At 44.6% G+C, this 144,179-nt stretch overlaps 1 protein-coding gene and 1 long non-coding RNA gene across 3 annotated transcripts; both read left to right on the forward strand.

The window, feature by feature from the left end:
* Nucleotides 1-16,559: 16,559 nt before the first annotated feature.
* Nucleotides 16,560-74,791, forward strand: SEC14L1 (SEC14 like lipid binding 1). The gene is made up of 18 exons (XM_069752114.1): nt 16,560-16,669; nt 23,180-23,264; nt 31,800-31,892; nt 58,283-58,432; nt 59,379-59,510; nt 60,206-60,334; nt 60,415-60,649; nt 61,419-61,528; nt 61,645-61,834; nt 64,373-64,461; nt 65,049-65,119; nt 66,315-66,486; nt 66,564-66,698; nt 67,065-67,199; nt 68,504-68,755; nt 68,832-69,010; nt 70,203-70,304; nt 71,006-74,791. The coding sequence occupies exons 3-18, from the start codon at nt 31,830-31,832 to the stop codon at nt 71,241-71,243; spliced, it is 2,382 nt and encodes a 793-aa protein (XP_069608215.1). The 5' UTR covers nt 16,560-16,669; nt 23,180-23,264; nt 31,800-31,829; the 3' UTR covers nt 71,244-74,791.
* Nucleotides 74,792-87,181: 12,390 nt separating this feature from the next.
* LOC138664998 (uncharacterized) lies at nt 87,182-119,119 on the forward strand. 2 transcript variants are annotated; one of them, XR_011318411.1, is made up of 4 exons: nt 87,182-87,526; nt 97,108-97,364; nt 116,515-116,663; nt 118,850-119,119. It is a non-coding gene; the product is annotated as an uncharacterized lncRNA (long non-coding RNA). The 2 variants fall into 2 exon arrangements; XR_011318410.1 differs by lacking the exons at nt 116,515-116,663; nt 118,850-119,119 and adding an exon at nt 98,784-100,901.
* Nucleotides 119,120-144,179: the final 25,060 nt, after the last annotated feature.

Raw genomic sequence — 144,179 nt, forward strand, 5'->3', positions numbered from 1 at the left:
GGTCTGTTTTCTGGCGACAGTGGCCGGTGTCTGGTACCTTCCACTGAGCCCCTAGTCCATGAGCAAACAAGGCTGAAGCACAATCAGGGTCTCCCGTGGGCGGGAAGGTATGTGCTGGTAAGGTGCGGTACACAAGTCTATCCGGTACTCGGTTCTCTCTTTGCGGCACATGCGCTGTACTCACGGTCATGAAGCACACGGCACCTCGCTCTCTGTCAGCTACGGGGCACGCTGCACTTTTCTCTCTCTGCTGGGTGCTGCCTGTTCCCACCAAGACTGAAGCGCCGACAATCACTGGCGCGCTGTTTCTCCGACGAGGTCCTGCAGACCACGGTCCAGCGACGAGGGCAGCAGCGAAAAGTCCTGAACTCTGCCCTGGCTCTTAGGCTGGCGTGCGGAGCTTAGCTAAACAGGGCTCCTGGCTCTTTCCTTATTACTGCGGTGGGCTCCGGCACTGTCTGAGCCCAACATGGCCCGGCAGATATACCCTGGTGAATCGGGGTGCAGATGGCAGTCATGCACCCGATCTCTCTAGGCCACAGGGTCTGTCAGCTGCAGTCCGTCGCAGTGCTGGCGGTTCGGAGCACGCTGCCTGCCCTGCTGCTCGCACACTGGCGGCGGGGGCCTCCCTGCTGCTTCGCTCGCTTTCTACCTCGGCTTCCGGTCTCTCTAAACACGCCCCTTCTTCCTGGGTCATGGGGTCTGTCCAGTCCCCTATTCCTTCCCCCGGAAACAGGGGATGCAGCCTCAGCAGTTCTGAACCCGGCTCAATACAGGTACTTGCAGCCTGGTCTTCCTCCTTACATATGTTCTCTATGGGGAGAGTGGAGTAAGCTGCTGGCAGTGAGTTCTGGCAATGGCTCATCTGCCTGCAGAATAAAATGATCAGGTGCCTGAACTGAAACTGCGGGAGAAAGTGGGGAAGCCTCGCCGGATTCCGAGGATGGGTTTTCTGTACTATGTAAGAACTTCAAGCTGCTGCACGGAGGAAACACTGCCAGCGGTACAGTGACGTCCACGCTGCGCTTAGCCTGTGGCATGTGTAAATGTTTGCATTAGCCGGAACTTTCCAGAAGAGTGCAGCCGTGTGGCTCTCCCTCTGCTCATACAACTGTGCGCAATGCTCATATTAAAGCTTGAAAATACCTTTCCAGCCATAAGTGATGCCTCTTATGGTGACCACTGATGGCCAAGGCATAATATGGCTGCTTAGTGAGGAGTGTGCTGCCATGCCAGCTGTGTTGGATGCGGTGCCCTCTGGGACATTCTGTATGCCAGTCACCACCATGTGTGACATCACAGATTTATGGAGGTACGATAAAGGACAATACACCTATTTGGATGACATATTAACCCCTTTACCCCCAAGGGTGGTTTGCACGTTAATGACCGGGCCAATTTTTACAATTCTGACCACTGTCCCTTTATGAGGTTATAACTCTGGAACGCTTCAATGGATCCTGGTGATTCTGAGATTGTTTTCTCGTGACATATTGTACTTCATGACAATGGTAAAAATTCTTTGATAGTACCTGCGTTTATTTGTGAAAAAAATGGAAATTTGGCGAAAATTATGAAAATTTCGCAATTTTCCAACTTTGAATTTTTATGCAATTAAATCACAGAGATATATCACACAAAATACTTAATAAGTAACATTTCCCACATGTCTACTTTACATCAGCACAATTTTGGAACCAAAATTTTTTTTTGTTAGGGAGTTATAAGGGTTAAAAGTTGACCAGCAATTTCTCATTTCTACAACACCATTTTATTTTAGGGACCACATCTCATTTGAAGTCATTTTGAGGGGTCTATATGATAGAAAATACCCAAGTGTGACACCATTCTAAAAACTACACCCCTCAAGGTGCTCAAAACCATATTCAAGAAGTTTATTAACCCTTCTGGTGCTTCACAGGAATTTTTTGAATGTTTAAATAAAAATGAACATTTAACTTTTTTTCACAAAAAATTTAATTCAGCTCCAATTTGTTTTATTTTACCAAGGGTAACAGGAGAAAATGGACCCCAAACATTGTTGTACAATTTGTCCTGAGTATGCCAATACCCCACATGTGGGGGTAAACCACTGTTTGGGCGCATGGCAGAGCTCGGAAGCGAAGGAGTGCCATTTGACTTTTCAATGCAAAATTGACTGGAATTGAGATGGGACACCATGTTTCGTTTGGAGAGCCCCTGATGTGGCTAAACATTGAAACCCCCCACAAGTGACACCATTTTGGAAAGTAGACCCCCTAAGGAACTTATCTAGAGGTGTGGTGAGCACTTTGACCCACCAAGTGCTTCACAGAAGTTTATAATGTAGAACCGTAAAAATAAAAAATCATATTTTTTCACAAAAATTATCTTTTCGCCCCCAATTTTTTATTTTCCCAAGGGTAAGAGAAGAAATTGGACCCCAAAAGTTGTTGTACAATTTGTCCTGAGTACGCTGATAGCCCATATGTGGGGGTAAACTACTGTTTGGGCGGATGGGAGAGCTCGGAAGGGAAGGAGCGCCGTTTGACTTTTCAATGCAAAATTGACAGGAATTGAGATGGGACGCCATGTTGCGTTTGAAGAGCCACTGATGTGCCTAAACATTGAAACCCCCCACAAGTGACACCATTTTGGAAAGTAGACCCCCTAAGGAACTTATCTAGAGGTGTGGTGAGCACTTTGACCCACCAAGTGCTTCACAGAAGTTTATAATGTAGAACCGTAAAAATAAAAAATCATATTTTTTCACAAAAATTATCTTTTCACCCCCAATTTTTTATTTTCCCAAGGGTAAGAGAAGAAATTGGACCCCAAAAGTTGTTGTACAATTTGTCCTGAGTACGCTGATACCCCATATGTGGGGGTAAACCACTGTTTGGGCGGATGGGAGAGCTCGGAAGGGAAGGAGCGCCGTTTGACTTTTCAAAGCAAAATTGACAGGAATTGAGATAGAACGCCATGTTGCGTTTGAAGAGCCACTGATGTGCCTAAACATTGAAACCCCCCACAAATGACACCATTTTGGAAAGTAGACCCCCTAAGGAACTTATCTAGAGGTGTGGTGAGCACTTTGACCCACCAAGTGCTTCACAGAAGTTTATAATGCAGAGCCGTAAAAATAAAACAAAATTTTTTTCCCACAAAAATTATTTTTTTAGCCCCCAGTTTTGTATTTTCCTGAGGGTAACAGGAGAAATTGGACCCCAAAATTTGTTGCCCAATTTGTCCTGAGTGCGATGATACACCATATGTGGGGGGAACCACTGTTTGGGCACATGGGAGGGCTCAGAAGGGAAGGAGTGCCATTTGAATGCAGACTTAGATGGAATGGTCTGCAGGTGTCACATTGCGTTTGCAGAGCCCCTAATGTACCTAAACAGTAGAAACCTCCCACAAATGACACCATTTTGGAAACTAGACCCCCTAAGGAACTCATCTAGATGTGTTGTGATAGCTTTGAACCCCCAAGTGTTTCACTACAGTTTGTAACGCAGAGCCGTGAAAATTGAAAAAAAAATATTTCCCCCCAAAATTATTTTTTAGCCCCCAGTTTTGTATTTTCCCGAGGGTAAGAGGAGAAATTCGACCCCAAAAGTTGTTGTCCAATTTGTCCTGAGTACGCTGATACCCCGTATGTTGGGGGAAACCACCGTTTGAGCGCATGGCAGAGCTCGGAAGGGAAGGAGCGCCATTTGGAATGCAGACTTAGATGGAATGGTCTGCAGACGTCACATTGCGTTTGCAGAACCCCTAATGTACCTAAACAGTAGAAACCCCCCACAAGTGACCCCATATTGGAAACTAGACTCCCCAGGGAACTAATCTAGATGTGTTGTGAGAACTTTGAACCCCCAAGTGTTTTACTACAGTTTATAACGCAGAGCCGTGAAAATAAAAAATCTTTTTTTTTTCCCACAAAAAATATGTTTTAGCCCCGAGTTTTGTATTTTCCCAAGGGTAACAGGAGAAATTGGACCCCAAAAGTTGTTGTCCTATTTGTCCTGAGTACGATGATACCCCATATGTTGGGGTAAACCCCTGTTTGAGCACACGGGAGAGCTCGGAAGGGAAGAAGCACTGTTTTACTTTTTCAACGCAGAATTGGCTGGAATTGAGATCGGATGCCATGTCGCGTTTGGAGAGCCCCTGATGTGCCTAAACAGTGGAAACCCCACAATTATAACTGAAACCCTAATCCAAACACATCCCTAACCCTAATCCCAACAGTAACCCTAACCACACCTCTAACCCAGACACACCCCTAACCCTAATCCCAACCCTATTCCCAACCGTAAATGTAATCTAAACCCTAACTGTAACTTTAGCCCCAACCCAAACTGTAGCCCTAGCCCTAACCCTAGCCCTAACCCTAACCCTAGCCCTAACCCTCACCCTAGCCCTAACCCTAGCCCTAACCCTAGCCCTAACCCTAGCCCTAACCCTAACCCTAGCCCTAACCCTAGCCCTAACCCTAACACTAGCCCTAACCTTAGCCCTAACCCTAGCCCTAACCCTAGCCCTAGCCCTAACCCTAGCCCTAACCCTAGCCCTAACCCTAGCCCTAACTCTAACCCTAGCCCTAATGGGAAAATGGAAATAAATAAATTTTTTTAATTTTTCCCTAACTAAGGGGGTGATGAAGGGGGGTTTGATTTACTTTTATAGCGGGTTTTTTAGCGGATTTTTATGATTGGCAGCCGTCACACACTGAAAGACGCTTTTTATTGCAAAAAATATTTTTTGCGTTACCACATTTTGAGAGCTATAATTTTTCTATATTTTGGTCCACAGAGTCATGTGAGGTCTTGTTTTTTGCGGGACGAGTTGACGTTTTTATTGGTAACATTTTCGGGCATGTGACATTTTTTGATCGCTTTTTATTCCGATTTTTGTGAGGCAGAATGACCAAAAACCAGCTATTCATGAATTTCTTTTGGGGGAGGCGTTTATACCGTTCCGCGTTTGGTAAAATTGATAAAGCAGTTTTATTCTTCGGGTCAGTACGATTATAGCGACACCTCATTTATATCATTTTTTTATGTTTTGGCGCTTCTATACGATAAAAACTATTTTATAGAAAAAATAATTATTTTGGCATTGCTTTATTCTCAGGACTATAACTTTTTTATTTTTTTGCTCATGATGCTGTATGGTGGCTCGTTTTTTGCGGGACAAGATGACGTTTTCAGCGGTACCATGGTTATTTATATCTGTCTTTTTAATCGCGTGTTATTCCACTTTTTGTTCGGCGGTATGATAATAAAGCGTTGTTTTTTGCCTCGTTTTTTTTTTTTTTTCTTACGGTGTTTACTGAAGTGGTTAACTAGTGGGCCAGTTTTATAGGTCGGGCCGTTACGGACGCGGCGATACTAAATATGTGTACTTTTATTGTTTGGTTTTTTTTCATTTAGATAAAGAAATGTATTTATGGGAATAATATTTTTTTTTTTTTTCATTATTTTGGAATATTTTTTTTTTTTTTTTTTACACATTTGAAAATTTTTTTTTTTACTTTTTTACCTTGTCCCAGGGGGGGACATCACAGATCGGTGATCTGACAGTTTGCACAGCATTCTGTCAGATCACCGATCTGATAGCAGTGCAGGCTGCTTCACAGTGCCTGCTCTGAGCAGGCTCTGTGAAGCCACCTCCCTCCTTGCAGGACCCGGATCCGCGGCCATCTTGGATCCGGGGCTCGAGCAGGGAGGGAGGGAGGTAAGACCCTCGCAGCAACGCGATCACATCCCTGCGCGGTGCTTCCCTGCACCGCCGGCACATCGCGATCATCTTTGATCGCGGTGTGCCAGGGGTTAATGTGCCGGGGGCGGTCCGTGACCGCTCCTGGCACATAGTGCCGGATGTCAGCTGCGATAGGCAGCTGACACCCGGCCGCGATCGGCGGCTCTCCCCCCGTGAGCGCCGCCGATCGCGCTGGACGTACTATCCCGTCCATGGTCATAGGGGCCCACCCCACATGGACGGGATAGTACGTCCGATGTCAGAAAGGGGTTAAAGGGGTATTCCCATCATTTAAAGTGATGGCTATTGAGTCGCCCACCAGGGCAGGGTACTCGGTGCTGTGTCCGGTCAGCTATTAAAGGGGGTGTCACGGTGGCTGCGACCCGATCCGTGGCCCTAGGACTCACTGTAAAAGGGGAACCATCTTTATAAGTCTGTCGTGATACCACCTGTGGTGTTTGGTCAATTGTTGTGAATTCTGTGGCTGAATTCACTTCTGTGGTCACAAGTGGTATTGCAGTCTCTGGGCTTCCTCCCTCAGGTGTTTTGGTGAGCTCGTTGGCTGCCTTGCTATTTAGCTCCACCTGAGTCTGTCTTCCTTGCTCCTTGTCAATGTTCCAGTGTTGGATCTGAGCTACTGCATCTTTCCTTGGGCCTGCTGCTCTGCTAGATAAGTGCTTCTAGTTTGTTTTCTGTTTTTTCTGTCCAGCTTGCTATTAACTTTTGCTGGAAGCTCTGAGAAGCAAAGGAGTGCACCGCCGTGCTGTTAGTTCGGCACGGTGGGTCTTTTTGCCCCTTTGCGTGGTTTTCGTTTTAGGGTTTTTTGTAGACTGCATAGTTCTCTTTGCTATCCTCGCTCTGTCTAGAATATCGGGCCTCACTTTGCTGAATCTATTTCATTCCTACGTTTGTCTTTTCATCTTGCTAACAGTCATTATATGTGGGGGGCTGCCTATTCCTTTGGGGTATTTCTCTGAGGTAAGTCAGGCTTGTATTTCTATCTTCAGGCTGGTCAGCTCCTCAGGCAGTGTCGAGTTGCATAGGTAGTGATAGGCGCAATCCACTGCTGCTTATAGTTGTGTGAGGATAGATCAGGTACTGCAGTCTACAGAGATTCCACGTCTCAGAGCTCGTCCTATTGTTTTTGGTTATTGCCAGATCTCTGTATGTGCGCTGATTACTGCACGCTGTGTTGCCTGATTGCCAGCCATAACAGTACAAGGAGCCAAACCAATGATTCCCAATAGAGGGAAAAAAGAAATCCTGACAGCATTTTTTTTTCTTAGCTCTGTCTTCAGTCTTTTTTTTCCCCTAGACATTAGAGTGCTTCAGGACACAGCTGTGGACATGGATATTCAGGCTCTGTGCTCCTCAATGGATAATCTCGTTGTAAATGTACAAAAGATTCAAGATACTATTGATCAGAAATCGATGCTAGAACCAAGAATTCCGATTCCTGATTTGTTTTTTGGTGACAGAACTAAGTTCCTGAGCTTCAGAAATAATTGTAAGCTATTTTTGGCCTTGAAACCTCATTCTTCTGGTAATCCTATTCAACAGGTTTTGATTATTATTTCTTTTTTGCGCGGCGACCCACAGGACTGGGCGTTTTCTCTTGCACCAGGAGATTCTGCATTGAGTAATGTTGATGCATTTTTCCAGGCGCTGGGATTGCTTTACGATGAGCCTAATTCAGTGGATCAGGCTGAGAAAAATCTGCTGGCTTTATGCCAGGGTCAGGATGATGTAGAAGTATATTGTCAGAAATTTAGGAAGTGGTCAGTACTCACTCTGTGGAATGAATCTGCACTAGCGGCTTTGTTCAGAAAGGGTCTCTCTGAAGCTCTTAAGGATGTAATGGTGGGATTTCCTATGCCTGCTGGTTTGAATGAGTCTATGTCCTTGGCCATTCAGATCGGTCGTCGCTTGCGCGAGCGTAAATCTGTGCACCATCTGGCGGTATTGTCTGAGAGTAAACCTGAGCCTATGCAGTGCGACAGGACTATGACTAAAGTAGAACGGCAAGAACACAGACGTCTGAACAGACTGTGTTTCTATTGTGGTGATTCTACTCATGCTATTTCTAATTGTCCTAAACGCACTAGGCGGTTCGATAGCTCTGCCGTTATTGGTACTGTACAGTCCAAATTCCTTTTGTCCATTACCTTAATGTGCTCTTTGTCATCGTATTCTGTCATGGCGTTTGTGGATTCAGGCGCTGCCCTGAATCTGATGGATTTGGATTATGCTAAACGTTGTGGATTTTTCTTGGAGCCTTTGCGGTGTCCTATTCCGTTGAGAGGAATTGATGCTACACCTTTGGCCAAGAATAAGCCTCAGTACTGGGCCCAGCTGACCATGTGCATTGCTCCTGCACATCAGGAAGTTATTCGCTTTCTGGTACTGCATAATTTGCATGATGTGGTCGTGTTGGGGTTGCCATGGCTACAAACCCATAATCCAGTATTGGATTGGAACTCTATGTCGGTAACCAGCTGGGGTTGTCAGGGAGTACATGGTGATGTTCCATTTTTGTCTATTTCGTCATCCATTCCTTCTGACATCCCAGAGTTCTTGTCGGACTTTCAGGATGTATTTGAAGAGTCCAAGTCTGATGCCCTACCTCCGCATAGGAATTGTGATTGTGCTATCGATTTGATTCCTGGTAGTAAATTCCCTAAGGGTCGTTTATTTAATTTGTCCGTACCTGAACACACCGCTATGCGCAGTTATGTGAAGGAGTCCCTGGAGAAGGGACATATTCGCCCATCGTCGTCACCATTGGGAGCAGGGTTCTTTTTTGTAGCCAAGAAGGATGGTTCGCTAAGACCGTGTATTGATTACCGCCTTCTTAATAAGATCACTGTTAAGTTTCAGTATCCCTTGCCATTGATTTCTGACTTGTTTGCTCGGATTAAGGGGGCTAGTTGGTTCACTAAGATTGATCTTCGTGGTGCGTATAATCTGGTGAGAATCAGGCAGGGAGATGAATGGAAAACGGCATTTAATACGCCCGAGGGTCATTTTGAGTATCTGGTGATGCCGTTCGGACTTGCCAATGCTCCATCTGTTTTTCAGTCTTTTATGCATGACATTTTCCGTGAGTATCTGGATAAATTCTTGATTGTTTACTTGGATGACATTTTGATCTTCTCAGATGATTGGGAGTCTCATGTGAAGCAAGTCAGAATGGTTTTCCAGGTACTGCGTGCTAATTCCTTGTTCGTGAAGGGATCAAAGTGTCTCTTCGGTGTGCAGAAAGTTTCATTTTTGGGGTTCATCTTTACCCCTTCTACTATCGAGATGGATCCGGTTAAGGTTCAGGCCATCCAGGATTGGACTCAGCCGACATCTCTAAAAAGTCTGCAGAAATTCCTGGGCTTTGCTAATTTTTATCGTCGCTTCATCTGTAATTTTTCTAGCATTGCCAGACCATTGACCGATTTGACCAAGAAGGGTGCTGATTTGGTTAATTGGTCTTCTGCTGCCGTGGAAGCTTTTCAGGAGTTGAAGCGTCGTTTTTGCTGTGCCCCTGTGTTGTGTCAACCTGATGTTTCTCTTCCGTTCCAGGTCGAGGTTGATGCTTCTGAGATTGGTGCAGGGGCGGTTTTGTCACAGAGAGGTTCTGGTTGCTCAGTGTTCAAACCATGTGCTTTCTTTTCCAGGAAATTTTCTGCTGCTGAGCGTAATTATGATGTGGGCAACCGAGAGTTGCTGGCCATGAAGTGGGCATTCGAGGAGTGGCGTCATTGGCTTGAGGGTGCTAAGCATCGCGTGGTGGTTTTGACTGATCATAAGAACCTTACTTATCTTGAGTCTGCCAAGCGCTTGAATCCTAGACAGGCCCGTTGGTCGTTATTTTTTGCTCGTTTTGATTTTGTGATTTCATACCTTCCGGGCTCTAAAAATGTGAAGGCGGATGCTCTGTCTAGGAGTTTTGTGCCCGACTCTCCGGGGTTATCTGAGCCGGCGAGTATCCTCAAGGAAGGAGTCATTGTGTCTGCCATCTCCCCTGATTTGCGGAGAGTGTTGCAGAAATTTCAGGCTAATAAACCTGATCGTTGTCCGGCCAAGAAACTGTTCGTCCCTGATAGGTGGACTAGTAAAGTTATCTCTGAACTTCATTGTTCGGTGCTGGCCGGTCATCCAGGAATCTTTGGTACCAGGGAGTTGGTTGCTAGATCCTTCTGGTGGCCATCTCTGTCGCGGGATGTGCGTGCTTTTGTGCAGTCCTGTGGAATTTGTGCTAGGGCTAAGCCCTGCTGTTCACGTGCCAGTGGGTTGCTTTTGCCCTTGCCGGTCCCGAAGAGGCCTTGGACACATATTTCGATGGATTTCATTTCTGACCTTCCCGTTTCTCAAAAAATGTCGGTCATTTGGGTGGTCTGTGATCGCTTTTCTAAAATGGTCCATCTGGTGCCCTTGGTTAAATTGCCTTCCTCCTCTGATTTGGTGCCTTTGTTCTTCCAGCATGTGGTTCGTTTACATGGCATTCCTGAGAATATTGTTTCTGACAGAGGTTCCCAGTTTGTCTCGAAGTTCTGGCGAGCCTTTTGTGGTAGGATGGGCATTGACCTATCTTTCTCCTCGGCCTTCCATCCTCAGACTAATGGCCAGACCGAACGAACCAATCAGACCTTGGAAACATATCTGAGATGTTTTGTTTCCGCTGACCAGGATGATTGGGTGTCATTTTTGCCGTTGGCTGAGTTCGCCCTTAATAATCGGGCCAGCTCGGCTACCTTGGTCTCTCCATTTTTCTGCAATTCTGGGTTCCATCCTCGTTTCTCTTCAGGACAGGTTGAGTCTTCGGACTGTCCTGGTGTGGATTCTGTGGTGGACAGGTTGCAGCAGATCTGGACTCAGGTAGTGGACAATTTGACCTTGTCCCAGGAGAAGGCTCAGCTTTTCGCTAATCGCAGACGCCGTGTGGGACCCCGACTTCGTGTTGGGGATCTGGTTTGGTTATCTTCTCGTCATATTCCTATGAAGGTTTCCTCTCCTAAATTTAAACCTCGTTTTATTGGTCCGTATAGGATTTCTGAGATTCTCAATCCGGTGTCTTTTCGTCTGATCCTCCCAGACTCCTTTTCCATACATAATGTATTCCATAGGTCGTTGTTGAGGAGATACGTGGCACCTATGGTTCCATCTGTGGAGCCTCCTGCCCCTGTTTTGGTGGAGGGGGAATTGGAGTATATTGTGGAGAAGATTTTGGATTCTCGTGTCTCTAGACGGAAACTCCAGTATCTGGTCAAATGGAAGGGTTATGCTCAGGAAGATAATTCCTGGGTTTTTGCCTCTGATGTCCATGCCCCAGATCTTGTTCGTGCCTTTCATGTGGCTCATCCTGGTCGGCCTGGGGGTTCTGGTGAGGGTTCGGTGACCCCTCCTCAAGGGGGGGGTACTGTTGTGAATTCTGTGGCTGAATTCACTTCTGTGGTCACAAGTGGTATTGCAGTCTCTGGGCTTCCTCCCTCAGGTGTTTTGGTGAGCTCGTTGGCTGCCTTGCTATTTAGCTCCACCTGAGTCTGTCTTCCTTGCTCCTTGTCAATGTTCCAGTGTTGGATCTGAGCTACTGCATCTTTCCTTGGGCCTGCTGCTCTGCTAGATAAGTGCTTCTAGTTTGTTTTCTGTTTTTTCTGTCCAGCTTGCTATTAACTTTTGCTGGAAGCTCTGAGAAGCAAAGGAGTGCACCGCCGTGCTGTTAGTTCGGCACGGTGGGTCTTTTTGCCCCTTTGCGTGGTTTTCGTTTTAGGGTTTTTTGTAGACTGCATAGTTCTCTTTGCTATCCTCGCTCTGTCTAGAATATCGGGCCTCACTTTGCTGAATCTATTTCATTCCTACGTTTGTCTTTTCATCTTGCTAACAGTCATTATATGTGGGGGGCTGCCTATTCCTTTGGGGTATTTCTCTGAGGTAAGTCAGGCTTGTATTTCTATCTTCAGGCTAGTCAGCTCCTCAGGCAGTGTCGAGTTGCATAGGTAGTGATAGGCGCAATCCACTGCTGCTTATAGTTGTGTGAGGATAGATCAGGTACTGCAGTCTACAGAGATTCCACATCTCAGAGCTCGTCCTATTGTTTTTGGTTATTGCCAGATCTCTGTATGTGCGCTGATTACTGCACGCTGTGTTGCCTGATTGCCAGCCATAACAGTCAATAGTGGGACCGACGATGCGTTAAAGGGGTCCTCTGAGGGATGTTATTGCAGCACTGATGGTACACTTCCCACAGGTGAAGCGGGGTCTCCAGGGGTCCTAAGGTGTATGGTGATTATGGCGGTTGCCGGTAAATGAGTAAAGGACAGAAGTTGTAAGTCTTTACCTGCTTTACTGTAGTTGGCAGACCACAGTCCAGGGCACTGGCAACAAGTACATAGGAGTCCAAGCAGCCTGGAAACAAGTGGAATCCCCCTTGGCAAGTCAGGTTAGGAGCCTTCCACTCTGCCCTTGCTAAAGTCCTTTGCTGCCTGAAGTGTTCCAAACAAGGTCCTAATTATTTCAGTTCTTTCTCCTGTCCTAGGACAGGTACCTGTATTGCAGGCAGCTTGAGCCATACTTTCTGGGGTCTGTACACGGTGACTCCAAGCTCCAGGATGCTGCTGTGCCACAGGCGTAATTTGGGCAATGTCTGTATGATCAAGTTATGGACTCTGGTTCTGCTGAGTGTCCTGTAGTTCCACTCTAGCCTCGGGCTCCCGGTACCCGGTCTCTGTGCACTGACTCCTCGGAGGCCTATTTGCGTCCTCCTTGAGCCCTGAAGCTCTCTTCTGCTCCTTTCCTGTCTGTCCTCGCTCACAGACTGTCTGTACAAACTAAACTGGCTCCTCCTCCAAACCAGGATTTTTATCCAGGGAAGCTGCCCTAAAACAGGGTTTTGAGCTTCCCCTCCTGGCCTGGATTTGGAAGGTGTTGTGTGTGTGATACCCTGCCAAAATGAATCTCACTTGTCTCCAGGCATAGCACTATTCTCCCCAAGAGGAAGGCAGCACTACTGTGGTACCCGAATTCCTGGGGTGCCACACTATCAGTATATGATTGGTGGAGACTGGCTCCCCTGCACATTTCCATAATTAAGTGATCATGGCCCTGATGTAGTGCAATGGCCTCTATCTAGCCTTTCCCTGCACAGTAGCGCCCTTTGCAGTGAGCATTTGTAAGCTCCTGCTCTTAAAGGGATATACCCATCTCCTAAATCCTATCCCAATATGTAGTAGGTGTAATAATAATAATAATATTAGCAAATAGCACCAATTAGAAATGTAGCATAGTTTTTTTTATTCCTTATGTCTTTTTCCTCATGTGCAGGCATTGCAGGACCTTAGGTATCCATGGTTACGACCACTAGCAACTAGCTGTCACTTCATAAGGTCCTGCAATGCAATGAGGAAAGAAACATAGCGAATCAGAATAACTACAGTTAGGGCCAGAAATATTTGGACAGTGAAACAATTTTCGCGAGTTGGGCTCTGCATGCCACCACATTGGATTTGACATGAAACCTCTACAACAGAATTCAAGTGCAGATTGTAACGTTTAATTTGAAGGGTTGAACAAAAATATCTGATAGAAAATGTAGGAATTGTACACATTTCTTTACAAACACTCCACATTTTAGGAGGTCAAAAGTAATTGGACAAATAAACATAACCCAAACAAAATATTTTTATTTTCAATATTTTGTTGCAAATCCTTTGGAGGCAATCACTGCCTTAAGTCTGGAACCCATGGACATCACCAAACGCTGGGTTTCCTCCTTCTTAATGCTTTGCCAGGCCTTTACAGCCGCAGCCTTCAGGTCTTGCTTGTTTGTGGGTCTTTCCGTCTTAAGTCTGGATTTGAGCAAGTGAAATGCATGCTCAATTGGGTTTAGATCTGGAGATTGACTTGGCCATTGCAGAATGTTCCACTTTTTGGCACTCATGAACTCCTGGGTAGCTTTGGCTGTATGCTTGGGGTCATTGTCCATCTGTACTATGAAGCGCCGTCCAATCAACTTTGCAGCATTTGGCTGAATCTGGGCTGAAAGTATATCCCGGTACACTTCAGAATTCATCCGGCTACTCTTGTCTGCTCTTATGTCATCAATAAACACAAGTGACCCAGTGCCATTGAAAGCCATGCATGCCCATGCCATCACGTTGCCTCCACCATGTTTTACAGAGGATGTGGTGCGCCTTGGATCATGTGCCGTTCCCTTTCTTCTCCAAACTTTTTTCTTCCCATCATTCTGGTACAGGTTGATCTTTGTCTCATCTGTCCATAGAATACTTTTCCAGAACTGAGCTGGCTTCTTGAGGTGTTTTTCTGCAAATTTAACTCTGGCCTGTCTATTTTTGGTATTGATGAATGGTTTGCATCTAGATGTGAACCCTTTGTATTTACTGTCATGGAGTCTTCTCTTTACTGTTGACTTAGAGACAGATACACCTACTTCACTGAGAGTGTTCTGGACTTCAGTTGATGTTGTGAACGGGTTCTTCTTCACCAAATTAAGTATGCGGCGATCATCCACCACTGTTGTCATCCGTGGACGCCCAGGCCTTTTTGAGTTCCCAAGCTCACCAGTCAATTCCTTTTTTCTCAGAATGTACCCAACTGTTGATTTTGCTACTCCAAGCATGTCTGCTATCTCTCTGATGGATTTTTTCTTTTTTTTCAGCCTCAGGATGTTCTGCTTCACCTCAATTGAGAGTTCCTTTGACCGCATGTTGTCTGCTCACAGCAACAGCTTCCAAATGCAAAACACACACCTGGAATCCACCCCTGACCTTTTAACTACTTCATTGATTACAGGTTAACGAGGGAGACTCCTTCAGAGTTAATTGCAGCCCTTAGAGTCCATTGTCCAATTACTTTTGGTCCCTTGAAAAAGAGGACGCTATGCATTACAGAGCTATGATTCCTAAACCCTTTCTCCGATTTGGATGTGGAAACTATCATATTGCAGCTGGGAGTGTGCACTTTCAGCACATATTATATATATAATTGTATTTCTGAACATGTTTTTGTAAACAGCTAAAATAACAAAACTTGTGTCACTGTCCAAATATTTCTGGCCCTAACTGTATACTACATTTCTAATTGGAGGTATTTACTGATTTTATTATTATTACACCAAATCCCCGATGCCCTTATCTCCTATGAAAAATGTAAAATAAAAAACAACATATACTCACCTTAACGCCCAATTCCCGTGTCTCCTACAAAAAAATAAAAAATAATAAACCACCATATACTGACCTGTCCGCCATAGTCCATGCAATTCAGAGTGGCGATCTCATGTGTAGAAGTCACATTGGGAGTTGTGACAGTTCTAACTGGCCGCCAGCGATACACTGACAGGAGGTAATCCCTCCCTATTGAACCTAGGTGAATCCACATGTGTTCATTGAACCGTGCAGAATCACTGCGTCCAATACATTGCACGGGTGAAATGTATCTTGTGGAGACTTACGTCTCCTCAAGATAGACATGCTGCGGTCTGGAAAGACGCACCACATGTCCATCTCCGCAGGGAAGTCGCTGGCATCTATGGATGCATAGTGGGAACAGGGTTTGTTAAAATCCCATCCTCTATGCTATAACATCTGGCCGCTGGGGGTTGGATGCTGCACAAGTACGAAGCGTCCAACCCGCAGTGTTTACTGACCTTGTGCACTTACCTTTACTTTCCTTCGTCGTGTCAGGTGTGGAGTCTCCACCGCTGCTCTGTCTTTTATTGTTTGTAGCACTGACCAGTGACCACACATATGTAAGGCTGGGGTCAGACGAGCGTATGGCATGTGATGCGATATGCTAATGACCCTCGGCTCCTGCTCTGCTGCGAGGGTCATGCGTCTGTGCTCCGAGCCTCGCGCACACAGCGGATCGGAGCACAGCTGCGGAGGAGGAGGAGGAGAAAAGAATTTCTCCATCTTCTCCATTGCTGGGGTCCGCTTATAGCGCACATCACTCGGATGATATGAGTGATGTGTGTTGTCTCACTCGCACCCATAGGCTTATATGGGTGCGAGTGAGCCGAGACTCGGTGCCAATCATAGCATGCTGCCCTTTCACCCGCACATTGTAAACGACCGAGATAAAAAACGGTGATGGGAGCTGCCCCATAGAGGAATACAGGTCTGAGTGCCATCAGAAGTTCGATCTGTATTCATTTCTAGTGTGACCCCGGCCTAACAAGGCTTATCAGCTCGCACCATGTACTCGGGCAACGCCACTGATTGTCTGCAGCGCTTTTCATCTGACATCACAATAACAGACACCAGGAGCAGCGGTGCAGACTCAGCAGTTTGTAGTTTCAAAATACACTGAGCCTGAGGACAAGGTTTTTCAGAAACCAGAAAATCCCTTTAAGACGGCAGTATCCCTTTAAGTTGGACCACGCAGATTTTCACAGTAGGAATGGGTTGGCATGCCAGCAGTGTCCTGGTGCGTAACCCGAAGCTCCTGCATGCCAATGCAAAATCTTTCACGGGGTCTTTATTAGTAATGGGCCAAAGGGGGCTTTGGGGCCTGTGTAGGCTGCACCCATAGTAGTCACACCCCTGCCAATAATCTATAGACCTTCTGCACAACAGGTGGACGGCAGTCTGGCCTAGAACACACAAGCGACATCTCATCCCTGTCCCTGCGACATTTTCCACCTCATTCATAACTACAGCAGCCCGCACGTCACACGCAGGGAGGGGCCCAAAATGGCAAAATCACATAGCTCCGCCCACCGCCTGATGCCTGACAACACGTGACCAGGACCTGGAATGTGAAGAGCATAGCAGTGAGTGGGCGGGACGGTGAGTTTCTAATTATTGACGTCACTAGCAGAGTGTCTGACGCAGGCGCAGTTTGGATCTACTGGTGGCCGGTAGCACACAGCGAGCGGGACCGGAGTCCGGTGGGGCGGACACGGACCCGCAGAAGCTTCAAGGTGAGATGGGATAACCGGGGCTCGGTGTGGTGATGTGTGACCTAAAGTTTTTGCCGGTAAATAGGAGGCCCGTGCGGGTTATATAATAGTGCCGGAGCGGTGTGTACGGGGGAAGCCGCTTATAGACGTCCAGTGTCCGCTGTAACCTATGAACGTGTGTGTGTGTGTATGTATATATGTATATATATATTGTGTGTAGGTAATATATGTGCTTGCGTGTACATCCGACAATACACAGCTGCACATTGTGTAATCTTCCTCTGCATCATTTCTGGGGAAGTATGTGTATATATATATATATATATATATATATATATATATATATATATATATATATATATATATATATATTTATTTATTTTTTTTTGTTTGTTTTGTGTTCCCATTTGTTGCTGATTGTTTTGCGTTCCCCATGTGTCGTTGCTGGTGGTTGCAGGTTATTTCATAGCTGTATGGTACAGTGGATATGCTCGCCCTTGCAGCCCCCGCCAGGCGGACGGTCCGGCACTACCCCATGGGAAGTTGCTGGCGGCTGTCGTTGTCCCCACGCCGTGCGGTTCTGTAGCCGCTGAGCAGGCGGTGCGCTGACACCATATGTAGGTCAGTGTGACTTCTGCGGATCGCTTGCTTGCAGTTATTACATAAAGATGACTGGGGAAATATGGAATCAGCATCTCGTTATCTCAGGGCACCGGCACGTTGATTGCAGTGACACGGACATTATTGCGATTATTTCTGAATGATCAGGGCGAGGGGATTTTCCATTTAGTATTTTTATAATTTCTATATCTGCAGCGTTATAAGTGATAAACTCCAAAACTGCTTAGCGACCTCTACTCCAGTGACACTCTTGACAGGCTGCAGCGGTGACGTCACGCCGCCGCACATCACACTGCAGCCAATTTATACACCAGTAGCCCTGTTGGTGTAGACGACGCGCGTTGCTGACCCCTATAACCGGCGTTTAAAGGGGTTGTCCATCACCTCCAGCATCTTTTTTTTAAATTACGGTAACTAGTCCCATTCTAAAAACAAAAGAAAAACGGAGCCCTTTGACAATAAATGAATAGCCTCAGCATAATTTCTCTGTGAGCTACACATCATGGTAAAAACCATGAAAATTAATGGGGATATGTCGTACTAAAATAGAAAGGTGGTGGGTGATTCTCCAGCGAGCGCAGGGGGGGAAATAAGGGCTACTCTGGTGGTCACTGCTGGAGCCAGAAGTGCTGAGAATGTCCAGTCTTTTCAGTTGCCTACTCTTGAGATCTGTGGGCTGGTGATTCCACATGGACTGGTAAGTAAGGATATCCCCCCCCCCAGGGTGGCTAGGTAAAGCATTTGTATTTTTGTTTATTAACAATCGTTTACCCATAAGAGAAGAAATCTCATCATGCTGGGATTTCATTCCGAAATCTGATGGATGCAAGAAAAAAAAAAAATCAGATGCCATACGGACCATACAGCTTGCGACTTTTCCAGATAATTACAATTCTGTAGCATAGGAAACTGTAAATGGTCCTGTAAAAGATTAATAGCTGCTGAGTAAGGGCACGGATTGTATGCGGATGACAAGTGAGAAAATCGTCCTACTGTCCTGGAAGAGAATGGCACAGATTTATGCCAAGTCGCCCAATAAGATGTCTGTGCCTGTTAGACCCTACTAGTGATGCGCGAACGTGCCCTGATGTTATCCGAGTATCTTGGGCGTGCTAGGATAATATTTTTGAGTCCATGCGGCTGCATGTTTAGAGGGGATTGCCTGTTTGTTAGGCAATCGCCACATGTGTTGCAGCTGTCTATCAGCCATGAGACATGCAGCCACGGGGACTTGAACATATTATTCAGGTATGCCCAAGATACGAGCACGTTCACTCCTCACTAGACCCCACTTATAAAGAGCGTCTCTGTGGATATAGTAGTGTATTGGGGTAATGTGATCTATGAAATCCGCCACTGTGAGGGTGAACCAAAGTTTCCGTAAGTGAGCCCACTCTTTAGGCCGGTGCCCCATTTGCAACTGCAGTGCCAGAAACTCTCGCCTCAATACCCAGTACTGCCACCGGTGGTTCGGACCGGAGCGTTCAGCTGCATAGAAATACATGCAGCCACACACTCCGGTGCCAGCGTATTGAGGCGCGAGTTTCTCGCGTTGCAGTTGCAAGTGGGACACCGGCCTTACAGTGGTGGTTCACCTTTAAACACCTGTTCATAGCCTTGGACCTTTTGTGAATAATGCACAGTGAGTTACTTATCCCAAACTTATCAGAACTGATCCCTTGTTTGAGCCTCTACAATACAGCAGCCATTTACTTGGCAGTTTACTGTAAGTTGGCACACAATGGAAGTCACAAGAACCAGTGTTGTGTAGACTTAAAGCAATAAAGCAAGCAACTCTGGCAGATTTCAGCTCTAAAGTTTGAATCATTAATGCAGCTCTTGGCTCCAACTTATGGTGTAACTCCTGATCAGATCAGAATGTACAAAGCTCTATATATAAATGATAAAATGGCTTTAAGGCTCGGTCCACACCCTGAAACGTGTCAAGAACTGAATGTTGGCATTCTGTGTTATGATTAGTGCTGGCGTCTCTAGAAATGGTAATAGAGCTGTAGCCACAAGAAAACAAGTACTCACGACAGAGACATGGCGGCTCGACCAAGCACTAGCCATAGATCATACTGCCCTTTTGAGGTCAATCATGGAGCAAATGTGAAACGTGACCATCTGTTATTTACGTTTGCTCCACAGGCTTTTCCTACACCTGTTTTTTGCATTTTTTTGCCACCCCCTCAGTGTTTAACAGAAGACCGAGAGGTTAATGATACCTCCAGTGGATGGACTGGAGGAAGCAGGTGGGAAAATCATTAAGTGAAATGTAGTCCTTGTTTTATCCCATGGGAAGATGTGGTGACAAGGCTCATAACTAACTGTGAATTGTCCTCAAGAAGGCCTTCTCAGACGAAGCTTGTTTCTTATCTGGACCATGCCCACTTTGGATATGCCAGTAAGCCAATCCTAAAGTTTTTATCTGTGGGTTACTAGGCCATAAGTGTTCAATTTCCCTGCAGCGCCCCCACAGGGATATGAAGCATTGCTCAGTGTCTTTTACAATTATTGGGTAATTTGTTTAGTGTAGGAAAGGATTGGTCGTCCTGAGCGATACACTCTCTGTTACCACTCGTCACTTTGGCCACAAGATGATCCTGAACACCCCACCTTCACCTATTGGCTCCGAAATACCTAGTTGACTATCTGAAAACAAGTTCTTTTTTTTTTTTTTTTTTTTTAGGGAGCATGATTGTATTACTATGTTGTTTGGGTATTTGTATGGATTCAGATGGAGAAGTCTTCCTCTGGCTCTGTGGAATAATGGCTTAGGGGATGATTTCTGTACGTATCAATAAGGCTATGTTCACATCATGTTTTATCCACACGTCAGTGGCTTCCTCGAGGCTTACGCCTAAAGCTCTGAAAAACGGGTTGCGGATATTTGTCCTGATGGAGCTATTGACTTTATTAATGCAGCCGGAGTCACTTTATGCTTTGTCGGACATCAGTGCAATGTCCGTCCAGTGGGCATAGTAATTAGACAGCGTTTTCTTCTTACGACACTCACAATAGGGCTTTGCCAACAGGAACATGAAATATCGCCTGGTTAGTCACAGCCTCTAAAGTTGAAAACCGGTTTTTGTAAATAGAAGCAACATTTTTTTTTTTCCCAACCTCTGCTTCTATACAAATTATGCTCCTACATGGAGTCAGACTATAGGAAATGTATCTCCTTTCCTTGTTCTGTGTCTAGGACATGTGATGAATAGATTAGTGACCCTCTTGGCTAAATAATATTTTAATACGAAAAGTCCACCCTGTACTGTAAGTATATTATTACAAAGTGCTGCGTCATGGTGTAACAAGCTGACATGTATCTCATATGACAGTACCTCTATTATGGTTCCTAATAATTGCTGGATGTTATACTGGTGCAAATATTATTATTATATAGCCCCACTAATTCCATGGTGCTGTACATGAGAAAGGGGCTACAAATAGTAAGGTGACTATCATTTCTTGGGTCTACTTTACTGGAAAGACAAGGAATGACAATACAGGTCATTGAGTTATCCTCCAGATGATGTACTCCATCATGACCAGCCCTTCTCAAAATGAAGCTAGGCTGGTGAACAGCTGGCTGTTACCTCCAGAGTAAGGTGCAGCCGGTCATGGGAGATGTAGTGGTATTACGTTACGGAGACTGAGATCTCCCACTCTGTCCCCTAATGAACCCTGATGCCGTAGGAGGAAACGTGTCGGGACTATGAATAAGGGACTGTTAAAATAAGTGTCTTTGTTTCTGATACCATGTTTATGATGGGTTTTTTTGATTTCTGATACCTTATGTGATTGTGGGAATTTTTGACACCACACCTAGGATTATAAACAAGTAATTATGCTTTATTGTGATGCCATATTGGATGTTGGAATTCTATGATACCATATGTGATGGTGGAAATATGATACCAGATTGTGTGGTGGAAATGTCTTGATGCCTGATTGGAGTGATCACTAGTGATTAATGCCTGTAGTTTCCTGACACCATGCTGATGGTTACCTTTCTGATACCATACTGATGGTTTCTCTGCATAGGGGTGATACCTGATGGCTTACTGATATCATGCCTATATCTTCACGCCCTTGCCACGTTTTGATATCCAGAATGCCACCAGATGGTGTTGTACAGTATAGGAACAAATATTTATGTATTCCATGTTTAGGATCCCTAATAGGAAGGACAGTATATGCTTATGACCCTCTGGAACCCAAGATATTGAAGGCTCAGATCTCCTACCAGGCACAAGGAGAACATTATAGATTTATATGTTATATCTGTCATTTGCATCTACATATGACATTTTTCTACATCCTGAAGATTCCTTTGGCGACAGGCAGTCTTTACAAGGCTACCCAAAAGACTTAGTTGGGGACGTTGATGCACATACATTTAATGTTTTTTCCCACTTTCTATCTGTTTTGTGTCTGCAATTTGGGCTAAGGTGCAATAGGGTGAGTAGGGGCACTGACGTTGAGTGGTGGCTCCACGGAGTATAAATTGGGGTGCCAACCTCTGCTGTTGTGAAGGGAGAGAACTAGGGGGAGGTTGGGACCCATTAGGTCTACATATCTACCTCCTGAAAATATTTGGGTGATCCCTGGCACCGCTGAAAACATTCTAGTTTGTTTGACTTTATATGTGCCGTTGGTTATTAGTCCGTAATGCTTTTTGAAAAATTAAATAAAAGTTGCGGTAATTTTCAGGGGTCAATCTTTTCTTGTGGTTGTAAATGTTTGACTTTGGCCTCTCCATGTTATTTATGATTTGGTGTTCCCTGTATTAGATCTTCTCAATTGGGTGATGGGGAGCAGACCACAAATTTGCCCATATTCTCTAGGGCAAAATGTATATCGATGATGTACTTTTAGCATGAGAATGATATACATCTGAATCATGGAGACCAACTGCTGGATCCAGCGAAGATGACTAATATCTGGTTCTGAATAGCTTGAGAAAAATACCCCCCAACAACTCCTCTTAAAGGGGGGAAAAAAAAGAAAACGGCTGTCTATGTATTGTATGAAGTACAATGTAACTGACTGCTCACTTTTGCAAGTTATGTGAACGACGGCTGCAACACCGTATCAGTTTGTATGAGGCATAGGAGTCTACGTTAAGCTGGTACTGCCAAATTGTGTCCTTCCAAATGGTACCTAGGATAAGTAGAGAGTCAACCATGAAAAGGGAAATCCCCTTCGGCACTGCTGATATACCCCATGTTGTCGCTACTGACAAAAGTCTAAAACAAGTTGGAATAATTAAAGGCTATGCATTTTGTCACTGAATCTAGGCCCCAACCTGCAATGATGATGTCCTCTGTCTACATGGTCAATTGTCTAGTATCTGATTTTCTTACTTTGCAGAAAACCCCTAGTAGGCCTTGTTTTTTACACTATCATAAAGTGCTGCTACTTATGGACCCTACTCCACTGGATCCAAGAAATCCTATATGCCTTACTGGTGCCTTAGGAAATGTCTGATGGACCTTCAAAAGAATCTCCACAAGCTCTTGAACATGTGAACATCTAGGGCTCTATTCATACTGGCTCCCTGGATGCTATTTACAGGCTCTCTGATCCGAAGCATCCGATTTTTGATCAGTTTACGATCCTTCCTTGACAAGTGTGCGCCTCCCCTTACATAATCAGTCCTGTGCGTAATAACACCCATTGCTGTTTTGGCCACGGTTGTGAATTCTCCATCGTTTGCATAGTACTCCTTGAAGATGTCTGTGTGTGATAGGGGTGGGAGGCCCATCTGTGTGTGCTCTGGGCAGGGTACATATGTGTACAGGCTTCCACGGGGCGTCTGCTCGCTGCTAGGTCTCCTGATGTGTAGGATAGAGATTCCGCTTATCATTTCTATGATGTCAATATTGTTATCTTTTCTCTCTGCAGATGTGTTGCATGAACCCTGCACTTTCCAGAACGCTGTGGGACGTCTCCATATAGTCTAGAACTCTGCGCTTTCCTTTTTCCCTAGGTAAGATATATATGGGAACAGCTAATTAACGCTTTTAATATTTTAGTGCTGAGGATGTGACTGTTCCATATGTAACATTGCTGTTGCACGTCACTTATACCGTGGCAGTCGGACCTGGCAGTGCATTTCTGTGCATGTCGGCAGTCATTTGTTTCATCCGATCCACAAGCTCCCTGCTATAGTCACTGTTTCTTTTTCCCCATAAGGTAAAAGGCCTTGTCCTACCTGTTTATACACGAAGGGGAACTCCTGCATGAATTTTGTTTTTTTACTTACTCTGATCTGTCAGCTTAATGTGCAGCCCTCTGTAACGGTGGCGTACTACAGCCACAGGTTAGTACTCCTTGTTTTGCTAACAGGAGCGCTCACAGACTATAGTAGATTCATAGTTGGCTCTCATGGACTACAGGGTGGATATTGTGTACGCACACATAGTCAGTTCCCCGAGGGGCACAGGGGCGCCTTTCCCGTAATTATAGTGTGGGGGAAATAAGTATTTGATCTGTTTCTGATTTTGTAAGTTTACCCACTGACAAAAACATGAACAGTCTATAATTTTAAGGGTAAATTAATTTTAACATTGAGAGAGAGAATATCAAAAATAAAATCCAAAAAATCACATTGTATAAATTTATTTGCATTCAGCAGTGAGAAATTAGTATTTTGATCCCCTACCAACCATTAAGAGTTCTGGCTCCTACAGACCAGTTAGACGTTCCTAATCAACTCGTTACCTGCATTAAAGACAGCTGTCTTACATAGTCACCTTTATAAAAGACTTCTGCCCACAGTCTCAATCAGTCAGACTCTAACCTCTACAACATGAGCAAGACTAAAGAGCTTTATAAGGATGTCAGAGACAAAATCATAGACCTGCACAAAGCTAGAATGGGCTACAAAGTAAGACGCTGGGTGAGATGAAGACAACTGTTGGTGCAATAGTAAGAAAATGAAAGAAATATAAAATGACTGTCAATTGACATCGATCTGGGGCACCATGCAAAATCTCACCTCGTGGGCTATCCTTGATCATGAGGAAGGTGAGTGATCAGCCTAAAACTACACGGGGGGAACTTGTTAATGATCTCAAGGCAGCTGAGACCAGTCACCAAGAAAACCATTGGTAACGCATGTACGCTGTAAAGGTTTAAAATCCTGCAGTGCCCGCAAGGTCTCCCTGCTCACGAAGGCACATGTGCAGGCCCATCTGAAGTTTTGCCAATGAACACCTGGATGATTCTGTGAGTGATTGGGAGAAGGTTCTGTGGTCAGGTGAGACAAAAATTGAGTTCTTTGACATTAACTCAACTCGCCGTGTTTGGGTCATAGGCAGCATTTCTCTTCCTCCAAAGAACACCATTCCCACTGTCAAGCATGGAGGTGGAAACATTATGTTTTGGGCGTGTTTCTCTGCTAAGGGCACAGGACTACTTCATCGCATTAATGGGAGAATGGATGGAGCCATGCACCGTAAAATACTAAGTGACATCCTCCTTCCCTCCACCAGGACATTAAAAATGGGTCGTGACTGAGTCTTCAAACAAGACAATGACCCAAAACGTGTAGCAAAGGCATCAAAGGAGTGGCTCAAAAAGAAGCACATTAAGGTCATGGAGTAGCCTAGCCAATCTCAAGACCTTAATCCCATAGAAAACTTTTGGAGGGAGTTGAAACTCCAAGTTGCCAAGTGACAGCCTCAAAATCTTAATGATTTAGAGATTATCTGCAAAGAGGAGTGGACGAAAATTCCTCATGACATGTGCGCAAATCTTATCATCAACTACAAAAAAGTCTGACTTCTGTGCTTGCCAACAAGGGTTTTACCACCAAGTATTAAGTCTTGTTTGCCAGAGTGATCAAATACTTATTTCTCACTGCAAATTGCAAATTTTATATAATTGATGCTGTGTGATTTTCTGGATTTTATTTTTGTTATTCTATCGCTCAATTTTAACATTAACCTGCCTTTAAAATTATAGACTGTTCATGTCTTTATCAGTGGGCAAACTTACAAAATCAGAAAGGGATCAAATACTTATCTCCCCTCTGTACCTTACTCGTATCGATGCATGTACTGTTTTTTTTTTTTTTTTTGTTTTGTTTTTTAACCTTTCCCTTTTTTTGTGCTGTTTTCACTGTTAGTAGTCCAAGGTTGTCACTGTATAATTCTGCTCTTACATACTAAAGAGACAGATCTACTTTAGGTGAAGGATGGGGGGTTATCCAGACTTTATTAATATGATCCAAAGTTTATAGCTTTGTATTCCACTGTCGATTAAGAGTGCGCTGGAGTAAGATGCACTAAGCTGAGTCGTGGGTCTCTTATGATTTTGGCTTGCACTTGTCCCTTTTTTTTTTAAATTTTATTATTTTATTTTTTTTGTGTTGTAAATTCTAAATTATTTTTTGGTCTGTGCTTTCCACTAAGCCTAACTTTTGAAAAAGTGGATGGAGCTATGTGCACACGTTCCAGATTTTGATGCATTTCCGCTGTGTTTTTGGCTGCACGGATTCGCATCAAATTCGCAGTGTAGTGCACAGCCAATGATAGTCTATGTGAAATTGACATTTGTTGTGTACATGCTGCAGAAAAATATTCTTTTGGCGGATCTGCAGCGTTTTTGCACTCATTGAGTCAGGCACATCCGCAGCAAATCCGAAGATGTAAAAAAGATCTGTGGTTTAGCTGCAGATCGGGAGGAGGGAGTGTGTGGGCGGTGCCGTGTGTGTGTGCGCATCCATTGTCTAATGGGATTACTGCTCCCATCCGGCAACGAATGCTCACAGTGACAGCATTGCCGATGATGGGAAAGTAGCCCCATCAGATCCCATCAGACAATGGCTGTGTTCAGTAGTAAAAAAAAAACAACAACACATAACATACATCACACAACATACAGTACATCCTTAAGAATCACCTAGTCCCTGAAGCCCTCGATTCTCCTGTAATAAAAATAACAGAATAAACCAACCTATACTTACCTTTCTTCCGTAGTAGAGTTAAAGAGAACCTGTCACCCCGCCCAGGCGTTTGAAACTAAAAGAGCCACCTTGTGCAGCAGTAATGCTGCATTCTGACAAGGTGGCTTTTAGTTATTGGTGCTGCGGCAAAACAGCCACGACCAATCAGCGGCTTGGGATTTCCGTGACGGACAGAAAGACAGACAGAAGGACAGACAGAAAGACGGAAGTGACCCTTAGACAATTATATAGTAGACTAGATTGTGGCCTGATTCTAACGCATCGGGTATTCTGGAATATGCATGTCCACGTAGTATATTGCCCAGCCGCGTAGGATATTGCCCAGCCGCGTAGTATACAGCACAGAGCCACGTAGTATATTGGCCAGCCAGGTTTGTCATAGGTTAAAAAATAAACATATACTCACCTTTCCGAGGGCCTCTTGTAGTCCACGGCAGCTTCCGGTCCCAGGGTTGGTATGAGCGCAGGACCTGTGATGACGTCGCGGTCACATGACCGTGACGTCATGGCAGGTCCGTCTCCCATACCATCTTTGCCACCGGAACCTGCAACGGAAGATGGCGGCCGGTGCGAGCGACTACGGAGGGCGAGTATAGCAGTTTTTGGGGGTTTTTTTAAAAATATTTTTTAACATTACATTTTTTTACTATTGATGCCGCATAGGCAGCGTCAATAGTAAAAAGTTGGACACACAGGGTTAATAGCGGCGGTAACGGAGTACGTTACCCGCGGCATAACGCGGTCTGTTACCGCCGGCATTAACCCTGTGTTAGCGGTGACCGGAGGGGAGTATGCGAGCGACAGGAACTGCGGGGAGTAAGGAGTGGCCATTTTCTTCCGGACTGTGCCCGTCGCTGATTGGTCGCGGCAGCCATGACAGACAGCTGCCGAGACCAATCAGCGAATGAATAACAGTGGCAGAAGGACAGACGGAAGTGACCCTTAGACAATTAAATAGTAGATGCGGTAAGATTCTCCATCCGCCTGGTTTACTTGATCTTCGCTTTACGTTCTTTAATGTTAGGCACCGTTTTTTTTGTTTTTTTTTCTTCCAATGAGGGGCTATAAGGCACTTGGTTGCTGTTAATATATATAGAAACGCAGCCTGGCAGGACATTTTCCCATAGAGCGTGAGGGCACAATGAGCAAATAGACAGGATCTAATGGGTCCACAGTACCCAAGATCCAGGAGATCAGATCTCTCGCCTTCAGCCAGAAAGTTGAGATTATTGGGCAATACCAGAATTTGTGCGTTACTGACCCCTTTTCCCCCAAGCAGCTCTGGTAAGATGTAGAGGGGAAAAAAGTGATGCAAAATATGTGGTGTTCGATATATAAATGCATTAAAATGTTATTAGTTAGGATTATATAATCACTACAGTGACGTATCTGACTGCTGTATATTTCTAGCCGTGCTGAACCCACTTAAAATACCGATACATCGGAACTACCCAAAGTGATTGTGTCCCCGCAGCTCAATAACTTGAAGATTTATCCCTAGGACGATGTTTTCCCTGTTCATTATTTTTCTATATAAAAACTATTGTGCAACCTCTTGTTTTACTAATCCTGAGATTTAGGAAGGAAAGCTTTTCCTAGGAATGAAACGTTCATGAAGCTTTCAGAACGCCATGTACTTTACTAGAAATGCGGAAACAAATTGTTCTTTTTTTGATGCTGGTAATCACCTGTGATGCCTTTTCATATATGAGAGCAATCATCCAGCCTACGCGGCATTTAGAGGGAGAACTGAATAGAAAACCGTGTTCTCCTATACGCTGCGGGTTCATGTCGCCAGCTCAATCAGGTCTTGCCAGATATATGTTGGGGTCAAGGATCACTTTGAAGGGGCTGCACCGTCTGGGTAGCCCCTTACTAAACAAGGACCTACTGGTACCTAACCTTATCCCTTTGCTTCTGGCCACTGAAACCCCCAATGATCTAGTGTTATCACTGGACAAGTAGCAGGTCCCCTCTGCCTGAAAAAGATGTGTGCGCTTACCCTTTGGCTATGTGATCACCATGTCTTTTTCAAGCGGATTCTGCCTGGAACCCGCCTGAAAGCGCTCAATAACTTAAAAATAATGAATGTATCCACAGCAATGTCGAGACAACTTGCCAAGCACATGTTCCGTCTTTTAACTTCTTTAATTCACTTAAGGCTTTGAAAGCCATGAAATTGCTAAAATAAATGACCTTGCCTGTTTCCTGAGGCATCACTTTAATAACAATGTGAATACGCTGGTGTCTATAGGCGTGGAGTCCACGTACCCTTAGGGAGCAAACTGAGAGAAAAGAACAAAACCTACTTTCAACTTAAGGCCCTATTCACACATTGTACAGTCATGGCCAAAAGTATTGACACCCCTGCAATTCTGTCAGATAATACTCAGTTTCTTCCTGAAAATGATTGCAAACACAAATTATTTGGTATTATTATCTTCATTTAATTTGTCTTAAATGAAAAAACACAAGAGAATGAAGCGAAAAGCAAAACATTGATTATTTCACACAAAACTTCAAAAATGGGCCAGACAAAAGTATTGGCACCCTCAGCCTAATACTTGGTTGCACAACCTTTAGCCAAAATAACTGCGACCAACCGCTTCCGGTAACCATCAATGAGTTTCTTACAATGCTCTGCTGGAATTTTAGACCATTCTTCTTTGGCAAACTGCTCCAGGTCCCTGATATTTGAAGGGTGCCTTCTCCAAACTGCCATTTTTAGATCTCTCCACAGGTGTTCTATGGGATTCAGGTCTGGACTCATTGCTGGCCACCTTAGAAGTCTCCAGTGCTTTCTCTCAAACCATTTTCTAGTGCTTTTTGAAGTGTGTTTTGGGTCATTGTCCTACTGGAAGACCCATGACCTCTGAGGGAGACCCAGCTTTCTCACACTGGGCCCTACATTATGCTGCAAAATTTGTTGGTAGTCTTCAGACTGCATGCACATGGTCAAGCAGTCCCGTGCCAGAGGCAGCAAAGCAACCCCAAAACCTCATGGGACCTCCGCCATGTTTGACTGTAGGGACCGTGTTCTTTTCTTTGAATGCCTCTTTTTTTCTCCTGTAAACTCTATGTTGATGCCTTTGCCCAAAAAGCTCTACTTTTGTCTCATCTGACCAGAGAACATTCTTCCAAAACGTTTTAGGCTTTTTCAGGTAAGTTTTGGCAGACTCCAGCCTGGCTTTTTTAGGTCTCGGGGTAAGAAGTGGGGTCTTCCTGGGTCTCCTACCATACAGTCCCTTTTCATTCAGACGCCGACGGATAGTATCGGTTGACACTGTTGTACCCTCGGACTGCAGGGCAGCTTGAACTTGTTTGGATGTTAGTCGAAGTTCTTTATCCAACATCTGCACAATCTTGCGTTGAAATCTCTTGTCAATTTTTCTTTTCAGTCCACATCTAGGGAAGTTAGCCACAGTGCCATGGGCTTTAAACTTCTTGATGACACTGCGCACGGTAGACACAGGAACATTCAGGTCTTTGGAGATGGACTTGTAGCTTTGAGATTGCTCATGCTTCCTCACAATTTGGTTTCTCAAGTCCTCAGACAGTTCTTTGGTCTTCTTTCTTTTCTCCATGCTCAATGTGGTACACACAAGGACACAGGACAGAGGTTGAGTCAACTTTAATCCATGTCAACTGGCTGCAAGTGTGATTTAGTTATTGCCAACACCTGTTAGGTGCCACAGGTAAGTTACAGGTGCTGTTAATTACACAAATTAGAGAAGCATCACATGATTTTTCGAACAGTGCCAATACTTTTGTCCACCCCCTTTTTTATGTTTGATGTGGAATTATATCCAATTTGGCTTTAGGACAATTCTTTTTGTGTTTTTTTCATTTAAGACAAATTAAATAAAGATAATACCAAATTTGTGTTTGCAAGCATTTTCAGGAAGAAAATGAGTATTATTTGACAGAATTGCAGGGGTGTCAATACTTTAGGCTATGACTGTATTTTCACATGTGCAAAAAATGGCTGTTTTTCTTGATTGTGTTGAGTCTGTATTTCTTTGGGTTCATTTTTACCATTCATTTGTCTGTCTGACCCCAACCTGTTAGTAAATGATGACCAATAATGGAACCGCCCATTAAATTCTATGTACAGTGGCTTGCTGAAGTATTCACCCCTCTGGAATTTTTTGTTTCGCTAACTCACAACCTGGTGTTTTTGAGGGTTTGTATGAGTTCATGTAAAGAACATGCCTACAACTGTGAACATTTTGGTTTTATTTTTTCTGAAGCAAACTACAAATAGGACAAAATAACGTAAAACTTCAGTGTGCATAACTATTGACACTCCTAAAGGTAGTACTTTGTAGAGCCTCCTTTTGCAGCGATTACAGCTGCAGGTCACTTTGGCTAAGTTTCTGAGCTTTACTCACCTTGAATGTGAATTGTGCCCATTCCTCAATGCAAAACTGCTGCAGCTCCTTCCAAGTTAGATGGTTTCCTCTGGTGATCAGCAATCGTCAAGTCTGCCCACAGATTCTCAATTGGGTTAAGGTCTGAGCTTTGACTAGGCCACTCCAAAACATTTACACGTTTCCCCTTAAATAACTCAGGTGTTGCTATAGCAGTATGCTTTGGGTCATTGTCTTGTTGGAAGGTGAACCTATGTCCCAGTCTTCAATCACTGACAGAATGAAACCAGTTTTGCTCAAGAATATCCCTGTATTTCTCAACATCCATCTTCTCCTTGAATCGGATAATTTTCCCTGTCCCTGCTGTCGAAAACATACCCACAGCATGATACTGCCACCACCATGTTTCACTGTGTGGATGGTGTTCTTGGGGTGATGAGCTGTGTTGGTTTGGTATCAGACATTGTGTTTACCTTGGTGGCCAAAAAGTTAAATTTTGCTCTCCTCTGACCACAGCACCTTCCTCCATACATTTGGGGAGTGTCCCACATGTCTTTTGGCCTTACAATTTTTGTGTGTAAGTAAAATTAGGGCTTTTTTCTGCCCATTCTTCCATAAAGGCCATCTCTGAAGTGTACGGCTTATTGTGGTCGTATGGACAGATACTCAAATCTCTGCTTGGAACTCTGCAGATCCTTCAGTCTCTGTGCTGCTTCTCTGATTAATGTCCTCTTTGCCTGGGCTGCGAGCTTTGGTGGGCGGGCCTCTCTTGGCAGGTTTGTTGTGGTACTATGTTCTTTCCATGTGATTATGGATTTGATGGTGCTCTGGGGCTCCTCAGATATATATATATATATAATATTTTCACAACCCTGATTTGGACTTCCCAACAACTGACTTGTTTGGAGATCTCCTTGGTCTTCATGGTGTTTGGTTCGTGGTGCCTCTTGCTTAATGGTGTTGCAGCATCTGTGGCCTTTTAGAAATGGTGTGTATATACTGACAGATCATGTGACACTTAGATTGCACACAGGTGGACTTCCTGTCACTAAGCATGGGACTTATGAAGGTAATTGCTTGCTCCAGAAGTTTTTAGGGGCTTCATAGTAAAAGGTGTGAATACATATGCACATGTCAATTATTATTTATTTTATCACACTAACCTATTTCTCTTCCACTGCAGGTTCCTGACGTTCCTCACGATCCCGTCACCATGGTTCAGAAATACCAGTCACCCGTCCGGGTGTATAAATCCAGCTTTGAGTTAATTATGGCGGTAAGTCTTCATGCCCTATCTACTCATCACATGATAAATGGCCCTTGAGGTGCCAGCAGCTGGCATAGACTATCTGTATGCACTTTATTCACGTCGTTCTGCAGATTCTCCAGGCTCCCTATATTAATGTACATTTAATTGCATATACTATTAACATTTTCTGGGAGATGTCCAATACTATGCTCCATGAGCTGATGATTACTGTATCTACTACTGCCGAGTTATTTCTGTCCCAGCTCAAAATAATACAGGCGTTTAGCGTCTGCAGCCAAGATCTGGCTGCTTTGATGTCATGTAAATCCATCGTGCCGCCAGGAAAGTAGATTTGCAGAGCTTTTCACTTGGTTTTGAGACTACAAGGCCTTTTCCCTGTAATAATTTGCCATGAAAATCCCCTGCAGCTTTAGCACTGGGATTTTTCTCTATGCTGTACTCTTTAGGTGCCAGCGAAATGTGCTGCCTTTCTAAAATAGATTTTGATTATGTCCACGGTTTTCTGCTTTCTACTACGTGTTGTCGTATGTCACAATGAAAAAGGGGTTTTCTTTGTTTTTGTTTATTTATCCTCCCAGTAAAAGCACCGCTTTTCCCTAATGATTTTGCAGCTTGTTCTTATGTAATTGCTGACAGTAATTCTGTCCCATTTGGAAAAATCCCTCTAAATGAGAGTCGGTATACAATTTGGCTAACTGCAGCCGAAATGGCCAGTGATCACTATAAAAAGTGACTGTGGCCTCTGTTGGAGAAATGGGGGATAATGTGTTGGCCAGAGTTCTCCAGCGAAGGGTCTCGTTTTTGAAGTTCTTCACCTTGATGCGTATGGATGGATTTTGTTGTAATGGGATAACCAGTGCTGGCTTCACTTTGGCATATTTGCTGCTTCTGTTTCCTCTTGTTTGTAGCATGGGTCACACTCAGTAACAGACACCAGCATATTTTCTTACCCCTAGTACAGGGTCTGATTTTCTGCAGCCATTGTCACTCTTCTGTATCTCTTCTTGCATGTCTTGTCTTATGGGCCTTTTTTTACCTCCTATAGTTCTGTACAACCAAAAATATTGCTTGACTCCTCAAGTTTCAGATCACACGAGAAATATTTGATGGCATGTCCCAGGCAAAAAAAAAGCTGTTGGGAGTCTCGCCTTTTCAGATCCCTTACCAATCCTGAGAATGTTTTTTTTATTTTTCTCTTCATATCAGAAACTGCATCACTGCCCCGTTAAATGGCAGTGTTCACTGAATCTGCACCGTAGCCCTGCTATTCTCAGGATTGTGGTTGAAACCCCTTTAATAGTAATGAGCCACAAGTTTTCTGCTACCCCATCTGAGAGCTGTGTGATGTAGGGGGCAGAGACCATGATTCCAGCAATGTCTCACTTAGTAGGCTGCTTGCTGAAGTTTTTATAATCTCACTGTTTTCTCTGCTGCAGATCTGCTAGTTCTTGGAATGCTGAGCTCTGTATAACCCCCGCCTACATCACTGGCAGTTTTCTATGTACACTGTGCATAGGCAGCAAAAGTTAAATCAATGACATTGGTGGGGTTATACAGGGCTTATGAATATGGAGGTCTACATGGCAGAAAATGAACTAGTCCTCTATTTGTAATCTCCTGCTGATAAAATAGTTTTTATATAAAAATTACAGCTAGCAACCCAGTAAGTGACAAATCACTGGAATCGAGGCCTCTGCCCCTACATTATTCTGCTGTCCGACTAGGTGTCAACAAACTTGATGAGAAATTCCCTTAATACTGTGTAATTGTAGTGTATCGGGCGAGTAAATTATGCATAGTCTCCCATTAATGTGTGCAGTCATTCCTAGATCAACAGGGCAGGAAGGAACAATGGATGCTTTCCAGTTGTCTCACACTCTAATTTGTGAAGAATATTTCTGCGCACACATCATAATAAATGGAATCTTTTCTGTGGCGTTTGCCTTGGTCGTGCCTTTTATGAGTGGCACATTTTCCTACTTTGTATTCATAGGCTGCATTAGTCCTGCTTGCAGGTCGGTATTTGCAGATGTCATGGCTTTACTGACTGCACTGACGGGCTGCTTTTCATAAAACGTACTCTGATTGTGGTATGTGCAATTCACTATATGGGCGTTTGGAAATTCTTCAGAATCTGGAAATGTTTGTGGGTGGCTCAGGAAGTGGGCTGTGGGAGGCCGGGTTTAGTCTGTGAAGCCAGTGCATGTCAGCTGCTCTGCAGGCGCTCGCAGCACAGCCTGTTCTCACAATGCTTGCATCTGTGCTTCCTGACACCCTCCAAATAATGGGCGAGGTCACGTGATGTGTCATACCAGGAGATTTGGCATGACTCACATCGTGAAGGCAGTATGGGTGTAGTTCCTGTTCTCAGGATTGCGAATGTCCTCACCTTGCTGCTTTCGCTGACTTAATACTTTCATAATGCCCTATACCAGTGACGGACACTGACAGCTTTGGTTCTCCGATCAACAAGCTAGATTGCCCTCATTATTATCTCTCTCTCTCTCTCCGATCAACAAGCTAGATTGCCCTCATTATTATCTCTCTCTCTCTCTCTCTCTCTCTCTCTCTCTCTCTCTCTCTCTCTCTCTCTCTCTCTCTCTCTCTCTCTCTCTCTCTCTCTCTCTCTCTCTCTCTCTCTCTCTCTCTCTCTCTTCTCCCCCCCCCCCCCCCCCACACCCCCCAATAAAGGTATGGAATACTGTACTAGACTGCACTTTTCCATGCAACAGTATCATGTACAAGACATACTGCAGAGTGAGCCCCACACAGCTCTTCCTAAATATGTGCCCACACATAGCTTCCATTTTTACAGAAGGCACACACAGCCCCCTATATACAGCGCAGGAGCCCTCACACACAGCCCCCTATATACAGCGCAGGAGCCCACACACACAGCCCCCTAACCCTACATACAGAAACATCTAGTCTTTGCTGCGTGCACTGACTCTCCGCACAGCAGAAGTCACGTATTGACATCATCGCGTCTGCTGTCTGTCGCACATGCTGTGACTGGTGGAAGGAGTTGGTGGTTCCGTCTTCCACCATTATATTCACCACTATTTGCATCCTGAAGATGCAGATGGCGGTGAAATCTGGATGCAGGTTGGCCGTATAGTATGATCTGTGGACCAGTGTTTTTGGGCATTTGGCTATCAGATAGCCCGGTCCATTTGCCCCAATTTGCTCACGTCTGCTATATACAAGTTGTATACTAAGCTCTGTACTGGGTGTTATGTATTTTACTATGTGCACATATACAGTGTTATATGCACTGACCAGGCTGCAGGACCTCACATTATAATGTACACTGTGTTCCAAATTATTATGCAAATTGGATTTAAGATTCATAAAGATTTAATTTTTTTGTTTTTCAAATAAACTCGTGGATGTTAGTCTGTGTCAGGGCTCAATGGATCACTGAAATCAATCTTACACACATGTGATAATTCGTTTTCCAGGTGATTCTAATTAAAGGAAAACTACTTAAAAATTATGTTCCACATTATTAAGCAGGCCACAATTTTTAAGTAGCATGGAAAAGAAAAAGGATCTCTCTGCTGAAAAGCATCAACTAGTGCAATGCCTTGGTCAAGGGATGAAAACATGAGATATTTCCCGAAAATTTAAGCGTGATCATCCTACTATTAAGAGATTTGTGGCTGAATCTGAGCACAGACATGTTTGTGCTGATAAAGGCAGAATGAGGAAGGTTTCTGCCAGGCAAGTTCATCGGATTAAGAGAGCAGTTGCTAAAAAGCCATTACAAACCAGCAAACAGATATTTGAAGCTGCTGGTGCCTCTGAAGTCCCTCGAATCTCAAGGTGTAGGATCCTTCAAAGGCTTGCTTTGGTTCATAAACCTACTATTCGGCCACCCCTGAACAGTGTTTACAAGCCGACAGTTGCAGTGGGCCCAGACATACATGACGACTAATTTTCAAACAGTCTTGTTTACTGATGAGTGTGGAGCAACCCTGGATGGTCCAGATGGATGGAGTAGTGGATGGTTGGTGGAGGCCACAATGTCCCAACAAGGCTGCGATGTCAGAAAGGAGGTGGATTCATGATTTTGGGCCGGAATCATGGGGAAAACAGCTGGTAGGGCCCTTTAAGGTTCCTGAAGGTGTGAAAATGACCTCTGCAAAGTATATAGAGTTTCTGTCTGACAACTTTCTTCCATGGTATAAAAAGCAGAAATGTGCCTTCAGGAGCAAAATCATCATCATGCATGACAATGCACCATCTCATGCTGCAAAGAACACCTCTGAGTCATTGGCTGCTATGGGCATAAAAGGAGATAAACTCATGGTGTGGCCACCATCTTCACCTGACCTCAACCTTACAGAGAACCTTTGGAGTATCATCAAGCAAAAGATCTATGAGGGTTGGAGGCCATTCACATCAAAACAGCAGCTCTGGGAGGCGATTCTGACTTCATGCAAAGAAATACAAGCAGAAATTCTCCAAAACACCAAAAGTTCAATGGATGCAAGAATTGTGAAGGTGATATCAGAGAAGGGGTCCTATGTTAACATGTAACTTGGCCTGTTAGGATGTTTTGGAGTTAAATAGCTTTTTTGTTCAGTGAATGTGACCTCCTAATGCTGCAAATTCCACAAATGACCATTTTCTGTTCTTTACAACATATCAAATGTTTAGAAATTCTACTGCGCCTAATAATTTTGTGCATTTTGAGGTTTTAGTCATTTTGGAGATTATATTGTTATCATTGGGAGGTTTCTTCAATAAAATTCGATGTATAATCTAACGGGTGATGACTTTTATTAGACTGACTGTCATTTGCACTGACCATTTAGGAAAATCTGAGAAAAATGTAATTTGCATAATAATTTGAAACATAGTGTATATCTGATATATAATGCTGGATATCCTGGAGTTGGGCTCAGGGTCCCCTGGCTCTGCTGACCTCATCTCTCCGGTCACATACCTCCTGCCCCGGGCCCTTGGCTCTGCTGACCTCATCTCTACGGTCACATACCTCCTGCCCCACCCCCCTGGCTCTGCTGACCTCATCTCTCCGGTCACCTACCTCCGGCCCCTTGGCTCTGCTGACCTCATCTCTCCGGTCACATACCTCCTGCCCCGGCTCCATGGCTCTGCTGACCTCATCTCTCCTCTCCCGCAGAGTGAAACAGGCACGCAGGTAACGTCAGATAAGCAGACACACACAACCTGCAGTGTCTGCAATAGGGGGATGCCGGCCGGCACTTGTACACTTCTAATACAGTGCCGATGTACTGCAGCAGTAGAAAGCCAGGCACCTGACAGTACGCCCCTGCCTGCAAGGGCCCACCTCCGGGCCCCGGTGCAGCTGTATTGGTTGAACCGGCGGTAGGTCCTCCCCTGCCCTATACTCTGGTGCTCTGACCCCTATGGATGACACAGTACCATCTTAGCCTGTGGGGCAGCTCTGTTGTTAGTGGGGATAGGAGACTTAAGTATGGGACTCTCCACCAATGGACAGGCATTGTCTTGATGGGTCAACTACCGTACTTCACAATTTGCTTATTACCTGGTATTGAACATGTTAAAATCCTGATTACCCCACAGCAGCTGATGTTAGGATCTCCCCATTGACTTGATGTGATTAGAATTTTTTTTTCAGGACTGATCCCCTGCCACCAGTCTTTCTGATTTTCAGGGAATAGTTCAAACCTGACTGACTGGCGTTTTAGGCATGACGCATGATTGCACTTTTGGACCAACTGAAAAGCAGTGAAGCTTGCCAGGTCCAGTGATCCATCCAGCTTTAAGAGCAGCGCTCACAAGCTCTATAAAAAAGTGTTTGACTGCTCCTTGCTTAGCAGACCTCATAAACTGTAGGTGGCCGGTAACCTTAGCAATGAACAGAAGACTGTTAAATGAACAATCCGTTTTGAGTATGGAGAGGATTTTTAGTAAATTGTAAAGTTCCCTGTTTTTAGAAGCCCATTCCAGAACTTGAGGATAACGCTTTTTAAGGCGTGTGGATATGACTTTAGCAGTAATGGTCCCAGATTCTGAAGATCTGTCTTGTTTTGTTGTGGATTTGTTGAGGTTCTGGAACCCTAGGTGCATTCACTCTGGGTGACATCTCCAGGATTTCTCGGCTCGTGCAGCCCGGAGTTAGTCACGATTTCACTAATGCTCTGTTTTCTTCTCGTTGCTGACAATAGGAAGTTTCAGGGTAGGTCCAGCTGATGGGAAAGCTTAGCTGACTGACAACACAAGCAGAGCACTTGGGTTTCCGGCATGAGGACTCCTATGAGACTCCTCTATTGTAAGTTCCCCTGAGCTTCTGGCAGCTCTGCTAGTAAACATGGGAAGTGAACCATGTAACCTGTTCAGCACCATTCAAAAATGCTGTGTATTTTCTGACCTGTGTGAAAATGTAGACCAAGTCCTTCAGTTAGGCTACGGTCACATTAGCGTTTTGCGTGTTTGCGTCGGGCGACGCAGCGGCGACGCATGCGTCATGCGCCCCTATATTTAACATGGGGGACGCATGGACATGCGTTGTGCGACGCATGCATTTTTTTTGCCGCAAGCGTCGGGCACAGAAAACGCAACAAGTTGCATTTTTCTTGCGTCCAAAAACGACGCATGCGTCGCAAAACGCAGCGTTTTTGCGTGCGTTTTGGTGCGTTTTTATTTGCGTTGTGCGTTGCGTCACCGACACAGCGGCGCACAACGCAAATGTGAACGTAGCCTAAGTGACCAGGATTCTGTGGTTTGGACAGTCCTGTCTGAAGTCCTTCTACGCCAGCTTAGGCTTGGTTCTCGCTTATACAATGCTCCATGCTGATCACTATTTCAGGGTATGTCGAAATCTCCAAAAGTGGCAGTATGTTTTTTAGTTTTTTTTTGCTCCCCTGATTATTTGATTCATTTTTGTTTATTTTTTGTTTGTTTTTTTCGTTGGCCTTGGTTGCGTAGATATGGTTCTCTGTTTAGTACAAATTTATATGACCTTTTTAAAAGTTGGATATTTTTGTATACGGTTATAACTTTTAAGCAGTCTCTTGTTGTGATTCAGTTGGTCATCACCATCCACGGTTGCTCCATGTTGCAAGGTTTTGTGAGGAGCTTGGCAATCGTCACATGGTGCTTGAATGGTCATGATTATCTCCAGTTATGAGAAGCAGAAGCGCATAGTCTGGATTCCTTGTACATAACAATGCAAGTGGTAAGCAGGGCGGTTCATAAGCAGATATTGGCGCTTACACTTCATTTCTGGCCTTTGAAATGTCTACAATGTCTAATAAAATAATTGACACAGTCTGTGTACCTTACTAAACTGTTAGTATGAATAGATCATGTGTTTGCCGTGTGCATGGATCTGAAGTGGTGTACTAGAAATATGTAATCCCTGCAGAGGCACACAGCTGCGCTTTCGTCTTGCTGTATGGGGAGCTGGGACTGACCTGATTTAGATATATACGGGAAAAAATAGTTTTCTCTTTTAACTCCTTTACCCCCAAGGGTGGTTTGCACAGTAATGACCAGGCCAATTTTTACAATTCTGACCAATGTCCCTTTTATGAAGTAATAACTCTGGAACGCTTCAACGGATCTTGGCAATTCTTAGATTTTTTTTTTTCCCGTGACACATTGTACTTCATGTTAGTGGTATCATTACTTCGATATAACTTGAGTTTATTTGTATATATAAAAAAACAAAAACGGAAATTTGGTGCAAAATTTTCCAAATTTTCAAACTTTGACTTTTTATGCCAGTAAATCAGACATCATTAAATATGATATCGATCTCGCCAATCAGAGCTGGTCCTGGTGATGCTGACATTGCCAGGTAACAGCCTAGGATCGGTGCTGTCACAGCTCTAATCTTAGGCAGGTCACACCATGGCTGTGCCCTGTGATTGGCGCGATCGTTGTAATCGTCAATCGTGCCAATCAGAGTGGGTTCAGGCATGCTGCGTATTTTTCCGCGATGCAATTCTGCCACGGAAAAATCCGCAGCATTAGCACAGCATTGCGGAATCCCATTGAATTCAATGGACTGTGTTGTGTATGCGTTTTTGCCACGATTTCGTGGCAAAAAAATTCGGCAAAAATGCATACAATCCGCAGCGTGTGCACATAGCCTAAGATTATCATGAACGAACATTTGTGGAAACTTTAATGTTTCAGTGCAAATGCAAATAATCTCCACTTTTCATGAACCTACTGGCTCCTTCACATAGAATGAGCGCCATATATCCCCATTGTGACTTTAGTCGCATCTTATCAGTGCACAGTCTTGCTTGAGGTATATTATTGGCTAAAACTGTGTTGTTGTTTTTTTTAACTTTTGGGACTTTTTTTTTTCTTTAGTAGTCTACTGTTTTACTTATCTCAGCACTTAACGCAGCTGGTTATGATGAAGATGCAAACATACAAAATGCTAATACAGCGCTCTGTTCTTAATCTTGAAGATGCTGGCTTGACATTCGCAAAGTTTTTCCACCAACCCTTTTTTATCCTTTTTATAAGCTTGCTCAGACATGTTGATTTCAGATTAAGTCTGTAATGTTTTGTGTCCCCAGGCAGACATCAAAGATGACCATAATGTGGAGTATGAATAGGGAAAGAATGAAGTATACCGGTAGATGTGTATGAGTATATTAATTTGCAAATACATGCAATTTACTATGACTGCCTAATTATTACATTCATGAGAATAAAAGACCTTTTTTTTTAACTGCTAAAGCTTTTTTTTTTTTAAACCAAAGTTTGCTGTAAAGATCTTTGGTTGGGAATATCTCCTACAATCAATAGTCAGTGGAAAGACACAAGAAAAGGAAAACTTGGCACTGCCATATAGGTTATTTAAATTCTGTGATTCACTGGAAGTACGTTCTCTGAGGTCTGATTATGCCATCTAAGGCTATGTTCACACTTTGCAGATTCCACTGCGGATTTTTCCGCAGCAGAATTCCGAAATCCGCAGTGAAAACCCGTCGCGGTTTTTACTGCGGTTTCTTCTGCGGATTTTCATCTGCAGTTTTCTATTGGAGCAGGTGAAAATCCGCAGAAAAGAAGTGACATGCTGCGGAATGTAATCCGCAGCGTTTCCGCGCGGTTTTTTTCCGCAGCATGTGCACTGCGTTTTTTATTTACCATAGGTTTACATTGTTCTGTAAACTCATGGGAAACTGCTGCAGATCCGCAGCGGTCAAATCCGCTGCGGATCCGCAGCAAAATCCGCAAAGTGTGAATATAGCCTTATTCCACAAGGAGATGCTGACAATTTAAAAAAAAAAAAACGAAAACATTAGTTTATGAAACTAAGGATTTTTGGCATCACTCCCCAAAAGTAATAAAACTCTTATTAATTCATATTAAAAGCGAGATTCTAGGCAAAGACCATGTAACAACACGTGCAGGTGATGGCACCCACTGGAGCTTACACAGTCCTGAAAGTAAGTGGCAAGACATTACCCATACTACTTAAAATGCCCAGAATGCCTTTCCATCAATCGTAAGTTAGCAGTCAACGTATTTGGCACCTAATGAGTTAACACCCACTTTGACTTAATAAAAGTTATCAGATATTTTTTACTGAGGGCGTGAACTTATTTTCCTTGTATAAAGGTACCTTCACACATAACGATATCGTTGCTTTTTGTGACGTAGCAACGATATCGTTAAGGAAATCGTTCTGTGTGACAGCGACCAACGATCAGGCCCCTGCTGGGAGATCGTTGGTCGCTGAGGAAAGTCCAGAACTTTATTTCGTCGCTGGACTCCCTGCAGACATCGCTGGATCGGTGTGTGTGACACCGATTCAGCGATGTCTTCACTGGTAACCAGGGTAAACATCGGGTTACTAAGCGCAGGGCCGCGCTTAGTAACCCGATGTTTACCCTGGTTACCAGCGTAAAAGTAAAAAAAACAAACACTACATACTTACCTACCGCTGTCTGTCCCCGGCGCTGTGCTTCTCTGCTCTCCTCCTGCACTGGCTGTGAGCGTCGGTCAGCCGGAAAGCAGAGCGGTGATGTCACCGCTCTGCTTTCCGGCCGCTGTGCTCACAGCCAGTGCAGGAGGAGAGCAGAGAAGCACAGCGCTGTCGGTATCGCTGCAGCGTCGCTGAGTGTGAAGGTACCTTAAGTTGCCCTGTTATCAGCAGGCAGCAACACAGCAGAAAAAGAAAACACCCCCACTGTGACGTAGATTTCTCAATAATTGAGATGTAATGAAACAGTACTGATCTCTTGGACTAACGTCAAGCATGATTAGAAAACACAGATGACTAACACTTTTCAGATAATTCCAAGTGGAGGAAAGGCAGCACACCTGAGTTTAGTTGCGTGGCATTACAAACCCTTCCATAAGATCTCTCTAGTAGCACTGTCAGCTCTGCTGTAATTCTTCGCTTGTCCAAAGCTGTGTCAGTAATCTCACTTATGTCTATTGTCCTCAGAAGTTGCTTTCATAGACTATAAAATCTAGTCAATAGCTTCTGTGTCTATAGCTTCAGCCGAGCATTGACAAGTTCAAAACTTGTATGGATGCCATTAATAGGCTGTGCCCAAACATTCATCAGGAGGATTGATACACATCAAGTTTCTTCAAAAGCCTAAATCAATTAGATTACAGGAAGAAGAAAAATATGGGTGAATAATCCTGGTCCAACACAAGCGGTCTGTTTGCTAAGGAATCCCTTCCTATAACTGTCCTTTTTAACCCCTTTCTGACATCGGACGTACTATCCCGTCGAGGTGGGGTGGGCCCCTATGACCACGGACGGGATAGTGCGTCCAGCGCGATCGGCGGCGCTCACGGGGGGAGTGCGGCCGATCGCGGCCGGGTGTCAGCTGCCTATCGCAGCTGACATCCGGCACTATGTGCCAGGAGCGGTCACGGACCGCCCCCGGCACATTAACCCCTGGCACACTGCGATCAAAGACACCGGCGGTGCAGGGAAGCATCGCGCAGGGAGGGGGCTCCCTGCGGGCTTCCCTGAGCCCCCCGCAGCAACGCGATGTGATCGCCTGCTCCCTGCCTGCTCCAGACCAGGATCCAAGATGGCCGCGGATCCGGGTCCTGCAGGGAGGGAGGTGGCTTCACAGAGCCTGCTCAGAGCAGGCACTGTGAAGGCTGCAGCGCTGCATGTCAGATCAGTGATCTGACAGTGTGCTGTGCACACTGTCAGATCACTGATCTGTCGTCACAGATCAGTGGGACAAAGTAAAAAAGTAAAAAAAAATTTTTCCAAATGTGTAAAAAAAAAAAAAAAAAAAAATATTCCTAAATAATGAAAAAATATATATATATTATTCCCATAAATACATTTCTTTATCTAAATAAATAAAAAACAATAAAAGTACATATATTTAGTATCGCCGCATCCGTAACGGCCCGACCTATAAAACTGGCCCACTAGTTAACCCCTTCAGTAAACACCGTAAGAAAAAAAAAAAAAGAGGCAAAAAACAACGCTTTATTATCATACTGCCGAACAAAAAGTGGAATAACACGCGATCAAAAGGACAGATATAAATAACCATGGTACCGCTGAAAGCGTCATCTTGTCCCGCAAAAAACGAGCCGCCATACAGCATCATCGGCAAAAAAATAAAGTTATAGTCCTGAGAATAAAGCGATGCAAAAATAATTATTTTTTCTATAAAATAGTTTTTATCGTATAAAAGCGCCAAAACATAAAAAAATGATATAAATGAGATATCGCTGTAATCATACTGACCCGACGAATAAAACTGCTTTATCAATTTTACCAAACGCGGAACGGTATAAACGCCTCACCCAAAAGAAATTCATGAATAGCTGGTTTTTGGTCATTCTGCCTCACAAAAATCGGAATAAAAAGCGATCAAAAAATGTCACATGCCCGAAAATGTTACCAATAAAAACGTCAACTCGTCCCGCAAAAAACAAGACCTCACATGACTCTGTGGACCAAAATATGGAAAAATTATAGCTCTCAAAATGTGGTAACGCAAAAAATATTTTTTGCAATAAAAAGCGTCTTTCAGTGTGTGTGTGCCAATCATAAAAATACGCTAAAAAACCCACTATAAAAGTAAATCAAACCCCCCTTCATCACCCTCTTAGTTAAAGAAAAATCAAAAAAATGTATTTATTTCCATTTTCACGTTAGGGCTAGGGTTAGGGCTAAGGTTAGGGTTAGGGCTAGGGTTAGGGCTTGGGCTACAGTTTGGGTTGGGGCTAAAGTTACAGTTAGGGTTTAGATTACATTTACAGTTGGGAATAGGGTTGGGATTAGGGTTAGGGGTGTGTCAGGGTTAGAGGTGTGGTTAGGGTTACCGTTGGAATTAGGGTTAGGGGTGTGTTTGGATTAGGGTTTCAGTTATAATTGGGGGGTTTCCACTGTTTAGGCACATCAGGGGCTCTCCAAACGCGACATGGCGTCCGATCTCAATTCCAGCCAATTCTGCGTTGAAAAAGTAAAACAGTGCTTCTTCCCTTCCGAGCTCTCCCGTGTGCCCAAACAGGGGTTTACCCCAACATATGGGGTATCAGCGTACTCAGGACAAATAGGACAACAACTGTTGGGGTCCAATTTCTCCTGTTACCCTTGGGAAAATACAAAACTGGGGGCTAAAATATAATTTTTGTGGGAAAAAAAAAAAAAAGGATTTTTTATGGCTCTGCGTTACAAACTGTAGTGAAACACTTGGGGGTTCAAAGCTCTCACAACACATCTAGATGAGTTCCTTAGGGGGTCTAGTTTCCAAAATGGTGTCACTTGTGGGGGGTTTCTACTGTTTAGGTACATTAGTGGCTCTGCAAATGCAATGTGACACCTGCAGACCATTCCATCTAAGTCTGCATTCAAATGGCACTCCTTCCCTTCCGAGCCCTCCCATGCGCCCAAACAGTGGTTTCCCCCCACATATGGGGTATCAGCGTACTCAGGACAAATTGTACAACAAGTTTTGGGGTCCAATTTCTTCTCTTACCGTTGGAAAAATAAAAAATTGGGGGCGAAAAGATAATTTTTGTGAAAAAATGATTTTTTATTTTTACGGTTCTACATTATAAACTTCTGTGAAGCACTTGGTGGGTCAAAGTGCTCACCACACCTCTAGATAAGTTTCTTAGGGGGTCTACTTTCCAAAATGGTGTTACTTGTGGGGGGTTTCAATGTTTAGGCACATCAGTGGCTCTCCAAACGCAACATGGCGTCCCATCTCAATTCCAGTCAGTTTTGCATTGAAAAGTCAAATGGCGCTCCTTCGCTTCCGAGCTGTGCCATGCGCCCAAACAGTGGTTTACCCCCACATGTGGGGTATTGGCGTACTCAGGACAAATTGTACAACAATGTTTGGGGTCCATTTTCTCCTGTTACTCTTGGTAAAATAAAACAAATTGGAGCTGAATTAAATTTTTTGTGAAAAAAAGTTAAATGTTCATTTTTATTTAAACATTCAAAAAATTCCTGTGAAGCACCAGAAGGGTTAATAAACTTCTTGAATGTGGTTTTGAGCACCTTGAGGGGTGTAGTGTTTAGAATGGTGTCACACTTGGGTATTTTCTATCATATAGACCCCTCAAAATGACTTCAAATGAGATGTGGTCCCTAAAAAAAAATGGTGTTGTAGAAATGAGAAATTGCTGGTCAACTTTTCACCCTTATAACTCCCTAACAAAAAAAAATTTTGGTTCCAAAATTGTGCTGATGTAAAGTAGACATGTGGGAAATGTTACTTATTAAGTATTTTGTGTGACATATCTCTGTGATTTCATGGCATAAAAATTCAAAGTTGGAAAATTGCGAAATTTTCATAATTTTCGCCAAATTTCCGTTTTTTTTCACAAATAAACGCAGGTACTATCAAAGAATTTTTACCATTGTCATGAAGTACAATACGTCACGAGAAAAAAATGTCAGATTCACTGGGATCCGTTGAAGCGTTCCAGAGTTATAACCTCATAAAGGGACAGTGGTCAGAATTGTAAAAATTGGCCCGGTCATTAACGTGCAAACCACCCTTGGGGGTAAAGGGGTTAAAGTTGTCAGGCAGCAAGTCCCTATCAACCAATCTGGTCTGCATTGCTCAAGCTTTAAAACATTTCAGTAATGATCTACTATACTCTGTACAGTGGTTATAGTGTGGCATATGGGCAGACAGAGCGAGGTGTGCAATAAAGAGATTGAAGTGCTTGTCTGAGCGCCAGGACCCCTTCGAACTGCTGATAGTGAAGGTACGGAGTCAGACCTCCAATGATCTGATGGCCTAACCCTTGGATAGGCTATAAATATTGTAAACTCCCCAAATCCTTCAACTCTAGGCTATGTGCACACGTTCAGGATTTCTTGCAGAAAATTCCTGAGAAAAACCTGAAATTTTCTTCAAGAAATCAGCATGCGTTTTTGCCGGACATTTCCCAATGCAATTTATAGTGGGAAATCCGCAAAAAACAAACCACGCAAAATTAGTTAACATGCTGCGTTTTTTACCGCGACGCGTTTTTTTCATGGAAAAAAAACGCATCATGTGCGCACAACATGCGGAATTCATTCAAAATGATGGGATGCATATTGTATGCTGTTTTTTTGCGGTTTTATAGCGTTTTTATCGCGAAAAATCAGCAACGTGTGCACACAGCCTAAGGGTAAGTTCACACAGGGCGTTTTTGCTGCGTTTTTTTTTTTATGCTAATTTTCAGCTGCTTTTACAGTTTCAGCAAAGCCTATGAGATTTCAGAAGTCTCATGCACACACTGGTTTTTTGTTTGATCAGTATTTTATGCTTTGCTGCGTTTTTTGGACATAGAGCAGGTCACTTTCAGCGTTTTTGCTGCGTTTTTTCACCCATTGACTTGAATTGGTGTTGGAAAAAACGCATTATTTGCTGCGTTTTTGCTGCTGAAAATCCAAGGACATTAGCATGGACAAAGAGAGGAGAAAAAAAAAGCACCAAAAAAGCGCACCTAAACCTGCGTTTTTGACGCAGCTTCTTTCCTGCCAAGATCAGGTTTTGCTGCAGAAAAAAAGCAGCAAAAACGCCCTGTGTGAACTTACCCTAAGAAAAAAAAATGTGAGCAGTAGACTTGTGAACATATTTCATCACTGTATATTCGTGACTGCCCACGTATGTGGCCTAATGTCCTGTCCTATATATCAGTGTTCTTCCCAAGAGCAGACACTAACTTTCTCTTCTGACTTTCATCTCACTGTGTTCTTTCCTCTGTTCTTTTGTGTCCCAAGGCGGTGCACAGCTGCATTCCCTGTCTTCTGACCCAATTCAGTCAAAGGAGAATAAGTGGCTGTAGTGATGCATGGTGAGCATTTAGGATTACGATAGAAACTGCTTGGATAATCAACTTCATGGAATACGGTAGCTTCTGGATACACTGAGACCGGGCTTCTTCTCAAAGGCACCGGTGCTATGGCTACCAGCTTTGATGAGTTTGAATTAAACCTAAGCCACCAACCCTGATGTTGAGGAACAGCCATTGCTGATCAAAAGTGACCCCATGCTTTGGTCGCTTGGCAGTACAAGTAAACTGTTGAGTATCGTGTCACATCTTTTAGATTTCCATTTCCTTTATACAGTAACTAAGAGCCCAGGGGACATGCCTGTGTGTGCCCACCATAAATGACATAGACTGTTCAGAAAGAAAGCTTTAGACACTGTCCTGCAATGTGTTATTCTACACGTTCGAGGAACAGGACTAATTGACCACTAAAAACGAGTGCAAAGGAGCAGTGCACAAAGCAACCAACAATACATTTTGCTTCTTTACATTAAAAAGAGACCTCAACGCAGCTTAACTTTTTTTTTTTTTTTCTTTTCCACTAAAACTCCTTTAAGATGCCCATGTGCCATGGATAACGCACAATGAAGAGTGATGTGTTCACTATGGAGAGAGCAAAGTACGCCAAACACATCTGGTAGCGGCTTATCTACCTGGACACCGAAAAGATGGGTCATCATGGTAGTTAAAAAAAAAAAAATCCTGATCCTTCTTTACTCCAGCATCATCTGTTGTGGAGAGTCAGAAGACCCCCATACACCTCAAAAGATCAGCCAATCCCAGCAAACTTTCGAAGGGCGGTTCAGTGACTTTATTTTAATGTTTTGGACCTGTAGACACAAAATGGTAGATAATTAATGAAGACTAATTGCATATTTTCTTCAGCAAAGGCTTATTTATTGTGACTTGTGCTATAAAGCTTTTGTGAGCATTGCAGTTATCCTGTTCAACACACTGATAACTCAGCTATTTACTCCGTTTTGTGGTGGATGTATAAAAATCTCTTTAATAACTAGCCTTTTTCTGTCTTTATCCCTCACTATGGTTAAATAAAAAGTACGTTGACTTGTGTCCTCCTGCAGGGTATTGTTGGGTACGTTGGTTTATGTGCTTCTGCAGATTATACTGGGATACCTTGGCTTATGTCATTCTGAAGGGAGTACTGGGGTACTTTGGCTTATGTCTTCCAGTAGAGATTGGTGGGGAATGGCTTATGTGCTCCAACTAGTTATACTGGGATTTGTCGCCTTATGTTCTCCTAGACCTGCAAGTTATAGTGGGTTACATTGTCATATGTCCTCCTGCTCGTTATACTGGGATATGTTGGCTTATGTCATCCTGCAGGTTGTATTGGGGGGAGGGTACGTAGGCTCATGACTTCCTGTAGAGATTAGTGAAGTATGTTGTCTTAGGTCCTCCTGCAGGGTATAGTGGGTGTTGAGTCCTCTTCCGTCCCTGGCTTCCTGGATTGAGGAATCCAAGTAAATGACACGCAGCACAAAGGTTGTGTGTTCATAAACAGGGGTAGCCCCGGAGCACGCCTGCCTCACTGGGCGCTGCCCCTTCTTTATATAGTAAGAAGTTAGGCATTTACAGACATGCGCACAAGCGCTCATATTTCATAATCACTTACAAAGCAAATCTATACTAGTGAAAAGTTACAATATCTGGTATGTGGGTGAAAGGCTACAATATCAAGGAGAAATGCGCGCGTGATTACTTCTATAAAAGGAAATGTCAAGTTTGCTGTGCAGAAGCAGATTTCATCTGGGAGACAAAATGGATCCTTTGGTTCAGTCTGGTCTCCACAATTCCCCCCTTTGACATATTCTTTTATAATTTGTCATAAATTTTTGCATGAAGCTTGTGCATTTTCTTCTTTATGCGGCAGTATACTAAAATATAAAAGAAAATTAGTACGGCAATAATAAACTTTATACTCTTACACAAAATTTATTTGTGCATACTGAGATACCCTTGAGTACAATCTTGAATAACACATATATGATTACAATAATCATAACTATATGTATTATGCTCTGCATAATCCCGGCAACCCACCCACCGATCCCTCTGAACCAGTTGGCTGGGTTAAGAAAAGAAAAGGTATCTGACCACCAGCTATCCTTATTCTGGTCATTGTCTTTGTCATACTGATCTCTGAGTCGTTGTACGTCCTTTAATTTGAATGTCATACTCATAGTACTATTCGGGTCTATATAATGACAGCAGGTGGGTCCAATGATTTGACACATACCCCCTTGTGAGGCAGTTAGGTAATCCAATACCAGGGTATGTTGGTTGACGACTATTATAAGCTGATTCTGTACAGCTACACTAGTGTTTAGTATATCCAATATATCCCAGATCTGATCATCTAGATAATCCGTGGCTCTAACTAATTTATCCCACATTTGTGTTAACATAGGATAAATAAAAATGGTACTAGCACTTTTGTTGGGAATTCCCATTTGTACTATATGTGGCCTCCCCGAGGGACGTGGTGAGTTATCTGCAGCTCTTTTATATAGTGTGTGCTTGGGCACGGCTTGCATATTCACTTGTTTATTTGAAATTATGAAAGTAGCTGGGGTTAGGCGTCCTAATGTACAAGTACCCTTTATACCTACGGGAAGCCATTTATATGCTCCTTCTCCGCATATCCAAAATGTACCCTCAGGCAGATCCCATAGAGCTGAGTGCTGCAATACCAATCTGTGAGCCAAATCCACAAAACTAGATACATTTTGAAGCATACACCAAGAGGGTTTTTGTCCCAAGGGGCTACAGTACCCGGCTGCGGGATTACCACACACATGCATTCCGTTGACATACTCATCAGATTCATTACAAACCAGGTTCCCCGGCTTACTTGTACAACTGTTATCATCACCTTGGGGGAACAACTCAGAATGTTCCCATTTTCTATTATGTATGTATCTTTCCAATACTACAGGTTTGAAAGCATCAGAGGGAGGGGCGGTTGTACTGAAACTGAGCTGTAGATTTTCTGTGGGGACCTGTCCTAAATTAGTTAATCCAGTCTTATTCCTAGGGACCCAGGCTCCACCCTTATAGGCCAAATATTGTAGATGTGTACTACTCCCTGAGAGATTACCCTGCCACCAAGGAAATTCTACCCATCCCACAATTGGTATGGCGATTGTAGTATTCCATAGCCTAGTATTACCAGTTTGGTTGTTGGCCAGGTTGTCTGAACAATTAGGCCAAGCGAATATTTCTTCTGCTGATACGGGAACTGCTAGAAAAGGTATACTTGTGGCTGATACCGGCGAATGGGTACAGATCCAACAATCTGTCAGGGTTTGTGTATTGTTTAACAAGTCGTGCACTAATTTTCTATGATGTTGTACGAATCTATTGTTCAAAGGGGCTAAAGAATTTAGTCTTTCCCATGCCTTCGTTGTGGTTAACATTATTAACATCAATATCATGAGTTTTATACTGCTTTTTTGCAATGGCTTGCATGTATCCATGATGCCTTTCCTTCAAGCTTGACTGATGTAGGTGTTGTCAACAGGACTTGGAAGGGTCCGTCAAATCTTGGTTCAAGAGCCTTTCTGGTGTGTCTTTTTATATAGACTTGATCACCTGGTTCCAACTTGTGACTTCCTTCAGTGTTATCAGGATCTGGAAGGGAAGCAAAAACTTGTGCATGCACCTTAGTTAATTGTTTCTGAAGATTTTGCACATAGGAAGTCAGTGATTCAATATTTAACACAAGTTGCTGTGGAAAGTAACATCCTAAATTGGCAGTCCTGCCAAACAAAATTTCATATGGAGACAGTTTAGTCTTACCCCTTGGGGTATTGCGTATTGAGTAAAGGGCCAGTGGAAGGCATTCTGTCCAAGGCTTTCCTGTTTCAGCCATGGCTTTCTGTATTTTTAATTTTAAAGTTCCATTCATGCGTTCTACCTTACCAGAACTTTGAGGATGATACGGAGTGTGTAACTGACTTTCAACACCCAACATTTTTAGTACATTTTGAAATATTTCTCCAGTGAAATGAGTACCCCTATCTGACTCGATCACTTCAGGGAGACCATAACTGGGCACCAGTTCGGTAACTAGCTTTACAGCAGTGTTTTTAGCTGAAGCCTTCCGAACTGGATAGGCCTCTGGCCACCCCGAGAACATGTCCACACACACCAACACATACTCATACCCATTACTCTTTGGCAGCTGGATAAAGTCTATCTGCAACCGTTGAAACGGGTAGAGAGGTCGGACGTGGTGCTTCATAGGGGTCTTTGCTGTCTGTCCGGGATTATGTGTCAGGCATATAGCGCATGCAGCACAATAGTCTCTTGCGTAGTTGCCAAAACCTGGAGCCAACCAAACTTGCTTTGCCAGTAGTGTCATTGCATTTGCAGACACATGCGTAGGGTGATGTAATCCACCAACTACTATCGGGTACCAGGCTCTAGGTAGACATATTAGTCCATTTTTCTTCCAAATTCCCTCTTGTTCTTCTGCCCCTTCCTTTTTCCACCTGTCCCTCTCCTCTTCTCCTGCATCTTCCTGTGCTTGTCTCAGTCTATCTTCAGTATTTTCTGTGGGGTTTACAGTATGGACCTGTTGTAAGGGTTTGACTGCTGCTGCTTTGGCTGCTTTATCAGCCCTATCATTTCCCCTAGATTCCCTAGTGTCGAGTCTCACATGTGCAGCTACCTTGATTACTGCTACTTCTTTTGTTTCTTGTGCAGCCTCTAAGATCTGTTTGATCAGAGAAGCATGTTTTACAGGTTGTCCTGACGCTGTCATGTAACCTCTAGCTCTCCAGATTACTCCAAAATCAAACACAATACCATGTGCATACCTAGAATCAGTGTATATATTAGCTGTCTGATTCTCAGCTATTTTTAGAGCTTCAATCAATGCTGTTAGTTCTGCTTCTTGTGCAGATTGTTTCGGTGGAAGCGGTTCTGCTTTGAGAGTTTCAGATCCTGACACAACTGCATACCCTGTATGGAAGTTACCTGTGTCATCTGCAAACCTACTACCATCTATAAACAGCTCTAAATCTGGATTTTGAAGTGGTGTTTCGGATACATTGGGTAAGCCTACCGTTTCTTGTAAAATGAGCTCTGTACAATCATGTGTATCTGTAGGGAAAAAATTTGCGTGTGGATCAGTGTCCTTATTCCCCCCTTTAGACTCGAGAGGTAGCAGTGTAGCTAAATTGAGAGTCTGAAGCCTTGCAAATGTGATAGTAGAGGGGAGCAGCAAAGAACACTGCAGCCGCAAATGTCTGGCCATGGAAATGTGTTTTGGTTGGACCTGGTTTAATATCCCATAAACATCATGTGTAGTTTGAACTGTGAGTGGATGCTCTAGGACAATTTCTGATGCTTTGTCCAACAATAGTGAGACAGCAACAACTACACGTACACAGGTTGGCGCTGCTCTAGCTACGGGATCTAACCTTGCTGAAAGATATGCAATTGGTCTTTGTTTCCCTGCATGCTTCTGGGTAAGAACTCCTGTAGCATGGGAATCAACTTCTGCAGCCATAAGCTGAAATGGCTTGGTGTAGTCTGGTAGCCCTAACGCTGGAGCTGAAACAAGGGCATCTTTTAATTGTTGGAACGAAATCTGACCTTCTTTTGTCAACAAATAAGGTTCACTTTTTACACAGTCATACAGTGGTTGCATTAGTTGACTGGCATGTATAATCCATTGTCTACAATGAGACACTATTCCTAAAAATGCTCGTAGCTGTTTATGATTTCTAGGCTCATTCATCTGTCTTATTGCTTCAGTTCTTTGAGGTGTAAGATGCTTTTTACCTTGAGAAATGCAATGACCTAGAAAGACCACTTTGGTCTGACAAACTTGTAGCTTTTGTCTATTCACTTTACACCCTTCTTTTTCTAGGAAACATAGTAAACTCACAGTGGACCTTTCTGCAGTTTCTAGATCTGGGCAGCAAAGTAGTAGGTCATCCACATACTGCAAAATTACTACCTGTGGTTCGGGTTCAAACCTCTGAAGGACTGTTTGTAGGGCATTTGAATAAAGAGTAGGGGAGTGTATCATTCCCTGTGGAAGGCGTGTCCACGCCAACTGTTTGCCCTTAAATGTAAATGCAAACAAATGCCAACTGTCTTGGTGTAAAGGAACCGAGAAAAATGCATTTGAAAGATCTATTACAGTAAACACTTGAGAACTGGCTGGTATCTGTGATAGTAACGTATGAGGATTGGGTACAACTGGGGTGATTGGATCTAGAACTTTGTTTATTTCTCTTAAATCATGTACCATACGATATTTGGGCATAGAACCCTTATCAAGAGTTCTCTTCTTGACTGGATACAGAGGAGTGTTAGCAGGTGATTGTATCTCTACCAAAACCCCTTTCTCTCTATATCCCTCTATCTGTTTTGTAATCGCTAGTTCCTGCTGGGCACTCACAGGGTATTGTCTGAGCTGTGGGAGAACAGTTCCTGGTTGCACAGATAGTTTTACAGGAGAGATATGCAATAATCCCACATCAGTGTCACCCTGTGCCCACAGTGTTTCTGGGACCGTTGAGAGGTCTAGATCTGTGGTGTACTCTTTTTCTTCAGTATAATCCTCAAAAGCCTGAATTCTGACATATTGTTCTAATGTTTCTGCATCATCAGGGATAGTCAGCATGACTGTGCCATCTTCCCTAAAATTGATGTTAGCTTCTAATTTCTTCAAGACATCAGTTCCCAACAAACATGTTGGGGCACCTCTGGCATACAAAAATCTGGATGCAAAACATTTAGGTCCTAATGAGACCTCTAGGGGCACAGTATATGGTAGTGTTCGAATTACCCCATCATAACCCTCAGCAAAAGTTGTTTGTTGTGAAATATCTTCCGGGTTTGGAAGAAAATCTTGATTCAAAATTGAGGAAGTTGCACCTGTATCTATCAAGAATGGAATCTCTCTCCCCCCACATTCACCTGTATTATAGGTCTTCTAGCTGGTAGGGAAGTTTGTAACACATTGAGTCAATCTGAATCTGGTATGGGACCATCCACTATGGATGTCTGTTGGATGTCTGAGGGCTTATTCTTTGGTACAAATTTTCCTGATTTTATGTCTGCCTGCTTCTTTCTACATTCTCTCTGGAAATGTCCTGGTTTCTTGCAGTAATGACAGGGAAAATTATGTCTTGCCCTTCCACCTGTTGTGTTTGCTTGCGCTATTCTGACAGGCTTATGATTTTCTCTTAAATCCAACTCTATCCCTACGGCTTTTTGCCTGGCCAAGTGTGGGTCTTCCAAGGTTCTCCAATCAGGAGTTGCAGCCTTAAGTTTTTCCTTTACTTTTGGAGACAATCCATCTATAAAGGTTTTTGTAATTAACCTCATCATTCCTGGAGCGGTTAGATCTATTCCTTCATCTCTAAAATTATTCTCTACCCCTAGATAATATTCATCTACCGATTGTCCAGGTCTCTGAGCCACCACTCCCGTTGTTCCTCTCTGCCTCTGTTTCTGCCTCATGAAAACTATTAAATGGTCTACAAATTGTGTTCCTGATTCTATCGTTTGTAAGGCACCTTGTCCCGCTTGTCCCTCTTGTAGCTCCTGTCCCACCTGTGGCCTGTGTCCCTGTAGATGTGTTAGCAGTTCCTGGAAGAGACCAGGAGTCATTTTCATTCTACATAATTCCTCTCCATCTGCCCAGACTCCTGCATGAGTCTGCATAATTTGCTGTATATACTGTGCGAATCTAACTGGGTACTGGGTAGGATCTGGTGCATTATGTAGAAGAGACATTCCTTCAGCGGGGGACCAAGGGAAGTATTGTCGGGTTTGGTGATATCTAGTTGCCATTGCTCCATCTACACCAGTTTCTCTGAAGGGTTTCGGTACTATCCTAACAGGAGCTAACAATTGATGACCTCTGGGGGCCCCACAGGCAGAACATTCAGTTCTCCAGTCTGGATTCTGCTGGCCACAATTTTTGCACACCCATCTTTCCACCCCATTTAACCCAGGATATAAATTTGGTTTGGTTTGTCCTCCTTCAGAAGGTACAAATGGTTGAACATTCGGATCTAGGTAAGGAGGAGGAACTGAATGAGTCGTGGCACAACATTTTCCCGTACCCATACTCCATTTGGAAGTGTCTGGATCATACTTCCAATTCTCCTCTTTAGCTGTTTTTGAGACCTTTATCATACAGTGTATGATTTCTTCCCACCCATTGTCTTTGATAATTCCACCTCGTTCTTTACTCAGTCTTTCCCATTCAGTGCTAAACATAAGTGCTTCTGAAATTCCCAATTTTTCTCTTACCCTTCTGATCTGCCTTCTGACTGTCTTTCCACATCTTTCCTGTATGATATCTTTTGCTTCTACTTGTCCTAAGACGGATTTTGTCTATTTCCCATTTTTCTTTTCAATAATAGCTACACTTATCCTAGGTGACGTTTGGACAATCACCTCACTATACTATAAATGGTATAGTCTCTAACTGGGTCGCTGTGACCAGTGGGGTACCGCAGGGGTCAGTATTGGGACCTGTTCTCTTCAACATATTCATTAATGATCTGGTAGAAGGTTTACACAGTAAAATATCGATATTTGCAGATGATACAAAACTATGTAAAGCAGTTAATACAAGAGAAGATAGTATTCTGCTACAGATGGATCTGGATAAGTTGGAAACTTGGGCTGAAAGGTGGCAGATGAGGTTTAACAATGATAAATGTAAGGTTATACACATGGGAAGAGGGAATCAATATCACCATTACACACTGAACGGGAAACCACTGGGTAAATCTGACAGGGTGAAGGACTTGGGGATCCTAGTTAATGATAAACTTACCTGGAGCAGCCAGTGCCAGGCAGCAGCTGCCAAGGCAAACAGGATCATGGGGTGCATTAAAAGAGGTCTGGATACACATGATGAGAGCATTATACTGCCTCTGTACAAATCCCTAGTTAGACCGCACATGGAGTACTGTGTCCAGTTTTGGGCACCGGTGCTCAGGAAGGATATAATGGAACTAGAGAGAGTACAAAGGAGGGCAACAAAATTAATAAAGGGGATGGGAGAACTACAATACCCAGATAGATTAGCGAAATTAGGATTATTTAGTCTAGAAAAAAGACGACTGAGGGGCGATCTAATAACCATGTATAAGTATATAAGGGGACAATACAAATATCTCGCTGAGGATCTGTTTATACCAAGGAAGGTGACGGGCACAAGGGGGCATTCTTTGCGTCTGGAGGAGAGAAGGTTTTTCCACCAACATAGAAGAGGATTCTTTACTGTTAGGGCAGTGAGAATCTGGAATTGCTTGCCTGAGGAGGTGGTGATGGCGAACTCAGTCGAGGGGTTCAAGAGAGGCCTGGATGTCTTCCTGGAGCAGAACAATATTGTATCATACAATTATTAGGTTCTGTAGAAGGACGTAGATCTGGGTATTTATTATGATGGAATATAGGCTGAACTGGATGGACAAATGTCTTTTTTCGGCCTTACTAACTATGTTACTATGTTACTAGAGTGATGTCTCGTTGTCTTCTTTCCTAGGGAGCTAAGATATTGAAGGGCTGATTTGCTCCGTTCTTTCTAATGTGCAGAATAAACTTGATTCCTACAATGCACGCAAACAGGATCAGCAACACCAAACAGATCACCAAACTCTCCGTCTCTGTTATCGTACTTGTCCCAGGCTCATGGACTCGTGTCCTGGGCTCATTCTATCAAACTCTTATCCAAAAATGAAGGAACAAGTTTCTCAAAGAGAGTCAAGCATGGGCGGAGGTCTCCCCGAAAGGACGCAACCACATGACCCAGTTAGGCTGACTTCACTAATAAGACTTGTCCTAACAATTTCGGCTTATTGTTCTACGTACTTTTATCCTTCTTTCATAACATGCCACAACCTTCACACTTGTTCACACACTGCCAGGGACAGGACTCGTAAATCTATACACTATGGTAACCCGAGTTTTATAGGTATCTACTCACTACTAGACTAACCCAGCGTGACACGGCTCGTAGAGATCTTTCGGATAATACAGGGCAGATAAAAGAGAACTAATAATGTCTCTTACCTGGCCAGGTTTTTCAATTCATTTGCCGTCCATTATCCCAGATCTCCGTTGTCCGTATCCGTAGGTGAATCTCGAGTAGACACTCTCGCCTCGGGTCCCTGTTTCGGGCGCCAAGAAATGTTGAGTCCTCTTCCGTCCCTGGCTTCCTGGATTGAGGAATCCAAGTAAATGACACGCAGCACAAAGGTTGTGTGTTCATAAACAGGGGTAGCCCCGGAGCACGCCTGCCTCACTGGGCACTGCCCCTTCTTTATATAGTAAGAAGTTAGGCATTTACAGACATGCGCACAAGCGCTCATATTTCATAATCACTTACAAAGCAAATCTATACTAGTGAAAAGTTACAATATCTGGTATGTGGGTGAAAGGCTACAATATCAAGGAGAAATGCGCGCGTGATTACTTCTATAAAAGGAAATGTCAAGTTTGCTGTGCAGAAGCAGATTTCATCTGGGAGACAAAATGGATCCTTTGGTTCAGTCTGGTCTCCACAGTGGGATATGTTGGAATATGTCCTCCTGTACCTTGAGTTGAGGCATGTTGGCTTGTGACCTTCTGCTGGTTTATATTGGGGTATGTTGGGTTATGTTGTCCTGCGGGTTGTATCGGGGTACTTTGACTTATGTTCTTCTGTAAAGACTCTTATGTGCCTCTTTTGGTTATAGGGGGTATGTTGGCTTATGTCCTCCTGCAGAGACTAGTTGAGTTCGTTGGCTTGCATCCTCCTTCAGACTGTGTTGGGGTTTGTTGGCTTGTCTTCGTCCCGTTGGTTACACTGTGACACGTCAGATTACCGTATGTTGTCCTGGAGGGTTTAGTGGAGTGCTTTAGCTTATGACCTCCTGCATGTTAGTGCACTTTCTAGATTTATGGCACACACCTCCCTGAATGTCAGGTAAGTTGGCTAGTGATTTTGGATTAGAGTGCCTCCCTCTATTCTCTGTGCAGATGTTTCTTGGTATTATAACCTTAATTTTTATTAAATGGTGTGTCCTTGTTTTTTGTGTATTTTTTATTTCTGGAACTTCTTTAAATTCTGCTTTTTTTTTTTTTTTCCCTCTCCTCTGCAGGCCTATCAGCGTCGGTTCCCCACTTGTCATCTCATTCCTATGTTTGTCGGTAGTGATATCATGAATGAGTTCCTCAGTGAAGATGGAGCAGTGCATGTGGTAGAAAGACGTTGTAAGCTAGATGTCGATGCGCCACGACTACTTAAAAAGGTCAGTTTAACATGTTATCTGTGCAAAAAGTGAACTCGCCACAAAAGGATTTAATGTTGGTCTTAGCTGCTCCATGATATGCCCTACCCATTATCCGTATACTGCTCTCTGAACTAATATACCTCTCACGGTTAGCACTTTATAGGCATACAGTGGCTTAATGGAGGCCAAAAGGACCTTGTCAGATGAATGCTTCTGGTGGGTACATTTGACTCTTTAAAAAGGGTATTCCCATCTCCAAGATCCTATCCCAATATGTCACAGGTGTACGAATATTAGCAATTACCTCCAATTAGAAATGTAGTATACAGTAGTTCCTGATTGGCTGCCACCTACCCCATGTGCAGGGCATTGCAGTAGCTTAGATATCCATGGCTAACGGCCACTCATAGTGACAGTTCATTGATCGTGGTTGTAACCATGGAGACCAAAGCTACTGCAATGCCCTGCACATGGGGTAGGTGACATAGCCAGTCAGGAACTATACATGTCACCTACCCCATGTGCAGGGCATTGCTGTAGCTTTGATATCCATGGTTACAACCACGTTCAATGAACTGTCACTATGTGAGTGGCCATTAGCCATGGATATCTAAGCTACTGCAATGCCCTGCACATGGTGTAAGTGGCCTATCTAACTATACTACATTTCTAATTGGAGGTATTTGCTAATACTATTGTTTTTACATATCAGGATTTGATCTTGGAGATGGGAATACCCCTTTAAGCGCTGGGATATTTTTGGCACGTATGTCGTGGTTATCGCTAAATAGTGTGAAAGTAACGTTATTCGTTTTCTGCCAAGCAAGGAGTATTCTTTCTTCATGCAGGTGAGAATGGTTGAATGGTAGGTAAATTTGATTGTGTGCTGCTTTTGGAGAGGTCTATTATTTGTATGCATTTTTTTGCGTCACATGAAAAGATAACACACTTTCTTGTTTTCTAGATTGCAGGAGTAGACTATGTGTACTTTATCCAGAAAAATTCCTTAAACAGACGAGACCGCACTCTGAACATTGAAGCTTACAACGAAACCTTTGCCAGCCGTATTGTAATCCACGAGTATTGCTGTTACACTGTAAGTACTGCCATGATAGCTGGACTTCAAGCTTGTCATCCGACCTGTGTTATACAGTAGTTCTACTTATAGTGGTTGTCCAGGTTTCAGTGAAAAGCCTGCATGCACTCCTGACTTGAATCGTAACAGCGAGAGCACACTGTGCTGAATGCCCCGACTGTTGCTGATGCGAGCGAGTGGTCACATGAGCACATGTATGCAAATTGCATACAAGCAGTCACATGCCTACTAGTCTCATCCTGCTCTCAATAGAAGGAAATTGAGAGAAGCCGAACACGTCTAGTCGGCACATGACCACATGTATGCAGTCATGTGACTGGTCACTTGTACAAGCAGTATCAGGAAGTTGTGACCGAGTTTGCGTTGTACACTGTCACAATTCAGAAATGTGCAATAACGTCGAGTGACTAGATATTTGCACGTCTAGTCTGAATGGGGCAAAGTATGCAAATTGCATACTTTCAGTCATATGACCACCCGCTCCTGGCACCTGAGAATGCTCTTGTGCGGCTGTGCGTGCAATATGAACATTTTTAAGTCTGCAGTCACATACAGTGACTGAAAACTTGTACCCTAAGGCTGAGGAAGCCCTTTGACCATGGATATACTTTAAAATGCTTTTCTGCAATATTTGAAGAATATGTGAAGAAAGCTATGTGCTGTACGTGACGCATCCTTCGTTTCCTGACCACCAGGTACACCCTGACAATGATGATTGGACCTGCTTTGAGCAGTCTGCTAGCCTGGATATCAAATCCTTCTTTGGGTTTGAGAGCACAGTAGAGAAGATTGCCATGAAACAGTACACCAGCAATATCAAAAAGGCAAGTGACTAGCAATCATTGTAGACCATGTGTTACAATTTAACACGGTGCATCTAAGAGGCTTTTTTTCCCACCTTCAGGGTAAAGAAATCATTGAGTATTACTTGAAGCAAATGGAGGAGGAGGGCATTACAGAGCTGCCTCGATGGACTCCAGCTCCCAAGCAGCTGCCAGAGTGTCCGACATCTACCTCAACTCATTCTGTGTCCCCTGCACAAAATATACCTACCCTGAGTTCTAGTGATGGGCATAGTAGCAGAGATGGTCCTCCTACATCATCCAGCCCTCCAGAGGTGCTCAGCAGTACTCCAGATGGTGCGTGTTTGAGAACTGAAATATTCACTTTCAGTTTTGTCCTCTGTGGCAGCCAGACCAAGGCAGTGTTAACTTCTGCTCCAGCAATCCTCCTTGGGTGCCTCTGCCACAAATATGGCCCCCACAACGTCATGACTTTGTGTCCGGCCTAGTCACTAGGCCTCATGCATTGCTGTAGTTCATAAGTCAAGTATCAATAGAGACGGACTTGTTGTAGAGGATTTTTCAACTCTTTACTTAATTTGGTTATATACAAAAAAAATTTTTTTTTTACTCGTTTGTTTCAGTGCATCAAAAATAAATGGGCATCAACATTACACTTTATAAACATATTCTACTTTTTTGTTTTGTTTTTATTTATTTGTTTTATTTTTTATTTACTTGCAATCCAAGCTGAATACATTGTTAAATAGATCTTCGACCTGATGAGGCTGATGCACTTACTTTTGTAGGTCTGTGTAAAAAACGAAACAAAAAAAACAACCTGTAAAATACTATGAAACCACAGTAGCCAATGACTAGCAGCCAGCTCAGCATTAGTGCCCTCTGTCAGGCAGGGGCACAGTGTCAGTTGCCATTCGCTATGAGCTGAGCTGTGGCTAAAGTCCACACCTAGGAGGAATAAAGTTAATTTCCTACCAGCATCGGGGCTGGAAGTGCGGGCGTTGGGCACACCTGCTGATTAACACCGTATTTGAGGGTTTGTAGATTTTCTTTGCTGGACAGGTTCCCTATAATGTCACAACACTTCATGTCTGGTTCTATGTAGATAAATTGGAAGCCGATTACATCAAGCGTTATCTGGGAGACCTCACGCCGTTACAGGAGAGCTGCCTCATCCGCCTGCGACAGTGGCTGCAAGAAACTCATAAAGGCAAAGTAGGTGCCTTCTTTTGAGATCATTTTTAGATGGAAGAATTATGATGGTATCCTCTTAATATTTTGTGGTATGACTGGTGCATAAACATTGGTTAATATCTATACTCTCTATGTAGATTCCCAAAGATGAGCACATTCTAAGGTTCCTACGAGCACGGGACTTCAACATTGATAAATCCAGAGAAATCTTGTGCCAATCACTCACCTGGAGAAAACAGCATCAAGTTGACTACCTACTTAGCACATGGAGCCCTCCACAGGTTCTTCACGACTATTATGCTGGAGGCTGGCACCACCATGACAAAGGTTTGTACCTTGCCAGGTAGTATTCCTGTTTTGAATTTGTAAGGGTATGTGCACACAATGCAGAATTAGTGCAGATCTGCAGCAGATTTTTCTGATGCAGAAACGCTGCAGATCTGCACTGTGATGTACAGTACAATGTAAATCAATGTGAAAAAAAAAAGCTGTGCACATGGTGCAGAAAAATCTGTGCAGAAACGCTGCAGATTTCAAAAGTGCATGTCACTTCTTTTGTGCGTTTCTGCACCCCTCCATTAATCGAAATCCGCAGTGGTAAAAACTGCACTAAAACTGCACAAAATCCGCATCAATTCTGCACAAAAAACGCACTTGCAGATTCTGCCAGGAGATGCAGATTTAGTGCAGAAAATTCTGCACCACATTTCCTACGTGTGCACATAGCCTAAGACATTACAAGTTAAAAGGGTTTTCACATTTTAAAAAAAAAGTAAATTTTGATCAATTAAATGGTCTACACATACCACATCTCCTGGGCAGGGAAAGCAAAAGATTATACAGACTGGACAGCAGGGGATCACAGCTGATTTCTTTCTGTGAGGTAAAACATTGCTTAAAGGGACTCTGTCACCAGAATTTGGAGGGAACAATCTTCAGCTATAGGGGCGGGGTTTTCTGGTGTTTGATTCACCCTTTCCTTACCCGCCGGCTGCATGCTGGCTGCAATATTGGATTGAAGTTCATTCTCTGTCCTCCATAGTCCAGATCACATATTACCACCAAGGGTGACCAAATAGCACATACAAGGAGCAAATAACGCCACACCATAGCCGGACAACATATCACCACCACATAGTGACTGCATACTACAATACTGATCATTACTAAAAAAAAACAAAACAATGCCAATATCACAATAAGTGCCATTATACACAGGAGATCTGTACTTAGTATGCAGTGTCTGGTTACAGGTAATAGTGAGGTACCAGTGACATTATACACACGAGCGCTGTATATACTGTACTGGTTATACTGTGATCAATGACATTATACACAGGAGCTCTGTATATAGTGTCAGTGTAAAGGTAATATAGTGATCACTGGTGACATTGAACACAGGACCTCTGTATATAGTATGCAGTGTATAGTGCCAGTGAACAGGTAATACACTGATTCACCAGTGACGTCTGATGATGAATTCCTTCATCTTTGCTTTTCATCTTCATCCAGCACAGACCGCCATCACTTCTTCCAGCCAGGGCTTGACTGCAGGATTTAACAGTTAGCTAGAGCACCACTTGCAAAAGACATTACTTATTTTTTTTCCCAACTTCTACACTACACCAGATGAAGGAACAAAAGGCGACCGTGTCGCTCTGCACAGTAACAGGACCGCCTCCCGCGTTTAAAACAGTATTGTCAAAAACTAAAACAAATACATCACTGCAGCAATAATATCCCTTAATTAGCCCTTGTGGTAATAATATCCCCCATCCTGGCCCCAGTGTGTCTCATGCCTGGCTCCAGCCATATGTTCTCCCATTCTGCCCCCATGTTATGTCTCCTGATCCTGCCCCATCTGTCTCCCATCCTGCTCCATGATCCTGCCCTCTGTGTCTACCGTCCTGCCCTCTGTGTCTTCCGTCCTGCCCTCTGTGTCTTCCGTCCTGCCCTCTGTGTCTTCCGTCCTGCCCTCTGTGTCTTCCATCCTGCCCTTTGTGTCTTCCATCCTGCCCCTGTGCCGCTTTCAATAAAAATAACACAAACCTTTCTCCTTACCTGGCTGCTCTCCTGCGGCGATGCTCCCTCCATGCAGTTCAAGCATGCACACGCCGGCGAATGACCATGACATCATACACTGGCGACATGCGTGCTGACGTCAGCTGCCATCCTCGGATTGGCTTGCGCCTTTTAACTATTGCTGTGCGGGCCCGCACGGCAATAGTTTAACTGAACCTGTCTCAGACGCAGGTTCTAATACTGCACCGGCAGAAGCCTGCTGCTGGGGCCCGATGAGCAGATTGGCTCATTGGGCTCCATACTCCCAGTCAGGGCAGTAATGCCCTGATGGCGGGCCCCTAAACACTCCAGGCCCCGTCACACCTGCAGCCGTGGAAGTTACGCCCCTGGTTTTATTAATTGCACAGGAGACATAAAGTTAGTTATCGGAATTGAGAACCAACTGCTTTCTTTCAAGAGTCCTCATTTCGCATGTCTATGGCCTATGTCTGGTTGTGCAGCTCAGACTCGCTTACAATTGTCCCTATAACATTTATCACTAACCAGAAAACGAATATCTGATCCCTTGGGCCCCAGGACTGTGCTCTAATATTCTATCACCCCTATAGACGTCGAGTGGAGTGAAAATGTGCATGCATGAGTTCCCCTCTCGATTCGAGCTTCTCTTTGTGGTTTTGAGAGCAATGAGACCCCCAGCTTATTTAATAGTTTTTGACATTTTCTGACCTATTTGGATAGGAACAAAAGCCTCACCAATTCCAAGAAAGTTATGGCTGTGGAACATCTTAACACCCTAAGTTCTAAAGTCATCCTTGACTCATTAATGTGTCTTATCCATTGCAGATGGTCGCCCATTGTACGTTCTAAGGCTTGGACAGATGGACACTAAGGGTTTGGTCAGAGCTCTGGGTGAAGAGTCACTACTCAGACACGTAAGTCTACAGTGATACTCTCTGACAATATCAGCACCTAAGCACACAAAACAAAAGGATATTCTCTGATTATACTGCCAATCATTAACCCATTGCTCCCACAATCATTGTGTGAAAAGTTTTGACACAACTGCAGAGTCACAATTTGGAGACTACTGCGTTGATGGCTGTGGAAGCATATATGGCTTGCAGGCAAAGGCTGCTTCCACACACCACTATTCTGATTAGTATTTGTAAGCTAAAACCAGAAGTGGAAACTACAGAGATGGCATAGTGGAAAGATTTCCCTTTCTTCCATATATTAGACACACTCTTAGTTTTGGCTAATAATTATGGATACAAAACACTGCTGTGTGAGAGTGGCCATAAACTGAGTAACGTCAGTACTCAACCTCTGTTCACACATGTTTTTAGTAGGAGCCATGAGATTTCCTTGCTTTTTAAGAATCCACACAATAAACAGATCCCTCATATCCATCATGGATCCTGATACTAGTGTGCCTAAAGCTTTATCAGTATTTGCTTGGTGGTTATTTTTTTACTATCTCTTTAAATCCAGGACACTATTTTTCTTTATTTTGAATTAGGTGCTATCAATAAATGAGGAAGGACTGAGGCGATGTGAGGAGAACACCAATATATTTGGGAGACCCATCAGGTACGGTTTTTTTGGGGTTATGGTTATGTTTGTGATGTACACCACTGGAAGATGTACTCAGACATTGGTATTTGGTGTCTGAGGGGTGCAGATAAACATTGCAAGTTCCAAATTAAAGAGAACCTGTCACCATGTTTTCCCTGTATCCACCACCTTTCATTCTTCTTGAACAGAACTCCTGCAGCCTCTTCATAAGAGCCCAGCTCCCCCACACACCTAAGGAAATGCCTTTTACAATTGGCATCAGAGGGGCCTCTCCAGTCTGTGCTCAGTGCCTTCTACATCCCCACAATCGTTGTCCTCCTGCCTTTACGGACATGGCTGACATCTATTTCATCCACAAGATCTGTTCAGCAGACTGTGGAGGACATCATCAGTACAATAAAGACCGGAAAGAGAGAGATGGTGGGGACAGAGGAGGAGTATGGTACAAGACGACCACTTGGCGCGGATTAGCTTATGGCACCGAACAGTTATAAAATAATTTTTTTAGGCATGCAAGGCAACTGTGTTCTTATGAAGGGATTACAGAAATCCGATTTTACTGATTGAGGTGGTTTTCCCAGTATAATGTTTGGGAATCCTTCTAAACCATCAGCTGCATGATAGTGTACAAATAATACAAGCAAGGCCACGTTCACACGTTCAGTATTTGGTCCGTATTTCACATCATAAGTATATATAAGCCAAAATCGGCATTGAAGCCATTAGGGGAAAGTGTAATAGAAACTAGTCACCACTTCTGTATTTATCACCCACTCCTGGTGTTGGCTTACAAATACTGATGGAAAATACTGATTGTGTGAATTAACAATTAGGAGGAGAGTAGCTGTCCTTCAGTTGGCATCATCGCAGGTCATTTTGGTGATGCTGACTTGGATGAGCGCTGCTAACGAGTCTCTTTTTTGACATTTTTAGTTGCTGTATACGCCCATACACTATTTCAGTAAGTAACCTCTTGGTGGGCTACATTGTGCTCTTATGGTATACAGTAAGTTATTCGCTTGTCTCCAATGTAACAAACATTATCACCTTTGGCTCCAAAGCACAACAATTTAGGAGACAAACCATGTTTCCTTTAGGCACCAAATATCTGAGAACTGAGCGACCACATTCTAGATATTATGGTCACATCTTCCAGCAGACTGAAGGCATTTATGTGCTAGAACTTTGTATGATGTCATTTTTACTGTAGCTCCTGGACATGTTTGGTGGATTTGGAGGGGCTAAATATGCGGCATTTATGGAGACCAGGTGTCAAAGCCTTACTGCGGATCATTGAAGTTGTGGAAGCCAATTATCCTGAGACCCTTGGACGACTGTTGATATTGCGGGCCCCTAGAGTGTTTCCTGTCCTGTGGACACTGGTAATATTTTCTAGATCGCATAATAATTTATTATTATATTGTCGTTTGTAATCTAACATTTTTATTTCTTTTTTTAGGTTAGTCCCTTCATAGATGAGAATACTAGAAAGAAATTCCTAATTTACGCTGGCAATGATTATCAAGGTCCTGGAGGGTTAATTGATTACATTGACAAAGAAGTAATTCCTGACTTTCTTGGTGGAGAATGTTTGGTAAGTAAGAAAAGGACTAGTGATGAGCGAGTATACTCGTTGCTTAGGTGGTCTCTGAGTATTTGTAACTGCTCGTAGATTTATTTTTTGTCTTAGCTGCATGATTTACAGCTGATAGACAGCTTGATTACATATGGGGATTCCCTGGCAACCCCCACATGTACTCAGGCTGTCTAGTAGCCGTAAATCATGCAGCTGTGTCAACAAAAACTATATCTCCGAGCAGTTACAAATACTCGGAGACCACCCGAGCAACAACTACACTCTCGCTCATCACTAAAAAGGGACCTTACACAGAATTGTGCATGTCAGAGCCTAGCCAAACTATGATGCTATTCTTAATATATATCGACCACTAACTTGCAGTGTGAAGTCTCGGAAGGTGGGATGGTTCCCAAAGCGTTATACAGGACTCCAGAAGAACTTGAAAGTGAGGATATCCGATTGTGGACAGAGACCATCTACCAATCAGCTAGTGTGTTTAAGGGTGCCCCACATGAGGTAAGACAGATAAGTTTATTACCTGGATCCAAACTGAATCTGTCACCAGGTTTTGCCACCTAATCTGAGAGCAATAGAATTGTAGAGACAGAAACCCTGATTTCAGCGATTTGTCACAGCTGCTCAATGTAGTTTTCATAGGTTATATCAAAACTACAGCAAGCTGGCCAGTAAGTTTGAATATATGCTGCATATTTCACCTTTTGCAATGTGCGGATAAGAGTCTTCATATATTCTCAGAAACAAATGTTTGCTTCTGTTACCTCAGGAGTTAAAAATGTTGCACTAAGTTTCAGGTTGCACTCTTCATGCTTTCATTTTCAGACCCCTTAATATGCTGTTTTCAATTTGTTGATTAAATTAAGGCTCGTGGGCTTGTCCCTTATAGTAAAACATGGTTGATGTAAGTTTTTTTTGCATTTAAGATGCTGCTGCCTTTTTTCTCATGTACTAGCACAGCTTCATTTCTGTACTGCCTTCCCTTTCTACAACCCATAATGGATTTCCTCTCCCATGTTCTGACAGACATTTATTCGGTGGCGTTAATGATTACCTACCCCTTTCCTCCCTACAGAATCAGCTATAAGTGCTCCCTTATGCCACTCCTTACTCACAACCTATGAGGTTCACTCCACATTCCCACATAGGCTTTTTAGAGTGCGCATTCATCATCTGTGGTCGATCTTCCACGATGACTTTGGGGTTTTGCTACCTTACACACTCTGATCTTCCATCTTGTTATCTCAAACACTGAAAGAAGAGAAAGCGGGCAAAGCAGAGAGCGGAAACACAGCCCACATCAGTTTGCTATTCGATCTGTTTCAGAAGCAGCGGGATAGCCAGCTATGTGAAGGTGTAACAGAGACTGTACTGCAGCAAAATATTGTGGAATTTTAAATACAGACTAAAAAGCCATTTTATTTTGCGTGTTGTGAGAAAATTAACAGAATAATTGTGCAGTAGAATGTAAAACTTTTTTATTTTTGTAGCGCATTTTATAATTTGTAGACTCCAACCAATGACATTCATGGGGAGAAACTTATCAATGAGTGGCTAGTCATAGGATGAGACTACATATTCTGAATACAGTGGACTCTTCACTGGCTTCATGTTTTAAAAAAATTAAGAACTGCTGAAAATATCCCATAAGTCACCAATTAACACGACCTGTCTGTATCTACTTAATGTTAACCTCAGACAGCACAGCAGCGTAGCCAGGCTGGCTGGGAGGTTCCCTTGACCCCTGTTTTGTACTTAAAGCTTCATAACATGACATGATGATCTTTTTGCCTTTCCTTCTTCAGATATTAATCCAGATAGTAGATGCCACTTCTGTCATCACCTGGGACTTTGATGTTTGTAAAGGGGATGTTATTTTTAACATTTACCACTCGAAGAGGGCACCACAGGTCCCCAAACGAGACACCCTTGGAGCTCATGGCATTACATCTCCTGTGTGCAACAATGTGCAGTTGATTGATAAGGCTTGGCAGCTAGGACGAGATTACAGCATGGTAGAGTCTCCACTGACCTGCAAGGAGGGAGAGAGCGTGCAGGTAAATTGATGAGGTCTTTAATCTTTTTCCATAATTTGCTACTGCCGCCCGTATTTAACACTTCACCTTTTTCCAGGGATCTCATGTGACCCGCTGGCCGGGTTTCTACATCATGCAATGGAAGTTTCATAGCATGCCAGCCTGTGCCACCAGCAGCCTCCCACGTGTGGATGATGTTCTTGCCTCCTTACAAGTGTCTTCACATAAGTGCAAAGTCATGTACTACACGGAGATCATTGGCTCTGAGGATTTCAGGTATGAACCATTAGTTTTACCCACATAATGTTTCAGGTTATAGAATATGAACTGTTTGGCATCTGACCACTGTAGCTCTCCTAATGTTTCTGGAGAACAGACTGGTTCTTAGGAGCAGCACTTGTACAGTTACAAAAAAATGGCAGATAAAGACAGGTGGCTACCTCACCAATACGCATCTTTTACTGTACTGGGCTTCAAGGGACTATCCACCTTAATTTTGAAGCTAGCCCTATTTAAAGGGTTTGTTTGTCTATATTTGTGGAATTGCAGTTCAACCCCTATAAAATATTAAACCTATCGGCTCCTCTCAAAGTTAAATGTCCCCAAAGTGATGGACTGCAGACTGATCCTGCAGTCATGGACCGAACCTCTACGTTTTGCCAAATTACTGAAAGTTAGTTGGTGTCTGACTTTCGCATCCAAAAATCCAAAAAAAAACCTCATGAATTCTAAAATACAAAAAAAAAATATTATACCCATAATTTTTCTGAAAATAGACTTAGTATGTTACTAAAAGTGGATCTGTGAGCATAATATGCTGCTTGATGCAGCCGATATGACAGAATATCATTGTATAATGCAAGTCCAGTGCATTCATAAGTGGTGCCTTTCCCTGCCACTCGCCTAATTCACAGGCTGCTGTGTACTCAGAGTGCTCTTATAAATACACTGGGCTCACAAACTGCGTTTCCATTGTATTCATTTCTCTGGAGCCAAATGGCACAGCATGTTTGTGCTGTAGGTGTACAGATCTGTAGCTATAATATGCTGCTTTGCAAAGGGGCAACATATTGTGCTGACAGATCTGATTTAGCACTCATGTGTGCCTTCATACAAATGGTAGGATATTGAAGTAGGTAAATGCATGAAGTCATTTAAAGGGATTGTTTGGATACTTAATATTGATAACTGTCCTCTGGATAGATCGGCATTATCACCCATACCAGTCGGCTGTTTATAATCTCTGTTAATATGAGCTGATCTGCACATTGCTGCTCCATTCGGTGTGTTGTCATGTAGCTTATAACAGCTGATCATTGGAGGGCACTGGTTACTGAACTCCACTAATCTGATATTGATGACTCATTTAATGACAGGTCATTAATATCCTGTGACTTGACAAACACTTTAATGCATTTTCAGTAAGATAACTAACTTATTTTTTTCCATTTTTTTTTCTTTTCTTCAGGGGCTCAATGACAAGTCTGGAATCGAGCCATAGTGGTTTCTCACAACTCAGTGCTGCCACCACGTCCTCTAGCCAGTCTCACTCAAGTTCCATGGTGTCCAGGTAGCTGGCTCTACAACCTCTATCTCCACCAATATTCCTGATAACGCAGATCCACCACCTTCCTTTCTCTGACAGACTCTACCCTTTCCCATACATGTTGCCGTTTGACTATATACCATTACTCCTTTTATTCACTTCCGTGGGTGGACAGTCCTGCCCTGTTCACTCTTGGAGGGCCATATGTTTGATAGTATATCACTTTGATAAATTCAATATCCGTATTTGGCGGACAGTCTGTTATAACTGCAGTATACCAGGTATAACATGGCAGAACAGTGAGTTACTGGGGTGTCTGTATAGTAAAAGTGCTCCTATGTTAATCTAAAAGCTCTATGAAGTCTTTCAGATATTTGTAACTTTAGTTCTAGGCCACCCTTTCCCTGTAGCATCTTAGGTTGTTGTGAACTGTGGCACCTTTATAACTCATTTAGTTTTCACTGAGGGTGGCCTAATAACCTGTTTGTGTTCTTTTTCCATGTGCATCACTTGCGTATTCCATTTTCCCCTCTCCACAGCCCCTCCTGTGTTTCCATCCATGGTCATTTGGGCTCATGCATTTCCATTTTTAAACGTTAATTTTCCACCTCCATTTTTCTCCCCCATAAGTAAGAACCTGTATAACTTTTATTTATTTTTTCTTTGTTCCCCCTTTTCCCTTACCCATTTTTTTTCTCCCTTTCCTTCCATTTTGGCTGTTACAGAGACCCCCTCCCTCTGTCTGACTCCGTCCTCCCCTCTCTCACTCATCCCCAAGACCTGAAGTCCAATCCGGATGGGCTCCTGCGCCTCTCCCCATCATTCTGGGGGCAGCACTTTTCTACTCTCTACACCCTCAGACCCCCAGTCTTCCTGCGTTGGCCACCTTCTTGGCGCCTCCCATTCATCCGGGAGGCCGTGGGAACTGCTGCCATCGAGATGGAGGGCTCCGACTCTACCTGAGGGGCGTGAATGACTATTTAGGGATTTGCAGAGTGCTGGCTTTCAACTCCATACCTGGTTTAATGCAAGGCTAAGACAGTCTTGAAGATATTTTCTCTTGCACTATTGCATTGTGGAGAAGTTGGCATGCACTGCTCACACAACTGCTTCACCATATCCTCTGATTCAGAGCTGTGATATTCTTTCGCAATAGACACACAATATCATTTCCACCGGCTGGAAAGTTTGGAGCAGCAAATGAAATTCTTCATGAAATTTCATCCTCACTGACTTATCTGAGAATGGCCATTTAGGCGTCTGTTGCCAAGAATCTGATGTTTGTCATGCGATTTGGTGGGGTTTGTAGAATAATCTTAAAACTTGCCACTATTGGTTCTTGCACAGTCTTTTCCGAGCACCTTCGCCAAAACTAGGGCTGACTTACTTTTACTAGCAGTGAAATGTTAAAATGTCTCTGATATTTCCATCTAGGTAAGATACTGAACATTGTTGCTCTTTGGAATAATAGAGAATGTATATGATGTATTGTAAGACATGAGTATAGACAGCCATTTTTTAGGCCTTGCAAGAACTAACAGATTATCATAGCACTCATCTTTTGGCTGATTGCATGGGATGAGATGGTGTTCTGGGGTTCTGCATTCTGCTTCAGCTGATTTACAGGTGGGCCGCTGGGGTACAACTATATCCTATTTAATAAGACCATCATTTCCTTCTATTTCCACAGTGCTGAACAACCTCCATTAAGCCTGGTTGGAGTCCTAGGAGTGTAGGCATAGGCACGTTTAACAATGGGCAAACCCTGTATCACATTAGTTAGGGCCATTATGACATTTTGTCTTTGAATTCCAGTCTTGATGTAACTGAATGATTGCCATTGCCACTGGAAAATGAACTGCCATGGAAGGAAACCTCCTTTAAAAATGAATGTTGCCAAACTCAGGATCTCCTGTTCTCGCATCTGGTCAATGTCTGGACGTTGGGGTCTTCAGACCTTTACCTACTTAGCATATGAAGTGGCCTATCACTACGAAATGTCATAAATTTGATCGTAGTAGTTCAATCCGGACAAGTTAGGATCATGGCATTGATTTAGCGCTGCATCCTGGCCACTTATCTATGAATGGACCTGCATTCATTTCAATGTGCAGTAAAAAAAAGTGAAGAGAACTGACTTGGCTCTGTTGTCCTTCCAGTCTTTGTCTCAGAGGTCATATTCTTAAGGTACCGTCACACTCAGCGACGCTGCAGCGATATAGACAACGAGCCGATCGCTGCAGCATCGCTTTTTAGGTTGCTGTAGAGATGTCAAACACAGCAACTCCAGAACGATGCAGGAGCGATCCGGTGACGTAACGGCGACTCACTTCTCGTTCTAGCTGGTTGTTAGCTCCATGTAAAACGTTGCTGGCGTCGTTGCTTTTGATGTCAAACATGACGATACACGCCGACCTGACGACGAAATAAAGTTCTGGACTTCTAGCTCCGACCAGCGATGGCACAGCGGGATCCAGATCGCTGCTGTGTGTCAAACACAATGAGATCGCTATCCAGGACGCTGCAACGTCACGGATCGTTGTCGTTCTCTTTGCAGAGTTGCTGAGTGTGACGGTACCTTTACTGTCCAATGTCCAACCACTGGTCATAAGGTAATCCTATTACTAGTTGTAAGGATGTAAAACCTTTTTGTACAATAGTATTACGGAGATGTAATCTCTGGACTGTCCTTTAGCTGTAGTTTGAGAAGGAGTACCTATCTTCAAAACATGGTCTAGGAATGTTTTGTAGTCCCCATGAAACACTTCTGGTGCATCTTTTTCTAGAATGTTGTGGGGCCAAAATTATTTATTTTTGCCAGAAGCCTCGGTATGGAATAGTGCAGCCAGCCCAGCCATGCTATTCTATACAGCAAAACAAAACACAAAAAACATCTTGACCTATACAGAGCAATGGAGGCCAAAATTACCATTGTTCAGTGAAAGGGGGTCTGCCAGGCCAAACTGACAATATAATTTAAGGACAAAGCCTTGTAGAGGTTATTGCCCCAATAAAAAATAGCATCTTTACTGTTTTAATCACTGTCTCCGTTCTGCAGAAACTGAACACCAAAGGGCAATTTTTTTTTTATAAAGGCTATATCCCTTAGTGCCCTTTTACACAGCTTGTTTTTTTTTATATACATACAGTGGCCCTGTTGGGGCTTGCGTCCGAATTCCTAGCAAAACAGGATGCCATGTGGCCCCATCGGCGCATATACCCAAATCCCGATTTGTGGGGTTGGGGCAAATCCCGGACGGGCCACTGAATGTATGAGAAAATGCTGTGTAGAGGGGCCCTTAGATTTTACTGTCAGTTTGGGTTGACTGACTTCCTTTCAGGACAAATAACCAAATGGTACAACACAAAGTTGTAAAACAAGAAATAAAATTATTTTTTTTTATGGGGAACGCAAGTATTTTACTATGACAAGTACTTCAGGAGAGTTGAATGGCAAGAAAACATTTATAAACACAAATTGCGTTTTAACTTTGTGGTACACTGACAATCTAGGGAGTTGCAATTGTGAGTAGTCACAGATAGTGTTATCCAAAGACGAAACCAAGGTATATATGAATTAGTGATATAATTTTTTTTCTTCCCCATTACCAGAGAAAGATCATCTCTGCATGTACTAATGTAATATTTATAACGTTGCAGTTAGAACTACTTCTTGATCCGACCCACCAATATCGTGCGCGTTCGTTCTTGCTACTATTGGAATTAGAATGACAGTAGTAGCGAACACTCCAGTCTCGAGCTGATGGTGCCAGGTTGCACAGTAGATGGCCTTCTTGGCAGTTGAGCGTCAATCCTGAACGGTTGGATGATAGAGAAGTTTCTCAAAGGACTAGTCTTGACCTGAGGCTGTAATTATATGTGCATGTGGTATATTGGATGGGTTAAGATAATGCACAAATCCATATTTTGTACCATGGATGATCACAGAACATAAGGTTCCACATATCCCCTGGAGTGAGTGTAATTCTGACTGGAAACCCTTCACCCGCCTTTCTTTCTCCCTTTGCATTGTGAGGCTGTCCCTAATATCCTGGAAATAAGGGCTTATTTCCCAGATGACAGGGCTGTGCCTTGTTCACTGGATACTGTGTAGACCCCCTACCCTTTTGCACCTTTTATCCATTCCACCAGGCATTAAATAGTTTGAAGACCTTTATATAGGCTAGGATTGTAACCTAGTATTTTAGGGCATGTTGGAAGTGCAGCAGACCTTCTTATAAGTCTTTATATCAAATGTGCTTTTCATCTTTGTTTTTCGGTAATGTTTTTTTTTTCTGTCCTTTCTCTTTTACATATCACTTGTAAATGTTCTTTTCTCTGAGAAGGGTGTGAATGTGTGTGTGTGTGTGTGTGTGTGTGTGTGACCTCCGTTCATTGTTATGACACAACATGACCTCAAGCTTTGTTCTAACAATTAATTTAACATACAGGTAGATTTTCAAAGCATTTTTTAATTGTTAACTATAATAAACATTGAAGCTGTATAATAACTGGCTGTTGTCTTGTTTGTTTTTCTCAGTAACATTTTACCCGTAAATACAGTGGCTTGCGAAAGTATTCACCCTCTTGGCTTTTTACCTATTTTGTTAATTACGTGTTTAAATATTTTTGTATTCCCATTTGTGTGTGATGCATCAGCACTAAATAGTCTTAAGTTGGTGAAGTGAGAAAAATATAGGCATAAATTACATTTATAGCATCAAATAACTAAAGAAATTGGCATGTGCATATGTATTCACACTTTTTGCTCTGAAGCCCTAAAAATTTCTGGTGCAAGCAATTACCTTCATAAGTCACATGCTTAGAGAAAGGTAGTCCACCTGTGTGCACTCTGTGTCAGGTGGTCTGTCAGTATATACACACCTTTTCTGAAAGGCCACAGAAGCTGCAACTTAATTAAGCAAGAGGCACCCCTTGCCAAACACCATGAAGACTAAGGAGATCTCCAAACAAGTCAGTGACAAAGATGTTAAGTAAAAGTCAGGGTTGGGTTAAAAAAATATATATCCCAATCCCTGATCCCCCTGGTCACCATCAAATCTATTATCCTCAAATGGAAATAACATTCTACCAGAACAAACCTGTTAAAGAGAGGGCCACCCACCTAAACTCTCAGCCCGGGCAAGGTGGGCATTAATCAGAGAGGCAGGACAGAGACTAAAGGTAACCCTGAAGGAGCTGCAGAGTTCCCAAGCAGAGACTTGAGTATCTGTCCATATGACCACAATAAGCCGTACACGCTTTAGAGGTGGCCTTTATTGAAGAGGGGGCAGAAAAAAATCCTTTACTTACAATTTTGTGTAAGACTTGTTTTGAGTTTGCCAAAAGACGTGAGACACTCCCCAAATGTATGGAGGAAGATGCTGTGGTCAGATGAGACCAAAATTTTACTTTTTGGCCACCATGGTAAAAACTATGTCTGACACCAAACCAACACTGGTCATGACTCCAAGAACTCCATCCCCACAGTGAAACATGGTAGCCACAGTATCATGTTGTGCAGATGTTTTTCTGCAGCAGGGACAGGGAAAATGGTCAGTCGAGGGGAATATTGATGGTGTGAAAAACAGGGACATTCTTGAGCAAAACCTGTTTCATTCTGTCAGAAATTTGCAACTAGGTCGTAGGTTCACCTTCCAACATGACTGACCCAAAGCATACTGCTAAAGCAGCACTTGAGTGGTTTAACCCCTTAGCGACCGCCGATACGCCTTTTAACGGCGGCCGCTAAGGGTACTTAAACCACAGCGCCGTTAATTAACGGCGCTGTGGAAAAAGTCAATAGCGCCCCCCACAGGCCGATTTTCTCCGGGGTCTCGGCTGCCGGGGGTAGCCGAGACCCCAGAGAACATGATTCGGGGGGGTTTTAACCCACCCCGCATTTGCGATCGCCGGTAATTAACCGTTTACTGGCGATCGCAAAAAAAAAAAGCGATCTCTTTTTAATTTCTCTGTCCTCCGATGTGATCGCACATCGGAGGACAGAGAAAAGGGGTCCCAGGTGGCCCCCCAATACTCACCTAGCTCCCCCGATGCTCCTCGTGTCTCCCGGTGGGCGCCGCCATCTTTAAAATGGCGGGCGCATGCGCAGTGCGCCCGCCGGCCGGCACCGGGAGAATCTTTGGGGTCTCGGCTGCCGGGGGTAGCCGAGACCCCAAAGAGCATGATCGGGGTCGGTTTTACCGACCCCTGTTTTGCGATCGCCGGTAATTAACTGTTTACCGGCGACCGCAAAAAAAAAAAAGTAAAGTGTAATTCTCTGTCCTCTGATGTGATCGCACATCAGAGGACAGAGAAATAGGGGGATTCGGGGACCCTAGCATACTCACCTAGGTCCCTGGATCCTCTTGCTGCTCCTCCTGGCCGCCGGCAGAAGAAAATGGCGGGCGCATGCCCAGTGCGCCCGCCATCTGTCTCCATCTGCCAGCCAGCAGGAGAACAGCAGTTGGGGCTAAAATTAGGGGTAGGGTTAGGTTAGGGGTAGGGTTAGGTTAGGGGTAGGGTTAGGGCTAGGGTTGGGGCTAAATATAGGGTTTGGGTTGGGGCTAAATTTAGGGTTGGGGCTAAATTTAGGGTTAGGCTTCTTTCACACTTACGTCGGTACGGGGCCGTCGCAATGCGTCGGCCTGACATACCGACGCACGTTGTGAAAATTGTGCACAACGTGGGCAGCAGCTGTAGTTTTTCAACGCATCCGCTGCCCAATCTATGTCCTGGGGAGGAGGGGGCGGAGTTACGGCCACGCATGCGCGGTCAGAAATGGCGGATGCGACGTACAAAAAAACGTTTCATTGAACTTTTTTTGTGCCGACGCTCCGCCAAAACACAACTGACCCAGTGCACGACGGACGCGACGTGTGGCCATCCGTCACAATCCGTCGGCAATACAAGTCTATGGGCAAAAAACGCATCCTGCGGGCACATTTGCAGGATCCGTTTCTTGTCCAAAACGACGGATTGCGACGGAATGCCAAACGACGCAAGTGTGAAAGTAGCCTTAGGGTTAGGGTTGGGGCTAAAGTTAGGGCTAGGGTTGGGGCTAAAGTTAGGGTTAGAGCTGGGATTAGGGTTAGGGTTTGGATTAGGGTTGGTATTAGGGTTAGGGTTGGCATTAGGGTTACGCTTGGGATTAGGGTTAGGTTTGGGATTAGGGTTAAGGTTAGGGTTGTGATTAGGGGTGTATTGGGATTAGGGTTAGGTTTGAGGTTAGGGTTGAGATTAGGATTAGGGGTGTGTTGGATTTAGGGTTTTGATTAGGGTTATGGTTAGGGTTGACATTAGGGTTGTTTTGGGGTAAGGGTTGTGATTATGGTTAGGGTTAGTGATTAGGATTATGGATCAGGTTGGGATTAGGGTTAGGGGTGTGTTGGGGTTAGGGTTGGAGCTAGAATTGGGGGGTTTCCACTGTTTAGGTACATCAGGGGGTCTCCAAACACGACAGCCAATTTTGCGCTCAAAAAGTCAAATGGTGCTCCCTCCCTTCTGAGCTCTGCCGTGCGCCCAAACAGTGGTTTACCCCCACATATGGCGCATCAGCGTACTCGGGATAAATTGCACAACAACTATTGCAGTCCAATTTCTCCTGTTACCCTTGTGAAAATAAAAACTTGGGGGCTACAATATCTTTTTTGTGAAAAAAAATATATTTTTTATTTTCACGACTCTGCATTCTAAACTTCTGTGAAGCACTTGGGCATTCAAAGTTCTCACCACACATCTAGATAAGTTCCTTGGGGGGTCTAGTTTCCAAAATGGGGTCACTTGTGGAGGGTTTCTACTGGTTAGGTACATCAGGGGCTCTCCAAACACGACATGGCGTCCGATCTCAATTCCAGCCAATTCTACATTGAAAAAGTAAAACGGCACTCTTTCTCTTCCAAGCTCTGCGGTGCGCCCAAACAGTGGTTTACCCCTACATATTGGGTATCGACGTACCCAGGAGAAATTGCACAACAACTTTAGTGGTCTAATTTCTCCTGTTACCCTTGTGAAAATAAAAATTTGTGGGCAAAAAGATCATTTTTGTAGAAAAAATGCAATTTTTTTTTTTTCACGGCTCTACGTTATAAACTTCTGTGAAGCACATGGGGGTTCAAAGTGCTCACCACACATCTAGATATGCTCCTTAAGGGGTCTAGTTTCCAAAATGGTGTCACTTGTGGGGAGTTTCCACTGTTTAGGCACATCAGGGGCTCTCTAAACGTGACATGGCGTCCGATCTCAATTCCAGCCAATTCTGCATTGAAAAAGTCAAACGGCGCTCCTTCACTTCTAAGTTCTGCGGTGCGCCCAAAAAGTGGTTTACCCCCACATATGGGGTATTGGCGTATTCAGGAGAAATTGCGTAACAAAATTTATGGTTACATTTCTGTTTTTACACTTGTGAAAATAAAAAAAATGGTTCTGAATTAAGAGGTCTGCAAAAAAAAGTTAAATGTTCATTTTTTCCTTCCACATTGTTTCAGTTCCTGTGAAGCACGTAAAGGGTTAATAAACTTCTTGAATGTGGTTTTGAGAACCTTGAGGGGTGTAGTTTTTAGAATGGTGTCACACTTCATTATTTTCTATCATATAGACCCCTCAAAATGACTTCAAATGTGATGTGGTCCCTAAAAAAAATGGTGTTGTAAAAATGAGAAATTGCTGGTCAACTTTTAACCCTTATAACTCCCTAACAAAAAAAAATTTTGTTTCCAAAATTGTGCTGATGTAAAGTAGACATGTGGGAAATGTTATCTATTAACTATTTTTTGTGACATCTCTCTCTGATTTAAGGGCATAAAAATACAAAGTTTGAAAATTGCAATATTTTAAAAATTTGACATTTCCGTTTTTTTCATAAATAATCGCAAGTAATATCGAAGAAATGTTACCACTATCATGAAGTACAATATGTCACGAAAAAACAATCTCAGAATCAGCGGGATCCGTTGAAGCGTTCCAGAGTTATAACCTCATAAAGTGACAGTGGTCAGAATTGCAAAAATTGGCTCGGTCATTAAGTACCAAATTGGCTCTGTCACTAAGTCTACGTTCACATTAGCGTCGCGTCGCCGACGCACGGAAAAACACGCGCGTTTTGCGACGCGTGCGTCGTTTTTGACGAAAATCGGACGCACAGAAAATGCTACATGTAGCGTTTTCTTGCGTCCGACGCTAGCGTCGGAAACTACGCACGTAGTGAAAAACGCCACCAAAACAACGCACGCGTCCCCTATGTTAAACATAGGGGCGCGTCGCCGACGCAACAGCGACGCACATTAGCGTAACGCTAATGTGAACATAGCCTAAGGGGTTAATGGGAAACGTGTGAATGTTTTTGAGTAGCTTAGGCCTTTGTGTGGAAAGCTTAAGGAGACTTATCTAAAGCGAAAGGAGGCTCTACAAAGTACTGACTTTAAGGGGGTGAATAGTTATGCACACTGAAGTTTTCAGTTATTTTGTCCTATTTGTAGTTTGCTTCACAATAAATAGAAAACCAAATGTTCACAGTTTTCGGCATGTTCTTTACATGAACTGATGCACACTCAAAAAAAACTAGTGAGATTGCAAAATGCCAAAGAATGCAAAGGTTGTGAACACTTTTAGGCTATGTTCACACTTTGCAGATTCCACTGCAGGTTTTTCCGCAGCAGAATTCCAAAATCCGCAGTGAAAACCCATCGCGGTTTTTACTGCGGATTTATCGCGGTTTTTACTGCGTTTTCTTCTGCGGATTTTCATCTGCAGTTTTCTATTGGAGCAGGTGAAAATCCGCAGAAAAGAAGTGACATGCTGCGGAATGTAATCCGCAGCGTTTCCGCGCGGATTTTTCTGCAGCATGTGCACAGCGTTTTTTGTTTCCCATAGGTTTACATTGTAATGTAAACTCATGATAAACTGCTGCGGATCCGCAGCGGTCAAATCCGCTGCGGATCCGCAGCAAAATCCGCAAAGTGTGAATATAGCCTTACAAGCCAGTATATCTAGATGCTGATTTATTCTCCAGTGATCAAAAAATAGATATTTTTGTGTTTCAACTTATGATTTTAAAGTAAGAAGAAGAGCCCTACACAGTTAATTAGCTCCATTTTTTTTCTCATTTTTTTTTGTTTTCATAAAGGAAAAAGTAGGTGGTGTCCTGAATTACTGCAACCCTTTTCTTCTTGGTGGCTGTTGCCCACTTCAGCAGAAGTTACATAGATGGGAAATTTATAAGATGTGTTTTATAGACAGTTGTCAGCTAATAAAGTCCTGTGATCACAGCAGCATCAGCACTGATTCTATACAGGCAGTCTTTCGCTTCACTAAGGTACATGAAGGTCTTAAAGCACACATTAATTATCCATTGATCAGAACACAAGGTAATTAAATTGTAAACGTGTCATGGCCGCTTTAAATGGAATCTGTTATGATGTCCTAACCAAATAATGACTAAGAACTATTCACCATAAATGAGTTTCAAAGTATTAAACAATGGGGTGAGCATAAAGAAGGTATTGACTATTACTCTTTCATTGAAATACAGCATGTATTTTAGATGATCCTTTATAGATTGAATCTAAAATTGGGATGTGCTTTTATTTTTAGCCTCCCTGTTTGGCCCCATTATATCATACTGATGCTATATTGTAAAAATGAGTATTATGGGTTACACTATTTTGCCTGCTAAAATGTTTCCTGTCTGAAGAGACGCCAAATGGAGCCACTAGATGGCGTTTGCAATTAGAAAAATCATATTGAAATGAATGAGATTGTTGAGCAAACACATGAGTCTGAAGGCGCCTCAGAGAGCTGACCGTAATCTGAATTATCTGTTTAGCACAGCATGTGTCTATACCATAAAACTTTTTTATAACCAAATTCTCATAAGGATGAACAGCGGGTGGGATTTATCTCTATCCATCTGCACTTTTTACTAGGGGAAAATCTCTGAAGTTTGTTTCATAATTTACTGTGTGAAGAGAATGCAACTTTTGTATCACCATTGGCCTATTTTTCCCAGACTATATAGTTTGGGGAATCTATTAATTTGCAATAAGATCATAATCGTCATCATCATCAGGGCAGTTGCTGAGCTCCGTTCTGTTGCTATCTCCCTTTAAAATTCATACGGAGCATTTTTTGCAAATATGGTGGATTAAAGGGGGTTGCCCACAACTGGATAGCCCCAGTTAATCAATTCCGGTGCCTGTTTAAAATAAAAACAGTAGTTACTCTCCTTCAGCAGCGCAGATCCAGCGATGTCTGTTGCCAGCAGTGAGGTGAACTGTTGTCACGTCCAGCCAATGAGCGTCCGCTCAGTGGCTGCAGCTAATCAATATTCTGTTAGGGTAGACGTCTGCTCTAATGAAATACTAAAGGCTGCAGCTGGCAAACAGCTTCCCAATGTTGAATCACTGCAAGGAATAGCAGTGCGGACATGGCTGCAATGGCTCCGCTGCAGGAAATGAGTATACACTGATTTTATTTTTTTTAATTTGGCTGCTGAATTGAGCTAGGGTTGTGCATTTGTGGACAACCTCTTCTGCCGTTGAGATAATTCTGACTATAATATTTATAAAGTTGTGAGCTTTAAAGGGACACTGTCACCTGGATTTGGAGGGAACAATCTTCAGCCATGGAGGCGGGGTTTTGGGGTTTTTGATTCACCCTTTCCTTACCCGCTGGCTGCATGCTGGCTGCAATATTGGATTGAAGTTCATTTTCTGTCCTCCGTAGTACATGCCTGCACAAAGCAATCTTGCCTTGCGCAGGCGTGTACTATGGAGGACAGAGAATGAACTTCAATCCAATATTGCAGCCAGCATGCAGCCAGCGGGTAAGGAAAGGGTGAATCAAACACCCGAAAACCCCGCCTCCATGGCTGAAGATTGTTCCCTCCAAATCCAGGTGACAGTGTCCCTTTAAGTATTGTCATATGAAAAAGGTATATGGTTCCTTTTAAAGTGGGGAAAAAACAGCTTACTATCTCTATGAATGTGCCTTAAGTCACCTGAGCCATCATGGGCCTTAGGCCGATTTCACACATCAGTTTTTTTTTACGGTACTGGAAAAAAACACTGCCGGAGAGGAGTGTCTGTGTGTATAATACTTGCAGCACATGTGTGGAAACCGTGTGCTGCATCTGTACCACACGGATGGGCGACTATTATTCAAATCGGCCTACACCTGCTGCCGCTAGTAACAGTGAGCACATGAGCAGCTAATGGGAGTATTCATCAGCCGGCTCCTGCACTGTAAATATATAAATAATTAAAAAAACAAACAAAAAAAAACTGGCATGAGTTCCCCTCTATTTTCTATAACCAGCCAGGCAAAACTCACAGCTGTCTGCTTCAGCAAGGCTGGTTATTTGGGCAGCTGCAGGCTGCTACTGTTAGGCTGGGGGGCCTTGTATCAACGACCCTTGTCAAAAATGATGGAGGCAATGCCATTATTTTAAATTATTTAAATAATTAAAAACCTGTTGGGACCCCTCTATTCTTGATAGCTTGGCTGGTTATAGAAAATATATATGGGAACCCACCCCGGGTTTTTCATTTATAGTGCAGACAGCAGATGAGGAATACTATCATCAACTGCTCCTGCTTTCACGGTTATTAGCGACAGCAGGTGTAGGCTGATGGGAGTAATAGTCCCATCAGCCACTGCCTGCTGTCATTGTCACATGAATACAACTCTCATCATTCTCCCCTGCTTGCGCCGACTGCCGGCAGAGCAGGGGAGAATGATGAAAGCTGTCTTCATCACCCGGCGCCAGGGAACAGTGCTTACTGTACTGCTTCTTCCCTGGTGGTGGTGCTTGTCACAAGGATGACATCCATGTGTGTGATCCAAGTACACAAGTGTGGGATGTTTTGCAGCCCATTCCGACGGTAAAAAATGGACATGCCAGCGTGTTTTGCCAATGGACACACTGTCTGTGGAAACACTGACGTGCGCAGACCTATTCACTTGAATGGGTCAACGTGTCAGTGTCTCTGGGACGTGTGAAAACTGTCACCACACTTGACAGTCATTTTAATCAATAGATCTTGGAACAATAATTGCTTCCCCAATTGGATGTGTTTAAATAAAATGTTACTGTCCTGAGATCATATAAATGTTCCCCTGCTGTGTATTGTGTAATGTCTGTCCTTGCAGGAACATGGTCTGATCATACCACAGCTCCTGGGCAGGGGAGGAGGCAAAATAGTACACAGCTATCACAGCACTTTTTTTTTTTTTTTTTTTTGAGGTAAAAACATGGTTTAAAAACAGTCAAGGAAATGTTTTACCTTACAAAAAGTATCATCTGCAAATCCCATGCTGTGCTGTCTGTAGAATTTTTTTTTTGTTTTTGCTCCTCCCTCCCTCCACCTGCCCAGGAGCTGTGGTATGATCAGATCATGTTCCTGCATGGTCAGACACAGCCATTACACAGTACACAGCGGGGGCACATTTATAAGATTCTCAGGACAGGAACATTTTATTTAAACACATCTAATTGTCAAAAATTTTCCAAGATTAATTGATTAAAATTAACTTTTGTTTGTGGGAAATCCCCTTTCCGACCTTAGACGTATCGATATGTTCCAGGTCGCCTGGTACGTATCGACCTATATATGGATATGTCATATATTTAATCCGGCACCGCGACCGGAGTCAATGTGCTAGCATTATAATTCTGGCGCCATCTTACCTCGAGGTATATGGCGCTGTCATCTTCGGTGAGTGGTGACTCCCCCGTAACTACGATAGCTGTGATTTGGCTGTTCAATTCTGAACAGCCAATCGCAGTGTTTTTCAGTGTTTCATGCAATCAGATTGCCTGAAACACTGATGTCCAGCCTAGGATCAGTGCTGTAAGAGCACTGATCATAGGCTTGTGCTTGGCTACGCCAGGATCCCCAGGGCCAGGTCTGATTGGTGCGATCGACGATGACATCGATTGCACCAATCAGAGCGCACAGACGTTCTGTGACCGCCCTATACTTCCTTATTCTAGCTTTTGATTTGTACAGGGCGGTCACTCTGTCCATCTGTGTGCTGTGCTAGGCCTTGTGGTGGCTCAGAAGCCTGTGACATCACAGATCCTGCTGCTGCCTGTTCTCTTGCTCCTGCTGAAAAAAGATGTAAGAAGACTCCCTGAACCTTGCCTGATCTCTCCTCATCCACCCAAATCCCCCTCTACACGCTCCACCCCCTCTCCTTGTACACCTCTCCCCACCCAGCGCTGATTAGGACTTGATTGCTTGATTTTTGGCAGCTTTTTCTTCTTCGTGGGTCCTGCAGTGGCCGAGCGCTGATCAGTGATGCAGATCACCGATTAACGTCCGTGGTCGCTATTTCAGGACTTTTTTTTTTTGTCCCTGTCCATTTTTTCTCCCCTCCCCCTTTGCGTTACCTCCGCGTGTGCATCCGGAAGCTGCTGAACGTTGATCAGTGATGCAAATCACTGGTCTGCACTTGTGCTCGCTGTTTTGAACACCTTTTTTTTTCCCCGGACTATTTTTCTTCCCCCTTTCCCCACCCCCTACACCAACTGCATTCCTCGAGGGCTGCAAACAGGTCATGTTTTCAGGATTTCCTTGCAATTTAATCACATGCAGAGAATGATTCCAGCACCTTGTGCAATGCTAAGGAAATCTTGAAAACGCGCATGGTTTGAGGCCCTCGACGAATGCAGTTTGATACCCCTGCCCTAAACCTCCTTTTCACCACTTTGTGTGTGCGTCCTACAGCCACAGAGCCACTGATCAAAGATGAACTACTGATTTGGCACCAGTGCTTGTTTTTGGCCAGGACTTTTTTTTTCCTGTCTTAATTTTTTTATCCCCTTTTTGCACCACATCTGTGCAATCTGTCCTACAGCCGTTGAGCACTGATGATTTAAGCACATCACTGACCGACCTCCAGTTGCTGTTTTTTTTTTTTTTCTTTAGAAAAAAGATACTATTTTACACACACACACTTTGGTACTCACATAATCATCACATAAGTAAAAACAAATGTCCCTCTCGGTATTCAGTGGAGGAGGCATATGCTTTCTTTGCCTCCGACACTGACATTGAGGGAGAGGGTCCCCCTTCCTTTATTTTTCCTCCTCATCCTCCGGTGCTACCGAACCACCACTAAAGACTCCCCAGGACAGAAACTGAACCAGTGCCCACTTTTCCTGACCCTATATGGACCCCCCTGGAGACTGAGCCACTGATTACTGATTTTGTGGTGCAATCGGGAATCAAATTTGACACCACTGGCCTCACAGTCATAGACATTTTTCAAAGTCTCTTTCCCTGAGGATTTTGTAAACCTCATGGTTTGCTAAACAAATTTGTACGCCAAGCAATTTTTGGCATAAAACCACCCCTCATCAATTTCTAATTGGTCTCCTTAGACTGTATTTCGGCCGGTCCCCAAAGAGACATCTATGTGGATAACTTTTATACCAGCATCCGACTGTTCAAGTCCCTCTCTGCACAAGGTCCAGCATCCTGCCGTACTGTCTGCAAAAAATCAGAGCGGCCTCCCTAAGACACTAAATTGTGCAACTGTTCGGAAAAGGTGAAAGTAGAGCCCAATCTAGCGACATCATGCTGGTGGTCAAGTACATGAACAAGGGATGTCCTTTTTCTTGACAACCATACATGGTGAAGGCAGCACCCCCCAGCACTGTACGAGGTACCTCTACACAGGTCTGCAAACCAGACTGTGTACTGGGGTACAACAAGTACATAGGGGGAGTTGATTTTGCTGATCAAGTCCTCTAGCTCAGAGGTCCCCAAGTCCAGTCCTCAAGGCCCACCAACAGGTCATGTTTTCAGGATTTCCTTTGCATTGCACAGGTGATGCAATTATTACCTGGGCAAGACTAAGGAAATCCTGAAAACATGACCTGTTGGTGGGCCTTGAGGACTGGAGTTGGGGACCTCTGCTCTAGCTATACAGTGCCATGAGAAAGGCAAAGATGTGGTAAAAGAAGTTGGCCGTGCACATTGTACAGATGGCAATATACAAGAGTTTTGATGCTATCACAGTGTGCAGGCTAGACCGGAACACCGTACCTTCAGCTCAAGGTGGTAATGATCAAGGCCCTAATCTTTGGATATCATGAAGGAGCAGGGCTCAGTAGTTGCACATCTGAAGGTGCTCCAATCGTACCAAGCCAACATTTCCCAGGGGCGGTCCCACAAACCACAAAAAGTAGGTTCGCAACAAAGGTGCCAAGTGTATTACAGAAGGGGAATATGTAAGGATGCCACTTTTCAATGCAACACCTGCTCCGAAAAATCTGGCTTGTGTATAAAAGAATACTTGAGACTGTACATCGCGTTCATGGACTACTATATTCATTTCTGGCTTGCACAACTCATGTATGCCAATCTGATGAATCCTACACAACTCATATATACCAACCTGATGCACTCTACACAACTTACGTATGCTACTACATTCAAAGATTCACATACCAGGAAACAGATCTGTTAAAAAAATGGGGTAACTTGTGGTGCATTTCCACTGTTTAAGTGCATCAGGGGCTCTGCAAATGCAACATGATGCCCGCAGACCATTCCATCAGTCTGCATTGCATAAAAGGGTGATACCTCTCCCTCGCATCAGTTAGCTTCCTATCCTTGAGAAGTGAACCTACAGTTTTGGCGTACCTGAAGAAAGAAGCTATGAAGCACAAAGATAAAAGTTATCCAGGCCTGGCCAGACCGCTACAGGGAGCGGAGGTACTCCTGCCTTGATTTGTGCGGTGTCCTGAAGCCGCCAGCGCTGGGGCCAGTGGGTCTTTCAGTGTGTGCGGGGGAAATTCAGCCGTCACATCTTGCTCCTGGTTTCCGGGCATCCATCTCTGTGCATGCATGGGGTCGCTCCCTGATTTACGTGGATGGCAGGGTCACATGACCGGAAGTGACTTCCGGAAGCTGGAAGGGATACAGGGGTACATGCCAAGGCTGCTTGCCCTTAAAAGGCAATGGAGCGCAGTAAGTAATGCTCCCAGCAGCTTAGGCGGTCCGCTGTAGGTATGAAGGTGCTGGAGGGAGAACCACCACAGAAGCAGCAGCAGCAGCAGCCAGGGAGACAGAGGTGCTGCAGCATGAAGCTTCATCCCGACACAGTGGATGTTCCGGCAGCAGATCTACCCAGCAGAGCAGGAGCTTCTTCGTGGTGGATGAATCTCCATCCTCCAGAGTAAACCCATCATTGGATTTGATCACTCCTTCTAAACTGGTACCTGTGGCTGCATCTGATTGGTAAGTGATCTTTGTGAAAGTTCACTTTGTAATTGGGGTTCCCCTTTTTCTTTATTTAAGAAGGAAAATGCTTCGCTAAGACCAAGCACAGGACTTGCCCAATCTGTAATGAAGATTGGCCCGTCACCTGGCAGAAAAGACTCTGACAATCGTCCATAGAGCAAATGCTATGTGAGGAGCCCCCAAATTTTGCCTCAGAGTTAAAATCTGTGATCCAGATGGAGGTCGAAAGCACCTCTTAAAGGGACACTGTCACCTGAATTTGGAGGGAACAATCTTCAGCCATGGAGGTGGGGTTTTGATTCACCCTTTCCTTACCCGCTGGCTGCATGCTGGCTGCAATATTGGATTGAAGTTCATTCTCTGTCCTCCATAGTACACGCCTGCACAGTGCAAGATTGCCTGGTGCAGGCGTGTACTACGGAGGACAGAGAATGAACTTCAATCCAATATTGCAGCCAGCGGGTAAGGAAAGGGTGAATCAAAAACCCCAAAACCCCGCCTCCATGGCTGAAGATTGTTCCCTCCAAATTCAGGTGACAGTGTCCCTTTAATTCCTCTCTCAGAGGGGTAGTATTGTAAAGGGGACGACCAAACCACAGGTACCTGTGTGCCGGGTCCGGAACTGAAAAGGCTATATCCTCTGTTCCCGGGGGAAGCTTTAGTGAGGTGGACCTTCCTCTGTTGCCTGGGGGAAGCTGGAGTGAGGGAAAACTTCCTCCTGACTGAGGGGGGCTGAGAGATAAAAGGGGAAAGCACGCGCAGCAGAGCAGTTTGGCGCCAACCCAGGGAGAGAAATGCTCCGTCCTGGGAGCACCAGCCACGCGCAGGTCAGCATCCATTGTCTCTTGCCGCCAGCCACAGGGACCAGGGAGTGTGGCGGTCCTGGAGCGTCCGTATAGTGCAGCCCTGCGCTCAAGCACCGCCAACGCTGACAGACTGAGAAAAGACGTTCCGAGCTAGTGAGTACTGTGTGCGTTCTGCCAGAGAGAGATCGGGTGCAGCACCCCACCAGAGAAGCAGCGCACCAGTGGTTGTCAGCTCTTCAGTCTTGGCAAGAGGAGTGCAGCGCGCCCAATAGCTGAGGAAGATCGAGGTGCCGTGTGCTTAGTGGCCGTGTGTGCAGCGCGCGTGCCACAGGGAGAGAGCCGAGTGCTGGATAGACTTGTATAGAACACCTTACCAACATATACTTTCCCACTCACGGGAGACCCTGATTTTGCCAGTTTATATTTGCTGGGCCACATTGGGCTTGTGGCCCGCACCCTTATCTGCCACTGTAGCATATGGACTAGGCACAGCAGAAGGTACTGGAGACTGACCGCTGCTGCCAGAAGATGGGGCATTATTGCCCACAGGACCTTCCTGGAAAAGACCCCATGCCAGCCGTGGTCGGCGCTATTGAGTTCCCAGCAGGAGTTACAATTTGAGGAACTTCTGACACAATTGCTTCACAGGATCTGCCGTTACTAGAAACGTTATTCTTTACTTCCCAATATCCTTTGCCATCTATACTGTTTATTTTACTGTTTAACCCTTTACCTCCCTGCATGGAGTATTCCCCTGTTGTTTAGTCTGTTAACCCTTGCTCTACCTCCTGTCCTTCACTGCATCTTGCTACCTGCTCACAGTATCAAGAAATGAAAATCCAGGAGGAGGTGGCCTGAAACCGGGACCAGTAGTTCAGCTGAAGAACAGAGAGACACTGATTTATCAAACTCTTCTGCATCATCAGAGGAAGATATAAGGAGGGCGCCATTGTTTTCCAGTGGAGGAAACAGTCTAGTTAAGGATGTCCACAATTTCAGTGATAGACCCTTGCCCTGAAAAGTCAGTGCAGAATGTAATGTTTAGTGGGCTTGGACAGATAAAACATAGGTAATTCTCTCTTAATGAGAACATACAATCTCTGATTAAGAGAATGGAATAAACCTGAAAGAAATAACTTCTGTTCTTTATTGGTCGTCCATGACAGCACTACGGAGAGAGGGGATCCGCCCTTCAGGAACAGGAAACCTACAGATACATAAGGGCGGCACCTCTCCCACGCATCAGTTGGTTTCCTGTTCCTGGAGGACAGGATTCCCTTCAGATATGACTTCGTTCACCTATCAATACCCAGGCCGGCTGTCCGACCCAGGTAGCGAGGGGGTCTCCTACTTTGGGCAGTGCGGGTCCCTGGAAGCGCCACGGTGGGTCCGGGTAGGACTCCACGACAGTGAGTGGTGCAGAGTGGAGCGGCATCTGGAGGAGGTCCGTCCCCAGAGGCCAGCGAGGTGAGTATGTCTCCCCCTGGGGTCCGTTCACCCTCCTGGGCCTCGGTCTTCCCCGCCCCTGGTCCTCGTCGGTTCGGTGTGGTGCAGGCTTCCGGGAGCGCCCTGTGTGCTCCTTTCGGTTCAGGGGGGCCGGAGTCAGGGGTCGGACGCCTGCTTCTGCCGCGATCGCAGCTGTGCTGCGGCCGCAGGCGGCGATGGTATAGCGGCTGGGTGGTCCGGCGGCACCGTCCATAGCTTCCGGGTGCGTCCCTGAGCGCACAGCCCGATACCGGAAGTGACAAGCAGGGGGCGGGGCCAGGACCGGAAACCAAACCGCAGCCGGCTTTTTGCTGAGAATGCCGCTGTCCTGCATGCGGCGGGGGTGGGGAGGGAGCGATTGGAGGCGGAGGGGGGTGGAGCAGGGATCTGCACATGGGGGGGTGGATTTGGCCACGCACCTGCACATGTTCCGGATCCGGGGGAAGGGCTATATATAGCCGTACAGAGCGCTGCAGGGCTGCTTGTGAGCCCATCTGCAGCTATGGATGAGCCGGAAGCTACCGTCGGTCTGCTGGAGCAGGAGCAGGACAGAGCCTCGGAGAGGTCCCATGCGAACCCCCAGCTGAAGACCCGCGGACGCAGTAACCAACCCAGTCGCAGATCTAAACAGAAGGATCTGGACTGACCCCCCAGTAATCCGGTACCAACGCTACTGCCTGGGTAAGAGATCTTCGTGAACGTACCCTGATGCAGTCTTTTCCTATGTTTATTTCCATAGGGGAAAAAATGCGCTGGTAAGGTAAAAAACAAGGAGTGTGCACTATGCGCTTGCCCTTTGCCAGACGCCTACCCTAAAAGACTTTCAGTCAGTCGTGTGTGCGACAGACGGTAGGGAATAGATTGATGGGAACACTGTATAGCGGTAGCACCGGATAAATTACATAGCCTTTTTCTTCGCTCCCATAGGTGGCGGAACAGTCTCCTGATTTTACATCAAACCTTAGGGAGATTATCAGGAAGGAGGTGAAAGATTCCCTGAAATCCCTGTCCCGGGGGGAGCCTTCCAAAAGAAGAAGGGAGCCTAGTGCCTCAGATTCGGATTCGTCCGCTGGCCCTAGAAGGGAGAATGACTCAGACACCTCTGTCTCCTCGGTGTCCTCTTCAGAAGAGGATTCTAATCGTTTCTGTTTCCAGCTGGACCAGATGGACAAACTGATTAAATCAGTTAGATCCACCATGGGGGTGGCTGACGAAAGGCCAGAACTTTCAGCGCAGGACCTAATGTTTGGCGGTCTAGACCCAAAAAAGCGTAGGTCATTTCCGCTTAATGACAAGGTTCAGAACCTTATCAAAAGGGAATGGAAAAAGCCAGAGAAAAAAGGCTCCTTTCCACCAGCCTTTAAACGTAGATATCCCCTGGTGAACACATGGGATAAGGCACCGAAATTGGACGCAGCGGTGGCTAAGGTGTCTAAAAAATCATCTATTCCCTTTGATGACATGGCTTCCCTAAAGGATCCTCTCGATAAGAAGGCTGACTCATTTCTTAAAGGGACATGGGAGATGTCAGCGGGTGCCCTAAGACCTGCAGTAGCTGCGACATGTGCAGCCAGATCAATGATGGTCTGGCTCGATCAACTAGGGTCCAAATTGGAAAAGGGAGTCTCCAGAGAATCTATGTTAAAATTCCTGCCAACAATTCAGAATGCCGCTGCCTTTCTCGCGGACGCATCTGCAGATTCTGCAAGAATGGTGGCTAGAGCGGCAGGATTATCAAATGCGGCACACAGGGCCCTATGGCTGAAATGTTGGCCGGGTGACCTTCAATCCAGATCCCGTCTGTGCTCTATACCATGCGAAGGGAAATACCTGTTCGGTCCAGTCCTAGATGACCTGCTGGACAAAGCCGGAGACGAGAAGAAGAAATTTCCCAGTCTACCGACCACTTCTTACAGGCGTCCCTTCGCAGGGAAAAGGTTCTTTCGAAGGAGACCAGCTAGAGACCAGAGCAGATGGGACGATAAAAAGAAGAAAGGTACTGGATTTATGTTTGGAGGTGGGGGACATCAGGAGCCATCCTGTGAGGTCAAAAAACCACCCCAATGACTAGTCGCCCCGGTGAGAGGTAGACTATCTGCCTTCTACCCGGCCTGGTCCAAAATCTCCAGTAGCGATTAGATTTTGGGAATAATAGCTACGGGTCTGCGGCTAGAGTTCTCCTCTATCCCTCAGAATTTTTTCAGAATTACGCCACTCGGGTCCTCTCCAGCAGAACAGGCGGCCCTGGAAACGGAAGTTCACGACCTGCTCGATAAGTATGTCCTATCGGAGGTTCCGGAAGGAGAACAGGGTAGAGGATTCTACTCTCCTCTATTCCTGATACGTAAACCTGACGACTCCTTCAGAACAATTATTAATCTTAGGGCTCTTAATTTCCTGACCGTACAATCATTTAAAATGGAGACTATTAACACCGCAATAAAGCTACTGTTTAAAAACTGCTTTATGGTAGTATTGGATTTAAAGGACGCCTATTACCATATCCCCATTTATGCAGGACACCAGCGATTTCCTGAGGGTGGCGGTGCGGTTGGATGGAGTAGTCAGACACTTCCAGTATAGGGCCCTCCCCTTTGGTATATCGGTCACCCCTCGGGTGTTTACCAAGGTAATGGCTGAAGTTATGGCACACCTACATGAGTCTGACATTCTAATAATCCCCTACCTGGATGATCTCCTTATCGTGGGTAAAATGGCGGATCACTGTCTGGAACAGTTACATAAAGTAATGTCTGCCCTGGAGCATCTAGGGTGGATGCTAAATGTTAAAAATCACGGTTACAGCCCATGACGGTGCAGCGATTTTTAGGCCTGACCCTGGATTCCCAGGTTCAGGAATGCCGTTTGCCTCACGAGAAAATTGATCACCTACACCTTCAGGTGCTGAATGCCTCTAAAAACCCCACTATGTCCCTTAGAACAGAGGTCCCCAACTCCAGTCCTCAAGGCCCACCAACAGGTCATGTTTTCAGGATTTCCTTAGTCTTGCCCAGGTAATAATTGCATCACCTGTGCAATGCAAAGGAAATCCTGAAAACATGACCTGTTGGTGGGCCTTGAGGACTGGAGTTGGGGACCTCTGCCTTAGAAGAGCCATGTCTCTGTTAGGCTCTCTCTCATCCTGTATTCCAGCGGTCCAATGGGCCCAGTATCATACGAGGATACTTCAGGGCGAGGTGCTGTCACAACAAGAAAGGTTGGGGGATGTCTGGAGAGCCTCCTGACCCTATCCCAAGACGCTATTGTTTCCTTCGAATGGTGGCTAGACTAAAGGTACCGTCACACTTAGCGACGCTGCAGCGATACCGACAACGATCCGGATCGCTGCAGCGTCGCTGTTTGTTCGCTGGAGAGCTGTCACACAGACAGCTCTCCAGCGACCAACGATGCCGGTAACCAGGGTAAACATCGGGTAACTAAGCGCAGGGCCGCGCTTAGTAACCCGATGTTTACCCTGGTTATCATCCTAAAAGTAAAAAAAAACAAACGCTACATACTTAACCTAACGCTGTCTGTCCTCCAGCGCTGTGCTCTGCTCTCCTCCTGCACTGGCTGTGAGCACAGCGGCCGGAAAGCAGAGCGGTGACGTCACCGCTCTGCTTTCCGGCTGACCGACGCTCACAGCCAGTGCAGGAGGAGTGCAGAGCACAGCGCTGGAGGACAGACAGCGGTAGGTAAGTATGTAGCGTTTGTTTTTTTTTACTTTTAGGATGGTAACCAGGGTAAACATCGGGTTACTAAGCGCGGCCCTGCGCTTAGTTACCCGATGTTTACCCTGGTTACCAGTGAAGACATCGCTGAATCGATGTCACACACGCCGATTCAGCGATGTCTGCTGGGAGTCCAGCGACCAAATAAAGTTCTGGACTTTCTTCCCCGACCAGCGACAGCACAGCAGGGGCCTGATCGCTGCTGCCTGTCACACTGGACGATATCGCTAGCGAGGACGCTGCAACGTCACGGATCGCTAGCGATATCGTCTAGTGTGACGGTACCCTAAGAGAACCTGTCCACAGGGGTCACCTGGGAATATAATGTAACTCGTATAGACACCTCAGACGCTAGCCCTTCTGGGTGGGGGGCTCACATGGGGGATATATTGGTCCAGGGGCTTTGGGATCAGTGTCAGATGGAAATGTCCTCCAACCTGAAGGAGTTAACGGCAGTGGAACAGGCAGTTAAAACACTCCTTGTCTATCTACAGGGCCACCACGTGAGGGTATTCTCAGACAATCGGGTCACCGTGGCATATATAAACCACCAAGGCGGGACCCGTTCCAAATCCCTAATGTGCGTAGCAGATCGTCTGTTCCAGCTAGCAGAGCAACATCTTCTCTCATTGACGGCTCTTCACATAAGAGGAGCAGAAAACACTATGGCGGATTTCTTAAGCCGCAACACATTGAGGCAGGGAGAGTGGTCCCTGAACGGCTCCATCTTCAACCTCATCGTGGAAAGGTGGGGTCAACCGGAGGTAGACCTGTTTGCCACAAAAGAAAACAGGAAAGTGACACAATTCTGCTCTCTGAACCCCAGAGAAAATCCTCTGTCAGTAGACGCCCTCCTCATAGACTGGAACTTCAGGCTAGCCTACGCCTTTCCTCCCCTCTCTCTACTTCCTCCGGTGGTGAGGAAAATTAGGAAGGACAAGGCCACAGTGATAGTAATTGCCCCCTTCTGGCCCAGGAGGATGTGGTTTCCATGCCTAAAGGCTATGTCAATATCCGACCCATGGGTCTTGCCACCCATCCCGGATCTCCTATCCCAGGGCCCAGTCTACCATCCTCGGGCAGTTGGCCTTCATCTGACGGCGTGGATTTTGAGCGGGCGCTGTTAAAGGATAGGGGGTTCTCTCCGGGCCTCATTAACACTCTGCTGAAGAGCAGAAAAATAATCACCACAAAAATTTGTCAGGATCTGGAAGAGATTTCTTCAGAACTCGGGGGTAATAGCTGGTCAGTCAATACCGATAGACCAGATTTTGGAATTCTTACAGAAGGGGTTAAATATGGGGCTATCCCCAAATACTCTTAAAGTGCAGGTATCAGCCTTAGGGGCCCTCTTTGGCTGCAACATTGCTGAGAATTACTGGGTCAGCAGATTCATCAGGGCGACAAAACGGTATAGGCCAATGGTGAAGAACAGGGTCATGCTATGGGACCTGAACCTAGTCCTCTCAGCCATGACAGAGGCCCCATTTGAGCCAATTTCTTCAGCCTCTGTTAAAAATCTATCTCTTAAAGTAGCCTTCCTGGTGGCCCTAACATCGGCGCGTAGGATAGGCGACATCCAAGCATTATCCAGGGTTCCCCCTTACATGCAGCTTAGGGATGATAGAGTGATACTATCCCCTGATCCAGCATATCTTCCTAAAGTAGTGTCCAGATTCCACAGAACACAGGAAATAGTTCTTCCATCTTTCCTCCCCAATCCTACTAACGATAAGGAAAGGAAGCTACACACTTTAGATGTAAAAAGATGTATCCTGGAATATCTAGCAGTAACTGATCCCTGGAAGATAGATAACACCCTATTTGACTCCTATCAGGGTAGTAGGAAAGGTCATAGAGCATCGAAATCTACATTAGCTAGATGGATCAGGGAAGCTATCTTGCTGGCATACATCTCAAAGGGCAAGCCGGCGCCTGAAGGTCTAAAAGCGCATTCCACTAGAGCTATGGCGGCTTCGTGGGCGGAAAGATTGGAGGTGTCTATCGACCAAATTTGTAAGGCTGCTACTTGGTCTTCTCCAAACACATTCTATAACCACTATAGATTGAACCTGGGTGCCTCTTCTGACCTCTCTTTTGGTGTAAGGGTGCTGCAAGCTGTAGTCCCTCCCTAGTTAGGTACTCTCTGTAATTCTCTCCGTAGTGCTGTCATGGACGACCGATAAAGTCTTAGTTACTCACCGGTTAACGGTGTTTTTCGGAGTCCATGACAGCACCTGTACATACCCTCCCGTCTTCTTAAGTTCTGGGTGTACACCTCTTCCTTTGTTTATATAATTCACGGGTAGTGAATAGTTAGTTATTGTATCATTGTTTATTATGTATGCTATTAACCTTGGTGGTCCTCTTGTGCTCTGTAAACCAACTGATGCGTGGGAGAGGTGCCGCCCTTATGTATCTGTAGGTTTCCTGTTCCTGAAGGGCGGATCCCCTCTCTCCGTAGTGCTGTCATGGACTCTGAAAAACACCTTTAACTGGTGAGTAACTAAGACTTTCACTCAAAAGGAAATATCTTTTTGAGGATCTAGCATCCACGTCTTCGGACAAAGTCCCGAAGTTAGAAGTTGCTATTGCTAAAACTTCCAGGAAATGTGCCCTTCCCTTTAAAGACATTGGCTGTATTAAAGGATCCACTAGATAAAATATAAGATTCCTTCCTTAAGGGTTCCTGGGAAGCATCAGGGTCAGTCTAAGACATGCTATAGCAGCAACCTGAACAGCTAGGTCATTAACCCCTTTCTGCCATCGGACGGAATAGTACGTCCAATGGCAGAACCCCTGCTTTGATGCAGGCTCCGGCGATGATGAATCGCGATCCGGCTGCGCCTATTAACTAGTTAAATGCTGCTGTCAAACTCGGACATATGGTACATATGACCAGGTTTTAAATACATCAGATAGGGATTACATACATTAGTTAGGACTGCTCTGATATGGGTATACCTTGTCGTTTGGTAGAGCGGCTTAATATACATTTTTTGCAAAAAACGTATCGACCAAATACCGTTTTTTCCATCTTTTTACTAGCACTTGCTGTCCACTGTGATTTTTTTGCAACAGAGTGTTTTTGGTTTTACTGTGCTTTTTTGTGTTTTCAAGTCTCTTGGTGGTGTGAACATGTCTCTACGGGCTTGTTCACTGTGTGCGCAGCTCATGTGTTCTGGTTTCACATAATTGTTTTCTTGTGTCCACAAGACTGGGGAGGCCTCCACCCCTCTTTTTTGAGCTGTGCGCACAGGAGCCGTTCTGTCCAGCGTGTCCACATGGACATTCCTTTTCTGAATCCTGCTCATACAGGTATTGTACATATGACCAGGTTTTAAATACATCAGATAGGGATTACATACATTAGTTAGGACTGCCCTGATATGGGTATACCTTGACGTTTGGTAGAGCGGCTTAATATACATTTTTTGCAAAAAACGTATCGACCAAATACCCTGTTTTTTCCATCTTTTTACTAGCACTTGCTGTCCACTGTGATTTTTTTTGCAACAGTGTTTTTGGTTTTACTGTGCTTTTTTGTGTTTTCCAGTCCCAAACTTTGTTGTGACTCCTCTGCGGTCCTCTCCAGAAGAACAACTGATGAACCGTCCTGGGGAAAGGTTTAGCGGCAGAGAAAAGATGTAAGGGAAAGCGTTGCCAAGTAGATTGACTGTGCCCTGGATAATTCAGAGTTAAGTAAAGAAGTTAAAGTGAAGCCGAACTGTGACTCTTTAATTGCGGAGCCGTCTGTAGGGAATACACTCTCGTGTCGGGTAATCCTAGATGACACAACGAAGCAGCACTGAGGTACTCGGAGAAGAAAACATGATCTTGTCCTGGGAGGGGTCAGGGGGTGATGCAGGGGTTACTGTCAGCCATGACAGCAGCCCTGGCCCTGCTGTCCTACACTTGGCATAGTCAGCAGGATCTCACTGCCCCATATGGCAGTGAAGCCGAAGCGGCAGAAAAGACTGTAACTACAGTTAGGTCCATATATATATTTGGACAGATACAACATTTTTCTAATTTTGGTTATAGACATTACCACAATGAATTTTAAACAAAACAATTCAGATGCAGATGAAGTTCAGACTTTCAGCTGTCATTTGAGGGTATCCACATTAAAATTGGATGAAGGGTTTAGGAGTTTCAGCTCCTTAACATGTGCCACCCTGTTTTTAAAGGGACCAAAAGTAATTGGACATATTCAATAATTTAAAACAAAATTTTCATTTTTAGTACTTGGTTGAAAACCCTTTGTTGGCAATGACTGCCTGAAGTCTTGAACTCATGGACATCACCAGACGCTGTGTTTCCTCCTTTTTGATGCTCTGCCAGGCCTTCACTGCGGTGGTTTTCAGGTGCTATTTGTTTGTGGGCCTTTCTTTCTGAAGTTTAGTCTTTAACAGGTGAAATGCATGCTCAATTGGGTTGAGATCAGGTGACTGACTTGGCCATTCAAGAATATTCCACTTCTGTGCTTCAATAAACTCCTGGGTTGCTTTGGCTTTATGTTTTGGGTCATTGTCCATCTGTTGTATGAAACAACGACCAATCAGTTTGGCTGCATTTGGCTGGATCTGAGCACACAGTATGGCTCTGAATACTTCAGAATTCATTTGGCTGCTTCTGTCCTGTGTCACATCAATAAACACTAGTGACCCAGTGCCACTGGCAGCCATGCATGCCCAAGCCATCACACTGCCTCCGCCGTGTTTTACAGATGATGTGGTATGCTTTGGATCATGAGCTGTACCACCCCTTCGCCATACTTTTCTCTTTCCATCATTCTGGTAGAGGTTGATGTTGGTTTCATCTGTCCAAAGAATGTTCTTCCAGAACTGTGCTGGCTTTTTTAGATGTTTTTTTTTTAGCAAAGTCCAGTCTAGCCTTTTTATTCTTGATGCTTATGAGTGGCTTGCACCGTGCAGTGAACCCTCTGTATTTAATTTCATGCAGTCTTCTCTTTATGTTAGATTTGGATATTGATACGCCGACCTCCTGGAGAGTGTTGTTCACTTGGTTGGCTGTTGTGAAGGGGTTTCTCTTCACCATGGAGATTATTCTGCGATCATCCACCACTGTTGTCTTCTGTGGGCGCCCAGGTCTTTTTGCATTGATGAGTTCACCAGTGCTTTCTTTCTTTCTCAGGATGTACCAAACTGTAGATTTTGCCACTCCTAATATTGTAGCAATTTCTCTGATGTTTTTTTTTTTTTTTCGCAGCTTAAGGATGGTTTGTTTCATCTGCATGGAGAGCTCCTTTGACCGCATATTTACTTCACAGCAAAACCTTCCAAATGCAAGCACCACACCTCAAATCAACTCCAGGCCTTTTATCTGCTTAATTGAGAATGACATAGCGAAGGGATTGCCCACACCTGTCCATGAAATAGCCTTGGAGTCAATTGTCCAATTACTTTTGGTCCCTTTAAAAACAGGGTGGCACATGTTAAGGAGCCAAAACTCCTAAACCCTTCATCCAATTTTAATGTGGATACCCTCAAATGAAAGCTGAAAGTCTGAACTTCTACTGAATCTGAATTGTTTTGTTTAAAATTCATTGTGGAAAGGTCTATAACCAAAATTAGAAAAATGTCTCTGTCCAAATATATATGGACCTAACTGTATACTGGATGTGACTTCAGGAGGAACAGATGCCCTGGAGATGACAAATCTGGATGTGACAAGAAGTTTGCAAAGGACCTATATGACTAAGATGGCAGCTGAGTTGGTGGAGAATGGTGCCAAAGTGGGAGGTCACTGCTGTGCCTGCACCGTTCGTGGGCTCAGAATTGGCTCAAAAATCTTTCAAGTGGCCCCTCCGGCTGAAGACACCTAGCCCCACGCCTACTAAGACTACTTGAAAATGAATGGGAGGAGCAACCAGAAGCGACCCCACCCTGGAACGGGTGGGGCTCAGAAGAGTCACTGGTGCAGCTACACAGTATCATCATGCGACCCGGAAGCAATGCATCAGTCTTGTGGCAATGGCGACAGGAAAGAGGGCGGGCCCAGTCTGTACCATGAAGCAGCGAGGAGTGGAGAACGTTACCCCTACCTGAAGCCGGAGGACCTCAGCGGCTGCCTGAAAGAGTGGGGTCATCTGCTGAAAGACGGGAGAATTAACTGGAAGCAAGGCTGAAGCCGGAACTTCTTCCGAGAGATCAGTCCTCACCACCTCCGTGGAAGGATGCAGCGGTTATGGAGAGGATGTGGTCCAGAGATGACAACCCGAGGCGGTGAGTGTGCCTCGACTCGTGCCCCAAGAGAATGAGACCCCGTCACCATCACCTGCTCTCGGAGCCCAACCCAAGTCATTTCCCCCTGCCGTGGCCGACTGACCTGAGCCACCTCACCGGGTGTTAGAGGGAAGGCATGTCGCTAGCACACAGGCGTCCCAGGGAGCCGCAGCCCCCGCCCATGTCAACGAGGGCCCATTTCCTACTCCAGACCAGCTGGCCAGGATAGATGATGTGGTGGAGAAGAAAAAGAGGAAAGAAGTGTGGGCCTAGTTGCTCCGGCCAGGAGGTGGCGCTATGGACACCGCAGATTTGGTCAACTAGTTTATGTGGAGTTGGGCTGGGGTTTTGGCTTCATCCGTGAGGTCGAAACCTGCCAGAACATTTATGTGAACGCAGCCTCAGTAAAATTTGGGAGACCCCTGAAAGAAGTGGTCTGGGTCTCCTTTTATAAAGAGAAGTGCCCTTGGGGTGGCTGTGACCCTGTGTACCCTTGAGGAGGTGCAACAACACGTGGGATCGAACTTGGTCTAATCAGACTCCCACAAAGTTTATCTTCTTCAAGCCCCTTACCGCAAATTGCTTAAGTGGGGCAATCCGTGGTCTCAGCGGCTGCAGAGCCACCCTCATCCCAAAGTCGGAGATGGCATTGAAAAGAGTAGAGACAGGACAGTGGTTTGTGTTGTGCTGTTGCACTAAAAATGATGATGGACTGTTCTGTGTCCTTCTGGGCAAAGGAAAATGCTCAGGAGTTCCGTGACCAGAAGCGGTCAGAAGGACATTTGTGTTACTGTCTTATGAGCCTATTTTTTTTCCAGAGGACTGCGAGCTGGGTAGTTGCTCACACTCTCATGTTTTTTGTTGTGCCCCTTCTGCTGGAAAGCAGGACTTTTTTTCTAAGAACTGTGTTTTAGGGTACAGGAGTACCACATTCAAAAAAAGGGGGGGGGGGTATCTCCCGTTGATATCTGGACTTGACTCATATTGATTCCTTTTTGTTATTAAACTTCTACCTTGGTTGGGGACAACCATATTAAAAGAAATGGGGAGTGTGATAATGTGTCCCTAATATGTTTCCTTATTAATAATATATGTGATACTGCTACACTAGTCAGTGTATTATCACCCCTGTATATGAGTACTGCTACACCTAAAGTGTATTACTATGTACATGTACATGTTTGATTGTTTACGTTTTGCACATTTGCGGTATGATAGGGAAAGTAAGTACCCTGGGCCGGTTATTAGGAATAGTCCATAGATCTTCCTTACCTGACCTATCTATCGCAATTAACGACATCACGCTCTACCCCATACCGGAAGTCCATTGCCTCGGAGTGACCCTTGACTCTGCCCTGTCCTTCAAACCGCACATCCAAGCTCTTTCCATCTTTCGCCTCCAGCTCAAAAATATCTCCAGAATCCGTCCTTTCCTCAACCGTCAATCTACGAAAAATGCTTGTGCATGCCCTTATCTCCTGCTTCAACTATTGCAACATCCTTTTCTGTGGCCTCCTTGCTAACACCCTTGCACCTCTCCAGTCCATCCTTAACTCTGCTGCCCGACTAATTGCATCTATCTCCTCGCTACTCCTCCGCTTCCCCCCTCTGCAAATCTCTTCACTGGCTCCCATTCCCTCAGCGTATCCAGTTCAAATTGCTAATACTAACCTACAAAGTCATCCATAACCTGTCTCCTCCATATATCTCTGAACTAATCTACCGATATCTTCCCTCACGTAATCTCCGGTCCTCCCAAGACCTCCTTCTCTCCTCCACACTTAGTCGCTCCTCACCCAACCGGCTCCAAGACTTCTCCAGAATATCCCCCATCCTCTGGAATTCTTGGAATTCTTTGCCCCAACACGTCCGACTATCAACCACATTCGGATCCTTCAGACGGAACCTGAAAACCCACCTCTTGCAGGAAAGCCTACAGCCTGCATTGACCCCCTGACTTCTCATCACTACTGAAGCTACCGCCTTACCAACACCGGAGCTCCTGCAACCCTCAACCTATTGTCTCCTTCCCCACCATCCTATAGAATGTAAGCCCGCAAGGGCAGGGTTCCCCTCTGTATCAGTCTGTCATTGTTAGTTTGCTTACTGTAAAGGTACTGTCACATTAAGCAACTTACCAACAAGAATGACAAAGATCCGTGACGTTGCAGCGTCCTGGATAGTGATCTCGTTGTGTTTGACACGCATCAGCGATCAGGATCCCGCTGTGACATCGCTGGTCGTAGCTAGAAGTCCGGAACTTTATTTGGTCGTCATGTCGGCGTGATTCGTCCTGTTTGACCGCAAAAGCAACGATGCCTGCAATGTTTTTCCATGGAGCGAACAACCAGCGAGAACGATAAGTACGTCACTGGATCGTTCCTGCATCGTTCTGCTGTTAGTGTTTGACGTCTCCTAGCGACCTAAATAGCGACGCTGCAGCGATCGGCATCGTTGTCTATATCGCTGCAGCGTCGCTTATTGTGACGGTACCTTTAGTGATAGCTATAATTTGTATGTAACCCTTTCTCATGTACAGCACCATGGAATCAATGATGCTATATAAATAATAATGTGTTGGGGGAGCAGTACCCCAAGTTGGCCACTAGATGGGGGCATTATAGATATTAAGTATAGTTTAGCCTAGCAAATAGCAAGAAAATATGACCTTGTGCTGGGAGAGGGCCAGGGGGGTGATACAGGGGTTACTGTAGGCCATGACAGCAGCCCTGGCCCCGCCGTCCTACATCTACTTTACATCAGCACAATTTTTGAAACTTTTTTTTTGTTAGGAGGTTATCAGAGTTAAAATTTCTAATTTTTCCAACAAAATTTACAAAACTATTTTTTTAGGGACCGCATCACATTTGAAGTGACTTTGAGAGCCTATATTACAGAAAATGCCATGTGACACCATTCTAAAAACTTCACCACTCAAGACCACATTCAAGAACTTTATTAACCCTTCAGGTGCTTCACAAGAACTGAAGCAATGACGAAGGAAAAAAATGAACATTTGATTTTTTTTCACAAAAATTTTACTTTGGACACAATTTTTTTTCTCAAGGGTATCAGGTGAAAATGAACCACAATATTGTGCAATTTGTTCCGAGTAAGCCTATACCCAATGTGTGGAGGATGACCGCTCTTTAGACACACAGCACTGCTTGGAAGGGAAGGAGCACCATTTGAGGTTTTGAATATAAAATTGGCTGGAATCAAGAGCGGACATGTTTTCTTTGGAGAGCCCCTGATGTGCCTAAACATGGAAACCCCTCACAAGTGACACCATTTTGGAAACTACACCCATCAAGAGGCTTATCTAGATGTTTGTTGAGCACACTGGAACCTCCAAGTGCTCCACATAAGTTTATAACGTAGAGCCGTGAAAATTAAAAATCTATTTTTTTCCATAAAAATCATCTTTTAGCACCATATTTTTTTTATATAGCTCAAGGGTAACACGAGAATGGACCCCAACATTTATTGTGCAATTTCTCCTGAGTGTGCAAATACCTCATGAGTGGGTGAAAACTACTTTTGAGGCACAATGCAAAGCTCAAAAGGGAAGGAGCGCCACATTATTGTGCAGATTTTACTATTATAATTTGAGGGTGCCATGACCCATTGGCAGAGCCCGTGAGGTGCCAGACCAGCAGAACTTCTCATAAGTAACCCCATTTTACAACATATACCTCTTGATGAATTAATCTAGGGGTGCAGTGATCATTTTGATATCATCGTTGGGTGACCGAATTTCATACCATTGGGCAGTGAAGAAAAAATAATTACATTTTTGCCACAAATGTATTATTTAACATTTTCACACAAGAAGTGGGCAAAATTGGCACTAGAATTTTTTCCACAATTTGTGCTGAATATAGATAAACCCCATATACTATACTACTGCTTAGCCATACGGAGAGTCTCGGTAGGGATGGAGCGCTATTTGCCTCCTGGAGAGCAGATTTTCCGAGATTAGTTTGCGGACTCCATATACAGAGCCCCATAGTGCAAGAGAGCAGAACCCTTTCCTACCTGGGCCTGTTTTTGCCTTCGTGACTGGGCCAATTTTTACAATTCTGACCACTGTCCCTTTATGAGGTTATAACTCTGGAACGGTTGAACGGATCCCGGTGATTCTGACATTGTTTTCTCGTGACATATTGTACTTCATGTTAGAGGTAAAATTTCTTTGATTTGACTTGCGATTATTTGTGGAAAAAAAAAACAGAAATTTGGTGAAAATCTTGAAAATTTTGCAATTTTCAAACTTAATTTTTATGCCTTTAAATATCACACAAAAAAGTTAATGAATAGCATTTGCCACATGTCATCTTTACATCAGCACAATTTTGGAATACATTTTTTTTTCTTTTTAGGACGTTATAAGGGTTAAAAGTTGACCATTTTTTTAGGGACCACCTCACATTTGAAGTCACTTTGAGGAGTCTATTTGAAAGAAAATACCCCAAAATTACACCATTCTAAAAACTGCACCCCTCAAGGTGCTCAAAACCACATTCAATAAGTTTATTAACCCTTCAGGTGCTTCACAAGAATGAATGGAATGTGGAAAAAAAAATAAACATTTACTTTTCTTTCACAAAAATGTACAAGGAGTAATAGGAGAAAATGGACAGTACATTTTGTTTTGCAATTACTCCAGAGCATGTCGATTCCCCATATGTGGGAGAAATCTACTATTTGGGTGCACGGCAAGGCTCGGAAGGGAAGGAGCACCATTTGACTTTTTGAATGTAAAATATGATAGAATAATTAGCGGTTGCCATGTCGCGTTTGGAGAGCTCTTGATATGCTTAAACAGTGGAAACCCCCAACGAATGACACCATTTTGGAAACTAGACCCCTTAGGGAACTTATCTAGATGTGTATTGAGCACCTTGAACCCACAGGTGCTTCACAGAAGTTTATAACATAGAGCTGTGGAAATAAAGAAAAAAAAACATTTTTCCAAAATAAATATTTAGCTCCATATTTTGCATTTTAATAAAGGTAACTGGAGAAATTGCACCATACAGTTTGTTGTACAATTTCTCCTGAGCACGACGATACCCGATATGTGGGGGAATACTACTGTTTGGGCGCATGGCAGGGCTCAGAAGGGAAGGAGCGCTATTTGACTTTTGGAATGCAAAATTGGCTGGAATCAATAGCGGACACCATGTTACGTTTGGAGAGCCCCTGACTTGCCTAAAGAGTGGAAACCCCCAACAAGTGACCCCATTTTGGAAACTAGACCCCTCAAGGAATTTATCTAGATGTCTGGTCTTCACAGAATTTTATAATATTGAACCGTCAAAATTTAAATATTTTTACCACAAAAGTGCTATTTTAGCCCCCACTTTATTTTCACAAGGGTAGCAAGAAAAAATGGACCACAAAGTTTGTTGTGCAATTTCTCCTGAGTATGCCAATACCCAGTATGTGGTGGAAAACTACTGTCTGGGAGCAGGGCATGAAAGGGAAGGAGCGTCATATTACAGTGCAGGTTTTGCTACATTGGTTGGAGGGTGCCATGTCACATTGGCAGATCCCCTGAGGTGCCAGAACAGCAGAAACCCCTGTAAGTGACCCCATTTTATAAACTACACTTCTCAATGAGTTCATCTAGGGGTGCAGCGATCATATTGACACCACAAGTGTCACAGAATTTGATACCATTGGGCAGTGAAGAAAAAATAATTACATTTTTACCGCAAAAAAATTTTAAGCCCCAGATTTTAAATTTTCACACTGGAAAATGGATAAAAATGGTGCCAAAATGTTACACAATTTGTTCTGAACTTGGCAATACCCCATATACAGTACTGCTTAGCCACACAGCAAGACTCTAGAGGGACGGAGCGCTATTTGTCTCTTGGAGAACAAATTATTATAGAATAGTTTCCAGCCTCTATATAAAGAGCCCCTAAATTTCATGAAAGCAGAATCCACCCTCAATTGACCCCAGTTTGGAAATTATACCTATTTCCTATTGGAAATATTTACCTATTATACCTATTTACCTATCATCATCTATTAAAAGTGATGATTTTGACTCCATAAGTGTTTTCCAGAAACCGGCAGCAGTGGATGTTGCTGAGTAAAAAATGCAAACTGCCATTGTAGTAACCAGTATGCTGTAGGGACCAGTACATTGCAGTCACCAGTACGTTATGCCTAGCCCGTGCTTCTGGAAACATGCAACCATAAATTAGGCGGACTCTCATCACTACAGAAATGCCAAACATGTGGATGATATATGTGGTTTAGGTACACTGTGGGGCACAGAAGGGAGGGGGGCATTTGAATTTTGGAGCGCAGAATTTATTTTAGGGGGGTGAGTAGCCATAACTCTTTTCCAGAGAATTTGTACTAGCAGTAATGTGCAAGCCCACTATATTTCCGTTAACAGATGATGGACCTGAGTGAGGACATGCTTTTTTTGTGGATTGAGGGAAGCTTTTATTGGGAACATTTTACATAAAGTTTGGGATCACAGTTATCCGACGCTCTACGCTGAGCACTTTGGGGTTTCTATCTAAATCTCTGAGTGACGTGACAGATAAAACCCCCAATACATTTACTATAAAGAGGCAGCAGAGTTACACTGGACTCCGTCTGGCCTCTGTTCAGCGGTGTCCTTTTCAGAAGTGCACAAAAATGGCTGACTGCGCTTTTATGTATGACTAAAAAGACCGACACCGCCGGATCACACATCTTAAGGCATTCACAGTGCCTCCATCTGCCTCATTATAGGTAATCTTCCGCCGGGGGTTCCATCTGGATCACGTATTTCAGAGATTTACACGGAAACCCCGGTGTAAGCGCTCAGCGCAGGATAGATGTGTGCCAAGCCTCACTGCGATCTTTGGGAGGCAGAATGAAAAAATCAACAGCATGTGAAGAATTGTTTTTTTGTATTTTTTTTACGACGTTCGTCATGCGGTATAAGTGATTAGGTGACTTTGTTCTTTGGGTTGGTGTGATTACAGCGATACCAGATTTATAGAGGGTTTTATGTTTGGCTGCTCTCAGACACTAAAAGACTCCTTTTATTGCAAAAACAACGTTTTTGCACCACAATATTTTGAGAGCTATCATTTTTCCATATATATTGGCTGACAGTCATGTGACAGCTTGTTTTTTGCGGGTAGAGCTGACGTTTTTATTGGTACCATTTTCGGGCACATGACATTTTTTGATCGCATTCTATTCTGATTTTTGGGAGACAGAATGATCAAACACCAGGAATTTAGGAATTTTAAATGGTGTTCTGTGTGTAGGAAAATTAATAATGCAGCGTTATTCTTCGGGTCAGTAAGATTACAGTGATACCACATTTATATTTTTTTTTCTCTTCGCCACGACAGCACCCACTTGAGAGAGGGGATCCGCCCCTAGGAACAGGAAACCCTATGGAGAGAAAAGGGGCGGTCCCCCTCGCTCCCACAGTCGGTTTCCTGTTCCTACAGGAGACACCTGGAGAGAAGAGGATGCCCAGCCTGGATGCCGCTTGCACAGTTTACCTTTAAAGGGACGGCAAGGGCTCCAGAGCTGGAAGCAGCGTCGGGGGTCCTGTGGCAGCTTCCCCCCTCTGTTGGCAGGTACCGTGAGGCCAGGTCCTGGGAGTCGCCTGGCTCATGGAGATCCACCCAGCTGACCTGCGGGGACCAAATCGCTGGGGTAAGGAGATCCTGTGACGCCATCTGCGGTGGTGTGCAGGCAGCGTGTGGTCCAGTTTATCGTCCCCCTGAAGCATTGCCACAACTTCCAGGGTGATACAGGAGGAGGACGGCGCCTGCGCTAATGCTGGTGGGTGCGCAGGCGCGTACAGCATGGCCGCGACCCGGATGCAGTGGTCACTTCCGGGTGCAGCAGGAAGAAGATGGCGGCCCCCATTACAAAAGGACGCCGGCGCCGATACCCCGGCGTCCATCATGGCGTCTCCCCAGAACCCGGCGTTGGCTTCATCTGAAGTCTTGTCTTGCTGATCCATTGAGCTCCAAATCTACTCAGGCATTCATGCAGAGGAACAATTACACTGCTCTGGCATGGCCATCCCAGTCCCCAGGCCATCCCAGTCCCCAGACCTGAATATCATTGAACATCTGTGGGATCATTTGAAGAGGGCTGTCCATGCTCGGTGACCATCAAACTTAACTGAACTGGAATTGTTTTGTAAGGAGAAATGGTCAAAAATACCTTCATCCAGGATCCAGGAACCCATTAAAAGCTACAGGAAGCAACTAGAGGCGGTTATTTTTGCAAAAGGAGGATCTACTAAATATTAATGTCACTTTTCTGGTGGGGTGCCCATACTTATGCACCTGTCAAATTTTGTTTGCAGATTGCACATCTTCTGTTAGTACAATAAACCTCATTTCAAGGCAGAAACATTACTGTGTCCAACAGTTATTAGATATATGAAACTGAAATAGCTGTTGCAAAAAAACTATTTTTATAAAACATTAAGCTTAAGATTAATAGGGGTGCCCAAACTTTTTCATATAACTGTATGTGTATAGCAGCCACATAGTATATAGCACAGGCCATTTAGTATATAGGAGCCACATAGTATATAGCACAGGCCACGTAGTATATAGCAGCCACTCAGTATATAACACAGGCTACGCAGTATATAACACAGACCACGCAGTATATAACACAGGCCACGCAGTATATAACACAGGCCACGCAGTATATAACTGCCCACGTAGTATATAACACAGGCCATGCAGTATATAACACTGCCCACGTAGTATATAACACAGCCCACGTAATATATAGCACAGCCCACATAGTATATAACACAGGCCACACAGTATATAACACTGCCCAGGTATTATATAGAAGCCACGCAGTATATAACACAGTCCACACAGTATTTAACAGTGGCCACGCAGTATATAACAGCCCACCCAGTATATAACACTGCCCACGTAGTATATAGCAGCCACGCAGTATATAACACAGCCCACATAATATATATCACAGCCCACGCAGTATATAACACATCCTACGCAGTATATAACACTGCCCACGTAGTATATAGCAGCCACGCAGTATATAACACAGCCCACCCCTGTTAAAAAAATAATAAAAATAAAAAAGTTATATACTCACCCTCCGTTGTCCAGCGAAGCTGTCCCAATTAGGGTTGAGCGAAACGGGTCGTTCATTTTCAAAAGTCACCGACTTTTGGCAAAGTCAGGTTTCATGAAACCCGATCCGACCCCTGTGCGGGGTCGGCCATGCGGTACGCGACTTTCGCGCCAAAGTCGCGTTTCAATGACGTGAAAAGCGCCATTTCTCAGCCAATGAAGGTAAACGCAGAGTGTGGGCAGCGTGATGACATAGGTCCTGGTCCCCACCATCTTAGAGAAGGGCATTGCAGTGATTGGCTTGCTGTCTGTGGCGTCACAGGGGCTATAAAGGGGCGTTCCCGCCGACTGCCATGTTACTGCTGCTGATCTGAGCTTAGGGAGAGGTTGCTGCCGCTTCGTCAAGCAGGGATAGCGTTAGGCAGGGTCCATTAACCACCAAACCGCTTGTGCTGTAGCGATTTCCACTGTCCAACACCACCTTCGGTGTGCAGGGACAGTGGAAGCTACATTTTTTTTTTTCCTCAGCGCTGTAGCTCATTGGGCTGCCCTAGAAGGCTCCCTGATAGCTGCATTGCTGTGTGTACGCCGCTGTGCAAACCAACTGCTTTTTTCAAAGCACAAATCCTCTTGTTCCTTCCTTTCTGCACAGCTATCTTGTTTGTTTGTCCACACTTTTTATTTAATTTGTGCATCAGTCCACTCCTTATTGCTGCCTGCCATACCTGGCTGAGATTACTGCAGGGAGATAGTAATTGAAGGACAGCTCCTTTTTTTTTTTTTTTTTTTTTTGTGTGGGAGATTAAGATTGGCATTTCTGCTAGAGTGCCATCCCTGTCTGTGCCATCTCTCACTCAGTGGGCCATAGAAAGCCTATTTATTTTTTTGCTTGATTTGGGTTCTAAAATCTACCTGAAAAAAATCACTACATCAATCAGTGGGAGAAAAATATTGGCCTCAGGGCTTGTGTGCCACTCCTGACTCCTGTGTGTGCCATCTCTCACTCAGTGGGCCATAGAAAGCCTATTTATTTTTTTGCTTGATTTGGGTTCTAAATTCTACCTGAAAAAATCAATAAATCAATCAGTGGGAGATTAATATTGGCCTTTAGGCTTGTGTGCCAGTCCTAAGCGTGCCATCTCTCTCTCTCAGATAGTGGGCCATAGAAAGCCTATTTATTATTTATTTTATTGGGTTTATAAATTTTCCCTGGAAAAAAAAAAAAAAAAAGTGGGAGATTAATATTGGCCTCTGGGCTTGTGTGCCAGTCCTGAGCGTGCCATCTCTCTCACAAATAGTGGGCCATAGAAAGCCTATTTATTTATTTTTTTTTTGTTTTATAAATTCTCCCTGAAAAAAAAAAAGGGAGATTAATATTGGCCTTTGGGCTTGTGTGCCAGTCCTAAGCGTGCCATCTCTCTCTCTCAGATAGTGGGCCATGGAAAGCCTATTTATTATTTTTTTTATTGGGTTTATAAATTTTCCCTGAAAAAAAAAAAAAAAAAAAGTGGGAGATTAATATTGGCCTCTGGGCTTGTGTGCCAGTCCTGAGCGTGCCATCTCTCTCACAAATAGTGAGCCATAGAAAGCCTATTTATTTTTTTGGTTGATTTGGGTTCTAAATTCTACCTGAAAAAATCAATAAATCAATCAGTGGGAGATAAATATTGGCCTCTGGGCTTGTGTGCCACTCCTGACTCCTGTGTGCGTCATCTCTCACTCAGTGGGCCATAGAAAGCCTTTTTTTGTTTTATTTGTTTTCTAAATTCTCCCTAAAAAAATCATTTTATTTTATTTGGTTTCTAAATTCTTCCTGAAAAAATCATTTTTTTTAATTATTTTTTTTTCTAAAGTCTCCCTGAAAAAAAAAAAATAAAAAAATCAGTGGGAGATTAATATTGCCCTTTCTGCTTGTGTGCCAGTCTTGACTCCTGGGTGTGCCATCTCTCTCTCTCTCTCTCTCTCTCCAATTGTGGGCCATAGAAAGCCTATTATTTTTTTAGCTTGATTTGGGTTCCAAAATCTACCTGAAAAAATCACTACATCAATCATTGGGAGAACAATATTGGCCTCTGGGCTTGTGTGCCACTCCTGACTCCTGTGTGCGTCATCTCTCACTCAGTGGTCCATAGAAAGCCTATTTTTTGTTTTATTTGTTTTCTAAATTCTCCCTGAAGAAATCATTTTATTTTATTTGGTTTCTAAATTCTTCCTTAAAAAATCATTTTATTATATTATTTTTTTTTCTAAAGTCTCCCTGAAAGAAAAAAACAAAAACAAATCAGTGGGAGATTAATATTTACATTTGTGCTTCAGTGACAGTCCTGCGTGTGTGGCATCTCTCTCATTTGTTGCCACCAAAAACAGAGTGTGTAACATTGTGCCTGATTTTCCTTGCGGTCTCACACACCTGTAAAGGGGTAGCTAAATCATACTGAAGTTATAGCTCACCGTGTAAGTTGTGTGACAGCAACAAATACCGTTAGTTTGGTTATGTTTTTAAAACAATGAGGAAGTCTGGTGGAAGAGGTCGTGGCCGGGGCCTTCATTGTCAGCTGGTAATGAGGGTAGTGGTAGTGGTGGAGCATCAGGTGGTCGTGGGAAAAAAAATATTGCACCTAAGTCTGGAGCTGTGGAGCCAGGTTCGTCGTCTGGATACACAAGGCCTCGAACGCTCCCTTTTCTGGGAGTAGGAAAACCGCTTTTAAAGCCGGAGCAGCAAGAGCAAGTTTTGGCTTATCTTGCTGACTCAGCCTCTAGCTCTTTTGCCTCCTCTCGTGAAACTGGTAAATGTAAAAGCAGCGCGTCGTTAGTGGATGTTCACGGTCAGGGACAAGTCGCTTCCTTGTCCTCTTCAGCAAAAACAACAACAGAGAAGAATGCAGCAGGCGACACAATGGGTTACTCCATGGAGCTCTTTACACATACCGTCCCTGGCTTAGAAAGTGAAGCAGTTAACAGTCCATGCCCATTACAAGTTGAATCTGACATGGAGTGCACTGATGCACAGCCACAGCCAGACTACTATGCTGGTCCTTTGACTCAGACCACAACATTGCCCTCGCAGGGTAATGATCAAGAATCAGACCCTGATGAGACTATGTTGCCCCATCACGAACGCTATACCACCGACCGACATGGTGACACAGACGAAGTTGCACACGAGCTACAAGAAGAGGTAATAGATGACCCAGTTCTTGACCCCGATTGGCAGCCATTGGGGGAACAGGGTGCAGGCGGCAGCAGTTCTGAAGCGGAGGAGGAGGGGCCGCAGCAGGCATCAACATCGCAACAGGTTCCATCTGCCGGGCCCGTATCTTGCCCAAAACGCGTGGCAAAGTCAAAACCTGTTGGAGGACAGCGTGGCCATCCGGTTAAAGCTCAGTCTGCAATGCCTGAAAAGGTATCCGATGCTAGAAAGAGTGCAGTCTGGCATTTTTTTAAACAACATCCAATTGATCAGCGCAAAGTCATCTGTCAAAAATGTTCAACTACCTTAAGCAGAGGGCAGAATCTGAAAAGTCTCAATACAAGTTGCATGCATAGACATTTAACCACCATGCATTTGCAAGCTTGGACTAACTACCAAAACGTCCCTTAAGGTTGTAGCACCCTCGGCCAATGAAGCTAGTCATCAACGCAACATCCCTTCCGGCAGTGTAGGGCCACCATTTTCCGCACCACCTGCAGTATCTGTGCAGGTTTCTTTGCCAGGCCAAAGCAGTCAGGGTCAGGGAATCACCAGTTTCGTAGTAGGAAACACTGCATCTACGGCACCGGCGGCAACAATACCATCTCCCACCGTCTCTCAGTCTGCCATGTCCACCGGCACCCCCGCTAGTTCCACGATCTCCAGCTCTCCAGTCCAGCTCACCCTACATGAGACTATGGTTAGAAAAAGGAAGTACTTAGCCTCGCATCCGCGTACACAGGGTTTGAACGCCCACATAGCTAGACTAATCTCGTTAGAGATGATGCCCTACCGGTTAGTTGAAAGCGAAGCTTTCAAAGCCCTGATGGACTACGCTGTACCACACTACGAGCTACCCAGTCAACACTTTTCCGGGGCCACTGGAAATTGTTGGCGCGGCAAGGCCGGGTTCTGGTTTTTGGAGGGACACAAGTGACGTGGATTTGCCTGAAACTGCCCCTCAACCAAGCACAACCGCAGATTTGAGAACTGGAACTTTGGCCCACATGGCGGATTATGCCTTACGTATCCTCAAAAGGGACACACACATTACTAAAATGATGAACGATGACGATTACTGGTTGGCCTGCCTCCTTGATCCTCGCTATAAAGGCAAATTGCAAAATATAATGCCACATGAGAACTTGGAACTAATATTAGCAACCAAACAATCAACTCTTGTTGACCGTTTGCTTCTGGCATTCCCTGCACACAGCGCCCGTGATCGTTCTCACACGAGCTGCAGGGGCCAGCAGACCAGAGGTGTTAGAGGGGCAGAAATCAGAAGTGGCGTTGGCCAGAGGGGTTTTCTGACCAGGTTGTGGAGTGATTTTGCTATGACCGCAGACAGGACAGGTACTGCAGCATCAATTCAAAGTGACAGGAGACAACATTTGTCCAGTATGGTTACAAACTATTTTTCATCCCTTATCGACGTTCTCCCTCAACCGTCATTCCCATTTGATTACTGGGCATCCAAATTAGACACCTGGCCAGAATTGGCAGAATATGCATTGCAGGAGCTTGCTTGCCCGGCAGCTAGTGTCCTATCAGAAAGAGTATTCAGTGCTGCAGGTTCAATACTAACAGAAAAAAGGACTCGTCTGGCTACCCAAAATGTAGATGATCTAACCTTCATTAAAATGAACCACAACTGGATTTCGAAATCTTTTGCCCCACCTTGCCCGGCTGACACCTAGCTTTCCTATGAAAAGGTCTTGCCTGTGGACTATTATGAATGACTTTTCCAATATCGTAATTTGCTGCACCTGATTGTCCAGCATACGACATGTTTACACCTCCCTAAATGGCCAAACTCCCCACACGGGGCCGTGGTATCGCCACTTGGCGCCAGCACCCGTGAGAGTGCTGTTTTTTTTCTGAAGAGGTGGGTGTGCCCGCTTTTGGTCGACGGCACTGCCACTGGGTCCCTCATAGTACAATAAAGTGTCTCTGGCGGTGGTGGTGCGCACCCAACGTCAGACACACCGTTCTAATATGAGGGGCCCTGGGCCTGTACCGCCGGCCACAAGACAGTTCCACCCCCCCAGCTCAAACAGTGCTCTAACACTTGCAAAATTATCTCTCACAGCTCCACCAATGTTTAGTCTATGCGCTGACATCCTTCAATGCCTGGCACTGACAATACCATTGTATTGACATTTTTGTTATGTTAGGCCTTCGAAGCCTGTCTGCAGTCCCTTCTTTCTACTACTACTACACTGACCAGGCCACTGCTGGCCGTGTTCACCTGGAACCAATTTAAAATTGCCTACAGCCATGTGTTATTATGTTAGGCCTTCGATGCCTGTCTGCGGTCCCTCCTTCCACTAGGCCTCCACTGACCATTGTACTGCTGCCCTTGTACCACTGGAACCAATTTTAAATTGCCAACAGCCCTATTTTTTTATGTTAGGCCTTCGAAGCCTGTCTGCGGTCCCTCCTTCCACTAGGCCTCCACTGACCACACCACTGCTGCCCGTGTACCCACGGAACCAATTTAAAATTGCCTACAGCCATGTGTTATTATGTTAGGCCTTCGATGCCTGTCTGCGGTCACTCCTTCCACTAGGCCTCCACTGACCACACCACTGCTGCCCGTGTACCCCTGGGACCAATTTAAAATTGCCTACAACCAGCCCAATTTTTTTATTTTAGGCCTTCGATGCCTGTCTGCGGTCCGTTCTTTCTACTACTACTACACTGACCAGGCCACTGCTGCCCGTGTTCCCCTGGAACCAATTTAAAATTGCCAACAGCAATGTGTTATGTTAGGCCTTCGATGCCTGTCTGCGGTCACTCCTTCCACTAGGCCTCCACTGACCACACCACTGCTGCCCGTGTACCCCTGGAACCAATTTAAAATTGCCTACAGCCAGCCCAATTTTTTTATTTTAGGCCTTCGATGCCTGTCTGCGGTCCGTTCTTTCTACTACTACTACACTGACCAGGCCACTGCTGCCCGTGTTCCCCTGGAACCAATTTAAAATTGCCAACAGCAATGTGTTATTATGTTAGGCCTTCGATGCCTGTTTGCGGTCACTCCTTCCACTAGGCCTCCACTGACCACACCACTGCTGCCCGTGTACCCACGGAACCAATTTTAAATTGCCTACAGCCATGTGTTATTATGTTAGGCCTTCGATGCCTGTCTGCGGTCACTCCTTCCACTAGGCCTCCACTGACCACACCACTGCTGCCCGTGTACCCACGGAACCAATTTAAAATTGCCTACAGCCATCTGTTATTATGTTAGGCCTTCGATGCCTGTCTGCGGTCCGTCCTTCCAATAGTTCTCCACTGACCAGACCAATGCTGGCCGTGTACCCCTGGAACCCAGCTGAAAGTGCATGTAGCCTCCTTTTTTCTTTGTTTTATATTTAGAAAGCCCAGATGAACTACGCTGTGCAATGGTTCAAGCTACCCAGTCGACATTTCTTTTGCGAGAAAAGCCATCCCAGCCCTCCACCGGCATGAAAAAGTCTGCATTGTCATAGCACTCAGGCAATCAAACAGTAGAAAGGTGCACCTGACAAGAGACGCATGGACCAGTAGGCATGTCCACAAAAAGTTACGTGTCCATTACGGCGCACTGGGTTAATGTGTTGGATGCATGGTCCACAGGGGACAGCCTACAAAGTCTGTCTGCAGTCCCTAATTCCAATTTTCCTCCGCTGACCACACCACTGCTGCCCGTGTACCCCTGGAACCAATTTTACAGTGTCTACAGCCTAATTTTGTTATGTTAGGCCTACTACGCCTGTCTGCGGTCCCTCCTTCCAATACTCGTCCACTGACCACACCACTGCTGCCCGTGGACCCCTGGAACCTATTTTTAATTGCATAGAGCATCCTTTTTTTTAATAGTAGGCATACAAAGTCTGTCTGCGGTCCACTATTGAAATTGTCCTCCACTGCCCAGAGCACTGCTGCTTGTGTACCCCTGTAACTTTTTTAAGCTGCAGTGAGCCACATTTTTGGGTTAAGTCCTACTACCTGTGTCTGTCTGCGCCACTCAATTCAGCTGTGTTCCTTTGAAAAAAGCAGAGCGTCAATAGTCTTGTTTTCAGCCTCTAGGAATTTTAAAACTGCATTGGGGGTACAACTTTGGTAGGGCCTACTAACGGTGTCTGCCTCCCCAAGGTGTGCCCCAGGTTTCCTCGCCATTGCTTCGATCTTAATGCTCTCGTTTAGTAGTTGTTGGAAACTACACTGCATTAGGCCTACAAATTGGGTATGGGGTGTAGAGAGATGGTGTGTTCCACTCCAAGGTGTTCTCCAGGTTGCCTTTCCTGAGCTTCGATCTTCCGTATTAGAGGTAATTAATTTGTCCACTCATGCTCTCTCAGAGCCTCAAAAAGAGGTGTTGGGACTAGGCCTCTCTTTTTCTCCATGTAATAATTTTGATTCCTTTCTAGCATTAAAAGACCTTCATCTCTTCGCTCGGAAGATCATTTTAAAGCGACTCCATCTGCGCTTTTCTGGAAATGCTGATATTACTGACCCCACTGAAATAGAAACCTTGAGAAACTTGGAGGAGTTGGAACAGGAATCTCTGGCTATGGGGGTAAGTACCTCTCCACCTAACATCACAGCCAGGTGTACCACTTTTCCCCCCTTGTCCCTATGCCCACAGGTGGAAATCTTCGTGAAACTAGTGATGGAGGATTTCAATAAAATTAGTAACTATAAAAAAAGAGATAACCTCACAGTTAAACAGAGGGAGGCATTGCAAGAAATTAAAATGTGGGATGATGTTGTTATTAAACTGGCGGATAAGGGGGGAAATGTGGTCATCTGGCCTGTGGAGAGGTACAAAAAAGAGGCCTTTCGGCAATTAAGAAACAAGGATACATATACCCCCCTTCCACAAAACCCTCTTCCTAGATTCCAAGCCCAATTACAAAATATTCTGGAGATGGCTTTTGAAAGGGGTATTATCAGCAAAAAAATCTTGGGTGGACTTATAACTCAATACCCGATAATACCCATTTTCTACTTGCTCCCCAAGGTCCATAAGGATCTGTCGTCTCCTCCAGGGCGTCCGATTGTCTCTGGCATGGGAGGGCTGTGTGAAGCAACGTGTAAATTTATTGAACATTACTTAAAACCACAGGTTGAGACGCTGCCCTCCTATGTCAGGGACACGACGGACGTCCTGAGAAGGGTTGATGGCCTTATCGTGGAGGCAGACATGTTATTGGTCACGGCGGATGTTGAACAACTATATACTAGTATCCGCCATGCCGATGGGATGAGGGCTACTAGATTTTTCCTGGAATCCAGTAATCCGGATTTACGTGAGCTGGTGTTGGAGTTGTTGGAGTTCATCCTTACACACAATTTTTTTGTTTTCAAAGACCGTTTTTTCCTCCAGAGACAGGGCACTGCCATGGGGGCGGCCTGTGCGCCTTCCTATGCTAATTTATTTCTTGGATATTGGGAGCGTGAGGTATTTCAGGGTGGCGCACAGTCCGCCCCCTTTGTCCACCAAATTCTTGGTTGGCATAGATATATCGATGATTTATTTATATGGCATGGCCCTGTCCTGGAGTTACAGGAATTCATGGTAGGATTGAACGACAATGACTCCAACATCAAGCTCACATATGTATATGATCACAGTGAGATCTCCTTTCTGGACATTACATTAAGGGTCCAGTGTAATGGTGAAATCTATACGGATATGTACCGTAAGGAGACCTCTGTGAATGCACTTTTGCATTCAACCTCATCCCATCCAGCCTCCACGATAAGAGCCATCCCTATAGGACAGTTCCTTCGGGCTCGAAGGATCTGTGCCTCCGACATTCTATTTGAGAGGCAGGCCTTGGACCTTGGGGAGCGCTTTAAACAACGTGGCTACAGTGGTCGGTCTATTAAGAAGGGGTATATAAGGGAAAAAAAATCATGCAGGAATGACCTTCTGGTGGAGAGGGGTAGAACTAAATCAAAAATTTGGGATAATCAACCGAGATTTGTGTCAACTTTCAACCATAGGTGGGAGGAGATGAGACGAGTGCTTACAAAACACTGGCCTGTCCTAGTCACCAATCCCCTTCTTAAGAGATGTTTATCTGACCAACCTCTTATGACCGCAAGAAGGTGTAATAACATCAAAGACATATTAGTCCACAGTCACTACGTGGCAAAGACACCAGACCCCTTTAAAGCAGGGAGACCACGAAATGGTTTCTTTCCATGTGGTGACTGTATGGCCTGCAGGAATCTTGTCAGATCCACTACTTTTACATCATCGGATGGAAAACGTGAATTTGTGATAAAAGACCACATCACATGTAGCACAACCCACGTTGTGTATTATGCCACTTGCACGTGTAAACTAGTGTACATTGGCTTGACGTCCAGGGAATTGCGTGTTCGCGTTCGCGAGCACGTACGAGATATCAAAGCTGCATGTGATGTGGTGGATGAAGGAAATTTAAAACCAATTCCCAAACATTTTCGCAGATATCATAATTGTAATCCCAAGGACCTAAGGGTCTGGGGGATTGACCGGATTCGGGTAGGCATAAGAGGTGGTGACGCTAAACAGAAACTGGCTCAAAGAGAATGCCGCTGGATTACGGTTTTGAATACACTAGCGCCAGCGGGTCTCAATGAGCAGTTGAGCTTTAGTTCCTTTTATAGTAAATAATTCCGGACCTCTTTATTTTATTTTATTGGTTGTTGTTGTTTTTTAAAAATTTTTTACGTGTTTTTATTTATGTTTTTTTCTTCTTTTTTGTTTAGTTCTAATTTAGTTACCTTCCTTATGTACATTTTTGATTCATCATAACGTGGTCCCCCTCCCGGAGGAGATATGTGTGATCAACTCTTCAGTCTTCATACAAGCCGGACAAATGTGGCTACTGTTAAATCTTCTCACCTGCACATTCATGACGTAACAGCACCTGCGGAGTTATAGGAGAGCCGAAATAATATATGAGTCACTGATTCACATTCTTATGTTGATCTAAACGTTTTATAACGTATATTTATGGTCTTTGATATTGTATTTTTGTTCACTGGCATCATTAATATATAATGCAAGTATCACTTTTTTATACATGTTCTTTGCAGCATTATTGATTTTTCATTTTTTGTAATTATTATTATTTGTTGCTGGATGGCACATGCTGCGCTGTCTTCACCATCATCGGCTCATTAGTATTATGTTTTTTCTTTCTTTCATTCTATTTCCTTCACCCCCCCTTTTTCTTTATAACAGTAGCAGGCACCAGTTACTGACTATTCCCCCGCTGGTGGCCGTCACATTTGGGCTTTGCACGGGACACTTACACTTCTCCTTTGGGTATTGAACCCACTGTGCGCATGACTTCTGCCGTGCAGTGTTCGGGGCATTTTGGGTGGTGCCGGGTGATGACGCGTGCGGCTCAGTGACGTCATCGCGACGGAACTGGCCGCGGCGCCATCTTTGGACGCTGTCTGGGATGCAACTCCCGACTGTGTGAGCGGTGACATGCGCCGCATCAGGTGGGACCAATTTACATCATTGGGGGATCTTTAAATAACATCACCGGTAATCTAGCAGCACCGCCCCCTGACGAAGCTAACGCGAAACGCGCGTTGGGGCTACAGCGTGGTGTTCTCCTGTGTGCCATCTCTGTGGGGTAAGGATCCAGGGTCCCTATATGACCGTTCAGGATATTGTTTAGTGGTGGGAGCCTGTGTACAGGGCTCCGTGACCCGTCCACATGGACTTAATTCATTTTCTCTAGATCAGATATACCCTGCCTCCTCTCCCCCTTAGTGAAATTGTAGCACTATGCACTTTATGAAAATGACAATTGGCACCAGTTTTACTCCACGTTGCTTTCTATCTGTGCTACCATAGCCATTTCTTTTGTCTTTAATACTTTGTTGGTGTACAAGTAATTATTGTGTTGTTGATATTTTGGATTATTTATGTATTTTCAATAAACTTGACTTTTTATGGACAATTACTCCATTTTTCGTCCTATATAATGTAGTATTGGGAGTGTCCTATGTGTAATCAATAGTGTTACTCTTCTGAATTGGGCTCCCCTACTTAGGGTTTTGAGCATGGTGGAGAAGTTTCACATGACTTGTTTCAGTTTGGGCTTGTTATATTCTTTGGTAGGGCCTACTAACGGTGTCTGCCTCCCCAAGGTGTGCCCCAGGTTTCCTCGCCATTGCTTCGATCTTAATGCTCTCGTTTAGTAGTTGTTGGAAACTACACTGCATTAAGCCTACAAATTGGGTATGGGGTGTAGAGAGATGGTGTGTTCCACTCCAAGGTGTTCTCCAGGTTGCCTTTCCTGAGCTTCGATCTTCCGGCTCTCGTTTAGTAGTTCTTGGAAACTACGCTGCATTAGGCCTACAAATTGGGTATGGGGTGTAGAGAGATGGTGTGTTCCACTCCAAGGTGTTCTCCAGGTTGCCTTTCCTGAGCTTCGATCTTCCGGCTCTCGTTTAGTAGTTCTTGGAAACTACACTGCATTAGGCCTACAAATTGGGTATGGGGTGTAGAGAGATGGTGTGTTCCACTCCAAGGTGTTCTCCAGGTTGCCTTTCCTGAGCTTCGATCTTCCGGCTCTCGTTTAGTAGTTCTTGGAAACTACACTGCATTAGGCCTATAAATTGGGTGTGGGGTGTAGAGAGATGGTGTGTTCAACTCCAAGGTGTTCTCCAGGTTGCCTTTCCTGAGCTTCGATCTTCCGGCTCTCGTTTAGTAGTTCTTGGAAACTACACTGCATTAGGCCTACAAATTGGGTATGGGGTGTAGAGAGATGGTGTGTTCCACTCCAAGGTGTTCTCCAGGTTGCCTTTCCTGAGCTTCGATCTTCCGGCTCTCGTTTAGTAGTTGTTGGAAACTACGCTGCATTAGGCCTACAAATTGGGTATGGGGTGTAGAGAGATGGTGTGTTCCACTCCAAGGTGTTCTCCAGGTTGCCTTTCCTGAGCTTCGATCTTCCGGCTCTCGTTTAGTAGTTGTTGGAAACTACGCTGCATTAGGCCTACAAATTGGGTATGGGGTGTAGAGAGATGGTGTGTTCCACTCCAAGGTGTTCTCCAGGTTGCCTTTCCTGAGCTTCGATCTTCCGGCTCTCGTTTAGTAGTTCTTGGAAACTACACTGCATTAGGCCTACAAATTGGGTATGGGGTGTAGAGAGATGGTGTGTTCCACTCCAAGGTGTTCTCCAGGTTGCCTTTCCTGAGCTTCGATCTTCCGACTCTCGTTTAGTAGTTCTTGGAAACTACACTGCATTAGGCCTACAAATTGGGTATGGGGTGTAGAGAGATGGTGTGTTCCACTCCAAGGTGTTCCCCAGGTTTCCTCTCCATTGCTTCGATCTTCATGCTCTCGTTTAGTAGTTGTTGGAAACTACACTGCATTAGGCCTACAAATTGGGTATGGGGTGTAGAGAGATGGTGTGTTCCACTCCAAGGTGTTCTCCAGGTTGCCTTTCCTGAGCTTCGATCTTCCTGCTCTCGTTTAGTAGTTGTTGGAAACTACACTGCATTAGGCCTACAAATTGGGTATGGGGTGTGGAGAGATGGTGTGTTCCACTCCAAGGTGTTCCCCAGGTTTCCTCTCCATTGCTTCGATCTTCATGCTCTCGTTTAGTAGTTGTTGGAAACTACACTGCATTAGGCCTATAAATTGGGTATGGGGTGTAGAGAGATGGTGTGTTCCACTCCAAGGTGTTCTCCAGGTTGCCTTTCCTGAGCTTCGATCTTCCGGCTCTCGTTTAGTAGTTGTTGGAAACTACACTGCATTAGGCCTACAAATTGGGTATGGGGTGTAGAGAGATGGTGTGTTCCACTCCAAGGTGTTCTCCAGGTTGCCTTTCCTGAACTTCTATCTTCAGGCTCTCATTAAATTGTGGTTAAATGGAACAACTGCATTTGGCGTACTAGTTGGTTTGGGGCCTACTATCGGTGTCTGCCACTCCTTGCTGTTCTCCTGGTTTCCTGTCCTGAAATTCCATTTTCAGGCTCTCGTTAAGTAGTTGTTAATGTTAGACTGCATTTGGCCTACTAGTTGGGTTGGGGCCTACTATCGGTGTCTGCCACTCCTTGCTGTTCTCCTTCACTGAACAAAGCTGTGCCGCCTGTTTACTACGGTTGCCAATTTTGAACTGCATTTCGACTACTTACTGATTTGGGCCTACTCTCTGTGTCAGCCTCTCATTCCAGTTGTCCTCCACTGCAATGCCCCCTGGTTAGTCCTGTGTTACCAATTTTGAACTGCATTTAGCCAACTTTATTCTTTGGGCCTATATCTGTGTTTCCTCCTCATCCTGCCCATTGCCCAGCCAGTGATAGATGAGTCTGCTGGTACATTGACCCATAACGCAAAATTCCCCGTGCACGCTACACAGCAAGATTGTGACCCTGCTGAAAGTCAGGTTCCTCTTCCCGCATACCATACCACCTTACACGGGGACAAAGAGGAAGGTGCAGATGAAAGTGCAGGTTCCTTCATCAGGTGGGGGGAGGAATACTAGTTGGCGACGTCACTGGCACAGGGCCTCTCATAGTACGCAAAAGTGTTGCTGCCGGTGGGAGGCGCCCCCGCCGTGCAAACACCGCTGTACTTTGAGGGGCCCTGTGCCAGTGCCAATGCCAACGAGTGGGCCCCCCCTGCTTGCTCAGGATCACAGCACTTGCAAAGTTGAAATACTTACCTCTCCCTGCCCCACTGCCGTGACGTGGTCCAGATTTACTGGGCCCACTAATTACTTGAACCAGCCCTACCCCCCACAACTTTAGCCAAATGACCCCCAATTTAAAATGCCTTCCAATTATTATAAGCTAAATTACGATTGACAAGCTTCTGTAACAAGAATGGATGTTTTTGCCATTAAAATGGGCAGTGTAGGTGTTTTCCTGGCCTCCACTCACTGCCGACTATGCTCCCCCATTGACTTGCATTGGGTTTTGTGTTTCGGGCGGTACCCGACTTTTCGCCATAATCGGCCGATTCCACTCGACTCGACTTCTAAGATAGTCGGGTTTCGCGAAACACGACTCGACTCTAAAAAGGTCAAGGTCGCTCAACCCTAGTCCCAATGCGTGAGCGGCTGCCGCCAGCTTCCATTCCCAGAGATGCATTGCGAAATTACCCAGATGACTTAGCGGTCTCGCTAAGTTCGCTCTAATTTCGCAATGCATCTCTGGGAACGAAAGCTGGCAGCAGTCGCGCGTGCAGCGGCGGACAACTGAAGGTGAGAATAGCAGGTTTTTTGTTTTTTTTATTATTTTTAACATTAGATTTTTTTTTACTATTGATGCTGCATAGGCAGCATCAATAGTAAAAAGTTGATCACACAGGGTTAATAGCAGCGTTAACGGAGTGCGTTACCCGCGGCATAACGCGGTCCGTTACCGCTGCCATTAACCCTGTGTGAGCGCTGACTGGAGGGGAGTATGGAGCCGGCGCCGGGCACTGGCTGGACGGAAGTAGGGAGGGACTCATTCTCGGCCGGACTGTGCCCGTCGCTGATTGGTCGAGGCCTGGCCGCCTCGACCAATCAGCAACGCGGAGTTTCCTGGACAGACAGACAGATAGAAGTACCCCTTAGCGCTATATAAAATTAAACATTATTTATTATTTATTTATTCCAATGAAAGTGGGACAGTAAAATTACTGGTGTCCCAGCTTTTAGCCCTTGGTGTAACGCAGCATTATGGATGTGATACATAACGCCGGCATACCTGTCGATGCGTAATACCTTTTGATTTTGTTTTAAATATTCGATTCTTTCGGACTCAATTTTGACGTGACTGTCAACGATAAATTGCTGCGTCAACTTCCCAGCATTTAAAAGGGAATTGAATTTGTCACGTATGGTAAGCCTGTATGCATAGTACTGCAACAGTATGATTTTTTTTTTTTTTCCTGTCGATCTTGATCCACTGGTATGGATGGTAGATGAATGTCACCAATTCCTTGATGTTGCACACTTAGGGCAATTGGAGTTGTCAAATTTATTGTCCACTGTCCCCATATGAGAATAGAAGTGGATATGTCATTGCATCGCACTTTCTGTGAAGAAAGCTGATTTGAATAGTTTGGTTTTCACTTTTGAAGTGAACTCTGATGTCCCTATTAAATGGGGGTTCACCCATTGCATTTTGATAAATTATAGCTACTTCATTGCACCTTGGTGCATTGTAGCGCCTTTGGTCATCATTGTAGTCATTTAAAATTGACATTATTTCGAGTGGATCACCATTTTCTAATTCAGCAATCCTCTCTTCCTCTATTTCAAATTCCCTCCTCATTGGGAAGGCTCTTGTGAGTGGGTTAATTGCTTTCATTTTCTATCCAAGAGATGATATCAGTGCTGGGAGGCACTTTTTATTTGCTTGACTTCTTGTACTTAATGCTTCTTCACTGTCCAAGATATAAATCTGGGCAATCTTGGGAGTACTAGCCACAGCGGGATGCAATGGGGCATTCCTGTGGTAAATTTGTCCATTAATTTGAAAACAGTATGGACCATGCCCAGGAGGTGGCGCTACTTGTGCTCCCATTGATGTCAAAGCAGGCGAGCTATTGTATTGCCTTATATTAGCGATAAAGTTATTGGAGCGCTGATTCTTTCCTTTCATTAACTTGACTAATTGATCATCTGTTAACTGAAAATATAGAGGGCTTCTACGTTACTGGTAGCACAAAATCTCTGGAAAAACGCTATGGGTCCTTGTCCCCCCCAAAGAAATCCAGCAAACCCTGCGCTCCCAAATCCAAATACCCCTCTCCCTTCTGAGCCCCAGTGTACATAAACCACATTTAGTGTCCACCTGATGGCATATCTGTAGTGATGAGAGCCCTCCTAATTTACAGGTGTGTGTCTCCAGAAGCATGAGCTGGGCATAATGTACTGGTCACTCCAGTGGCAGTTTGCATTTTTCACTCAGCAATATCCACTGCTGTGGGTGGGTTTCTGAAAAACACCCATGGAGCTAAAATAGTCACTACACCTGTATATAAACTCTCAAAGGAGTATAGTTTCCAAAATGAGGTCACTTGAGGGTGGATTCTGCTCTTCTAGCACTTAGAGGCTCTGTCACGGTTCACTGGGAGGATACCTTTATCATCCCCACCACTCACACCAATTTGTCACGAACCAGGGTTGTTTGGTTGCCCCTGGTTCTTTCTGAAGGGGAGTTATCTATATCCCACTTCCCAGTTCCGGTTTGGAACTTGCAGCTCTCTGGCGCCCCCGTTACCCTCTTGTCATTCAGGGTACTGCACCTAGGATAATTAGATGCCAGAAAGGCTCCCTTACTTTGTACAGGCTAATGGGCACGCTGCAGCGAGGGTGATATAACTACTCCCACTCAGGCAGGAACAATAATTATCAACGCCACCAGTTGCTACAAAAACTCCCAACCGCACAGGACAAATCCGCTGCCACCAGCTCCGATTTCTTATTCATTAATGGGTCTGGAGGCAACCCAGATTAGTAGCGTAATTCACTTTAGAGGACGTGTGTTGTGAATTCTGTTGTCGAACTCCCTCCTGTGGTCGTGAATGGTACTTCGGCGAGTTCTGTCCATGGACTCCCTCTGGTGGCTATGAGTGAAGCTGCTGCTTCTGAGGTTCCTTACACAGGTGACGTGGTTTATCCTTTGGTTGGCTGCTCTATTTAACTCCACTCAGATCGTTACTCCATGCCAGCTGTCAATGTTCCTGCATTGGTTCAGTTCGATCTTGGATCTTTCTGGTGACCTGTCTACTCCAGCAGAAGCTAAGTTCCTGATAGTTATTATTTGTTCATTGTTTCCTTGTCCAGCTGGTTATCATGATTTTGTCTTGCTAGCTGGAAGCTCTGGGATGCAGAGTGGCATCTCCGCACCGTTAGTCATGCGGAGGTCTTTTTGCACACTCTGCGTGGTCTTTTGTAGTTTTTTGTGCTGACCGCAAAGATACCTTTCCTATCCTCTGTCTGTTTAGTAAAGGCCCCTTCACACTAAGCGACGCTGCAGCGATACCGACAACGATCCGGATCGCTGCAGCGTCGCTGTTTGGTCGCTGGAGAGCTGTCACACAGACCGCTCTCCAGCGACCAACGATGCCGGTAACCAGGGTAAACATCGGGTAACTAAGCGCAGGGCCGCGCTTAGTAACCCGATGTTTACCCTGGTTACCATGCTAAAAGTAAAAAAAAACAAACACTACATACTTACCTACAGCCGTCTGTCCTCCAGCGCTGCGCTCTGCTTCTCTGCACTCCTCCTGTACTGGCTGTGAGCCGGAAAGCAGAGCGGTGACGTCACCGCTCTGCTTTCCGGCTCACAGACAGTACAGGAGGAGTGCAGAGCACAGCGCTGGAGGACAGACGGCTGTAGGTAAGTATGTAGTGTTTGTTTTTTTTTACTTTTAGCATGGTAACCAGGGTAAACATCGGGTTACTAAGCGCGGCCCTGCGCTTAGTTACCCGATGTTTACCCTGGTTACCAGTGAAGACATCGCTGGATCGGTGTCACACACGCCGATCCAGCGATGTCTCCAGGGAGTCCAGCGACGAAATAAAGTTCTGGACTTTATTCAGCGACCAACGATCTCCCAGCAGGGGCCTGATCGTTGGTCGCTGTCACACATAACGATATCGTTAACGATATCGTTGCTACGTCACAAATAGCAACGATATCGTTAACAATATCGTTATGTGTGAAGGTACCTTAAGTCTGGCCTCCCTTTGCTGAAACCTGTTTCATTTCTGCGTTTGTGACTTTCATCTTTACTCACAGTCAATATATGTGGGGGGCTGCCTTTTCCTTTGGGGAATTTCTCTGAGGCAAGGTAGGCTTTATTTTCTATCTCTAGGGCTAGCTAGCTCTTAGGCTGTGAAGAGGCGTCTAGGGAGAGTCAGGAACGCTCCATGGCTATTTCAAGCTGTTGTGATAGGATTAGGGCCTGCGGTCAGCAGAGCTCCCACATCCCAGAGCTTGTCCTGTGTGAGTTTAACTATCAGGTCGTGCCGGGTGCTCCTAACCACCAGGTCATAACAGACGTGACCGTACGTTATAGAGCAAGGAGAGACAAGCTAGTAATTTTATATTTTAATCCAAAAAAGGTAGGCTGTGGTTACAGAGGTATAAAAAGATATTATAAAGACAAATATACAGTACAGACCAAAAGTTTGGACACACCTTCTTATTTATAGATTTTTCTGTATTTTCATGACTATGAAAATTGTACATTCACACTGAAGGCATCAAAACTATGAATTAACACATGTGGAATTATATACTTAACAAAAAAGTGTGAAACAATTGAAAATATGACTAATATTCTAGCTTCTTCAAAGTAGCCACCTTTGCCTTTGACAACTGCTTTGCACACTCTTGGCATTCTCTTGATGAACTTCAAGAGGTAGTCACCGGAAAGGGTTTTTACTTCACAGGTGTGCTCTTTCAGTTTTATTAAGTGGGATTTCTTGCCTTATAAATGGGGTTGGGACCATCAGTTGTGTTGAGCGTACGTCTGGTGGATACACAGCTGATAGTCCTACTGAATAGACTGTTAGAATTTGTATTATGGCAAGAAAAAAGCAGCTAAGTAAAGGAAAACGAGTGGCCATCATTACTTTAAGAAATGAAGGTCAGTCAGTCGGAAAAATTGGGAAAACTTTGAAAGTGTCCTCAAGTGCAGTTGCAAAAACCATCAAGCGCTACAAAGAAACTTGCTCACATGAGGACCGCTCCAGGAAAGGAAGACCAAGAGTCGCCTCTGCTTCTGAGGATAAGTTTATCCGAGTCACGAGCCTCAGAAATCGCAGGTTAACAGCAGCTCAGATTAGAGACCAGATCAATGCCACACAGAGTTCTAGCAGCAGACATATCTCTACAACAACTGTTAAGAGGAGACTTTGTGCAGCAGGACTTCATGGTAAAATAGATGCTAGGAAACCACTGCTAAGGACAGGCAACAAGCAGAAGAGACTTGTTTGGGCTACTTAAGAACAGAAGGAATGGACATTAGACCAGTGGAAATGTGCTTTGGTCTGATGAGTCCAAATATGAGATCTTTGGTTCCAACCACCGTGTCTTTGTACGACGCAGAAAAGGTGAATGGATGAACTCTACATGCCTGGTTCCCACCGTGAAGCATGGAGGAGGCGGTGTAATGGTGTGGGGGGTGCTTTGCTGGTGACACTGTTGGGGATTTATTCAAAATTGAAGGCATACTGAACCAGCATGGCTACCACAGCATCTTGCAGCAGCATGCTATTCCATCCGGTTTGCATTTAGTTGGATCATCATTTATTTTTCAACAGGACAATGACCCCAAGCACACCTCCAGGCTGTGTAAGGGCTATTTAACCAAGAAGGAGAGTGATGGGGTGCTACGCCAGATGACCTGGCCTCCAAAGTCACCAGACCTGAACCCAATCGAGATGGTTTGGGGTGAGCTGGACCGCAGAGTGAAGGCAAAAGGGCCAACAAGTGCTAAGCATCTCTGGGAACTCCTTCAAGATTGTTGGAAGACCATTTCCGGTGACTACCTCTTGAAGCTCATCAAGAGAATGCCAAGAGTGTGCAAAGCAGTCATCAAAGCAAAAGGTGGCTACTTTGAAGAACCTAGAAAATAAGACATTTTTTCAGTTGTTTCACACTTTTTTAAGTATATAATTCGACATGTGTTAATTCATAGTTTTGATGCCTTCAGTGTGAATTACAGAAAAATCTTTAAATGAGATGTGTCCAAACTTTTGGTCTGTACTGTATGTACAATACAATTACAAATAAAATGGGATTAAAGTTGAAAAACACTTACATTTCGGTATGTCATATCATCTCATGGCTGACCGTGTGCTGTGGGGAAAGGCCGAGCATATATCCAGATGCATTACCCCTGTATAGCAGCTAGTCCCCAGATAAAGACACGTGAAGACTGCTACTTCACTCACTTATTTCCTAGCCTAAAACCCAGGCACTCCCTCACTTATAGGCTGAAACCTCCCTTTTACTTAGAATTATCATTTTTATGCCTAGCTCGCTGTTTGAATCTCGTATACGAAAGACTCAATGATCAGGATATGCCCCACACCAGGGGGAATCTTTTAAGTGTAAACGCGGTATAATTACACGACCTGCTTATGGAGAAATCCGCTCTTTGCATTCATTGGGTTTAGCTTCTAGCTATTTCAGGGAGTTATAGATCCCTCGATGGACATCCGGAATATATAATTCTTATATCTGTAGCCCTGATCGGTGCCAATATATATAACCTTAAACGAACAATGCTTTCTATAACAGTTTTAGCTAGTATCTGATAGGAGGGGGGAAATGAGTAGTGTAGAGAGACCTGCCTGCCACAGCACGGAGCCATATAAATTCTTGAGGGAGGGGGGAAATGAGGGGTTTAGGGTTACACACACAGGCAGAGGGTGGAATAGTGCCTCAGAATTCCAGCCTTATGTTGGCCTGCAGAGGAAACTGCAGCTGAGAGCTCTGTATGTGTAAGTAAAATAATCAGAACTTTCCTATTTCCTGACAGGCTCTGTATATGGAGTCCGCAAACTGTTCTAGGAAAATCTGCGCTCCAGGAGGTAAATAGCGCTCCGTTCCTCCAGACTCTCGCAGTGTGGCTAAGCAGCAGGGCCGGCGTCAGCACCCGGCGCACCTGGGCAAATGCCGGGGCCCTGGGGAGAGGGGGGGGGCCCACTCATGCTGTCATAGATACAGCTGGGAGAGCAGAGCAGGAGAACATGCTCTCTCCGCCCACAAAGTCACTGCTGGCTGCGTTCTCTTAACCCCTATGTGACAGCTCTGACACAAGCATCTTCTCACTCAGTCAGTGCAGCCAGGCAGGCATACATAGGGGTTAAGAGAAGGCAGCCAGTGTGACATTGTTTGTGGGTGGAGAGAGCAAGTTCTCCTGCTCTGGCCCCTGGCTGGCTGCAATGCTGAAGTTTATCAGGCAGATTCCGGAGCTCCTACCAGTGACTGAGTGAGTGTTATGGTATCCAGCAGAGCAGTGTTTGCAGATGGACTTGTGGCTCGGTCTGCTGCTGTCTGTCTCCGCTGCCTAAAAATGTGGGTGATGTCTGGAGGAGCAGCTGGTGGGGTGCAGCCTGCAACCTGCAGCCACCCAGCTCTCCCAGAATACATGCATGCTGCACCAAACCTGCACCAGTGGGGTAGGAAGAAGCTTAACCCTTTCCCATCTGTATGAAGGTTATTGCTGAACCTTAAAGATAACAATCCGACCCGCATAAATGGGGTTAACCAAATGCCAGGAGGAAGGGTTTGCTGCTGCCATGGATAAAACTGAGCTGTGGGCTGTACATTGGGGCCCCGTGGCCCCAGGCTGGTGACTGGAGGGACTCTGCCCAGTGCTGGCATGTGGGTGATTTCTGCTCCGGAGTCTCAGCTTCTCTCCTCCAGGTCACACTGTGCAGTCACAGCAACATTGGTTGTGTCTGTCCAGGTCCCAGCAGCTGCCACTGCTCCCACCAAAGACATGGCATCACTTAAACCTTCCCCTGCAGCCACCGGCAACAAATCCACATTATTCCTTGATTAAATCAGGTTCCAACCCAATAGAGGAGCAGACATTTCCTGCTGCCATTAGGGTCCGGGAGGGGGTGACCTGTGACATTGGCTGCCCTGCTACTCTGTAGTGGGGGGTGACAAGTGTAACATGGGGTAACGATGAAGGAGAAATGCACAGGATAATAGTGAGCGCGACAGAGGGCAGTGTATGGTATGGAGCAGTCGGGGTGGGCTGCAGGATCCTCCCATACTGTACATGACTGCTCGGGACAGGGAGGCGTTTAATGAGCTTCTAATGACAGGGCACTAATTGGGTCATTAGGGTTTGTGGAAAGGATTCAGCATCAGGTCCCTCATTAATGCCCGAGCCACCTGTTACTTTGTAGCACAGATCTGTTGGGGCCGCAAAACCAAACAACGTTGTTTATGTAGAAAAGTCTTTGTTTCATAGAAAAACTCAAAACAGAAAATATTTTCTGATACAACAACGCCCTGCTCACGACACTGCACAGCACCTCTCCCCCTGTATATATACACTGCACAGCACCTCTCCCCCTGTATATATACACTGCACAGCACCTCTCCCCCTGTATATATACACTGCACAGTACCTTTCCTCCTGTATATATACACTGCACAGCACCTTTCCTCCTGTATATATACACTGCACAGTACCACTCCTCCTGTCCTGTATATATACACTGCAGAATTTACAATAGCTGTCACTCATGTAAGAAGTGAAATCTGGCATTGTACTATACATTTCTCTGTTGTATCTGGGCATCATACATCGGGGTATGTGTTAAAGGGGGGGGCCCACTGAGACTCTTTCGCCCGGGGCCCTCAAAAACCTGGAGCCGGCCCTGCTAAGCAGTACTGTACATGTGTATATGGGGTAATTCTACATGCAGCAGAAATTGTGGAACAAAGTTTGGTGCCATTTTTACCCATTTTCTAGTGTAAAAATGTAAAATCTGGGGCTAAAGCAAAATCTTGGTGGTAAAAATGTAATTATTTTTCTTCATTGCCCAGTGGTATAAAATGCTGTGGCCCACCTGTGGTGACAATATGATCACTGCATCACTTGAAGAGTTCTTTGAGAGGTGTAGTTTGTAAGATGGCATCACTTATGGCGGATTCTGCTGTTCTGGCACCTCAGGGGCTCTGCCAATGTGACACGGCACCCTCAAACCAGTCCAGCAAAATCTAAACTCCAATATGTCGCTCCTTCCCTTCTGAGCTTTACACTGTGCCTCAAAAAGTACTTTTCAACCACATATAGGGGATCTCTGTAATCATGAAAAATTGCACAACAAATTTTAGGGTCCATTTTCTCCTGGTATTCTTATGAAAATGAAAAAAATTGGGGCTAAAACCAAATTTTTGTGGGGAAAATATTTTCTTCTCATTTTCACAGATGGTTGTAAAATCCTGTGAAGCTCCTGTGGGTTACAGGTTCTCAACACACATCTAGATAAATTGCTTAAGGGGTCTAGTTTGCAAAATGGGGTCACTTGTGGGGGGTTTCCACTTTTTAGGCACATCATGAGCTGTCCAAATGTAACATGACACTTGCACACCTTTCCATCAAAGTCTACGGTATGTCACTTCTTCCTTTCTGAGCCCTGCCATGCACCCAAACAGTAGTAGATATGGGGTGTCTGCATACTCAGGCGAAATTGTAAAACAGATTTTGGGGTCCATTTCTTCCTTTTACCCTTGTGAAAATAAAAAATTGGGGGCTAAAAACATTTGTCATAAAAATGTGTTGTTTTTTTTTAGTTTTATTTTCACAGCTCTACATTTAACAATTTCTGTGAAGCATCTAGGGGATGAAGGTGCTCACAACAAATCAAGATGCATTCCTTGAGGGGTCTAGTTTCCAAAATGTTGTCACTTGTGGGGGTTTCCACTGTTTAGACACATTGGGATTTCCAAACCCGACATGGCGTCCGCTAATGATTCCCAGGCGCTTCGATCCTTTATTTTCCTCTGATTCATCAATTGAGACTTTTAAAAAAAACAAACTACAATTTGGCGCAACTTCAGTCCCCTCTGGTGTACTTTTTTTTTAATATTTCAGAATTTTGTTGCAATTTTGGTATTACCAGGTAATTTTTACCACACAATGTACGCTGCTAAAAGCAGTCCGAATTGCATGTTTTTTTCCACTATGGAATATAGCAGTGGCAAACCTATGAGCAGAGACAGCGGCACTACTTGAACAACTTTCTCATTCCTCATGCCGAGCCACAGGAACGCAAATGCCGACATCACGGTTTAGGAGGTGAGTATAGGTGTTTCTTATTTTAACGGGGTCAAACATGAGGAATGAGAAGTGGTTTTCCATGTAGTGGATAACCCCTTTTAAAGGGGTTTTCCCATGATCAAAAGTTAATTTTAATCAACACTCCGAAAATGCTCCACTCGGCTTGTACTCAAGTGAGGCGTCCAGAAGATGGAGGGGGAGTGGCAGCGGCAGGGCAGGGGGTCACAGGAGGCAGGAGCCGGCTGCTGCAGCTAACTCCTGTGCCTGCTGCTAAATAGAAATGAATATTCATTGCACTGGCACTGAATATTCATTTCTCTGTAATAGTGTGCACAGTGTCAGCCTCAGCAGCCGGCTCCAGCAGCTGCCAGATGGTCACGTCACTTAATTTAGATACTTACCTGAACAATAGGCTCTTTTTCACCTTTTGTGTCTGTGGTGCTCTACCACATTCTGGTGCACCTGAGATCTGATTTAAATAGCTCTGTCATTGATATGTTTTTGTGATTTATGTATCGTCTTGTATACTATGAATTATTTATTAAAACATTTTTCTTAATCTTTCTTTGGATTATATGCTCCATGTGTTTCTGCTATAATCCTTTAAATACTAGGTAGCCGAGAAGACGTAGCACTAGAACAAAAAAAAAAAATCACAGAATATGGCAAATGATGAAGTGCACTCTGATGTCAGCTCCAAATTCACAGTGGACATTTCTGCATGGCATTCAAAGCAGAGCTTTCATGTAGTGCAGCCCTGTGTTCGCTCTTATAGGCAATCCCTGCAGGTTTCCATTATGCACTCTCTCACTTCAGCATAAGCCATATATAGTGATTAAAAATAAATTACAAGCCAAGCTTATAAGCTGAAGACTAGGACTCCCTTAGGTCATTCAAGCTGCAGAAGTGCTGTCTTCTCTTCATTGGCATAAAGAACAGGAACGCAGAAGAATTTATTGAGGGTGCTTTAATTTTGCACTATGCTTTAGAAGCGGCGGATACTGGCATGTAATAGACAATGTCCTTCACTACTCACGATTGAAGCCAGGGACTGTATCTGGCTGCCCAGAAAAGAATCTATTAGTTAGTTGCTATGGCAATTTCTGCACGAGCACCATCTTAAGCAGAGGTTTTTTGTTTTTTTTTCATTGTGCATTAACCCACTTACAATACATAAGTAGCCCAATTTTTTTCTGCACAGATTGTATCCTTGGAGAGACATCTATGCTGGTGTCAAAATAAAATTTGGGTATGTTGTGATTTTATGTAGCTAGTGAAGAATTCAGTATCAATAACGTTCCATAGGAACATGATTCACAGCCAGGATTATTTGCCAAACGAGTGCCAAATTGATTCTGACAGCTCTAAAATAGCTTATTAAGGAGCCTAGATTTTTTAAATTAATGATTAAGGGGAACCTGTTACCCTGTTAACGTTTTTTGCTCCCGGCGGTCCGCCACAACACGGCGCAACCGTCACACGACGGTTGCGACGTGTGTCCAATTTCTCCTGTTACCCTTGGGAAAATGCAAACCTGGGGCTAAAAAATGATTTTTGTGGAAAAAAGAAAGAATTTTTATTTTCACTGCTCTGCATTATAAACTGTAGTGAAACACTTGGGGGTTCAAAGCTCTCACAACACATTTAGATAAGATCCTTAGGGGGCGCTCATTCCCTTCCAAGCTCTGCCATGCACCCAAACAGTGATTTACCCCCACATATGGGGTATCAGCGTACTCAGACAAATTGCACAACAACTTTTGGGGGACAATTTCTTCTGGTACCCTTGGGAAAATAAAAAATTGGGGGCAAAAAGTTCATTTTTTGTGAAAAAATATTATTTTTTATTTTTACGGCTCTACATTATAAACTTCTGTGAAGCACTTGGTGGGTCAAAGTGCTCACCACACATCTAGATAAGTTCCTTAGGGGTCTAGTTTCCAAAATGGTGTCACTTGTGGGGGGTTTCAATGTTTAGGCACATTAGTGGCTCTCCAAACGCATTAGTGGCTCTCCCATCTAAATTCTAGCCGATTTTGCATTGAAAAGTCAAATGGCGCTCATTCCCTTCCGAGCTCTACCATGCGCCCAAACAGTGGTTTACCCCCACATATAGGGTATCCGGGTACTCAGGACAAATTTTTTGGGTCCATTTCCTCCTGTTACCCTTGGTAAAATAAAACAAATTGGAGCTGAAGTAAATTTTTTGTGAAAAAAAATTAAATGTTCTTTTTTTTTAAACATTCCAAAAATTCCTGTAAAACACCTGAAGGGTTAATAAACTTCTTACATGTGGTTTTGAGCACCTTGAGAGGTGCAATTTTTAGAATGGTGTCACACTTGGGTATTTTCTATCATATAGACCCCTTAAAATGACTTCAAATGTGATGTGGTCCTTAAAACAAAATGGTGGTGTAAAAATGAGAAATTGCTGGTCAACTTTTAACCCTTATAACTCCCTAACAAAAAAAAAAATTTGATTCCAAAATTGTGCTGATGTAAAGTAGACATGTGGGAAATGTTACTTATTAAGTATTTTGTGTGACATATCTCTGTGATTTAAGGGCATAAAAATTCAAAGTTGGAAAATTGGGAAATTTTCGCCAAATTTCCGTTTTTTTCCACAAATAAACGCAGGTGATATCAAAGAAATTTTACCACTACCATGAAGTACAATGTCACAAGAAAACCTTGTCAGAATCATTGGGATCCAGTGGCGTAGGAAGTGGGTGCGGGGGGGGGGGGGGGCGGGCCGCCCCGGGCGGCACAATGCGGGGGGCGGGCATCTAGCCCTGCTGGCACAAGCATCTTTTCATTCAGTGCAGGGCCAGGCAGTGCAGGCACATCGGGGTTAAGAACGCAGCGTGACTTTGTTTGTGGGCGGAGAGAGCACTTCTCCTGCTCTGCTCCTCCGCCCGCCCCTCCCTGGCTGCTGTGAAGTGAACACTTATTAGGACAGATGCAGATCCTGGAGGAGCTCCTTCCTTGCCGCCCTGAGTGAGTGCGATGTATCTTTGTATTCTGACAGTCTGGGTGACCTGGGGCGGCCACAGCTGATATATATATACTTCAGCAGCCGCCCAGGCCCCCAGCACCTGTCCTGTATGTGTATATACTGTATCTGTACAGCCTGCATGACAGTATATATATAATATATATACAGGACAGGTGCTGGGGGCCTGGGCGGCTGCTGAAATATATACACTGCACAGTACCATCACTCCCCTGTATATATACACTGCACAGTACCATCACTCCCCTGTATATATACACTGCACTGTACCACTGCCCTGTATATATACACTGCACAGTACCACTGCCCTGTATATATACACTGCACAGTACCACTGCCCTGTATATATACACTGCACTGTACCACTGCCCTGTATATATACACTGCACAGTACCACTGCCCTGTATATATACACTGCACAGTACCACTGCCCTGTATATATACACTGCACTGTACCACTGCCCTGTATATATACACTGCACTGTACCACTGCCCTGCATATATACACTGCACAGTACCACTGCCCTGTATATATACACTGCACTGTACCACTGCCCTGTATATATACACTGCACTGTACCACTGCCCTGTATATATACACCGCACTGTACCACTGCCCTGTATATATACACCGCACTGTACCACTGCCCTGTATATATACACTGCACTGTACCACTGCCCTGTATATATACACTGCACTGTACCACTGCCCTGTATATATACACTGCACAGTACCACTGCCCTGTATATATACACTGCACTGTACCACTGCCCTGTATATATACACTGCACTGTACCACTGCCCTGTATATATACACTGCACAGTACCACTCCTCCTGTATATATACACTGCACAGTACCGCTCCTCCTGTCCTGTATATATACACTGCACAGTACCATCACTCCCCTGTATATATACACTGCACAGTACCACTCCTCCTGTATATATACACTGCACAGTACCAGTCCTCCTGTCCTGTATATATACACTGCACAGTACCACTCCTCCTGTATATATACACTGCACAGTACCACTCCTCCTGTCCTGTATATATACACTGCACAGTACTGCTCCTCCTGTCCTGTATATATACCCTGCACAGTACCACTCCTCCTGTCCTGTATATATACACTGCACAGTACCACTCCTCCTGTATATATACACTGCACAGTACTGCTCCTCCTGTCCTGTATATATACACTGCACAGTACTGCTCCTCCTGTCCTGTATATATACCCTGCACAGTACCACTCCTCCTGTCCTGTATATATACACTGCACAGTACCACTCCTCCTGTCCTGTATATATACACTGCACAGTACTGCTCCTCCTGTCCTGTATATATACCCTGCACAGTACCACTCCTCCTGTCCTGTATATATACACTGCACAGTACCACTCCTCCTGTATATATACACTGCACAGTACTGCTCCTCCTGTCCTGTATATATACACTGCACATTACCACTCCTCCTGTATATATACACTGCACAGTACTACTCCTCTGCCCTGTATATATACACTGCACAGTACCACTCCTCCTGTCCTGTATATATACACTGCACAGTACCACTCCTCCTGTCCTGTATATATACACTGCACAGTACCCCTTCTCCTATCCTGTATATATACACTGTAGAATTTGCAATAGCTGTCACTCATGTTAGAAGTGAAATCTGGCATTGTACTATACCTAGATTTCTCTGCCGTATCTGGGCATCATGAATCGTGGTATGTGTTAAAGGGGGGACCCACTGAGACTCTTTTGCCCGGGGCCCTCAAAAACCTGGAGCCAGCCCTGGGGGTGGGTCACTGGGCCGGCGCTGCAGCTGTTTAACGCTATTGACGTGCGGGCCCGCGCCCGCACGTCAATAGTTAACAGCCGCCAGCCAATCTGAGGCTGGCAGCTGACGTCAGTCCCAGTGTGCATGTCGCCGGCGTCTGACATCATTGTCAGTCGCCGGCGAGTGCACGTTTCAGCTGCGTGGAAAGAGCAGGAGCGCGGTCAGGTAAGCAGAACTTGTTTTTTTTTTTTGCAGTCCCGATCATGTGATGGTAACATTCACCGGCGAAACAATTTAACTTCTCCATCTGAGGTCTTATTCCTGCTGGGGGGGGGGGGGGGGGGGGGCGCCAAGCTCGGGAACAGCCCCGGGCGGCAAAAGCTCTAGCTACGCCTCTGTTGGGATCCGTTGAAGCATTCCAGAGTTATAACCTCATAAAGGGAGAGTGGTCAGAAATGTAAAAATTGGCCTGGTCATTAACGTGCAAACCACCCTTGGTGGTAAAAGGGGTTAAGAAACCATAGATGAGACTAAATGGGTGTAAAATGCACCATGATGAACTCTTGGAGCAGTGCAAACACCATTTCCTGGAGTGAATTGCATTTCATTACTTGGCAGGCTGTCAAATGTACCTGGGTTTGGTGTACACTTGGAGAATCTTTCCATTGCAAATTTGTTGTGCCAGTTGTGAAGTTTAGTGAAGGTGCTATGACAATTCAGGCCTTATCCATTGATTAAGCTGTCTGTTCCAGTCAAGTGAAATTTTAATACTGATATGATCATCCTTCTCACTGTCCAACCTGTAGATTGATTGTATGGCTGTGTGGATGGGAATCCCTGCAATCATGCTATGTAGTGAAAAGCATTTCTCTAGCCAAGAGGAGCAGCTTCATCATTAATTGACAATGTTTTGGAATAATTTATACAGGTGTGCACTTTTGTTAACAAAATGTCCATTATAAAGTGTGACTTATTGACTATGCTGGGATGTTTCTTGGTGCCCTCAATGGTGAGAAATACAGGCAAATACTTATCCATCATGCAATACCATTGAAAGAGGGTATGCTGCAAAGGAGAACATTCCCCAGCGCTATATGGGATTTGTAGCCAGAGACTGCCAGCTATTGCCCAACCAGAACCTTGCGTAACTAACAGGAAAAGGAAGAATTTCAGGGAAGAAGAGTCTAAATGGAGCACCCGGTCATGTGTTCTGATGACTCGATATAAGAGGCCAGACCAGCAAGCCGGGAAGAGATGTGGCACAAATCGGTCAGACGAGCAGGATGTGTGTGCAGGGGGATGCTGAGGCCAAGTTCCCAGAACGAGGCAGGAGGCCTTAGCCAGCAGGCTCTGATGTGCGGGGAAGCAGGGTCCAGATGATGCTGGTCTAGGTCTGTAAACCAAGCTACGTCAGTCAAAACCTTAGGTCCAGATCTGCGCCAGTCAAGACCCATGACCCAGCACTTCTTTATCCAAGCCCGATAGGTGATTGTTGCAGGTCAAGCACCGAAGATCCTGTGAGAACCCAGAATCAGAGCAATGTGCTGATTGCTGATAACATTGTATATTTCAGAAATTATTAATAGTGATGAACGAGTGTACTCCTTGCTCGGGTTTTCCCAGAGCACGCTCGGGTAACCTCCGAGTATTTGACTGCTTGGAGATTTACTTTTCATCACGGCAGCTGACTGATTTACAGCTATTACACAGCTTCATTACATGTGGGGATTCCCTAGCAACCAGGCAACCCCCACATGTACTCAGCCTGGCTAGTAGCTGTAAATCATTCAGCTGCAGCGTTGAAAACTAAATCTCCGAGCAGTCATAAATACTCAGAGGTTACCCGAGCGTGCTCTGGGAAAACCCGAGCAATGAGTACACTCGCTCATCACTAATTATTAACTTTGTTCTATATAACCTATCCTCCTGATAAACCAATCCCTCTCTTTCTTGCTTTAGAGAAATGAAGTCTGTTACTTCTGCCTTGTTCTTAGGGCAGTCTCACACGTCCAGATAATTCCGGTACCGGAAAAATCGGTACCGGAATTATCCGTGTCCATGTGCCGATGCATTTCTGTGGCACATCAGTGTGGCACACGTGTGCCGCTCATGTGCCCACTGGGTTCCACACGCACTGTGCAGGAGACGGCGCTAAAGTTTAGCGCTGTCCCCTGCATCTGGTGCTGAAGCCGCCATTCATATCTTCCCTGCAGCAGCGTTTGCTGTAGAGAAGATATGAATAATCGTGTTTAAAATAAAGATCCATGTGCCAACCCCCTGTGCGCCCCCCCCCCCCCCCCCCGCTGTTATTAAAATACTCACCCGGCTCCCTCGCTGGCTGGCGCTGCTTCCTGTCCTGGCCGCACCTTCTAATGTATGAGCGGGGGGGGGGGGGGGCACATGGATCTTTATTTTAAACACGATTATTCATATCATCTCTACAGCAAACGCTGCTGCAGGGAAGATATGAATGGCAGCTTCAGCACCAGTGGGGGGGACAGCGCTTACAGTAGCGCTGTCTCCTGCACGGCACACGGACAACGTCCGTGTGCGGTAGGTGTTTTACACGGACCCATTGACTTTAATGGGTCCGTGTAATCCGTGCGCTCCCACGAACACTGACATGTCTCCGTGTTTGGCACACGGAGACGCGGTCCGCAAAAAATCAATGACATCTGCACAGATGCATTGATTTCACTGTGTCTACTTGTGTCAGTGGCTCGGGTACGTGAGGAAACTGTCAGCTCACGTACCGGAGCCACTGACGTGTGAAACCGCCCTTATGTGTGTTGCATCCTGTGACCTGTTTACACCGTCAGGGAATCTTCTGGTTCTAAATTTGTTCTACAGCAGGACAATGAAACCAAACATACAACCAATGTCATTAAAAACGTTCTTCAGCATCAAGGATAACCAGGAGTCGTGGAAGTGACTTTGTGGCCCCCACAAAGCCCTGATCCCCACATTATTGGTCTTATTATTGCTTTTTTAATAAAAATTAGAAGCTGATTTTAAAATACCCACAAAAGATATAAGATCTCAAAAATCTCATGCACACACTTGCTATTTTTTTTCCTGATGGAATTGGAAAATAGCAATTTTTTTTTTTTTAATCCGCAGCATGTCATTTCTGTCAACATTTTTGCAGTGTTTTTTCACCACAGAAAGCAATAGGAGTGGAAAAACCGCAACTATATTAACAATTGCTATAGACAAATTACACGTGGTATTTACACCTAGAAAGTGCAGCAAAAACTCACCAAAAAAGCACAGCAAAAACCTGTTTTTTTGTAAGTAGTTTTCATTACTGCCAAAAGAACAGGTTTTGCCTGCAGAAAAAAGCAACAAAAACAAAACGTGTGAACATAGCTAAGGTGTATTTAACCCCCGGAGCTTTTTTCAGTTTTGCGTTTTTGTTTTTCACTCCCCTTCTTCCCAGAGCCATAACTTTTTATTTTTCTGTTAATATGGCCATGTGAGGGCTTGTTTCTTGTGAGACGAGTTGTAATTTTGAATGATACCATTGGTTTTACCGTGTCGAGTACTAGAAAATGGGAAAAAAAATTCCAAGTGCGGTGAAATTGCAAAAAAAAGTGCAATCCTACACTTTTTTTTTGTTTGGCTTTTTTGCTAGCTTCACTAAATGCTAAAACTGAGGAAATCGTCAGATCGCCTCTATGTAGTAGAATTGCTGACTTGCTATGAGCGCTGACCAGTGGGTGGTGCACACAGCAATCCGGCACTGACAACCATAGAGGTCTCTAGGAGACCTCGGGTTGTCGTGCCGCCACACCAGTGACCCGTAATCAGGTGATGCAGGTCACCGCTGTGCGTATTTCTGGCGTGATTGCCGGAAGCGCCAATTAAATGATGATGTCAGAGTTTGAAGGCGGCATTTAACTAGTTAATAGCTGCGGGTGGATCGCGACTCCACCTGTGGCTATTGTGGGCAGCACATGTCAGCTGTTCAAAACAGCTTGCATGTCCCGGGAAAGATGTTGGCTCACCGCGGAGCCCACATTAAAGGAAGGGATACCAACATCGGTGTACTATTATGCCCGATGTCGGTAAGGGGTTAAAAGAGCTGATGATGTTTTGAAGGCAAAGGGCGGTCACACCAAATATTGATTAGGTTTCTCTTTTGTTCATTCACTTTCCATTATGTTGCTAAAAATAATTAATGCTTCTATTTTTTAAGCTCTGCAGCATTTTTCAACACCCGCCTAAACCTATTCCACAGTGCTGTATATACATGTCCTTATAGCTCTTCAAATTCATAATCTTGACATTCTTGACCTATAATATCCCTTTGTCAAAACACTTAACAGATGGTGCTTTTTTTGGCTACTCCTTGAGAAATGATCATTTTAAGACTGTACCTTTCTATTTTTTATAAGTCACATTTTTCCATGCTCATCACTTCCTTATCTTTTGGGAAGCTTTCCCAGGTAACATATCCTCCTGGCTTTGTATTTGTGCTGCATGGTGTTTTAGCTATATCACGTATTTTTAACTTTTGGCTTTTTTTTTTTTTTTTTTTTTACTATTGCTCTTTTTCCAGTGAACTATAATAAATCCAAGCTCACAGACCTACCCAAGTTTAGCCTTATTCTCAGAATAGATCCTGTGTTTGTTTTCTTTGAATATCTTTTCACGTTCCTGTTTCTTCCTCACTATCCATTTTTTTAATGTCTAATCACTATGCTTCTGCCCTGAAGTTCACCAATGGGCTAATAATCAATGCCAATCATGTAGAGTAGAGATCTGTCAACATGGCATTTACCCCGCGTTCCAAATTATGCTAATTGGATTTAAGTGTCATAAAGATGTAATTTGTTTTATAAATAAACTTATGGATGTATTGTGTCTCATGGTTCTTTGGATAACTTAAATCAATCTCTGACACTTAAGGCTGCCATCACACTAGCAGTATTTGGTCAGTATTTTACATCAGTATTTGTAAGCCAAAACAAGGAGTGGGTGATAAATGCAGAAGTGGTCAGGGCCGGACTGGCTATCGGGCAGTTCTGGGAAATGCCAGAAGGGCCGGTGCCAGTAGTGGGCCGCTGCACGCCGACTCACCCTTCCCTCCCCAGCGCCGCTGCATTCAACTATACCGATGTCTATGATGCCGGTACAGTTGAATGCAATGATGGAGGAGAGAGTGTCACCTGTTGCTCCCTCTACCATCATTCCCCGCTCTGCCTCTGACACTGCGGGTGCGCGCGCACTCACTGTGTCCCAGGCAGTGCAGCGGCAGCCACCGAGACAGGAGCAGGGAGCAATGCGGTCACGAGGAAAGGTGAGGAGCTTGTGGGTTTTTTTTGTTTTTTTTTTACTGGACTGTGGGCCATTCTACAGAGGGGAGGAGAGATGTGGGCTCTGCTGTATACTACTATGTGGGCTGTGCTATATACTACTGTGTGGGCTCTGCTGTATACTACTGTGTGGGCTGTGCTGTATACTATTATGTGGGCTGTGCTATATACTAGTGTGGGCTCTGCTGTATACTACTGTGTGGGCTGTGCTGTATACTACTGTGTGGGCTGTGCTGTATACTACTGTGTGGGCAGTGCTGTATACTACTGTGTGGGCTCTGCTGTATACTACTGTGTGGGCTCTGCTGTATACTACTGTGTGGGCTGTGCTGTATACTACTGTGTGGTCTGTGCTATATACTACTGTGTGGGCTGTGCTGTATACTACTATGTGGGCTCTGCTCTATACTACTGTGTGGGCAGTGCTGTATACTACTGTGTGGGCAGTGCTGTAAACTACTTTGTGGGCTGTACTATATACTCCTGTGTGGGCTTTGCTATATACTACTATGTAGGCTCTGCTGTATACTTCTGTGTGGGCAGTGCTGTATACTACTGTCTGGGCTCTGCTGTATACTACTGTGTGGGCTGTGCTGTATACTGCTACGTGGGCTGTTCTGTATACTGCTACGTGGGCTGTGCTGTATACTGCTACGTGGGCTATGTTATCTGCTATGCGGGTTGTGCTATATACTATGGGGGGTATATTATATTCTGTGGGGGAGGCGGTGTTATATACTATGGGGGGCTGCATTATATTCTATGGGGGCTACATTATATATTATGGGGAGGTGGGCTGTATTATATTCTATGGGGTGGCTGCATTATACTCTGGAGTGGCTGCATTATACTCTGGGATGGCTGCATTATATTCTGTAGGGTGGTGGCTGCATTATACTATATGTGGGCTGCATTATACTGTATAGAGGACTATGGGGAATACGTTATACTATATGAAGAACTATGGGGTGCATTATACTATGGGAAGTGAATTGTACTACATGGATGACTATGGCGGTGCATTATAGTATATGGAGCACTATGAGGAGTGTATTATGCTATATGGAGGACTGAGCAGTGTATTTTAATATATGGAGGACTATAGGGAGTGTATTATACTATATGGAGCCTCTCGTCCAGAGAACACCCGGGCACCTTAGGGATAGTACCGATGTCCTGAATTTCATGGAGGGGTTT

Source organism: Ranitomeya imitator, chromosome 2, assembly GCF_032444005.1.
Source record: "Ranitomeya imitator isolate aRanImi1 chromosome 2, aRanImi1.pri, whole genome shotgun sequence".
NCBI lineage: Eukaryota > Metazoa > Chordata > Amphibia > Anura > Dendrobatidae > Ranitomeya > Ranitomeya imitator.

Bases quoted from the DNA above. Each gene is read 5' to 3' on its own strand.
- SEC14L1 (XM_069752114.1), top strand. From the start codon at position 31,830: ATGGTTCAGAAATACCAGTCACCCGTCCGGGTGTATAAATCCAGCTTT. The intron at 58,433-59,378 runs GTCAGTTTAACA...CTTGTTTTCTAG, and splicing joins CGCCACGACTACTTAAAAAG to ATTGCAGGAGTAGACTATGT. The intron at 70,305-71,005 runs GTAGCTGGCTCT...TGGCTGTTACAG, and splicing joins TCAAGTTCCATGGTGTCCAG to AGACCCCCTCCCTCTGTCTG.